The 144,179-nt window shown below is 40.2% G+C and overlaps 2 protein-coding genes across 5 annotated transcripts in view; both read right to left on the bottom strand.

The window, feature by feature from the left end:
* Positions 1-33,216: 33,216 nt before the first annotated feature.
* On the bottom strand, positions 33,217-132,069 carry Memo1 (mediator of cell motility 1). Of its 3 annotated transcripts, none has more exons than XM_028873629.2 (10): positions 131,970-132,069; positions 131,175-131,252; positions 81,042-81,123; positions 77,538-77,606; positions 67,982-68,094; positions 65,010-65,121; positions 54,750-54,892; positions 46,014-46,090; positions 35,260-35,364; positions 33,217-33,895 (listed from the first exon to the last, which is right to left on the bottom strand). In XM_028873629.2, exons 2-10 carry the CDS (start codon positions 131,233-131,235, stop codon positions 33,764-33,766), a joined length of 894 nt encoding a protein of 297 aa, XP_028729462.1. In that variant the 5' UTR covers positions 131,236-131,252; positions 131,970-132,069; the 3' UTR covers positions 33,217-33,763. The 3 variants fall into 3 exon arrangements, with proteins under 3 accessions (XP_028729462.1, XP_028729482.1, XP_028729470.1); XM_028873649.2 differs by lacking the exon at positions 131,970-132,069 and adding an exon at positions 55,985-56,030 and having other exon boundaries at positions 131,175-131,337; XM_028873637.2 differs by lacking the exon at positions 131,970-132,069 and having other exon boundaries at positions 33,231-33,895; positions 131,175-131,364.
* Positions 132,070-136,582: 4,513 nt separating this feature from the next.
* Dpy30 (dpy-30 histone methyltransferase complex regulatory subunit) overlaps positions 136,583-144,179 on the bottom strand; it is an 18,723-nt gene continuing 11,126 nt past the window's right edge. For both annotated transcript variants that reach the window (XM_037198048.1, XM_028873626.2), the window contains exon 5: positions 136,583-136,916. In XM_037198048.1, coding sequence (XP_037053943.1) covers positions 136,844-136,916 — 73 coding nt within the window. In that variant the 3' untranslated portion in view covers positions 136,583-136,843. The remainder of the gene's footprint in view (positions 136,917-144,179) is intronic.

Genomic DNA, 144,179 nt, shown 5'->3' with positions numbered 1-144,179 from the left:
CAAGGCTACAAGCACCTTGGTAGCTCATTAGTACGTTTCCTGTTAAAAGTACAGACAGGTGTGCCTCATTCACAGACTCATTGGTACAGGATAAACTGGTTTCCGATGTAACTTCAGAGATTCAGAGTTGTTTTTTTTTTTTCTTTTTTTCTTTTTTTTTCCGAGACAGGGTTTCTTTGTGTAGCTTTGCGCCTTTCCTGGAACTCACTTGGTAGACCAGGCTGGCCTCGAACTCACAGAGATCCGCCTGCCTCTGCCTCCCGAGTGCTGGGATTAAAGGTGTGCGCCACCGCCGGCCAGAGTTTTAACACTGATAAATGCAGTTTTGATAAACTGATGGAGCACTGACTACAGACAGTCTTGGGAACCCTTAAATTTCTGTGGACTTTACTGGTCCCAGCTTTTTAGAGACAGGTTAGCATTAGAGAGGGTATGGAAGCCTCCCTCACTTACTCAACCACTTCCATTCAATAAATTTCCTCTGGTTATAGATTTAAAGATGTGTTTCATGGGGCTGAAACCAGGCCCTAGAAAATGTTCACACCTTTTAACCCAAAGCCATAGCTTTTGCTGTGACACCAAGATGTAAATCTGGTCCAGTTGTTTTATAGACACTTGCAGGTTCCTGCCAGACTCATGCCAAGGTCAAACCCCCAGGGGCCCTCCAGATACACCACCAGCCACTGCACCAGCTGAGGATATCAATTGGGCAGATACTGGCAGGTTGGCTTCAGCCACATGCCCGCTCATAAAAACTCTGCTATCTCCTAATTCATTGACACTTTTACAGGACAGATAGAGGCATGTCCTCCCTCCAGGGAAACAGCAGACGTGATGGCTCCAGTACCCTTGGAACACATCATCCTTTGATTTGGCATGCCATCTCCCCACGCTCCTGGGACTTCACTGCTGGTAATACCTCTCCAGGCTCAAGTGGGCACCTACCCAGCAACTGGAACCTGGTTTTCCAAGATGTCCCGATGAAGGGCATATCTGCTCTCGTGTCTCGCTCATTCACCCTTGCCTCCTCTGTACACCAGGGTACTTCTCCATCCCATTCTTCGTGGTAGTTATCACTCTTCCCATGGCTAGCCCCACTTGTGAGGCCAATGATAACAATCTATTTTTTTCCTAGCAACCTGCCTTCTCAGCTCCCTCAAGGAACAGATGCCGGAGGTCTCCACAATGAAGGCTAGCTGAATGCTTCTTCACTCACACCTCCCACTGTGTGTGACCCCAACTCCCAACTTCCCCCCTCCCTACTTCTTCCCCAAATCATCAAGAAGCAGTCTCGAAAATTCAGCGCCCTCATCCCTTCCCCACCGGCCATCCATAACTCATCTTTTTATAATAATCCAAAAGGGAGGAATGTAAGCATTCAGACCCACCCCTTGGAGATCCGCTCAGCATCCTGACGACGTCATCTTATGTAAAGTCCTCTTTAAGACAAACCCCTCCCCCTTCTCTTGCTCTCTTCCTTCCTCTCTCTCTTGCCATGAGAGCACACCTCTGCTCTCTCTTTTCCTCTCTTTCTCTCTCTCTCTCTTCCTCTCTTCCCCTTTCTTCCCTTCTCCCTCCCCCCTTTAATGATAAAATTTTTCATGTGAGCTGTACCGCATGTTGTGAGTGACTTTCTGACATGCTCCTTGGCTCTGTCCTACCAAGGCTGAAACCATGCCATTTTTAAAAACACAACAAGAGCGAGACCATTGACTCCTAAAATCTTTTTTCCTAGCTTTGCGGTTCCAGAACCCCCATTTCCAGCCCCAAGCTGCATATGCCCCCCCGAAAAACCCACCCACACCTAAAATACTCAAACACATGTGGCAACTATATCTTTTATTTTTTCACGATTTTCTTGAATTGTTTATTTTTTGTTTTATGTACATGGGTGTTTTGCCTGCATGGGTATCTGTTGGAATTCCTGGAATTGGAGCTATAGGCAGTAGTGAGCTGCCATGTGGGCGCTGGGAATTAAACCTGGATTCTCTGGAAGAGCAACCCATGCTCTTAACCACTGAGCCATTTCTCCAGCCCCTCACAGTTTGCTCGAAATGCAATGATGAACTGCACTGTTTTAAAAGTGCAGTTTGCTATGTTGATGTAATATAAACTCATGACGTCATCATCATCACAGAACAGTAAGCGGGTAGGTCACTGCCAAGTCTCTGATGGACCTTTGTGGCACCCCCTCTCATATTTCATTTTGTTTTTTAGGATTTCTATTTACTGGAGGTCGGTTGGTTGGTTGGTTTGTTGAGATGTGGGTTCTGATATCTATCTCAGGCTGGCTTGGAGCTTGAGATTCTACCTCAGCCTCATGAGTCCTAGGATTCCAGCTGTGAACCACCCAGCCTAGCCTCTTTCACCCTGCTCTGTCCCTACCCATGCCCTCCAAATGCCCTTTCTAGACAAATCAATCTGCTTTTTGTCGGTATAGACATATTTGCATTGTCCAGCACTTCATGTGAATTGAATCATACAGTACATGCTCTTTTTAGTTGACTTCTTTTGCTCAGCATGTTAGAGTCTTTCTCGGTCATCTATATGCATTACATACAGTAGTATGTCACAGCAGACTTTAATCTGCATTGCTCTGATGAGTGATGATAATGGAGATCTTTTCATGTGTTTGTCACTTCTTTAATGAAATGAAACAGGTGCTGAAACAAGTTTTTACATTGGATTGCTTTTTTTACTTACTTTATGCATATTTCACTTGAAGGTATGTGTGTGCACAACATGTATACAGGAGCCCAAGGAAGGCAGAGGGTGTCAGATTCCCAGACCTGAAGTTACAAATGTTGTGATCTAACTGAACGTGGGCTCTCTAGAAGAGCAAACTGTGCTCTGAACCTCTGAACTGTGTCTCCAGCAACTAGGTTGTCTTATTATTGCTGAACTTCAAGGGTGTGTGTGTGTGTGTGTGTGTGTGTGTGTGTGTGTGTGTGTAATTCATTTGTTTGTCCTATATTCTCAGTGTTGTCTTAGAACAAGGCATTACAAAATTGAGCTGGGCATGGTGGCACATGCCTTTAATCCTTGGCACTCCTGGCTGAGGCAGGCTGATTTATGAGTTTGAGGCTAGCCTGGTCTACAGAGCCAGTTCTAATCTATAGAATAGCCAGGGCTAGACAGAGAAACACTGTCTCAAAAAAAGTCTGTTGAATAAACACAGTGAATTAATGAACAGCCCATACACACCTTCCTATCTAGTTTGTAGGGTTACAAAAATCAAATAACCATACAAAAGCTTTTTGTGGAGTGTTACGTAAATACTCTTTGTACTTTTAAGCAATATTTATGTGAAGGTGCATTATTTTCACAAAGCCAAATAAAGAATGCCAACTCAAAAGATCAAGAAAAATACCTGTGTTTGTCATATTTTATCCCTAGCATAGCAGCACTGACTAAGACATGAGAAGCCCATATAATCCCAGCACTCAGAAGACTGAAGAAGAAGGAGACTGAGTTTGAGGTCATCTTGGGCTTCCTAGTGAGAACTTATCTCAACAAAACAAAAAATAAGTCACAATACCCTACAAAGCTAAATATTTTAGAACTTTGAAATTTCTCATATCAAGAATTAACTAGTGCCAGGCCTGGTGATCCATGCCTTTAGTCCTAGCACTCAGGAGGCAAAAGCAGGTAGATCTCGGAGTTCAAGGCCAGTCCAGTCTACAGAGCAAGTTCCAGGACTACACAGACAAACCCTGTCTCAAAAACAAAAACAAAATTTAATGAAAGAATAAAAGAATTAGCTAGTTTTTTTCTTAAGTCTTCAGAATACTAGTGTTTCTATTTTTTTTTAATCCCACTATGAAACAAATACACAAGAAAACTCAGCCTTGAGTTAATAATTTCTCAGGCTGGTAAAGACGGCTCAGTGGGTGAAGGTACGTGCTGCAGAAGCCTGGTGACCTGAGTGCCAGGAACTCATGGAACGGAGGGGAGAGGGAACTGACTTTCACTAAATTGTCCTATGACCTCCACATCTGTGCCATGGTTTGTGCACACTAGCAGTCACACACAAAAAATAAATGATTTTTTAATTCATAATTTCTCACACCCCTCCCCTCAAGGCTTGGAGATCTATCCAGAAGAGGGGAAAAAAGAAGGTAAGAGTCTGGGACTCTTGCCATGACAGAGATGACATAAGGAACCAGACTCTTACCATGACAGAGATGACATAAGGAACCAGACTCTTACCATGACAGAGATGACATAAGGAACCAGACTCTTACCATGACAGAGATGACATCATGGAACCAGACTCTTACCATGACAGAGATGACATAAGGAACCAGACTCTTACCATGACAGAGATGACATAAGGAAACAAACTCTTACCATGACAGAGATGACATAAGGGACCAGACTCTTACCATGACAGAGATGACGTCAAGCAAACAGTGCTTTCCAGACACAATAGTGTGTAGAATATTATTTTAACTGGGCAAAGATGTGTTACATTTGTTTATGCTGCAGAATATTACTTGAACTGTGTAAAGGTGTGTTCCTTTTATTTATGGTGCATTTATTTATGAAAAGCTGTTTTACTTTGCCTGACTAAGGTACCTGATTAGTCTAATAAAGAGCTGGATGACCAATGGCCAGGCAGGGAAAGGATAGGCGGGGCTGGTGGGCAGAGAGAATAAATAGGAGGAGAAATCTAGTCTTGAAGGATGAGAGAAGGAGGAGAGAATGAGGGACACACTATGGGCCAAAAGCCAGGCAGCCATCAGCCAGCCAGACATAGAGACAGCAAGAAAGTAGGAAAAGGTAAGAAGCCCCAAGGCAAAATGACGACGAAGAGAAACAGGCTAATTTAAGCTAAAAGAGCTAGCCAGAAAGGTGTCTAAACTTGACCAAGCATTCAAAACTAGAATTAGTCTCCGTGTCATAATTCGGGAGCTGGTTGGTGGCCCAAAAGAAAAAGACAGGTACAAAATAGGGCAGAAGCACATACGAACTCACAGCAACGCATAAAACTACACAAGCTCAAGCCAGACAACACCCCAGCATGAAGAATCGGAAGTGCTCACAAAGTCCCAACCCTAGACAAGAAGCTATTCCCCTGATAGCTTCTGGGAGAGGGAAAATCCATTTTCTTCAGTGCAGTGACACTGGGTATATCAACCACACTCCAGGACAGACATGATCAGGAGTAGTTGGCCAACACAAATCAGATCCCATGGTTTGGGATTTTGTTTGATTGGCTGGTTGTGGGTTTTTGTTTGTTTGTTTGTTTGTTTGTTTGTTTGTTTTTAAGAACATGAGCACGAAGTTAGGTGGAGAGGATCTGGGAGAAGTTGGGGGAGAGAAAAGAATCTAACTGAAATATATTGTAGCAGGAGCTAGAGAGATGGGTTAGTGCTGAAGAGCACTGGCTGCTGTAGTGGATACCTGTTCTACCCACCTATGACCTTGGAGTACCAGCCCCTGGGGCGTGGCCTCGGGGATGCCTTTAAGACCTGAGACACACATAGGCTGCTCTCTTCTCTCCCTCGTGGGATTGGATGGTGGGATAGGACCTCAGCCTTCCAGAACCCTGTGACGATTCACCTATTCTGCTTCATGAGTTGTCTTTTTCAATTTATCTCCTAATAAATTCCATATAACTCTTAAGCAGACTCCCTTGGATTCCCCATTATAGGCTGCTCTTCCAGGTGGCCCTGTTCATTTCCCAACACCCACATGACAGCTTACAACAGCCTATAACTCCAGTCCCAGGGGATCTGACACCCTCTTCAGGCCTCCTCAGGCACCAAACACGCATACAGTGCACAGACATACATGCAGACAAAACACTCATACACATAATTACATATATACTGAAAGTCTCAAAGAAAAAATTAAAACATTAATTTATCATTAAGATCAAAGTTATATACCTGATTGAGGAGCCAGATCCCATGTCAATCTAATTCTTGTACTGGCGAATCTTTTCTATGACTCCTCTTTAAAAGATTTACAGAAGTGGTGAAAGTTCTGAACAGCATAATTCCCTCTTAGGTGACTTAACAACTTTAAACCACATGAGCTCTTGATTTATTTCAGCTATTTATTGATTCCGGTCTCGTGCCAAGTAATTAGATGATCTAAGGAGTTCCTGCCTTTTCAGAAGAGATATTTCATTTCCTCTGAAGTTTTGAGATCTCCGGATGAGAGAAGAGAGTTGATGAGACCGAAGCCCTTGAAGTCCTTCCCAGTTCCTCTTGCTGCCAGAACCTATCTCAGGATGAAAGGTTAAGGACAGCCGAGTGACATCTTTCAGGGGAAGCATTTAAATGAGCAAGCGAGTAGAAGGAGTTAATCTTGTCTACAAAGGCCTTGTCCTTACCCACAAGGTTTTCATAAAAGCAATCCCAAAAGACAGCATGAAGTTGACTTTGTGCTGTTCTCAGCACACACTTAGAAAGCAACTACTATTCTCGGGGAACAAAATTTGACTTCTTAGGCCAGCCTATAAAAGAACCTATCAAAGTCTCACTGTGTATCCCTGGCTGACCTGGAACTCACTACGTAGACCAGACTGGCCTCCAATTCCAAGATCTTCCTACCTCTGACTGCTGGGTGCTGGGACTGAGAGAGTATACCACCACACCTAGCCCAATTGAGTCTCTTTTTCCAATGTCTAGTATACAACTGATCCTAAGTGACTGGGATATACATGTTGGCTTTCTTCACATGCAAGTTGAGACCCATGAATCCACACAAAAAGAATGCTATACTAAATATCACTGCAGGTAGGCCGAATACTCACTTAATTAATTATTGATTGGCAGTCTATGTTAAAGAATTTAAAGGTGGGGGCTGGAGAGATGGCTCGGGGGTTATGAGCACTGGCTGCTCTTCTAGAGGACTGGGTTCAATTCCCAACACCCTCATGGGAGCTGGAGTCTATTACCAGCTCCAGGGGATTCGACACCCTCATACATGCATACATGCAGGCAAAACACCAATGTACATAATAATAAAGAATAAATCATTAAAAAAAATTTAAAGGTGTTTTTTTCTTCCATAATCACTCTGTAAATCAGTGTAAGCATTGTGAAATACTTTAGACTAAACTGAAGATCAATCCTCTTGTGCAATAGGACTCTAAGCAGGGTTTCAATCATTTCAATCCATTCACTTTGTCTTATTCAATGGGAATTTTACTTTTAAAATTTGAGGCTTGGGGCTAGGAGGCAGGTCCTGCCAGGCACATGCTTGCTTCCAAAGCAGGAGGGTCTGAGCCTGGCTCTCCAGTACCCATGTGCTGAGCACCCGTACTCAGCACTGGAGAGGCAGAAACAGAATCTCTGGGAGGCACTGGTCAACAAGTCTAGCTAATTGGTGAGTTCCAGGTTCAGTAAGAGATCCCTTTCCAAAAACTAAAGAGAAAAGTAACCCTTGGGAGACACCCAACCGGACTCCACAGGCACACCCACAAATGCATATACACATACTATATATACACAAAATGTTGAAGCATCAAGCTGCATGTGGTGGTACATGCCTGTAATCCCAGCACTTAACTATGTAGTGAGTTCAAGTTCTCAGAGCAACTAAATTCTAAGTCACATCTTCTCCCTCCTTTACTTTTTCAGGTGTGTGTACATGGTGTGCCTCCACCTGGGAGCACGTGAGCTTGCACGTGGAAACCTGGGGCTGGTATCAGGAGCCTGCCTCAATTGCTCTTCCACCTTGTTCTTTGAGGCAGAGTCTCCCAATCAAATCCAAAGCCCCAGGTACAGCTCGTCTAGCTAGCGAATGGCAGGGTGGGAGGGAAAGGGGTTCCCGGTCTCAGTGAAGAGGTGATATACCATGCCCCTGGCATTGCGTGGGTGCTGAAGACCTAAACCTGTCATCTTGTTTGTGCAGGAAGCACTTTCTAACTGCTCAGACATCTCCCTAGCCCCTACTTTTTCTCCCCCAAAAAAATGTCTGCCAAATATATGGACTAACATTGATTTCAGTAAGGCCTTTTTCAAATGTGTATTTTATTTTTCAACTGACCTTCTGATTAGATGAGCACTACCACCTATTTGGTAAGTAGTCAAGACATGATTCCAACAATTCTTCCTAATAAACGGCTGTAAGATTCAGAATCTAAAGGTGAGAAAAATGCTGGCGCCCTAGATGAAGCTAAGATTGGTCTTAACTTCTGGTCTGGGAGGTTTCTAAAGACAGCAGACACCAAATGGGGTAGGAGGCTTATTTTCAACAAACAGCTAGTTTGGAAAAGTAACTGGAGCTTAGTAGCCTATGCCTGTACCTTGCTGTGTCCTCCTTTTGCTGTTTTAGGTTTCTGATCTCCCAGTTCTGCTTAAGTACTCTTCTATTCCAAGCTACTTCATCTTGGATACCCTCTAAGTAAAAGTAGAGTAGGCACTGAGCACTTTATTTGAAGCACAACGCTGACACCTAGTGTAATGACTGATTTCCTTCCCTCCTGTCTTCTCTCTCCCACTGTTCTTTCCTCCTCCCTTGCTCTCCCCGCCCCTCCCTTGGGGCATAGTTTAATAATAGTAAACATTAGTGGAAAATGCACCGGCTAAGTCTGTGATAGCGCTTTAAATGTATCATCTTATTTTCAACTACAAACACCACTTTCATCAAATCATTCTTTATCACGAATAACAGAGCCTTGAAGCCTTTAATAAAACTTTATTTGGGAGGAAACTAGAACTTAAATCCGGATCTACCTGATTTTTGATCCAATAATGATCATCTCAATCATTACCTTGAAAGGAATCGAGTATGGCCACGTTATTGGACAGCTTAGTTTATACTTTTACAGACTTCAAGGTTGCGATATGGCTTCAGGTAAATGTCAAAGACCTGAGGTTTGTGGCTTTATCCATTCTCCCTCCCTCTCCAGACAGGATGTGAGCCTTAAGATTCTCCGGACTTCTTCTCTCTCTGAAGGCTGAACAGTGTCCCTGGGAAGGCTCTGGGAACACTTGTAAGCAGTAGATGTCAGAAGGTAGTTCTTGGAAGGAGAGGCTAACCATTCCTCGTGTTTTCTTGTTTGCTCTTGTAAATGCTCCAGGAGGCGAGAACTTAAGACAACATACGTAGTATACAGTGGGTTCTCTATCATGTACGAAGTGCACTGGGCTATGCTGAGAGTCTGTATTTTTATGTTATTGCCCTTGCACTCTACTTAAGATACGTGTGGGCTCAGCTGTTTACTACCTAATGCTGAAAAGGCTGCTGCTCAATGCCCAAGTGAGCTCATTAGCTTCTCTGTGAGAAAACAAGCTCTTCTCTAGGGCTTGCCAGTGTCTCCCTGCTCCACTACCAAATCCACCCAAGAGCTCTTTCAGGAGATGCTTATTTCTCTTATTAGTTAAGATGGAAAAGGGGAGGGGACAAGCTCACCGCATGTTCTTAACGTGACTGAGGGGCTGCAATCCTTTGAAGGCCCCTGGGAACTTCCTTGGGTGACTCTGTACTTAGATTCTTGCTCTCAAACCTTATGAACCTGTCGAAATTCCTCTAGTTTTTCCTGTCCATGTCTAGCTTGTAGCATACAATGGATTCTTAATGACTGAGATTTAACCTTGGAGAAATAGTAGAAGGCAACACTCAAAAAACATTTGGCATATGCAAATTCCACACAGACAGTGCATAGATTATCTCTTCTCAGAATACAAAGTAAGCATAAATCTAACATACTATGAAAGATTCAGAGAAAGTAGACAATCCAAGGTGAGGTTTCACATGAACTTCGGACTCTAAACCAACACTTTTTACATCTATGAATCCAAAGTTCCCAGCAAGTCTTCAACTTTTCTTGGTTTTGAGAAGCAATTTTTTTTCCAAGGGACCACCAGGAATGGACTACAGTTTGACAATGTCCTCTTAATAACCACATGCTTAGGAAGATTAAGTACCTCATTATTCAACGAGACTCAGGTAGGACTTCCTCTCAGTGCAGTGGTTCTCAGCCTGTGGGTGGCAACCCCTTTGGTAAACTTCTATCTCCCAAAAATACTTAATTATGATTCTTAACAGTAGCAAAATCACAGCTATGAAGTAACAACAAAAATAATTTTATGGATGGGGGTCACCACAATATGAGGAACTGTAATAAAGGGTCAAGCATTAGACAGATAGAGAACCACTGTCTACACAAGTCTCCCCTAACCTTAATATGGAGTGTCTTGTGACTCCTTCTCCAGAAAATGTGTAATAGGTTAATTAAAATTAAAATGTGACAAATGTGTTTGTTTAATAGAGGGACTTTTGTGGAAAGTAAAGGACATTTGATTTAAAATACTATATTGTATCTGCAAAAGTTGAATGAATCCAATTTAGAAGTATGTTAGAGGGCTGTAAAAAAAAAAAAAAAGGGATGGCTCAGTAGTTAAGAGTACACATTGCTCTTGCAGAAAACCAGAGCTCAATTCCCAGTACCCACATTAGTTTAGTCATAACTGCCTGTAATTCCAGCTCCAGAGCATCCAACACCTGTTCTGGTCGCATCTGTACACATGTGCACATGGTCAAAGACACCCACACCCACACACACACACACACACACACACACCAAATTTTAAAACAATGTCTTTAAAGAAGAAATGTTACAGAAAATCAGATTTGATTTTACATCATGAACTTGGAAGTCTATTCCAAGGAAGCAAACTCCATTGTCTATAACTGTCCACGTTAGACAGTCTATCCTGCTCCCGACTGAATACATTTTGCAGTTTCTATAGTTCTCAAACTCTAATGTGCAAATTCACACAGGAAGCTTGCTCAAAGTTAGGGTTTCAGAACAGTACAACCCAATGCCTGCAGTTTTTTAGCTTAAAAAACGTAAGTGCCAAATGGAATTCTGAAAATGGCCTTGAGTCACATTCTGAAATTTTTGGAATAAATAAAATTCAAGTAACCATTTAAGAAATATTTCTCAACAGTAAGTTAAGAAATATGGCCAAGAAAATGTAAGGTTTTTTAAAAACTAGGTACATCATTACCCTTAAAATGAAAGTTTTGGTCACTTTCTTCTGTCATCTAAAAGACTTGCCTACATACCCTGGCATGATGACACATGCCTTTAATCTCAGCACTTGGGAGGCAGAGGCAGGTTGATCTCTGTGAGTTTGAGGTCAGCCTGGTCTACATAGTGAGTTCCAGGACTCTCAGAGCTATATAGAGAGATGCTGTCTCAAAAGAACAAAACAAAGGACTTGCCTATTTTTTAGGCCAAGACATACAGCCAAGAGTTTGATATGTCCTCAATAATTATGCAGAAATAATGGCCAAATTATTTATGTGTTTTATGTGAACAAAACTTAGGACAAAGATATTCTTTTAAAGAGATTAGGATGGGAAAAAAAAGTGGGAAAGGGTATTGCCTAAAGATAGACACACATCCTAAGGTATCTAAATTTCAGGTACACAGAGGGGAAAAAAAACAGCTTAATTTTTAAAACCCTATTATTTAAACTCCATAGTAAGCCGGGCGGTGGTGGCGCACGCCTTTAATCCCAGCACTCGGGAGGTAGAGGCAGGTGGATCTCTGTGAGTTCGAGGCCAGCCTGGGCTACCAAGTGAGTCCCAGGAAAGGCGCAAAGCTACACAGAGAAACCCTGTCTCGAAAAACCAAAAATAAATAAAAATAAATAAATAAATAAACTCCATAGTAAAAATTGTACTTAATTTCTTCTGGATAAGCAGTATACTCACATTCTGACATTTTGGGGACAAGACGTTTCTCATTACATGCTCCACAAGAAGGATGGATATGGAAAAAACAGACTGAGATGAACATGCATGATATTTTGGGGAAACGAATTCACAAATTCTTCAAGCAGACAAATGCTAGGAGATTTAAGTAACAATAGCAAAAACAAACAAACAAAGAACACTGAAATCAGAAGTAGAATTGGTAAAGTATGGACCAGCTATGGAGACAAGACTTTGCTGTTACACAACACAATGTGGTTGCCAAGAGCTCCATCTACGCCTACCTTTAGATGACCTTTCTTTTACCCAGCAGTTCTCTAACTTGTCTAATCATTAGTCTTACCCAAGGGAGGTGCCAAGGAGAGGTGTGAGTTCATGTTCCAGGTACAGCAGTCAGCTAACAGAGCCTGGAAATCTAGAGAGGCAGCAGTGTGAAAAGTTGTGGGAAATGTGGGCCTCCCTGGAGTTATTCTTGGCTTCACTGGTGTTCAGGTAAGAACAAGAAGAACCCTGAATGTCTGTCAAGGCTCTAACCCACTCTTTCTGGTGTAATAACCTCAGACTCAGACTTCAGTAACTCCCTTTTGTCCTATACTCTAGGGCTTCCCATAAATTAACACTTTCCCCTGTAACCTTAAAACAGTTAAAAGCTTAAAAGCATCTTTCTGACATGCTTTTATAAACTAGTACAAACATAAACACAATGATTTTTCTTTGAGACAGGGTTTCTCTGTGTAGCCCTGGCTGTCCTGGAACTTGCTCTGTAGACCAGGCTGGCCTCAAAGTTAGAGAGATCCTCCTGCCTCTGCCTCCAAGTGCTGAGATTAAAGGCATGCGCTACCATGCCCAGCCAGGGCCTTTTAAAATAAATTTTATTTTGTATTAATAATCTTTATGTAGAAAATACAGGTAAGACAATAAATGTTAAAACGTTCATAACCCCGCCCGTCTTGTTAACACCTTGGCCTTCCTGCCCTCTAACCGCGTGCACAACTGGTGTGTTACATGCTGTTCTGCTCCTACTTAGTATGTTGTCTGTACTCTCCTTAATACATACAACCATCATACATGTGCACATTGCATGCATGTGGATGATCTATCCACTACTTTGTCGCCTTTCCTATGACAGATCTTCAGTAACTACCTTACAGAACAGGTATTACACTTTCTTGGTCTTATCAACCAAACACTGTATACAATAAATACATCATAAAAATAAAACCTTCTCAAATTGAAATTTTTCACTTCCATCTTGCTGTCTTCAAATAACATGATTCTCCTATTCAGAAAGCCGATTGTTTATATCTTCAAATATTTTATTCAGAAGTAAAAAGCCCTCGGGTCAAAACTACATATCTACCCATGTCAGGCCACATCTGCACTGATTTTCAAATGCCTCATCATACTACCTAAGCATCTGATAAAAAATAAATAAATAAATCCATCTTTTCAGATGTCCCACAAAGTTGGCTTAATTATATGCTTTGGCATTTTTTACCTAAAGGCCTTTTGTACAAATTATCCTAAAACATGACAAATTTAGTCATGCTTTTATCTACCTCCTTCACACCTCTTCACCTTTCTGCAAGAAAACATTATCTTTGAAAACCCCTGACCTGAGAGAGCTGATCACCTTCCTTCAACTCACCACATAGGGCACAGATGTCAACGACGAGGTGGAGCCTCAGTTGGTGAAAGTCTGCTGTGGGATGTTCTGTATGTCCTGTGGGAGCCCATTCTCAGGTTCCTCGTGGCTTTGCGCATAAAGGATGATTAGGACCACGGGCCTAAGTGCAGGTGTCTGAGATGGTCTGCACTTGGCTGTGCTGTGGGATGGTCTGTATGGCAAATGTGTTGCTCTGATTGGTCAATAAATAAAACCTGATTGGCCGTGGCTAGGCAGGAAGTATAGGCGGGACTAACAGAGAGAAGAAATAAAAGAACAGGAAGGCAGGAGACTGTCTGGAGCCGCCACCAGGACAAGGAAGATGTAAAGTACCAGTAAGCCACGAGCCACGTGGCAAGGTATAGATTTATAAAAATGGATTAATTTAAGATATAAGAACAGTTAGCAAGAAGCCTGCTACGGCCATACAGTTTGTAAGCAAAATAAGTCTCTGTGTTTACTTGGTTGGGTCTGACCGGCTGTGGGACTGGTGGGTGATAAAGATTTGTCCTGACTGTGAGCAAGGCAGGAAAACTCTAGCTACAGAAGTCCCTACCTAACAATAAGTTTTCTCTCAATTTTTTAGATGTCTAAGGTTTAGGTCTACACTTAATTTTAGTATGTATGATAGGAGGTTGTACCTGACATAGTTGTTTTTTTTCCCTTCACATTTAAGTTCAATTGATGCAGAAACTGTTAGTCACTGTCTCCAGTGAACTTTTGGCACATTTGCTGAAAATCTAAAGTGTAAGTCTACTTCTGGACTCACTACTCTGTTGCATTATAATTTTACAATACATTGGCTGGTCTGGAATCAGGTAGAATGCAATCTTATTTTAATAAACATTGCTTTGACTATCCTATCCTTTGATTTCAATGCTGTGAAATCACCTCATCAATTTCTACTTTTAATAGAAGGGTTGTGGGTGTACAGCTCTTGTCTAGCAATCACAAGGCCCTGGGCTTGAGGTCCACTACTATAAAAGCAGTCAACCAATTAATCCACTCTGCTAGGACACCGAAAATGCATTATCTGTACATAAATTTGGGTGGAGTAACATCTTAGTAATACTATCATCTAATCCAGTATTTTCATGTATATACCCACCTCTGAATTTCTGCAAATTAAAAACCATGTTTTCAGTGCAGAGGCTTTGCAGCATTAACTTTACTCACATTTCATAAAACATTGCGTATTTTTTACTTTGTGCCCTAAACATTTGCTAAATTGTTCATGGTTGTGCTTTTCCCAAGATATCTCTGGATTTTCCAGATGATGCCATTTACAGAGAGAGAATCTCTCCCTCTTCCTTCCTAATCTGTATGCCCTAACTCCGTGCTTACAGCATCATCAAAAACATTAAATACAATGTACCATATAGGAACTTAAAGAGACAGAGTCTTTCTATGCAGGCCAAGCTGGCCTTGACCTCCGTTTTCCTCCACCAGCCTCATGACTGCTGGAATTGCAGATAAGCAGGTCCTCCCAGCTGTTACCTGACTTTCTGAGTGACTTGAGCAGTTGTCTTAGACCTGCCCTTTTTATTTACCTCGACAAACTCTCAGGATGAACTAGTTGCACTATTTCCCTGTTAGCTTTACTGTCAACTGCAGTATCTGTAGTAACATCCCTTCATTCCAGAGAGCTTGTCACCTTTATCTGGTCTACTGACTAGGTATTAATAGGTTGAACTGACCACTGACATCTCTCTCAAATCAGTACTGAATCCACTCATGGGATGTATATTTGCTTTCTACCTCAGATCATCTCTCTTTTCTATTTCAGAAGTGGAAACTAAGGCTAATTTGAAACTAAGGTTTATTTCCTAAAAAATATTCTTTCTCAAGAATACTTCAGCCTAACCCCATTTTGTTCAGTTTTCACACTGCTTGTTTTCTTGGACTGGTTGGAATTTGACAGTGCATCAACTAATTTCCAAACAGTTGAAATTTATCTAGATAGTTGTCAACTTTAATTAGTCCATGCCCAGAGAAAACATTTTTTGGGTTGTAAGATTTCAACTTTCTAAGGTTCACTGAGCCTTGTTTTAATGGCCCATCATATGGTCTAGCTTGATCAATGTTCCATATGAACTTGAAACAACTGTGTATTCTATTTGGTGAGGAGGTCCATAAAAACACATTATGTTAAACTGTTGTTCAACTCTTCTGTATTTGTCTCAATCCATTCTGTAAAGAGCTCTAAAATGTCTAGGATCATAAATCTGTCTAGACATTTCAACTACACAAGAAATTGGATACTGACCCATTCGACAGTTGGGAAATCACTCGTTTTATATTCAGGTCACTTTCCACAATGGAAGTACAGATAGAGTTGAACTTCTTAGCTTCATAGCTGCTTATCCTATGACCTCTTTCTTTCTTCACCTCATTTCTTTTGGGTCACTAATCTACTTTTCTTTCTCATAATCCAATTTATCTCCTGTATTCCCTAATTAATTTTATTTAGCCCTAGAAATCACTAGGACTTCTAGTACACAGCTGATCTTCAAACACACCTCACACATGACATAAAGGCATTATAAATGTCTCACTCCCACTTTGTGATATTTTCAGGTGTTTTATTAATGACTAAATCCTTTTTTAATGATTCCAGCACTATTTCTTCTTTGTATGGGTTTAAACTTTCTTCTGGCATTATTAACTGTTGGAAAACTTTCCTTTCCAAGAAAAAAAATTAGTAGTTTGGGGGAGTCTTCATAGCAACCCCCTTCTCCCCTTTCTATTCCTCTACCAACAATGGATTGTCACAGCTTCTATTTATCTAGAAAAGTCTTCCAACGTCAAGTGCTTCCTTTGGCCAAAAAAGGTGTATGAATTTCTTTCTCCTCCTTTATTTTTCAATACAGATGAACGCAGATTTAAGGTAGTTTTACAATTTTTTACATTTATGTCTATGGGTGTTGACCCTGCATGTACATCTGTTTACTACCTGCATGTCTGGTTCCCATGAAGGCCAGATGAGGGCATTTGATCTCCTGTAACTAGAGTTACAAACAGTTATGAACTGCCATGTGGGTGCTGGGAATCAAATGCAGGTCCTCTGGAAGAGCAATAAATATTCTTAACTGCTAAGCCATTTCTCTACCCACCCCACCCCACCCCACCCCCACCCCCACCCCCGCTTTTTAATTGTACAGTGATGGGAAACAATATGCACTCAACAGAAATTGTACTTCAAATTTCTCCCCTTTCCCAGGCTAGTGCTATTTGGTATGACATTCTCTCATGATAACCAACTCTGGGGTGCATTTTAAGTATTCTGAATGTGTGTGAAGTTGTTAGGACTACTTTTTAAGTGTGTAAAAGATATTCCCCAAAACAGTAAACACATAAATGATTGTATTTATTACTGTATGTATCTCATTGGGTAATTGCAAGGTAAGACCATTACAAAGATTTATCTAGGTACAGTGGTGAGCACCTAGAGACCCTAGTGATTTGATAAGCTAATTAAATTCAAAACCAGCCTGGGCAATAGAACAACACTCTACCTGAAAACAAATAAAAAACTAAAAACTAAATGATTAGAATGGAGAAAATACAAAACACTTACACTAAGAGCAACCAGAACTTTGGCCCACTCCTTGTAGCATTCTGAAAGGCAGTTTAGCATTTCTCACAAAATTAAACATACGCTTATAATACAAAAGAGCTGGGGAGATCGATCAGCTGGTAAAGCGCTTGCCATGTAAGTTTAATCCCTGATACTAATGGAAAAAGCCAGGCATGATTGCACTTGTTTGTAATCAGAGCTGGGGGATGGAGACAAGCAGGTGCCTGGAAGTCATTGGCCAGCCCGACCAGCCTCAATGGCAAGCTCCAGATCCCAGAGACCCTATTTTAAAACATGAAGTGGGCGGCTCCTGATGAATGTCTCCCAAGGTTGATCTCTGGCATCAACAAACAGTAGCCCACACCCAGATATACACACCCTGCACAGATGCACACAAACACAAGACACACACACAAAACAATAAAATAATGTCCTTTCATAGCATTTTACCAAATAATTAAAACACACAAAAGTCCTAAATATGGATTTATATAGTAGCTTTACTCACAAATTTGAAAATTGAAAGCAACTAAAGTACATCTCAATAGGTGAGTAATTTGATAATTGTAATAAAATACAGAATGGATTATTCAGTGCTTAAAAAAAAGAAATTAAGTACCAATCATAACTACACATTAACATGGGGAAGTAGCCAGTCTGAAAAGGCTGCATACTGTCCAACTTTGGCTGGCCCAGGGCAGTCTCATCACCTTAAATCATCATTCCTGCCATTTACTTCTAAACTTTTATTGCCTTTCTATGGGTGGGATCCTCAATCAAGCACAAAACTGTTGACCATGATAAATGAGCACCTTGCAAAACATGGACAGCATGGCCATTATCCCAATACACACAGAGTGCTGTGTGATTAGCTCACGGAGGGGATGGAGTCAGCAAAGGAGTTGCCTCTCTTGGGGAGCTGCTGTAAAGTACACGCACAAGACTGGTGTTCTTACCCTGAATTAACACTTACTGCTAGAACTTGAAACTGAATGTGGTACAACTCATTTAGGAAGTTGAATTGAACCCTAGTTGGCCTTACAGAAACACACTCTGCTTTTGAGAAACAGAGTGCAGTACATCATGGGCAGAGACGAGCGACCAGTCATTAGCTCAGGGTTTGAACAAATGACCCAGGTGTTGGCCAAGGGACACGACCTATCCACAAGGAACATTTAAAAAGGACAACCACGGTTGTATCTATTCTGATAGAGAATAAAAGAAATCCACAGAGAAATACTGTTTTAGGTTCGCAAAACTTGGTGTAGAACACACAAAGCAATCTCATTCGAAAATAACTTGAAAATTATTTTATTAGTAATTATAGAACCATACAACATAGTTACATGTTTATAAACATTTCTACAAAAGATATTCTTTAAAATTTTTTGACAAAACATTAGAACATGATTTGCTGTAAGGAATGAAACGCAGTAAGTTAAAAAATGTTATTTCCTTGGGAGGCAGAGACAGGTGGATCTCTGAGTTCAAGGCCAGCCTGAACTATAGAATGAGAGCCAGGGTTATACGGAGAAACCAAACCAAACAAAAACAAACAACACGTTATTTCTTCTACCTTATTTGTTAAATCCAACACACTGCCAGCTAGATCCCTTTAAATAACAGTGATATGTGGATGAATTTACGCTGGAATGATGGATGATGGGGGTGCTGGCAGGAGAAAGCTGAAGTCGTGAGTGCTAATTAAGAGTATGAAATTCAATTGCATACCTGAGTTTTTCTCTCTGCTGTATCTCAAAGAAAGAAAAGGAGTGAGAAGGAAAAGGGGGAAGGAGGAAGTGTTTATCTGGGCTGAACAGGAAGCACAAAGCATCCTAGCTCTCTATTACAGAGAGAGAATGTGCAAAAACTCTCTCTCACACCCAGGGAAAGCCATACGGGCATCTGATCTTAGCTACTGTGCCCACTTTAGTATGGCACTAAGGACACCCAACAGTGAGTGTGCTACCTCCTCTCAGAAACCAGACTTGCAGCTAGCTCTCCAAGGGAAGATTTGGGTTCCTCAAGCAGACTCCTGCTGTTGTTTTCCATTGTCTTTATATCCAGGGAAAACACAACAGAAAGGAAGGGGAACTTCACTGTTTTTTATCTTTATAGCGTTCTGAATGCTAAAGGAAATCCTTTTTCAATGTAAGCAGGTAATATAACAGTCTTCAAAGCATTTAACCAGCAATACTACAACTGTCTAATATCTGCATCAATTAACTTAAAAGAGGGGTGCTAAGATACATATGTTGATATTTACTGTATTAAATTTAAAATCACTAAACTGTATTTTCCAAGGGATATGTAATTTAATTGATCCTGCTAAAAACCCTCCATTGTTTCTACTCTGTTAGCACGAGAGTGTTCCCAGACTGACCTGGCAAATAAGTAGACAACTCGGAGAGGTTCATTTTCCCTTTGGGAACAGTCAATGTCATGGGGGAGGTAAAAAGGATCTCCTCATAATAGTGTTCATCTTAGGCAGAAAGACTAAAACTCACTGTTAAAAGGAAACAAACCCCTTCACTCCCGAAGCCCAACAGTCGGAACTGGGAGACACAGCAGTGGAAAGACAGCCATTGACAAATGGGGAGGGAGGAGGGGAGCAGGGAGGAGGGCCGGGGAGGAGGGGAAAGAGCTACCGAGTTCAAACAAAGAAAGCATTTTGTTATCATCAAGGATTGAAAATACTCTAAAATTTATGAAGATGTATTTGTCTAAACCACTTTATCCTGTTATATACAGTTGGCTCTTCAGTTAAAAGGTTTTTTAAAAAATGTAATTTTGCTGTATAAAAGCTACTTTTATATACTGAACCAAGCAAAGTGCTTTTCAAGTAAGAAAGTAGTAATGGCTTAAATACTATGTATTTATCTGTATTTCTATAACTGAAAATATTAAACATGCATTTTAAAATAGCATACATTTTGAAAATTAAAAAAAAAATTACAACTGGCCATTACTACACAGTAACTAGAAACAGGAAGCTAAGGAGGGGACCACAAGTTCAAGGCCAGCCTGGGTTACAGAGTGAAATATAGTCTCAAAAAAAGCAGAGAAAGAAACCTACCTGTAAACTGGGTAAATACTTCATTACATTTAAAGTATCCATTACAGCCGAGCAATGCTGGCCTCTAGATGCAGGTACAAACTCCACATAAAACGCCTTACTTAAATTTCAGCCTCAATTATTTTAGTACTAACGAGCAGTGCAAATTTCAATCTTCAGCAATATGAACACCTCGTTAAAATTCACTCTTTCTAATCAGTAGCTGTCTTATATACAAATAATAAACATGGTAAGAAATCTGCAAAGCAACACCACTCACTACTGCTTCAAAACAAAACAAAAACTACTTTGGAATAAACCTAAGGCAGCAAAAGAGTCCACAATAAACACCTTACCCACTGAAGGAAGCAATCGAAGGGTGCACTAGGAGATAAGGGAAAGGCCAACTATGATCGCAGGTTGGAGAATTAATGTTGTAAAAATAACTATAGTACCAAAAACAATTTACAGATTCAGTGCAATTTCCATCAAAACTACAGTGCCATCCATTCACAGACACAGAAACACACATGCACACTCATATTGAAATACAAAAGATCCCAGAGAGTAATTCTGAGCAAAACAATCTTGTGGACTTCAAGTATACGGCAAAGCTACAGTAACAGATCAACATGGTACTTGCACAAAGACGGGAAAGGACCAGTGGAGTAGAAGAGCAGTCACAGCCACCTGATCTTTCATAAAGACAACGTCTTCAACAATGGGGATCTAAATGTAGAATGAAATGAGACTGTTGTCTCTTCCAGACCCCACAGAGGCCTAGAAACTCTGAGGCTAACAGGGAAACCCTGGAAAATGGAAGCACAAGGAAGCAAGTCCTCAACAGGAGGATTACAGTTGCTCTGGAAATAATGAAAAGCAGCAAATGGGGCAGAGGAAACAGTGAACTGAGTGAAGAGACAGCCAGTCTAACATACACAAGAGGAGAAAATCTCGGCCGGCTACACATTTGACTGAGGACTGAGAGAATAGGAAAGAACTAAAAAGCCCAAACAATAGAAACATCACCCCAATCAAGAAAGGTAACGAGGGGGAGGGAGATACCTCAACTGGTTAAAGAACTTGGTTGGCAAACAGGACCTGAGCTCGATCTACAAGTCACAGTTTAAAAATAAAAAGCCCAGGGCAAAGGGAGGCAAAGCACAAATCCCAGGGGCTCACTGGACAGTCTAGCTTAGCTGGCAAGTTCCTAGGCCATTGAGAGACGAAGGTGACCACCACCTGAGCAATGACACCAAGGCTGGTCACTGCCTCCACACACATATGCACCAGCACACACACACATTTGCACCAGCACACACACACATTTGCACCCAGGCACAAATATATAAACAAATAAGAAATGGGTTACTGAGCTCGGCGTGGTGGCACGTGCCTTTAAATCTTTAATCTCAGCACTCTTTGAGTCTGAGGCCAGTCCTAGAGAGGGACAGAGGGAGGGGGAGATGGGCTACTGAATCCCAAAAGCCAAAAGAATCTCACATAAATGGGCAATAAACATACGAAAAGGTCTGCATCCTCACTAGCCCTCAGAGAAATAAGATTCTACCTCACCGTTCAGAATGGCAGCCTTGAGGAAAATAAACAAGCCTGAAGTGGGAGCCATGCCTACAATTAAATTGACGGAGAGACTGGAGGACCCACTGAAGAGTCAGCCTGGTCTCCATAGCAACTTCCAGGTCAGTTAGGGCTAGATGGCAGGAAGCTGTCTAAAAAGGCACACCACAACAAACACCAGAAAGAAGAGAAACAAATCAACAACCAACGTTGGCAAGGAGAATGGGTATGAAAGGAAACCTCCCACGGTCCTGTGGGAATGGAAAGCAGTTAAGTTCTTTTAAAAAATAAGAACAGATCTCCTCTACAAGCCAGCTATGGCACTTCCGGGAACTCCCCCAAGGACTCTAAGTGTACATATCACAATGACATTTTCATGTCAATGTGTATTGCAGCACTGTCTAAAGATGCTAAATTGTGGGATCAGCCTAAATGTGCAAAACGAGAATAGATAAAAGGAATGTGGCATAAAACACAATGAAATTTTTTCAACTATAAACAATGAAGTTACCAGGGATAATTATGTTAAGTGAATGAAGTCAGTCACAGGAAGATAAAAAACCCTATTCGCTCTCATTTCATTGATAGATTTTAAATAGATGTATATATGTCATAAAAGTTGACTCAATGCCTGAGGAACAGGAGGTACACTCCTGAAAGACTGTTATTCTGAACTGTTTTTCAGAAATTATCATCAGAATGATCATATTTAACACTCAACATTACTAATACTTACCACTTAAAAACTTAGCTTCCAGCTAAATTATTTAAAGGCTATTTCCTATTTTTAATGAATGTATCTTAATATTTCCTTATACAAAGAATTTAGTGTTCAGAAAATGGGCTAAGTGTAGATAGGTTTTAAAATTCACGTGTGGTTCGTATTAGATCTTTGTACTTGAAATGGAAAACCCTTATCTAAGAATGTTGTAATAAATCAAGTAGTTGTTGGGATAAAAAGTCTGAAAAGTAACAAGCTTAATTTTTCTCTAATAACACAAGTATATGTACAAAGAAGCAATGCCTTTACCAAATTACAAGCTTATTCCAATGGGGGGGGGATGCCTTTTGTTTTGTTTTGTTTTTTTAGCAGTGTGACATGTCCCAGGAGAAAAGCAGGTTTTTTCCTTTAAAACTCATTTGTTGCCAGGCGGTGGTGGCGCATGCCTTTAATCCCAGAGCACTCAGCAAGCAGATCTCTGTGAGCTCAAGGCCTGCCTGCTCTACAGAGTTCTAGTACAGCCAGGGCTACGCAGAGAAACCAGGTCTGGAAAAGACAAAACATAATAAAAACTCATTTGTTTTCTCCCAAATTGTATTATCTAGCTCATCTTTGATCATTTCTGTCAAATACAACCTCAAAGTCAAGAAATATTCTGTCATAGATTCAGAAGTATACGGCAGAGTCTCAAGGGTCCACAGGCAAATTAACAGCATCTAGTCAACATTTTCTGGTATGTCTGATGAGAGATTGAAAGATGGATAAACAACAGGTCTAACATACTAGGAAAATCAATTGAAATATATTTTTCAATGTGTTCTTATGGTTACATTTGTGTTCATACTCATCTTAGGATAGTCTTTAAACAGAACAAAGTATTTACTTAAATTTCATCTATATTCAAACCATAAAACAAAATCAATATAGTATATTGTTAAGACACGTATCATGAATTTTATAGTAAAAAGACAACTATATATCTAACATAAATACACACGTTCTCCATATTCCTTCAACCGCTATTAAAATCAGATCCTCATGTCTAAAAGAAGCTCTCAAAGGACTGAACACGACACAGGGACACAGACAAAGGCAGGAGCAGAATATCCAAAGACTAGGACATAAAAAACTTAGACTCGACTCTTTTTTGAACCTAAAGATACATGATTTTATACATAAGTAGTCCCCAAAATTCTACCAAGCAACTCCTGCAGCTGATAAACACCTTCAGTAATGTGGAAGGATACAAGATGAACTCAAAAAAATTAGTAGCCCTCCTATATACAAATGGTAAACAGGCTGAGAATGAAATCAGAGAAACATCACCCTTTACAATAGCCACAAATATAAAATACCTTGGGGTAACTCTAACCAAATAAGTGAGAGATTTGTATGACAAGAACTTTAAGACTTTATAGAAAGAAATTGAAGAAGATATCAGAAAATGGAAGGGTCTCCCATGCTCATGGAGAGGTAGCATTAATATAGTAAAAACAGCAATCTTATCAAAAGCAATCTATAATTTAATGCAATCCCCATCAAAATTCCAACACAATTCTTTACAGACCTCAAAAGAACAATACTCAATTATATAGAAAAACAAAAAACCCAGGATAACTAAAACAATCCTGTACAATAAAGGAACTTCTGGAGGCATCACCATCCCTGACTTCAAGCTCTACTGTAGAGCTATAGTAATAAAAACAGCTTGGTATTGGCATAAAAACAGACAGGTGGATCAATGGAATCAAATCGAAGACCCTGACATAAATCCACATACCTGATCTTTGACTAAGAAGCCGAAATTGTACAATGGAAAAAATAAAGCATCTTCAACAAATGGTGCTGGCTAACTAAATGTCAGCATGTAGAAGAATGCAAATAGATCCATATCAAAGACCTCAACATAGATCCAGTAACACTGAATCTGACAGAAGAGAAAGTAGGAAGTAGCCTTAAACGCACTGGCACAGGACACTATTTCCTGAATAGAACACGAGCAGCACAGACACTGAGGTTCACAATTAATAAACAGGACCTCCTGAAACTGAGAAGCTTCTGTAAGGCAAAGGACACAGTCAATAAGACAAAACGGCAGCCTACAGAATGGGAAAGATCTTCACCAACTTTGTATCTGACAGAGGACTAAGCTCCAAAATATATAAAGAACTCAAGAAACTAGACATCAAAATACCAAATAATCCAATTTAAAAAATGGGATGCAGATCTAAACAGAGAATTCTCAACAGAAGACTCTCAAATGGCCAAGAAAGAAATTTAAGGAATTGCTCAACATCCTTAGCCATCAGGGAAATGCAAATCAAAAGAACTCTGAGATACTACCTTACACTTGTCAGAATGGCTAAGATCAAAAACATATGACAGCTTATGTTGGAGAGGATGTGGAACAAGGGGAAACACTCCCCCACTGCTGGTGAGAGTCCAAACTTGTACAGCCACTTTGGAAATCAATATGGTGGTTTTTCAAAAAACTGGGAATCAATGAATCCTCAAGACCCAGCTATACCAATCTTGGGCATATGCCCAAAGGATGCTCAATCATACCACAAGGACTCTTGTTCAACTATGTTTAGCAGCATTACTCGTAATAGCCAGATCCTGGAACAATCTAGATGCCCCTCAACCGAAGGATAGATAAGGAAAATGTGGTACGTTTAAACAATGGAGTATTACTCAGCTATAAAAAACAATGAAATCATAAAATTTGCAGGCAAATGGATGGAACTAGAAAAAAAAAAATCATTCTGAGTGAGGTAACCAAGTCCCAGAAAGACAAACATGGTATGTACTCACTCATAAGTGGACATTAGGAGTAAAGTATAGGACAACCAACCTACAATCTACAGTCCCAGAGAGGCTAGCGAACAAGGAGGGCCCAAAGAGGGATGCATGGATTTCCCTGGGGAGGGGAAATAGATCTCCTGGGTAAACTGAAGGAGGGGAAAGTTGTAGGAAGGGATGGGAATGTAAGGGACTGCGTTGGGCAGGTGGGATACAGGAGGTGGGCTGGAGGCAGGACAGAGAGAGAGAGTAAGGAAAGAGATGTCTTGATGGGAGAGAGGGACGTTTGGGAGTCAGAAAGAAACCTGGCACCGGGGAAACCCCCAAGAGTCCACAAGGATAATCTCAGCTAAGACTCTTAGTGGAAGAGAGTGCCTGAACTGGCCATCTACTGTAGTCAGATTGGTGACTACCATAATTGTCATCAGAGATACTCTAACCAGTAACTGATGGAAGCAGATACACAGATCCACAGTCAAGCACTGAGCTGAGCTCCGAGAGTTTTGCTGAAGAAATGGAGGAGGGATTGTGTTAGTCATGGGCTTCATGATAGGCAAACCCACAGAGGCAGCTGACCTGAATTCGTGGGAGCACATGGACTCTGAACCAACGGTTAGGGAGCCTCCTGGGCCCTCTGCACATGTGATAGTGTGTAGCTTGGTCTATTTGTAAGACTCCTAGCAGTGAGATCAGAACCTGTCCCTGGCACTTGGCTGGCTTTTGGGAACCTATTCTCCATGCTGGATTACCTTGTCCAACTTTGACACAAGGGGAGGAGCTCGGTCCTGCCTCAACTCGATGTGCCATGCTTTGTTCAAGCCCACGGGAGGCCTGGCCCTTTCTGAATGGAGATGGAGTGGAAGAGGACGGGGGGGGGGGGGGGGGGGGGGGTAGATGGGAAGCAGGGGGGTTGGGGTCAGGACTGGGAGGAAAGGGAGGAGGGGAAACTGTGGTCTGTATAAATAAATGGAAAAATGTTACTTAAATAAAATTTTTAAAAATTATTTGTATTTTATGTGTATAAATGTGTACCTGGCACATCCATATGTGCACCACATGTATGTCTGGTATCCATGGAGGCCAGAAGAGGGCACTGGATCCCCTAGAGCTAGAATTACAAACAGCTGTGAGCTGCCACGTGGGTGCTGGAAACTGAGCCAGGTCCTCTTCAACAGCAGCTGGTGATCTTATCCTCTAAATCATCTCTCCCGCCCCTTAAATGGCCTTTAAATTAAACATAGAGCTCACTCAACTTGTAAAATGCACATCCCTTTTCTTTAATAGCCTGCAGAAAGCCACAGTCTAACCAAGCTCACAGAGTAAATTCACCATCATGGTCAACACTAGCAAGGCCAGGCCTGGCCCCTGGTTAAGTATAAACAGCAGTGAAAGGTGTGAAAAAACTGAATCCAACTGGCACATACTGTCTAACCGTGACCATACCAAGTTCCTTGTTCTGCTTCAATTTCTACCAAATAATCCACTTTGTCCATATTTATATAACCTCGCCATACCTTTTTAAAAGCACAAGTAGAAAAATCTCTTAAGAGTTCTAAATTCCATTATAAGATGAAACTAAAAAAAATAAACTGAGTATGGATGTGGTAAGACAAACTAATTAAGATGTTTTAGATTTTTACCCAAAATAATTTTCTTTTTAACCTATCTCATATATAATATGAACATTTCAAGTAAGTCCCAGAAAATAAGACTCAGAAATAGATTCAAAGCTAAGAGGCTTATTTGGGAGATAATCCCAGGGAATGCCTATACAGGAATGGAAGTGTCAGGGGAGGAAAAGATGTAAGAATCTGTATTTAACAGTTTCTTGTGAACAATGAGGACCAGTTCTCTTCTGAGAACTCTAGGAAACAAGCCTCCAGACCATCCATAAGACGAAAAGACTGGAAAATCATCCACTAATTCCCATCCTCCTCAGGCACTATTCTCCCAGCACTCTACTGTGCTGTGTGGGCAGCTGAGAAACTCCATAGAGTAGCAGGTGCTTGGAGAACACTTTATAGAGGACCAAAACAAAAGAGCTGGGCGTCTGTCTTCATCTCACCAGCACTAAGACTCACACACACAACTGTTGTCATTGTCCCATTACATAAAAGCAGCATGTGGCACATATGCACTAGAGCAGAATTCCAAAACTGTAAAATAATCCCCCAATAACAGAATATAAATGTCTGCAACTGAGGGATGTGAGCCCACAAAAGAAATTACTTTTACAAATTAAGAGGTGTTTCCATAAATGGTTTTCACTAAATCTGCAAAACCCCTTACTTTCTAAATGCCATAACGTACAACAAATAGCCAGTGCTAAAACCAAAATATGGAGTATAGTATAATATTCAAAATACACGGAACTAAAGAACCAGAACCCAATTCTCACCCTAGCTATGTCCAGGAAGAGGTGCTGCTCGTCGTCGTCTAGTGATTTATTCCAGGAACCCAAAGGGATTCACCTGCAAAGCTAAAATGGACCAGTCGGGTGCTTCTAGCACCGACTACTACAGACAACCTGGTGGCCCTGGTCAGGCAGCCACAGCTATTGCAACTAACTTCCAAGGTCTTTCCAATATTGTGAGACTAGGATATACACCATGGGGTACTGCATAAAAGGAATCACCAACCAATGGTTCTGAACACACCAGACACTTCAGTATCACTCAGTCCACTTGGCAGGACATATACTTAACAAAATAATTCTGCCCTCCTTCGATTTAGTTAGAAACTTGATTTCCACAATTAAAACTGAAAGATGGAAAAAGCTTTCAATTAAAAGGTTTGTATTGTAGAAAACACTTTATTATATTCTTTTCTTCTCCATCTTTCAAAATTCACATCACCAGAACTGAACACCACCAGTTGAATGTCTATTCTGTCCTATATGCAAATGAATAAATTCCAAATAAAAAATTCTCAAAAAGAATTACATTTATAAAAGTTAAGTTTAAAATACCTTTATTAAAACTGATTTTACAGTTGTTTTTAAGTATTTAATTTTAAAACACAAAATTCAGTCAATATATTCTACTTCGTTTAAATTGTGTTTTAGTTCTTTTTACTTAAATATATAATATCATACTGAGTGAAGAATTCCGAGTATCAGCCAATAAATTTTGAATATTTTCCAGAATTTTATATTGGCAGATTCAAAGATCAGAACCCATGCCCTGCTTATATGTTTGAATATAGTTGGCCTTCAACTGCTTTTTTATAATGGCATGTATGCTTTCTTTGGTTTCATTATTTGGGATAACAGGAATAATATACATAATCGTATCACACAAATTTGACTTGGCATTAAGAAATGTACACTTGAACGTAACTTATTAACAAAAAATCTAATTGCATTATATTATGGCTTTCAAAATTAGAAGAACTGGTTTTAAATTTTTTCCCATTATTTTATAGGGTAATAGCCAAAACTTTGTAATGAAATTTAAAACAGCAACCCCCACTCCCAAACACACAGGAAGGAAAGGAAAATAGAAACACAATAGACCCTAGATATAAATCAGTCTGAAAACACCAGTGAATTCTAGGTATTGGAAACATTCAACCTCTTAACACAGATACTAAGAACTCAGGAAGATAAAGCTAAGCAAACAGAATTCATCCACAGCAATTTTAAAAAGGCCAAGGTCTCAGGTACCAGCATTACTGGAGGGGCCATTTATAAAACAGGATGGTTTCTGGTGATAATATACCTTGCAATGTGATCCTATTTGCAAGTATATGCTAGCCATAACAGGAAAATTTATTTTCCTTTTTAATGTTAGTTCACATAGTACTTCATTTCAGTACACCATCCTGACACTGATAAAGTTGTTCTTCAGTTTGAAGAAGTGCCTGTTTGAGAAAGCAGACATTTAAAAAACAAAACAAAACAAAACAAAATAAAAAATAACAACTTCAATTTGTATTAGGGACTGATAGAACTTGTTTGTATTGACATCTTTACATTAAAGAATTAGCCTAAGGTTCTAAGTATCATTTTAACAATTCATAATCTGTTAGAAGTTAATATAGTTTAAAATCTATTTTGATTTGAAAATAACACTTCATACAAACTTCCATTAAATTATACTAATTCCATTGTCTTTTGTTCCTCCAAATGTACACACACACACACACATACACACACACACACTATTCATAAAACAGTTTCAGGTGGTATCACTGCTACTTTGAGAATCACTGATGTAGCTTTTATTTGAATATTTCCAGTGATTTGATGAGAAGAGAGCCAATTTTCATCATCAGAAATGTTCACATACCACATTTAATGTGGTCCAGAAACTTATACTTCTTAACTCCTCTTTTTTTGGAGACGGGATTTCACTACATTGTCCTGGCTAGCTTGGAACTTGCTACACACACCAAACTGGCTTCTAATTTACAGAGATCCAGTTGTCTCTAGTCCCTTGTGCTGGGATTAAAGACAAAAAAGGTTTAACTTACAACAATTACACAACAATTCTATTCCTTTTGAGTGGCAGTCATACAAATATTTGAAGACCTCTTCTCCTTAAACTTATCCTCTTAAAAAACAAATGCCCCCTATTCCTTCAACTACATCATGTTCCACATAGGCATGTTTCTCTTACTGTGTAGATGTTCAGATTTAATCCAATGATGTACAATTTAGTGTCTAAACAGTAGCATGTATGTGGCTTATTAAGTCTCCTCTGTACAGTTTCTAATGATTAGTTATTATTAGAATGACTGGCATCTCTGTAGGGCTGACAGCACCACGTGATGAAGTGTTCTGTGATCCTCAATGATGAAATAGTAGTACAACTAAAGTTATTTGAATTAAACTTCTCTCTTTTATTCTGAGTTTATTAGAAATCATTGTTTCAATAAAATAAGAGTGATAGAAAAGGGCACTTTTTCAAGTCTTTCCTAGTGACCTGAAATACTCATGTGAAACAGTTCACTGTGACAGGCCTAGGGGTACACATCTGAAGTCCCAACACCAGGGAGCTAGAGGACAGCCTTGGCTACATGCAAGGTCAACAATGCATCATTTCCACTCCTGATTAGTTTACAGCAGCAAAATAAACTCAATGTACTTTAGCAAATATAAGGATTTCAAGGTGCTTTGACAGGTATCTGCAGGAGTTCCTAATTTTCCCTACTTCGCACTTACCTTTGTGAGCAGCATTCAGTAAGAAATTCAGCCAGTGATGCTGCATCCAATTAAAAGAAGGCTCACATGGCAGAAACATATAACCACCTGTTGTATACTATCGCTAGACCATTAGCCAACTTTGAACTACAAAGGAATTATACCACCTAGGATAAGAATGTTAAATTATGGTCTGCAGGCCAATTCCAGCATTCCATCTTAGTATAAATTAAATTTTTATTGAACATATACTTATGTTGTCTATGGCTGCTTTTGTATTACAATGGCAGATCAGAGACCACTGTGGCATATTAAGTCCAAAATAATTATCTGGTCCCTCACAGAAAACATTTCCCAACCCCTAATCGAGGGGGATGAACTACATGCTTCCAAAGCAAACTATGATAACTATAATCATGACCATCAGCTAGAGCTCAGGAAATAACATCCCTACTGGAATATACAAATATAGGCATTGGACTCTCACTGGTTCTTTATTCTTTATATGGGCTTCTTATTTCCAGGGCAGAGTACTTACTTACCTGCTCAATTAGCTTTTTCTCTAGAGTAACATTTCTTAAGGACTAACTAGTGGGGGAAAGGGAACTCCACAAATACTATTTTCTGTGTAACGTAAGGTAAATAAAAGGTTGCTGAAAATAATTCATAAGTTTTTAACAGAGGAACTGTATTATAGAACTACATGATAATTTCACATTTTATATCTGAAATACAAAACTTTTAAAGGCACTTAAAATAGGAAGGCTAAGTCCAATAATTTAGATGTAAAGTGAATTAATTCCTGCTTTCTCTGAAATAACAAGGTTTTCACTTTCATTTTCATATGCAGAACTGAAATAAAAATATCTAAACCAATCATATACCTATCTAAGATGCCATGCCAAAAATTTATTAAAAAATAAAGTCATAAAACCTGGCACTCTCAAACAAGAAGGTGCTTAAGAGGTCATCTGCACCCCACACAGACAAGGAAGCTTCAGCATGACATGGAAAACACCACTTCAGAGAACTAGTGACAGAGACAGAACTAAAATTGAACACAGTATCAGTTTAGAAATGTGTCTACTCTAAAAACAGGTAATTAAAAAAAAAAAAAACCTGCTCATTCTAAGAAAGGACAAAGTAATGTTGGAATATTCTAGTTTTAAAAGTGCAGTACAAGCTAGGCACAGTACTGCATGTCTGCAATCCCAGCACTTGGGAGGCTGAGGAAGGAAGCTCAGACATGAGTTCTGAGGCCATCCTGGGCTATCCAGGTGAGTATGGTCTACACAGGCAAACCATGTCTCAAAGCAAATAAATGAACAAACAAAAATGTGCAGTATAATGTACTCTTAGGACTAGACATCTTTCTTATGTTGTTTCTCAAAAACCACTCTAACTTTATAGAAAGATAATAAATGATTAATTTGAAAGAAACTCAAACTTAACAAAGAAATAACCAATTACTTGTTTAACAATTTGTCAAAAGTTAGAAGAAAGGATGCTGATGAGGGACACTGTTGTTTTGGTACAATTATAAACAAAACTTGGCATGTTCTAAAGGGTGGGCCTAAGAAACTCTCATCATGTAACCCACCTATTTCATTGTCTTGACTGTACCCTGGAGAATGAGTCTAATAGAGTTCAGACTTTACACAGAAGGCCCTTCCCATTACAAAATTGCGGAAGATTAGAAACAGCCTAACGTTCAAAGAGAGAACTGATTATTTCCATATAGTGTTAACATATTAGTTAGCCATTTTTTAAAATTGAGTTTTCAAAGACATAGGTAGTAAGTACTTAGAATAACGGCATAATGCAAACCGCATGAGCACTAGAATTTCATTCTGTTATTGCGCACACACAAACACATACACACTCATAAACAACACAAGACTAAATGTAAATACAGAAAAACATTAACAGTGTATCTCTGGGTAATGAGAAGTAGGTAATCTTTTTTTCTTCTGAATTTTCAAATTTTATACTCAGAAAACATTTTAAAAATTCACTATTGTCAATTCAGAAATTTTTATAATCTGTATTAAACAAAGGATAAATATTTATCGTACTCAAAAGCATATCTAAATAATGGAAAATAAATCACTGATGTATAAGAGTATAATCCCTACATGTATAAGTAGATAATTTTGAATCTAAAAGGTAGTATTATTTTTCTCTCATTCTTAAGTATATAAAATTGATATTTAATAAATAAGAAATGCAAATTTCCAAAGAAAATTGGTGCAAGGCATCTAAAAATTGTGCTACTTGGGTATAACACTGAAGATATAAACACTCTCCAATGTGATATAGACACCCAGTGTTATGTTAAAATAGGTATAATGAAGAACATGCATGATGGCTTAATGAATTACACGTTTTTTTGTCAAAATGACTAGAATAAATCTATGATAAATTAATACAACACCATACCATTATTTTAGTTGGAAGAGCCGCACCAAAAATCATGCCCGCCCCCCCCCAAAAAAAATAAATTTGCAGGACTATTACAAGTCCAGTAGGCTTTGTTACTGTTATTGTCAATGAATTCTTGCTAAAAATTCAAGTAAAAGAGTCAAATTGCTTAAAGCAGTAAAAAAACACATAGTGGTGTGTGGTCTGCAATGACTTGAAACACACTAATAACACTCTTCAATGTTTCTTCATTTGCAGACTATCAAACACAGTATTTGAAGGAAAGGACTAAATCTATTTGTTTTTAAAGCATCCTTGAATTTATATTCTACTACAATATAATAATGACATGAGGGTATGTCACACACAAAAAGGCAAATAACTAATTTTGAAAGTTAACTTTAAAATTGTATGACTATGATTTTTGTGATTTAAGAAAAATCACATGAATGTAAAAATAAAATATATTCCAACAGTCTTACATAGGAGCTGAGGCTTGCCATTTCAACAAAAATTCTGAGATGAATTAATAAAAATCAAATTTCCATTTATACCACAAAGCAATAAGTTTAAATCAGACTATTTTGAGTTGTGTAGCCCTTTATTAGCAACTAAAATAGAAGGTATCTGTTGTACAACATGGGTAGTAATTGTCTATAACTGGAGATTTCTTATATTCTAATACAGATCATTTATAAATGCAAGTTCCTTTATTAAAAAGCTTCCACCCTTTTTTTGTCTGTGTACAATTTGCAAAACTATTCTGAAAGCGGAATATATGTGCATGAGTCTGCAAAGAGTGCAAATTTCGGATATGCTAAATGCTTTACAAGTCATTTTCAAAAACTGTGTGCCAATTGGGCCTTTACAATGTCATCTTTTTTTAATCAAAATATTTTGATTCCAGCCTTCCTTCCACAGCCCCAAACTATAAAGCATTTTTAAATGAGTTGAAATTAAGGAGGACTACACCTACTAGAAAAGAAGAGAAGAGAGTTCTGTTAGTCTGAGGTTTCAGAATCCCCCCACACCAGAACCAACATTGTGGTAAAGGCTAGGCTGGACCCTGGACAGAGTATGAGTCTGTGCCGGTGGCGTCCCTGAGGGTCGGAGCTTCAGTGGACCGTGAGTGCTCCAGCTGCATAACTCACTGAACTATCTTGCCAGCTTCTACACTGGCTCGACTGGGCATAATTCAAAAAGGAAAAGCTCATATTCATTCCATTCTTCTGGAGCTCTGTGATAGCCTTAAAAAAAAAGAAAAAGAAAAAGTTGATTATGACGGACATCACATAAAAAAAAGGAACACTGTAAATGTTGGGAGCTTAACTTTGCACATTTGAGAAATCAACTTGTATTACTCTATCTTTAAATGTCTGCTGCCTCATACTCGAGAAAAATCTCATTATTTCATTTTCACAAGAGTATATCCTAACCTAGCTTCTTAATAATTGGTGTATATTTTTTTCCGTTCTCTAGATCTTGGCCACCTCTGTCTTAATGTACTAAAGGCTTTTATTCATCTGACTTAGACTGAATCTGAAATTTCTATTTAACTCACAGATATAGAAGTATGCTATAATTTTTACTTTAACTGTGTACTGGTTTATAATTTCTTTCATACAAAAAAACAAAACAACTCTATTGGATTCAATTCAGACTTTAGAAAATTAGTGCAGCATACGCCAATCTACGTTCCAGAAATTAATTTAGGTCCTTGAGAGCCCTTCCTTCATCAATCTGAACTCCTGTAACAAGATAAAAAGGCTTCCTAAAACCCCATCATCTACAATTGTCAAATCATGTGACCATCAAGCTCCTTGTTTCAACTGTTGGTTGATCCTCTTCTAGACCTTGCCAAACCAATTCAATGAGCCCACTGCAGACTCCTAAGAAGACATTTTCTCATTCTTCTTAAAGAGTGTCACATTTTCTTTCAAGAAAATTCATGTTTATTTATTAGGAAGTAATTTAGCCTTCTAAAATCCAACTAAACCAAAACTTCTTTCTTGAAATTCTTTTTTTCGTTTTGTTTTGTTTATTTTTGAGACCAGGTCTAAACTATGTAGCTCTGGTTGTCCTAGAACTCACAATGTAGACCAGGCTGACCTCAAACTCACAAAGATCCATCCACCTGCCTCTGCCTCCCCAGTGCTGGGATTAAAGGTATAAGCAATTATGCCTGGCTTCTCCTGCACTTTTTAAATAAAGTCAAGTTTTATCATTATTGTTTAAGAGAAAAAGACACACACACAATCTATCTTTGCTTATCTATGTATATGCAGCCACATGTCTGCACAGACACACAACCCCAAAAGTCAATCTTCTGAGAAAGAAAAGCCTATCAGCACTGACAGGCGTCAAGAAAAGATAAGGCAATCTTCTAAATAACTCCGTGTTAACAAATTATTGACCTGAATCCCAGTGATAAATTTATTCAAATAAACAAAATAATATAAACCTATAATTATGTTAAAAGTTACCAGGAAGAAACTGATGCTATGTAAACAAAGCCAATGATGTTATCAATGTACTGAAATGTAACCTTTCAGATATTCTGAAATAAGACAGCAACAGATGTTAAAGGTCAAGGCTTCCTAAGGATACTCACATTTAATAACACCCCAATGGGATGTCTTCCACATATAGTATTATGGTATTTCTTCAAATAATTGCTAAAAGATACAGGATCTAATTGTTCTATAATACTCATACCCTAAAAAAAAGAAAAGAAAAAGAAAAGAAGACAAATTTATTATTTAATTACATTTTAAATTTACTTATAAATTTCTCAATTAAAAATAGACAAAATACATTAAACAATCCTTGGAAAATATCAAAATCATTCATGAAATGTAATCTCATAACAGTTAACCACTGGCAGAAGAAACTCCAGGTTTTTTTCTAAGTTTGGATACTTGCAAATCACCTTTACCAGTTGACATTTACCTCACAACACATTTCACAATATTATATTTTCCCTACATAAAGGATATAGTTACAAAAGCAAATCTGTGAAATTTTCACACACAAAAAAATCTGAAACTAAATTTGATTTAAAGCTGTTTAAAGCTGTAAGCTTAATTTGTAGCTGAGTAACATTTTAAACAGTCAGAGGTTATGTAGGTATCTGATAAAATACCATTTAAGAAAATACTTAACATAGTTTATTTCAACATTCCTAAGGCTGATGATGAGTTGAATGACAGACAGGTTGTTATAAGCCAGTTCTAAAAAGGAGAGCTTTTCACTATTTTAAACCAGTGTCTTTGAAGATGATAATAATAAAGTAATTTTAGAGTACCGCTAAACAAACCACCACAAACTGAACACTTGCTCATACTAAATTTTGCTGTCTCCAAAAGCATTAATATATTTTACTTGTTTGATATTTACTTGTGTGTGTGCACACATGCACAGATAAGAAACTACAGCCATTCACTTGCCATGGCACAAGTTAGAGATCAGGGACAAGTTGTGGGAGTCGGTTCTCTCCTTCCACCACATGGGTTCTAGGGACTGAACTAGGGTGGGCAGGCTGGATAGTGAGCATCTTTACCCACTGAGTCATTTCATCAGTCCACAGAATATATTTTTAATCCACTAAAACAGAGCAACTTTGTTCACTGAAGCAGGCAAGTAAATCACCGAATCTAACTAATTTGGACACTCAACAATATATTATTTTATTCATATCAACTCCTTTTTATATTTATTTAATATACTAGATAAATGTCTGAGAGAAATGTAAGTGGTCTTAACTGACAAATTCTATGTGATTGCCAAAGTCTATTCATGTCTTAACAGTCTAAAAGCACAGAGAATAACAGGACAAACGACTCTAAATGAAGTCATCTGGAAAATGGCAGCTGTTAATAATGACATAAAGCTTTACAGTGGAAACTTCAAAACCTTTTAACTATACAAGTTTCAAAATACCTACATCTTCCATAATCATTATCCAATCTAGAATAAGACTTAAGAATACAAGTATAGAATCACTTTGCCTATATATTAATTAGCCAATCTATAACTAGTTTTTAAAGCTATATTGGTTTTCTCCTGACAAGCAGGGGACTTTTTCAGGGCAACAACAACATTTGGTACAAGCTTAAAGAAATATTAAAAGTTAAACTTAATATAGACAATAGGATGCAAAGAAACAGTGTAATTCTAAACCAGTAAGTAGTAATACTAAGATGGAATTATAACTCTCTTCCAGAAATATGGATAGTCAAGATATAACTTTCCTATGCATGAAAATGGGCATAAAAAGTTCCTAATCCTAGGTTCTGTCCCAATAATCATTGGCTGTATCATAGTATAAAAAGAATTACATTAATGATTCATCAAACATCGATGTAACTACAACTGGTGTACACAGTATGAGAAGTTTAGTGCTCCTGAACAAAGGCTAGGACAGCTACCCATAAACAGAATCTACTTTAATAAACTCTAGGATGAAAAGTTCCAACACACATTTTAGTAATAAAATCTCCAAGCACATTTGGAACAAGTATCATACTTATACTGATATGAATTCTAAGAGAAGAAAATGAATTACATTTAAAGCAACGAATTCTAAGTAACTGGCCAAGAAACCCTTAATGAAGAGATAAAAACTACAAATGTAGAGAAGACACTACTAAACAGGAGCTCAAAATAAAGATTTAACTGGCTCAATCATAAAGATTAACTGGAAAATACAACATGAAAAAGTGGAAGTCAAGAGATAAAGTGTGTTAAAATTTTAATTAAGTGTATTAAGTGCCTATTAGATAGAAACTGATTCCATCCCGTTAAACCCTCTGACAAACACGATGATCTAATGGCATGTCTTTATAAAGAGAAGATAGGGGGACAGGAGCTTTTCTCATGAGTGAACCTCTCACCACAGAAAAGTTATGAGATACATAAATAAAAGCATGAGGATAAGATTATAAAATGGGACATCCACTGACTAGTACATAATAGTGACAAACATGTCACATATACTTGATGATAAGTGTAAAATTACTGGTACTAAAATTCAAAAAAAGACAAAAAATGCTAATTCAATGCTATTATCCAAACTCTAAGATGATGAAAAACAAAATGCTTCCCAAATATGCCTAGGTAACTTAACTATTCTCAACAACCCTAGAAGATATGATTAGTGAGTCTAAAGACCAGGCAACAGAAAGTTCCCTAGGGCCCCATAAACGTAAAAACTTGATTATTTACATAAACCCCATATGCAATGAAATGATTCAACACTTATTTCAGCTTCAAGTTAGAAAGAGATATTGGAAACACCAAAGCCTATCTATCCCTCGAGTATGGAAATACTTCCTAATTTAGCAGTTTTAGCTAGAACTCTGCAGAATACATGCCAAGTTCCTAACTTTGGGGGTATGTGTTGAATTATCTGCTGACTCTCTAAGCAATGGAGAAAAACCTGTGATGTTATATCCCAAGGGTCAATCTCAAAGAGCTGCAAATTCAGAACTCAGAATTACCTTCCCAATTGTTTAAAAAAAATAAAATTATCTGCATTAAACAAAATAGCTATTGTTACAACACAGAAGTAAATCTTATTCAAATAGCAAATAAAAAGACTAACATATGTTTTATATGCATTTATAAATAAGAAGAACCATGCCTTTTAAATAATGACCACATAATTAATGAGCACATCATCAAGCATCAGAACTGTAATCCATTCATTTTAAGATGGATACACATTAGTGGATACACATTAGGGAAAAGGAAATGTCTGAGTTTCCTAAAGAGGAATCAAGATAAAAATTAACAGTATAAATAATTCTATGCCCAAAACAAAACAACTCTTATCCTAAGGTAGCAGTGTTAAGAGTCAATGCATTAATAAGTGGCTACCTTACACAGAATGCTACCAAATCTAATAAAGTAGACATGGTATAAATTCAAGAGAAAGGAGCATGACTTAGTAAATTCTAACCATTTCTCCTTTCAAAATAGTAGGAAGAAGCTCTCTTTCCTTTCTGCTCCTTCCTTCTGTCTGTCTCCTCTCTCTCTCTCTCTCTCCCCCCCCCAATAAAGCTCTAAAAAGGTTAAAAAAATAGTAGGAAGAAAAGAAAGTATCTAATATTCAAATTAAACAAAGTTATTAATAAAGTAATCAACTGAATGGCTGCGATGATATTTTCAGATTCTCCCTGCCAAATAATTTGCTGATGTCAGTAATGAAACCCCCTAAGTTAGCATAGTAAAAGGGTATACTCCTAAAAATTAGCATAGTAAAAATACTACATACTACATATGGAAAACACATGTAAATATGGTTAATATTTCAAAAATCAAAAATTTACATGATCAGTGTCTTAAAATACATTCGATTTGTCAGTATAAACACTGAAGTTACAAAATATTTTTGTACCAAAAAAAGAAAGCCAATAAAATCATAAGACCTTCAAATTCTACATATTCTATACTATAGTTATTTTTCCAACTATAACACTAATAAGACATAATTTTCCTATAAACATTTACCTTTCTGTGTTTTTCATATTAGTTTCCCACACATTCAACAGTTACAGCTAAGAATATTTTCAGAAAGAACAGGTATGTTCTTTTGCATCTTAAAAATAGCTTACTTTCTAACATTTTAATAGCAATATTAAAATTTTTCCAATTAAAAATCAAACCCAAACTTGACTAAATCAATAATTTTGTACAGATATAATTCAAACTCTTACAGATTTTTTAGCCTACTGATTTTGAAAACGGATAGCTCTTATAGGTTGAACATCAATCAATACTTGACAACAGAAATGTCTTGGATTTGTTTCCGGTAGATTTTTGAGTATTTGTATGCAAATAAAAAATCTTGGGGATGAGACCAAAGTCCTAAACACAAATTTCAATAATACTTCACATATGCTTTATCCATTTCATTGCCTTGGGTGACACCTTTAACTGTGACCTGTCACATGAAAGCAAGTGTGCACTTCTCACTTGTGGTGTCAAACAAGTAAAAAGTCTCAGATCACTGACACTCAACTTTCAGTATACTCAAAATTACTAACATTTTTATATGCAAAAAGCCACTTGAGTTTATTGAGAGCTAACCATTATTTTTTATTCATATACTCTAAGAATTAGCTTATAAATCAAATATGGTAATAAAGATAAGACATTTATGAGTCTCTTTAAAATTCTACATAGAAATATACTTCAACAAGTGCAACACAAAATCAATCCAAGTAAAACATTACTGCAAATACTAAGTTCAGACACACTAACATACAACAAATACCCTATTTATTTTGAAGTTCTATTCCATGGTTTTTTAAACAAAAGACTCAAGTAAAGTTTTGGTAATCTGCCATCTAAAGGAAGGAAATCTGGGGAGGTCTTAGAAATCAGCCTGGGTTTACTGGTTCTCTATATACAGCCACTCATGTAATTAACAAAATGTTCCTTCCTGAGCTAAACAGGCAAAGTTCTAAGAAGCCTGCCCACGATCTATGTCAGCAGACCAGAGAGTTAACACAAACTCACCGATAGTCACAGTGAGAAAGACGCTGGAGCTCTGAGGCTACAGAAGGGGAGGGAATGGACAGCTCTATTCTCAGGGTCCCATGGGTGACTTCAGTGTAATGACAGGGTTGTTTAACTATTCCTACCACAGGCAATCTCTTCTTGGCTGCAGCCTTACCATCATCAGTATGACAAGACTTCCCAAACTCACACCTCCCTGAGCTGCAACTAGTGAAGAGCCTATTAGCAAAGGTTATTAATATTACCTCTTGCTTATAAATATCTTAATTTGATCCATTTCTTCCCAACTCCACTGCCACCATCTCTAAATTATCATGTTTCCCCCTAAACACTGCCAAATGGCCTGCTGTTTGCTACCCATGATCTTGTAGAATCTGCTTTCTGTACACCCAACAGAGTGAACTTCAAAATCACGTAAATTATATCAGTATACTCTGTACTTCACATCAACTTTTACTGTGAATTACAATACAGATATATAGATTATAGTGGATGGATGGATGGATGGAGGGATGGATGGATGGATGGATGGATGGGTGAGATACAGTCACCAAACAAAATCAAGAAATGTTAAGTATACATAGCAGTAAGTATTAAAAATAGAAATAAGCCAGGCAAGCTGATACAACTGTTCATAGGAAGACTACAAGCAAATAGGATGCACAAATTTTTGGTTGTCCCCAACACCAATATATTTTGAGGTTTGGTAGGCTCTAAGGATGCTGATATAGGAAAATTCCATACACAATTGTTTTCCACCCATAAGACTTTTGATATGTAATTTAGGTAGAACTTCTAATTACCTGTACCATTTCCACCTTGTATAAGAAGAAGAAAACAGCGCGTTGTGCGCACGCTTTAATCCAGCATCGGAGCAGAGCAGGCGGATCTCTGTGAGTTCGAGCAGCTGACAAGTGAGCTCAGAAAAAAAGACAAAAAATGTTGAAAAAAAAAAAAAAAAAAAAAAAAAAAAGAAGAAGAAAACAGTTTTCCAAGGTTTTAATAAAGAATGATTTTCCCATGGATGAAATCGTCATCTAAAGTGAGGGAATATTATAGTTTCTTGTATTTAAAAGTTTTATTTATTTACTAAGAATTATTCCCCTTTTGGGGGAAAAAATTCAAGTCACCCAGCAATGCCACATAGTAATTTAAGCAACAAAGGCAATGGCCATATAGGAGTCTGTGTTTGCTGCTGTTTTACTGATACTATAGATATACATGGATCCTACTACTTCATTGTGTCTTCTAACATAGCTGTTTCTAAACACTGAGATTTAAGACATTAATTTATTATAAATTACTTTCCCTTTATCTCACTTTTATATTAGTGTGTTCGTATTTTTAGCTGTGTATATAGGAAGATTATTATATTCATTCATTTTAAAACCCTGAGTTTTTATGATCTAATCACTATTCTAGGCCCTTTGAATACATTAGAGAAAAAATTGAAGTGCTTGGCTGACAGAAAATATGGTTCTTACAAGTTAACAGTGAAGCAGACTAAGGTAGTTAGGGACCAAACACCAGAAGGGTCAGTGTAGAATGAAAACTTAACAAGGGGCCAGCAGACCCTACTGAATTGGTTAGGAGCTAGATAAGAAACCAGGCATGGTGGGCATGCCTTTAATCCCAGTGCTGGGGAAGCAAGAAACAGAAACAGAAGCAGGTGGATCTCTGTGAGGTCAAGCTAGTCAAAGCTAGATATAGGTGGACCCTGTTTGAGGTATGTAAGTGAAACAGTTAAGTGCAAAGGAGCAGAAGACAGACACTGGACACGTGGGACAGTATCAACCAACAGTCTGTCCACGGCAAAGGGAACTACGTGGAAGAAGGCTTGCAAAGCTTGTTGATCCCTTTAGGTTTTTCTATGTAAACACAAGGATTTTACTGAAATAGGACAATATTATAGATATAGGCCAGAAGAATAACACAATGTGATTTGAGTTTTCACAAATCTGTTGGGGGCCCAGCAGTGGTGGAACACGTCTTTAATCCAAGCACTCAGAAGGCAGAGGCAGGGGGATCTCTGTGAGTTTGAGGCCAGCCTGGTCTACAGAGCAAGTTTCAGGACAGCCAGGACTACAGACAGAAACCTTGTCTAGGAGGGGTTGGAGAAATCTATTTGGGCTTTATTTTCAGCTGTTTGAGATTGAAAATGACAACAGCAGCTGAGAAAGTATAAACCACCATCAAATGACTTATAAAAGTCTGTAAAAACAGACTTTTGTCAAGAAAAAAAAATCAGAAGTTTTAACTGTTGCCATGTTGAGCTTGGAAATTGTTTATGTGACATTCCAATGAAAATACTAAGCTAGTACCTGATATATAAGGAGTATGAGAGGACAGTCCTGGATCAAGATATTTTTACTGGTTTTGGCACTAAAAATACTGTTTCATAAAATAAAATACAAATTGTTAGACATACACACAAGGCATGCGCGCGCACACACACGTTTGGTGCTAAAGAGCACCTTTTGAGCCTGATGTTGAGGTGTTCTGGCATACGTCTATCAGGCTAAGGCCAGAGGTCCGCAAATCTGAGGTCAGCCTGGCCTATAAAATTACTTTAGAGTAGTTCAATAAACAAGTGAAGACAATTGTAATGAAAAGAAAACCTTCACATGCACACCACTAATAAATAGTTGCGATTTCACACAGACATGGTCACTTCTTCCTTACGGATATTTGTGAGGCAAAGGCACATACTAGAGCCTGTGCACACTAAACATGTTGCTCTACTACTGAGCTACCAAACCCCAACCCCTAGACAGTCATTCCTAAACGAACAGAAGAAATGAACAAGTGTGGAATGAAAACCACATGAGTGACAATATTTTGAGAGTCAAAAACTAAGATTTAGTGATTAATGCTACTGGGAATTTTAAAATGATCTCAACTTCCATCTTGATTTAGAATGCAAAGCTAGGTATGAGTAGAGACATACTTTTATATCACTGTCATATAAAGGATGGCTATTGTCCAAGGAGAGTATAAGAGTTGGAAGAAAAGGGGAAAGACAAGAGTCCTTCTCTGACTATGCTCAGTGGATCAGCTCATCCAAGCCAGATACTGCTCAAACACCGTTCCCTTGTGTCAGTCAAACTGACAGAGGACATTCTTGCCAATTTGACACGTCTCTGTTCCAATTTAGCTTCTAACTTAAACAATTCTTCTGAAACTACTCTTACAAAGTTCGTACCTTGATATTCTTGTCCCCTGCTAGTTAAAAAGCCTTTTTCTCTCATCACTCATTCTTAGTTCCCCTAAACACAACTCCTAACGGCTGTCCTTAGATTTCCTCACCACTCTGACCTAACTACCCTTTCTCCCCTCCATTCTCTCTGACAATGGCACTGACCACCTTCCTTTCTACCTGCCCTCCACACAACAATGACTTTTAAATGTTTACCTCCAGCCAAGTACAGTAACTCATGCCTAGAATCCCAGAACACAAGAGGGATTCTCTGAGTTCAAGGTGAATCTGGGTTAAATAGTACGTTTCCAGCCAAACAAAGCTACAGAATTAGACCTACCTCTCAAATAACTTTTAAAGAAAACAAATGTTTTTTAAATATTTATTTACTTTATGTATATGAGTGACCTGTCTTCATGCACATCAGAAGAGTGACTCAGATCCCATTACAGATGATTGTGGTTGCTGGGAATTGAACTCAGGACCTGATGAGCCATCTCTCCAGCCCCCCCCAAAAAAATGTTAATGTTTACCACCATCCAGACATACCTTTGTGCTCTAAACCAGAAATGCACAATTAAAATATAATGTAGACCATATATGTAATTTTAAAAAATTATAAAAATTACATATACGTAATTAATATGATTAATTATCTTAGGCTTATGCATTCCACATACCCTGTCATCCTTAAATCACTTTCAGGTCCTGGTCCCAGGTTACACTCTGAACAATTTAACAGGGAAAGGAAACTGAAAGTCTAACCACTTCGGTAGAGGTAAGAGTTATACCCCACAGATATTTCCAGAATAACTGTATAACTATCAATACTATCAATACAAGAAAAAATAAGAATTGTATTTTTTTAATGTCACATTTAGAAAAATAAGATAAAATTCAACACTGGAAAGCCCAGTAGCCAAAAAAAAAAAAGTAATATAAATATCTACAAAAAAAAGAACAAAAGACAAAAGGGGAGAAAGGCAAATTATTTGTACTTATAAAAAGTAATCCAGTCTTAAGATACTTTCTGTAGTTACCTTTTTTGTAGAATATTATTTTAAGATGTGTTGTATTTGTTTATGCTGTGGAACATTTAATGATGCAAAGATGTGTTGCATTCTTTTATGGTGCATTTGTTTAGCTCTGTGAAGCTGTGTTACTGTGCCTGTCTAAAACACCTGATGGTCTAATAAAGAGCTGAATGGCCAATACAGAGGCAGGAGAAAGGAAAGGCAGGGCTGGTAGGCAGAGAGAATAAATAGAAGGAGAAATCTGAGAGGAAAAGAAGAAAGAGCAAGAGAGCAAGGAGAGGAAGAAACAAGGGGCCAGCCACCCAGCCACACAGCCACACAGTCAGCCACGGAGTAAGAGTGAAAGTAAGATTTACAGAAATAAGAAAAGGTAAAAGCCCAGAGGTAAAAGGTAAATGGGTAAGTTAAGAAAAGCTGGCTAGAAACAAGCCAAGCTAAGGCTGGCATTCATAATTAAGATTACGCCTCCATGTGTGGTTTATTTGGGAGCTGGGTAGTGGGCCCCCAAAGGAATAAACAGCCCAAAGAGTAGGAATAAAAAAACCAACAACAACATTTTGGCGTTCCAACATGGAGCTAGAGTAAAAGAAAATCCAACAACATACCTTAGTAGACACAGGCTAAAGACCACAGACATTTCAAGTTCAAATTGAATATGATAAATGAAAATTGAAAATACAATTCAATACGTAACAAGACTTAAAGGAGGTTTTATAGAAATACACCAAAACTCAAAATTACAACATTTTTAAGTTATTAATTTCACTAAGGTTAAATTCACTTTAGGAAGTTTTTGAAAAATCTGGAATATGGTATTAATTCCTAACTAAATATTTCTGGAACTTTAAAAACTTAAAAACATTAAAATGATGTAGCTGTAAAAATTCCTGCAGCACAGCAGACAAGACTTAAGTTTGCTAAATTACTAAAACCTGTCGTCATAAACTTATGTCATCAGACGCGGAACACAGTTTAGCAGGAGAACACTTGTCCTCTATGTGCAAAGCCCTGAAAACATAAAATGAAAATGCTATAACATCATTACTTCCAGAGGAAAAAGGTGATAACTGAAAAACTGGTGTTTCAATTAGACATTTATGATTTTAGTTTATATACTTTATCAAGTAGTTCAGAAAATCTTCAGCATCACAAGAATAAATCTGGCCTATTAAGAAACCATATCTAAAAATTAAACTAAGTTATTTAATAAATTTCAAAGAACAGTAACATAGTTCAGAAAGACTCAAAATAAGTTACTTCAGATGGCCATCAAGGAATTATAGTCACGTATCCCACCATCTCCTACCACTGCAGCTTAACACAGGATATAGCATTAACATGCCGCTGCCCCTTCAACCAAATACTTCTCCAAAAATATAATTAAAATCTGTATCTAAGTGCTCTTAAATATTCTCACTAATCAAAAAGAAGTATGATAAAGGAAAGTTCTTAGAGGAATTATCCATTCAAGGACACACTGCAGTTTGTACTTTTAATTCAAGAAAGGGAAAGAACTGTTAGCCCATTGTATATTTTAACATAGTCAATCTCAAATCACTAATCTAGAATTAAAAGATTTTTAGAGCATTAAAACCCCACACCTGAAAGACTTACCATTTTATCTAGATGTTCAATGGATCTATAAATCTCCCCCTGGGATTCATCATAGTAACTGTAACGGAACCTTTGACCTTGAAACAAATATCATGTACAAAATAAAATAGGGAAAAATTAGAAGCTAAAAAGAAAGCAAGCGCTTACCAAATAATTTCAGTTCTCACAAAAGGCAAAGCACAGCTTAAGCCTCTGCAAGAATCAATTCCCAAGAGCCCTCAACATAAAGAGGCATATTTGGGAAGGTAATAAAGAAATGACACATCACCAGAATTTTAAGATGTTAAAAACTATTTCATACTGCAGAAACTTTAAAATCACCAGCAATACAAGAATAAGGAAACCAAGAGCTTAAAGTTAGAAGCATTGTTAAACATCCTCTCAGCCTATAACTGAAGGTAAACCCCAAGACTACGACTCAAGCAAACTTGAGGAACTATCTCAGTGGGGTTATCACTGCCAAGCTCTCTGCAGGAGCAAATGTTTATTTGTTTAAGGAAAAGGACCGATACACGTGCCTTATGCAACGTGAACAGAACTCACAAAAGAATGAATCAACTGTCCTACACGGACATGAAATCCCCAGCTCAGAGTACAAGCACAAAATAGTCAATGTTCAGCTGCTCTTCAAATAGCAGAGATCACAAAGAAATTTTTTAAAAAAGAAAGAAAAAGAAAACAAAGATTCAGGAAATAAATAGCTTCCTAATGTAGTAATATGAAATTCAAAAGGTAATATCCATAACTAATTACAGATTAACTATGGTAGATTTGAGATACCTCTAATATAGCTTTCAGCAATGCTGTTCTTTACTTTTATGTTTCCTTTTTAAATTTTAATTGTTTTTTTATGTGTGTGGGTGTTTGCCTGCCTGTCTGTTTACCACAAGCATGCCTGGTGCTTGTAGAGGCCACAAGAGGTTGGTAACAGGAGTTACAGTTGGGTATAAGCCATCAACTGGGTGCTGGGAATTGAAACTGTGTCCTCTGGAAGAGTAGCCAGTGCTCTTAACCACCAAGCCATTTCTCAGTCCATATTTTCCTAATTTTTAAAGCTTTGCCAAAATGTGTTTCTAATGGTGTCAAGATATATACTCATCATGTACACACAACTGTGCCTTAGGCATCATGTCTACAACTATTGATAAGTCCAACTTCTAGTCTCACAACTGAGAAAGCAGATTCCGTTGGAATTTTATGGTGTTTTTAAGTTTCCTGTTCATCTTATTGAAAACACTATCATACATATAATGATCAGTGCAAAATTATAAAACTCTCTTTGTTATCTTCTTAAAAAACACACCATGTATCTCAGTATTTCATTTGTGGGTGCTAATCTCTTTTTTTATGTTTACTTTCCTAAAATGCACCATATTTCTTAATTTTCTTATTTAACTGTTTATATTATCTCCTAATGCCACTCAATATAATAACTATTAACTTTCCACAGAGCTATTATTAAAGTTCTCTTATAGTTGGTATCCTAGAATTGAACAGGCTGTGAACTAGTCTGTTCTCTGAATTTAACGACAAAGATTACTGCACGCAGCTAGACATGGTATAATTTAATGTACATACACGTCCAAGTGCACACACATGCGGCATTGAGTGGCAGGTGATCATTGTTGTCTTTATGAATCCTTCCAGTTCAGAGACTGTAGTACATCTCACACCATGTCTGGCCGCATGCAGTCATCTCTGTCATTAAATTCAGGATGGCCTGCAATGTCAGCTCTCTCCTTCTACCTTGTAGGTCCAAGGATCACCTTCAGAGTTCAGGTTTGTTGGCAAGCACTTCTGCTCAGAAGCTCGTCTTGCTAGCCCTCAACGCCTTTGAGTTAAATAATGCAGTATGTTTTTCATATAACTTGTTTTTTCTTCAGAGAAGGTGTATTATACACAGTAATGAGGACTGTCCGACCATAAGGACTGTACAATTGACCCCATTTTCCACACTTGCCAGGTAGTTGTAAGGAGACTATATGAAGGCAAATCTACATCTCAGTCAGCCTAGCCTACTGACTCAACTCACTGGTACTATATTCATGTCTATTTCAAAGTTCTTTTGATAAAACTGCCCATCTCCTGCAAAACAATTAAATGAACACCTTAAACAAGGAAATTCTGCTTCCTTGCCACTATTCTGAAAATAACATTCTAGAAGACCAAAGTACTCTGTCTCAATTCTTTTAAAGCTGGACTATTTTAGGTTTATACAACTGTATTCTCTTTTCCCTGCTTCTGGAAACGGCTGCTCCTTTTGGCTACTATCTGTAAACCTTATGCCTACAAAAGACTGCTATTCCTGGGTGCTTCATGACAGTTATTTGCTACTCAAAAGTCCTTGCTCACTTCCAAGTGAGGAGTTGTTTTCAAGTAACAACCTTGCCAGGAGAGCAAGAAAGGGGTGTAACTGTGTTTATGTGAGGTTATACCATACAGATGGCCTTCCAGCTAACTTTAAAGTATTTCTGAAGAAAGGCACAGATGTTTGAAATACTTTAAAATATTGGAATCATCATGTAATTTAATGCAAATGTGAGTATACATAGGAAAGCAATTGGAACAAATGTTTAGTATTTTGCTACCTGTTATTTTTTGTGACCAACTCACATTTAGTAGTATAAAAGTTAAAAGATAAAGATAAATAGCTCATAGCAATAAAGAAACTAAATTTTCAGTACATGCAAGTACTGAATATTTTACTCATTAACAGCTTATAATGTTTTCATGATAATTTTTAAATTATACAAGTATTTTCACATTATTTGAACAACCCATTCTAGTCAATACAGAGATATTGCATCTAATCTGAATAGCTGATTTCATCTTACTTTTAGCCTGGATGTGTGTGTATGTATGTATGTATGCATGCACACAAGTATATGAATATACAAATATGAAAGTCAACTACTGCTGGGAAACTGAGTCAAGATACTTCTTATTTAAAAATTAATTTCTCAAGATTTCGTTCATTAATAAAGGAAATGATAGTACTAGCATAATATACTGAACAAAAATGCACCTTTAGTTTTGAATTGTTCATTTAAAATAAATTCTGATTGCATGATTCTCATGAGAAAATATTTTATTCTGTAAGTTGTTATACTTTCAGGGCAATCGTGAAGCTGACTATGCATGAACATCTGTCTCCATGACTGGAGGACGGGAATTGTACATTCTTTTCTAAGTATGAATAAAGCATATCACATAGTAGAGAAAATTACTTACCTGAAACTTATCCTTTCAGAAGGTACACTGGGAAAATGGATTCTTTGAGCCCCTGTTTCAACTTCAAGTATGAGCTTTCTAGCTTTAAGAGCCATGGACACCGCCCTAGGGGCGGGACAAGCTCTGGAACTCCCTAGTGAGTATGTCAGTGGTTTCTTCAGGTGCCTTCCCTCAGTTCTTTTCAAATTCAAAAGATGAGAGGAAAAATAACCCAAGGAAAAAAAATCCTGTAAAGCAGAAACCTTACTCTTTGAGGGAAGGAGGGTAGCTCATTTGTGAATCCATTCCAGAGCACGCTTTCTGAGAAAAAGAAATACAGGTAAGTAATTTTCCCATCTCCAAAGGTGACTGGTGATTGATTAATGAGTGGATTCACAGAGTGTGGAGAGAAAGCTCCAAGGATGTCTGTTTAACACACAACAATCAACCAATGAGGACAGACAACAATGGATGGCACAAGAACCAACACTATGCTTGAAGGATCTCAAAACAAAAAGAAACAAATTAAACACCTCAACAGTAAGCTACACACTAGCCTGCTGAAATAAGCAATGACCTAATAATGTTACTCTGCAAAACCCCCAAAGTATCAGTCAGTAGGAAAGCCCTTCAGATATATGACCAATAGAATCTGTTCTGTGTACATTGACTCTTCACTTTGCTAATGGTGAGCCATTTTTCAAATGTGTGAACCCTTCCACAAATCCAGTAGGGAGATTAGCAGGCCATTCTACAAGGAGGTCCTAAACCTCTAATACCTAGAACTGAAATCACAGTCAAAGAAAAAAATGTATTTCACAAAGAAAATACTATCTGTGCTCTATCAAATAAGATTATTCTTTCTAACAACTAGATGCTATCTATCATCTGTTCATCCTGAATTCTGTTACAATGCAAAAGAAATTATCAGTCTTATCCCAACACTGAAAAAGGTCAAAACCCTAAACCTGGGATGAAGATGTACAAAGACCTGAGAAGACAAATGTATAGGCTTGGATAAGATACATTTTAGGAATTAACTAACATACTCAAACCAACTTCAGACTTTAGAAAGTAGAAATATCCTTGCACTAAGAAACTTAACAGGAAAAGGAGTATATATGAATCACTTAATGAACAGCACAGAAGAAATCTGAACATAGTATAAATTTTATAAATGCTTTGGGTAAGGTTACTTTGAATAAGTAGCTCAAGCTTCAAGAAAAAAATGATATAATCTAAGCAAATTTTAAATTGATAAAGAAACTACACTAGATTATATTTATATTTTAACAAAATTATGTCATAAACATTTACTTAGTAAATTTATTGGAACTGATTTGTAAAACCACCATAAAGGCAAATTAATAATTACTTCACTTCCAATTTGTTAGGTCTAATTTTGTTTAAAAATTTGTTAATAGTTTACTAAAACTTAAGCTAATGAAAGTTATCAATCTAAACTTGGAAACATAAATTTCCGTGAGGACATAAACAAACAATAACAGTATATATGGAGAATGTCAGAATTGAAACTTGGGAAATAGGATAAAAATGTACTAATTAGATCATTGAAAGAAGTCCAGACAAGTTTCTCCTACACTGAATCATCCTCCAGGATGTAGAACTTGGTAAGTATATTAAGTATTAACAGAACTTGGTAAACATCTGATTTAAAAAATCAAAAGCTAATAGGTAGTAAGGTGAAAGAGGATTATTACTCTTCCATACTATGGGGCTGATACATTGGTCTCATGCCTAAGACGATGACAAGGTTCAAAGCAGGGACTGAAATGCAGTTCTGTTTTAGGGAACTCCCCTGAGGGACACAAAGAGCGAGAGCGAGGTGACAGAGCACAGGTTCCTCCCCCAACCCCATGCCTTGCCTCATTCCCAAAGAATCCCAAATATTCTAGTCTCTCCACTTTTTTCCGCTCTGGTATCTCTCTAAAGATGAATACCTATTTTTATAGAAAGAAATTGTATTTATAAAGGGACACTGGCTGATAATGAGGAGACTACACTTCCAATTTGTCAGTCAGCTTCCCAAGCATTTCTTAGGAGCACAGTTTTCACCATTTCTACAAAAGCTGGACAAAAAAAACAAAGAGAATACTAGGAAGAACAAGGTAACCACTACCACTAGCCTAATTCAATAAAAACAAAGGCCCACTATGTATTTCTATCTGTAATCAAGTAATACCATAAACCAGTAATTTTATTTCAAATTACTTACTTCAGCTACTTAGAATTATAAAGAGTCTAAAGCAATGAAATGTTTAAGGCCTATGTACTGAAGAACTGAATCACTCCTGGGAAATTATTGACCATTCACTCATTATGATTGCTTTTATATGGCTTAAAAACAACATGTCCCATACCTTTACAAGTAGGAAAAAAGAAAAGCGTGGTGCAGTGGTACATGCCTGTGACCCACTTAGGGAGGCTGAGGCAGAAGGATGCAAATTCAAGGTCAGCCTGGAATGGCAAGATTCTACAAGAGAGGAAGAAAGGAAAAGGAAAAAGAAACAAAATATCAACCTTCATAAAGAGCTAAACTATTGGAATATAAATATGAAAAACATGAATTTGATTCCTTAAATGGCATAACTTGTAGTTAGCTAATGATTCACCTTAATAAGCATGCAAAACAGAAAGTGTTATGCTTTACAAAGTGACAATTACTATTTCCTGTGATGTCAATTTTCAAATATTATCCACATCACACCTAACACGGTCTGCCAGACTATTGCCCAAATTGCCCAGAAGGAATTAGTCAGTGCCTTATGTAAGTAAAATGAGCACTTAGTGACTCTCAGTAATGATTGGCAGCTATTTATGGAGGGCTGGGAAAAGCTCCATCGCTTAAGCACTAAATGTAAACACATAAGCCTGGATGGTCTTTACTGCTAGCCATTTACCAGCCTTAGAAAATTTTGAGGGTTTTTCTTTTTTCAATTATCACCTGGAAATCCTATTACAACTTAATTATTAACTTTTTTAGAAACCGAGGAAAAACAGTCTATAACTTTCTAAGAATCTTGGTTAGCTGTAAAAAACAAATTTATTTTTCTCTCTCAACTGTAGAGTAAGGTATGCTTGCATTAAGAGTTCTTTATTAAGCAGGCAGTGGTAGTATACTCCTTTAATCCCAGCACTCAGGAGGCAGAGGCAGGTGCATCTCTGAGTTTATGGCCAGCCTGGTCCACATAGTGAATTCCAAGCCAGCCAGGGGTACAAGGCAAGGCCCTGTTTCAAAACAACAATAACAAAAACAACAGCCAGGCCTTGGTGGCACACACACGCCTTTAATCCCAGCACTCAGAGACAGAGGCAGGCAAATTCTGAGTTTGAGGCCAGCCAGGTCTACAGAGGGAGTTCCAAGACAGCTGGGGCTACACAGAGAAACCCTGTCTGGAAAAAGAAAATAATAACAACAACAACAACAACAACAATCCTTTATTGGAGAGGTAAAAAGGATGATGATTCACACACATGTAAAACAGTAATACTACACCTATTATCAGGCATGATGCCTCATGCCTGCAATCCCAGCACCCAGGGAAAAGATGCAGGAAGACTGTGAGTTTGAGGCTGGCCTGGATAACACAGTGAAAGCTTGTCATAAAACAAACAAACAAAAAAAAAACACATTTGGGCTGGAGAGATAGCTCAGTGGTTAAGAACACTGGCTACTCCTCCAAAGGTCCTAAGTTCAATTCCCAGCAACCACAAGGTGGCTCACAACCATCTGTAATGAGATCTGAGGCCCTCTTCTGGCCTGCAGGCTTACATGCAGGCAGAACACTGTATACATAATAAATAAATAAATTTAAAAAAAAAAAAAAGCTTCAAAACTCCACATGTGATGCTGGTTTACATTGTGGTTGCCTATGTTGCCAACTAGAAAGAGTAATCTGGAGAGCATCAAGACAACAGTATCAAGTGATTCATAAGAGCCTTCAAAAATAAAAAAGGAAAAAACACTTGCTTCAAAATTTTTTTCCGAAACATGAGCATGTCTTGTTCCTGAGAGAAAAGAGGAAGGGAGTTCTTCTTCCTAACAGTGCTCCTTACTTCAAGACCGACTGTGACTAATTTCTCATTCTTGAGACAGGAATTCCCTTCTAGGCCTCTATATGGGTCCTATAATCTAAGAAATATAGTGACATGAATAAAAAATTACTTCTGCTAGAAAGAATAATGCAAACTAGACAGCTGAATGAGTTACTGAAGAACCCAGGAAAAGTCTTTAGAAGGAAGCTCAGCTCCCATTCACCCTAACAATGGGTTTTTAACCTCAGCACTATAGATACTTTGGACCTTCATTGGGTGGAGGCAGGGGATTGATCTGTGTATCACTAAAATATTTAGAAACTTCCCTGAACTCTACTCATTTGATAGCAGATGCTTCATCATCCTTCAAATCACTTCACAGATGTGACAATGAAATCTAAAAAGATTTCCTGCTATTCTCCAATCTTCCCTAGGAGGAAAACCACACTCATGGAGAACTAGTGTCAACAATGCTAGTAATTTACATATTCTAATATCTATACCATGGAAGACAGTCAAGTGGAGAGTACAACTTAAGAGGTCTACTCAGAGAAGAATGCAAAGAGAACCCAAGCAAGGCAGGTAAAATGCCAAGACTCAATTCTCACAAGAGAAAGCAAAGGGCTCCCTATATAACTCACTGAGGATGTTTTCTGGCATTTTGGTGTTTAATCTTTAAAAGTATGGTTTTATGTTTCCTTATAATAAAAGCAGAAGAGAATGAACCTATTAGGTATGACTTAAAATTGTGAAGAAATGAGCCAAAGAGATGTCCTAAAGTGAATGAAACTTAAATATTCTGAGACAGTTAAAGATAAGTGAAAGCACACAGCATTCAAAGAAAGCAAAATCAGCTTCCTAGAAGAGGATAGATAGCCACAACGTATCGATTCTTTACAATCCAGTCACTGTAAAATACCATTCCTCTTAGTTTACAATAATCATAAAACCCACTTGGAGATCACAGTGCTAATAGCCTGTATGTTCTAATATTAGAGGGCAACTCAAAAACTTACTGAAATTGCGGACAAAAAATATTCACCAAAAGAAAAGAGAGAGACTAATTACAAAAAAGAAAATCTGAGAAGGACCAGTGTAGCACACAGTACTCTTCTACATTGTGAAGAATTTGCTCTATCTACCAAACCTGACCTCCAAGACCCTACACTATACATATGTACACAAATATGGGACTAACAGTTTTTAACTCCCACTAACAGAAGTATTCAAAAGCAAGGATGCCCTCACAGTGTGAATCCAACTATACCAGTCGCCTTTGGAAATGTGCCTATATCCTCTGCTCATCCTTGTTAAATGACCAAAAGGCTGTTTTATTCACTTTTAAACATGGCTGCTACAAATACAACTTTGCAAAAAGTGATAAAGAATTGAGAATCAGAGCTTGGACCAGAAAGAACCCTTTAAGCACAAATACACAGCATCTAGCGTATGTTAAAATCTAGGACTTACCCCAGTGGCAGAAATCAGAGGAGACCACAAAGAGATTACTAGGATCCGCTAGATATTTACTGAAGAGTTTTCCGAATTCCTGTTCTTTTGACTCACTCAGAGCTCCAACCAGTACAGGAATAATGGTAAACTCATCTTTATGGCTTAAAGAAAACAGAAAAAATAAAAATAAAAATAAAAGTCATTTAAGCTATTTAAAGTTAAAAATATTTTTCCAATGTGTTGGCATTAAAAAGTGGAACATTTATTAACAGTGATAATGATAACAGACATATTTGATTGTTGAATTCTAAAACTCTACAAAAGAAATTTTGAAGGAAGCTGATTTAAAAACAAGTACAAAATACTAAAAGTATCTCTTTAAGTTACCAAAAACGTGCACTGCTTTAAGTAAACAAAGCTACTGTACTGCCAGGTATAAAATATGTTCCAAAGTAAGTCCATCAGACCATCCCCAACTAGTCATGAAAGCTATGATCATCTACCCAGTCCTACCATTTTCAGAGCATGAAAGCCTTCCTCCATCTACTTCAATTTGATCTTGTAAATATACACCATTTCGGGCACCTATTCTATAAGCCTGCAAAGCACGACCTACAGAGAACTTGAACTTGGCTCCTGTGAGATTCATTGACTGCTAACCCTAACCGTCAAATACATTCCAGCCTCAATACAACTCAAATTTCATTGATGTCAAGAGTAACAAAGAATTAAAGGATATATTCATTTCTAATACACCCCCCAAAAGACACACGCACCCACCCACATCATTTATGGTATATCCAGTTACTTTTGACTGACAAATTTATGGAAAAAAACAAAACAGATTAATAACCATGATTTAAGTGACTATGATTTAAGTAACTATAATTTACTGCATTTTACAAGATATTTAAAATTGTTCACTATAACGGAATTTTAATAGTATATATATATATTCAGTATTTATGTATCAATGGTCCTAAGAGTTTTAGAAGCATGAATTATGTTTGTCTAAACTTGTTTTGAATAGGACTTTTAAATTCAGCATTTTAATGACTATTTTTAATGTTAATAACCTGACATAGGACAAACAGACTTCATAAAAGGGTTTGTTTTGCTTTTAACACTAAGTTTAAGTAATCACAAAATAAATGTTGGCTAAGCTATATACCACTACTTCAGGGCACCCAAATACCTCCCCCATAACAGCCCCCTTACCCTTGTCAACTGCGAAATAAACAGATCATACAGACCTCCAGTCCCTCTGCAATGCAGGGGCTTCTTGGGCAGAATCTGCATCTATGGTGTAAGGAAAAAAAGAAGAAGCTGGCAGAGGAAGCTGCCATGGGACATCTCATTCTCTGATTCTTACCAGTTTGCCAAGTAACTACACAGAGCAAACAAGGCTTTTTTCTTTAATCAGGTGAATTATTAATTGAAAGAATTTTGGCTTCTAATAAAAATTTTTGGTAACTGCCATGAATTATTCTAACCTCAAAAATTACCTCCAAAAATAAATACATGAAGATCAAAGAGATTGCAAATAATTATGGTATGGTAGGGAAGCAGCTGTTGTGCAAACGATAAGAAGCAAAGGGAAGCCAGAGGTGGGTTTAAGACCATTCCTGTGCACTTGAAATGGTGGCCTTATCTTCAGAAGGATCACACCTAGAAAAGCTATCTGATCAAAGTTATCACATGAAGCACACAGTCATCAAGTGTCAACTGCAGATGGCTTGCTCTGCAGAAACAACAAATCTACTCTTCACAGACCCAAACCTTCAAATAATCTCAATGAGCATATAAATCTATCTCTACAAAAAAAAAAGTCCAGTCCACCACAAAAACCAAGGGAGTGAATCATGGCTCATAATGTCAGTCTTTCTTGCCATTTTTAAAATTTTACTGTTTCTCTGTCTCCATGAGCATGAATTAGAAAAAAAGAACACTTGACTTTGAAAAATAAGTACTAGGACTGGAGAGAAGGCTCAACAGTTAAGAACACTGGTTGCTCTTCCAGGGGAACCAGGTTGAATTCCCAGCACCCACATGGCAGCTCACAACTGACTGTAACTCCAAAATCTCACACAGACCTACATGCAGGCAAAACACCAATATACATAAAATAAAAATCAATTATAAAAAAAGAAAAATAAGTACTTTTGGGTCTTAAAGGATCTTAAAATCCATGTTCTGAAGTTGATTTTCCAGTACAGTACAAATATACCCATTAAAAAAATTATAAAACTGGATAAAGCTTTTAAACAACAATTTTTGTGCACTTAAGTCAACTAAAGAGGAGGAAAACAGCGTGTCTCTTCATGACACATAACCACTTCCTGTTAAGATCAGTAAGCATCCCTGCCCAGTGCCACAGGCAGAGAAGACCCACCACAGCAGAAAGCTGCAGGTTGCTAAGTGCAAACTAGAGAATCTCACACGTTCCTCAGCCTGAAGTCAGTGGAGCACACCAAAGCCTACGGATTAGCTACAAACTTAATAGGAAGACCCTAGACAGGGAAGGGCCACACACTTGATAAGTTGTCCTAAAATCCTAAGGAATGGGACTTTCATCCTCCACATAACTTTGGCTGACCCAAAAGATGCCAAGGTCACTAAAATTCCAGAGCCTCTCTCTGAGTATGAGAGAGAAGAAGCTAATCACACATGCCATGCCTGCAATGCTGCCGGAGTGGCTCAGCCGTCGAGTGCTCACACAGGAGACAGAAGACAACTCAAGAGAAAGTCGGAGGGGAAGTAGAAACACACTAAGCTTGTTTGACTATGCTCCCCAAAGTACACAACACTCTGCATAGACAGTGAAAGCATCCTGGGCTCATGATGTTTAAATACAACCTATAAGCAATCATTTGCTAAATACTAAACTACAATCACTGGCAAAGTCCTTGAAAGCTGAGTGAAAACATAAAAATACTAATTTCTTGAAATAATAGTGGGAAAACAAATTCTGCAGCTGGAATGTATACAAAATGCTAAATAATAAAGCCTGCATGGAGAAAATGAATAAAACCAGAATTACTACAAGACTACATAAAATGTACCACTCAAGAAAAAAATATAATCTATGTTAAAAAAAAAACACCAAACTATGACACTCCATAAAAATAATAGCCAATAAATGTTGTTAAGATCAGCTCAACGCTTAGATTTAGTAAATTTCAAAATTGTTATGAGAAATATAATCAAAGAATTAAAGAAAGCTATTTAAAACACCACCTTAATGCGTGTGTGCGTGTGTGTAGTGTGTCAACAAGAAATACACCAATATCAACAAAGTAATGCAAACTGTTTTTTAAAAATGTATCACTGAAAAGTACAACTAAATGAAAACATTTACCTATTGGATCAGAGAACAGAATTAACATTTTAATAAGGTGAATGTTTGCAATCAGCAATGGGCTCAAGAGGCCAGGTACAGCAGTGCAGCCATACTGAGGAGGCTAAGAGAAGAGGATAGTAACCAGCCCAGACCACAGAGAAGATCCTGCCTTCAACTGAGGGGATAGGCAAAGACAAAGCTTAATTTCAATCATTAGCCAATCTGAACCACAGGAAAATAGTGAGGAAATATAAAGAGAATTGGGGAATTTAAGACAATTTGAAGCATGCAAACTAGCATCAAACCCAAAGAGAGGAAAGAAAAAGAGAATGGTTGCTGAAAATGTCCTCTAAATCTCATGGAAAACATGAACCAAACAAATCTGATCCTCACCTACTCCAACTAAAGACGAGGCTCCCCACCAAAATAAACTTACAACTCATACCAGTCACAATTAATTCAAACTATGTCCGAGGATTTTAAGAGATAAAACTGTAACTCATCTAGACCAATGGGATCAGGGAACATCTTTTTTTCTTTTTTATTTTATTTTATTTTATTTTTGGTTTTTGGAGAGACAGGGTTTCTCTGTTTAGCCCTGGCTGTCCTGGAACTCATTCTGTAGACCAGTCTGGCCTCCAACTCATAGAGATCCGCCTTCCTCTGCCTCTTGAATGCTGGTACTAAAGGTGTGGGCCACCACTGCCCTACTGCAAACATCTTTTTTTTTTTTTTTTTTAAAGATTTATTTTATTTATCATGTACACAGTGTTCTGTCCACATGTATCCCTGCAGGCCAGAAGAGGGCACCAGATCTCATTACAGATGGTTGTGAAGCCACCATGTGGTTGCTGGGAATTGAACTCAGGACCTCTGGAAGAACAGCCAGTGCTCTTAACCTCTCAGCCATCTCTCCAGCCCCCTGCAAACATCTTTTTAAAGGGACCATAAAACACTTAGGTTTTCTGGGCCATACAATATTCAGACTAAAAATATCCAATATTATTACAGAAGGACAGTGGGCAAAGACAATACAATATACTAGTACCTGGGTGTGGCTTCCTAGTTACAAAACAATATATGTTGACACACAGACTTGTACAAGAAATGTTTATAACATTATACACAATAACCATAAATAACAGCCTTCACTATTTAAATCGACCATGCAAAAATAAGGGTGTTTTATAAGTATCTCCAAAAAGTTATCAATCCCAGTCATGATGAACTTTTAAGATTGGAAAGAACCAATCAAAGCAGAAGATTAAAGAAAGTTACAAAGACACTCCCAAGTGTTACTTTCTAAAACAATGGCAGTAACAAAGCTAACACAAGCTGTAAGGAATCTGAACAGCTGGTGACTTGTGTGTGTTAATTTTGTTTGGAGACAAGTGTTGCTGTGTCACACAAGTTCGCTTTCTCCGTCTTTGTCTTCCAATACTAGGATTTCAGGCACACACCACCCCATGCCCAGCTACCAATAGTTGCCTGTTTATTTGTTTTTTTGGTGGTTTTCTTTAAGATTTATTTACTCTTATTTTATGTGCATGATGAGCGTTCTGCCTGCATGAATGTCTGTGCACCTTGAACATGCAGTGCCCAAGGAAGCCAGAACAGGAAGTTAGATCTCCAAACACTGCAGTCATAGACAGCTGTTTAAGGCCATATGGGTGCTGGGAGCTGAACCCAGGTCCTCCATAAGAGCATCAAGCGCTCTTAACTGTAAGCCAATCCTCCAGACTCAAAACACATTTTTCAATCAAACACTTTCAATGCTATTTTTCTTACTACTTCTGCATTTTTTAAATTAAAAACTTTAAGGTATAAAAACCAAATAAAGAAAAAAAGTAGTAAATATAGAAAAAAGGTGATCAAACTATAAACTCCAAACAACAACAACTCCCCTCACAGGAATTATGATTTCATAATAATCTCAAGTTCATTTTTACAAGATATAATTCTTACATATCCTAATTCCTCAAAATCAATTAGTTGTATTTGATAATAAAGCTTATTATGAATTAACTATAAAACAATGGGAAAATGGAACAAAACATGTAGGTTTATAAGCATTAAAAACTGCTGGCTGGGAGATGGTCAAATATATGTTTAATCCTAGCGTTTGGGAGGCAGAGGAAAGCTGATTCTGAGTCCCAGGACAGTCAAGGCTACACAGAGAAACCCTGCCTTGATAAACTCTAAATAAATAAATTGTGTGTGTGTGTGTGTGTGTGTGTGTGTGTGTGTGTGTGTGTGTGCGCGCGCGCGTGCGTCTCCAAGCAACATTAAACTACAAGATGGGCCAAGAATGGTCACATAGACCTTTAATCCCAGCACTTCAGAGGCAGAGACAAGCAGATCTCTTGAGTTCATGGCCAGTCTGGTCTATAGAGTAAGTCCCAGGACAGCCAGGGCTACAGAGAGAAACCCTGTCTCCAAAAAAAAAAAAAATTCTGTGTATACAAACTTATATGCACGTTAGTGTATTCTTAACCATTTTTACTCATGATAAATAAGTTAAATGGGACCAGAGAGACTTCCACTGTTCATTTTATCCTTCATGATTTGATTTACAATCTGAAATCATGTCTTTATTTTTTAAGTATCAGAGGAATAAGATGAGCAATAGGATGAGTCATTTTACATTTTTTTTCTTTATAGTCTTTTTTCCAGTCAGTGTAGGGTGGAGCCCAGGGACTTGAGCATACTAGGCAGGCATTCTCCTATTAGTCTGCAGCGTAGACATCCAATGTTTCTAAGAGGTTCCAGGGAGGGCTACAGAGATTCTGATCAGTGAAGTACTTAATACAAAGCACAGGCTTGAGTTTTATACCCAGCACCCAAGTAAAAAGCTAGACATGTGACACACATCTATGACCTTGGTTCTTGGGAGACAAAGAGGAGGAAAATCCTGGAGATCACTGGCCAGTCAATCTAGTCATGAAGTGAATTCTGAGTTCAGAGAGAAACCCTGTCTCAAAAAGTAAGATGAAGAGCAATCAAGAGAGACATCAGCATCCAGCCTCCACACCACACACAAATACCTGCACAACATGTGTATAGACACACATTTTAAAAATGCAAAATAAACAAAATCATCAGTTTTTACATTTAAGATAATAGAAGTTAGCCGGGTGGTAGTGGCGCACACCTTTAATCCCAGCAGAAGGAGGTAGATCTCTGTGAGTTCAAGACCAGCCAGATCTACAGAGTGAGTTCCAGGACAGCCAGGGCTGTTACATAGAAACCTTATCTCAAAAATCCAAAAATGAAATAAAATAAACAAGATAACAGAAGTTGGATGGTGGTGACACATGCCTTTAATTCTAGCACTTAGGAGGTAGAGGCAGGGGGATCTCTCTGAGTTCGAGGCCAGCCTGGTCTACAGAGCACGATCCCGGAGAGCCAAGGTTATACAAAGAAACTTTGTCTTTGTGTGTGTGTGTGTGTGTGTGTGTGTGTGTGTGTGTGTGTGTGTGTGTGTACAATAGAATTACAAATAACAGAAAAAATAAAGTAAAATAGAATTATAAATATATTAGTCACTGTCACTTTTCAAAAAATTATATAATGTTTGTAATAGTAATGGGGAGCAGAGTTAAGTTAAATGTTTAAAAAAATGATTTAGGGACTGAAGAGATGGCTCAGCTGTTGAGATCACTGGCTGCTCTTGCAGAGGACCCGGGTTCAATTCCCAGCACCTACATGACAGCTCCAGTTCCAGGCGATCTGGCATCTTTATACAGGTATACATGCAGGCAAAACACCAATGCACATAAATAAAAATAAGTAAATCTTTAAAAGACTGATTTAAAAAGTAAACCAGGTGTGGTGGCTCACACCTACAATCCCAACAAGAGGCTGAGGAAGAGGACCATTCTGTGCTACTAGAGTGTAACCCTGTCTCACAAAACAAAGACAAATAACAACACAAGTCACAAGCATCGTGGTTGTCCCTCCTCAGCCTCCCAAATGTTATGATCACAGGCATATGCTGCTACCACAACTGGATACGACTAGCTCTTGTATAATCACGAGGAGCAAGAAAAATAACATGCATAGAATTCATGATATGAAAATCATTTTTAAAAAAGCATGATTCTATATTTAAGATAATATATCTATCTGTTTTCAATAACTTAATAACTGAAATTATTTGGACCAGGGCTTATACTGGGCACAGGATATAGATATATATTAGACTAGTTGCTCCAAGCGGAAAACTTACTAGATAGAGAACTACCATAAAAGAAAAACAGAATGATTTCTCATCCAAAGAGTTAGCTTTATCATCTGCAAAAATAACCATTCAAAATGACTCCCACCTCAGGTCCAAAGTCCTTCCCCATCAGACTCGGAGACTAAGTTTCCACTCCCTTGAATTTAGACTTGTAAACTGCTTTGAGGAGTAGAACATGATGGAAGTAAAGCAGTGCCAGTCCCAGACCTAGGTTTAGTAAGTCCTGGAATCAATCTCAGGTTCACACAAGTGCTACCTTCACCTGCCAACTGCAAGTGGTCCAGACTAGCGTGAAGGAGGAGGCCCCAGGGAGAGAGAACCCCTGCAGGGTAATGGCAAGTGGAAGGAGATAAAGACCAAGAGGAGAGCTACAAAACCTCAGAAGGCACTCAGCACCACGGCTCCAAGACGAGAGGCATTCTGCAGCCTGCAGCCCACACCACGCCGCCTCAGCTGCAAATGGAGCAGACAAGTCATCGCCACAGCCTCTGACCAAACTAACTCAAAACTAGTAAGAAGACATGCGAGCATGGCTCACTGTGCATACCAGACGTGGAGGAAAACAACCCTCTCAGCTGGAGGTGGAGTTTAGTGTAAGGAACCTAAACATCTCACACAGGCCTTTGGCACACAGAGTAAAGCGAAGCTGAAAGAAGACGGTGACTGTGGAAACTGAAGGAGCAGTGTAACACCTGCCACATGAAGCCACAAGTGTAACGTACACTACACACCGGGGAGTGATCCCTAACTGTCACATCAAGTAACCTAGAAGAGTAAACTACACTGAATGAATCTCTGGATCAGCAGGTTTCCCACCAAAATAATCAAAGTGTTAGTAGCTTTTTTTTTTTTTTTTTTTTTAAATACACACATACCAGAAGGTGTAAGGGGAAATCATGAGCTTGGTAACCTGTTAAAATTCGTAATAAAGGATTTCTAGATTGGCAAAGAACTTATCACCAGCTTCTTCAGGTGGCAGAAGACTATCACAGAAACCATCGTGGGGGCCTCAAGAAATGGTTCAGGGGGCAAAAGTACTCACTGGGCAAGCATGAAAGTCTGAGTTTGAATCCCCAGCACCTAAGTAAAAAAGTCAGGCTTCGTGTACTTGTAACCCTAGCATGTATTAGGGGACAGAAACAGGCAAGCCTCCCTAGCCAAAATGGTGAGCTTTCAATTCAGTGAGAAAACCTGCCTTGAGGAACTAATAACTAGATGCAGAGAAGAAATACATGCAATATCCTCCCTGACCTCCTCGTGTGCACACATGGTATACACACTTGCACACTCACATGCACTCACCACATATACACAGAAAATAAGGAAAACTGGGGAGAAGAGGAAGAAGGGAAAAGAAGGAGGGGAGGGGAGGCGGACAGGAGGGAGGGATGAAGGGAGGGAGGGAGGAGGGAGGAGGGAGGGGAGGGGGAGGGGGAGGGAGGAGGGAGGAGGGAGGAGGAGAAAGGACAAAGATAAAAGCCAGTACGGGGACAAAGACTAAATCAGAGAACTGGCAGTGACATGAAGTGCAGCTCTGAGCTCCCTTCTCCAGAACTTAGGAACACAGGCTTGCACAGCCTTGCAGGCTGAAGAGCTTCCCTGTCAACCGTACCTTAGGGTCCAAAGGAGAGAAAAGCAGTCTCAACAGAATCTTGGGTGGCATTTTTTTCTTAATAGAATACAGCTCATATTTGATATACAAAAAACCTATAAAGTACTTGATCAGTCTGAACTCAAACACTGAGTTACACCTCTAGGCTTTCAAACCAATACACGGTGAATGGAAACTCAGGCACTAAACAGGGCACCACCACCACCACCCCTTTGTCTGTTTTTGTCCTTTTCCAATCTTCTGGTTTGGAATTGTTTTTAACTTTTCCCCCCACTTTTTGTGGCTAGCAGGGTCTTCTTACTCTATTGCCCACACAGGCCTCAAACAATGATCCTCCTTCCTCAAGCCTTATAAATGCTAGGATTACAGGCTTGCACCATGCCAGGCCTGAAAGTCCATTTCTTAAGGAAAAGTAAAGGAGCCCAAACGACCCAGCTAAACAGTTAAAAACAAATGTAGCACTGAAAACAGAAAACTCTAGAAACAGTTTATGCTTCATTTTACCAAACAAATCAATTACTATGTGTTGGGCAAAAAAAGTGGGCACTAAAGCATATATATGGTAGAGAGCAAAACAGATCCTGCCCTTTCCTCCTATTACTTATCATCCAGGGGCACCTTACCATAGGAAGACCTTTAGCAGGTACTATACATCATCATCATCCTCAGTTAAGTGTAAGAATCTCATGTACCTTTACAAAATTCTGAAAAGAGTGACTTTCAAAGCTATTTCTAAATTTAAAGTTTTACAACTACAGCACTGTACTAAAAATAATGATTATTCTAAGATACTGAAATGTCAGTTGCCTACCAAGCAAACCAAGATACATCAACCCAAACACACGTAGGGGTTGTTGTCTTAATTTCCACTTTAAAAAAATAATCAGATTAATTCATATGTTCAACCTTAATAGACTAGTTAAAAATCAACTTTAGTCGTTATAAAGACACTGCAATCTCCAATTTTATTTCATTTTAATTAAGAAATTTTTAATTTCCTTGCTTTAAAAAATTATCCTAAGCTAAAATAATTCCAAGACATTAAGCTCTGTGACTTCTCTAGGAGTTCTTATATTAATCATATACCTTTCCATGGCTTTAGCTGTATAAGGCAAATGCATTTCAATACTGTGTTCATCTTCATCTGTCTGCAGAGACATGCGTTCAAACATTCCTGTCTTCCATAGCTCTCCATAAACTAAAGAAATTTCAAAATATATTAAAACAAATATTAATGCATACATTTATTTTATGAGCTTCCACTCAGCAACACAAAACTATAAGCTATGGCAAGAAACAAAAACACCACATACCCCATTTTTTACTATAAGTGAAAGACACATGACTAATTTTATTACATAAAATAATGCATGTAAAGACTTACCATTTGGATAGAAACATAGTACATTTTTCATCAGTTCCTTTTAATAATTCTAAAATAAACTCTGGGTCTAGGCTATTCTTTGGATTTTAATCTAAATGTTCTAGCCAAAACAGTTCACTAGAATTTCTACTATAACAGAGAAAAATCACCATCTATTTACATATATTAACAATATAGTTTTTTATGTTTGCTTTGTTTTTTTATAATAAATTGTGTAGTTTTATTATCTCACTTCATGTTTCCACCATTTCAACATCATAAAATTCTCACTTCCAAATTTTTTCCAAATTTCAAATTTTAACTTATGGCAGAAATCATAAATCCACCACAGTATTATGACAACTTAAAATAATCTAGCTATCTGGATATTTCTGATGAACTATACTTAAACCTGAAGACTGTAAAGCAAGACATGAAATTTAGTATGCCAAACACAATGGAAAAGTAATTTAGAGTCAGGTCTGCAACACACACCAACAAACCTCGGGCTAAAGCAGGAGGCTCATGAATTCAAGAGCAGCCTGAGCTACAGAGGTCTGGTTGAGTTTACTTAGCAAAATCCTTAGCAAAAAAAAAAAAAAAAAAAGGTAAGAAAAAGAAGAGAAGGGGAGAAGGAAGGGATGAAGAGAAGGAGGGAGAGAAGGAAGGAATGAAAGAGAAAGAAGGGAGAAGTGGGAGGAGGGAAAGAGGAACAGAGGAGAAAGAAAAAAAACAAAGGCAAAAAATGGTAGTTAAAACCTCATTTCTACAAAATATCTTTTGAAAAATTATCCATTTCTTTGCTTTGTACCAAATAAGGTTTTTAAAAGTAAAGGGTAGGTGGGCTGGAGAGATGGGGGCTGGGAGCTGGCTCAGTAGTTAAAGCACTTGTGCTGGCAGAGACCCAGGGTTCGATTCCCAGAGCCTACACAGTAGCTCACAACCATCTACAGCTCCAGTTCCAAGGAATCCAAAGCCCTCTTCTGACCTCCTCAGCTATCAGGCAGGCACACAGTGCACAGATATGTATGTGAACAAAACACTCATACCCATTAAATCGAATAAATAAATCTAAAAATAAGAAAAAAGCAGTGTGTCCCTTAAGTCATCTCAATCAGGAAGGCAATATTCTATTTTGATTAATAAGATCTATTCAAATAACACTGCTAATATTCTATGAGACAACCTCAAATTATAAAAACCAAAGCCTAAATAAGGATTAAATGAGCTAACCATCTTTTACCGATGCTTTTATTTAATGTAAATTGCTATGAACTTTAACAAAACAATAAATAGCATCCCTTATATACTTAAAATATAATGAACTGAGGGATACACTACCAACTTCATAAAAAGTGGTTATGATGCAGAAAGAAGGAAAATTCAGTGTAAACTGTGGTTAATGAATACATCAATATTGTTCTACTCTGTATACTGTTTCGTTTTGTTTTTTACATGACATACATTGTATAAGAAACAAGTGAATAAAAGATGACATCTGGGGACTGGGAAGACGACTGCTCACCCTGAATTGGATTCCTAGAATCCACACAAAAATGCCCGGCATGGTGGTACACGCTTATGTTTCCATGGAAGGTGAAGACAGGGCTCCTTGGCCAGCCAGCCTAACCTTCTAGGTGAGTACTAGGCCAGCAGAGACACTGTCTCCAAAGAAAAAAGTAGACAGCACAGAAAAAGGAACATACAGTACCCAAACACAAATGTCATGCACTCACAGGAGAACGAACGAACGAACGAACACACACACACACACACACACACACACACACACACACACTTGTTTTCCCTCTAGAAAGAAAATCAAAACAGACATGGGACCTGGACAGACGTCTTAGCAGGTAAAATGCTTACCAGAAAAGCTTGACAACTGGAGTTGGGACCTGAGAATCCATGTAAAAAGTTGGGCAGGTGTGGTGTTCCATCTGTAACCTCAGTGCACAGAGGCAGAAGGAGATCCCCAGATTTTATATATATATGGCAAGCCAGGTAAGCCAAAATACTAAGTTCTGAACTCATCAAAGACACTGCCTCAGTATATCAGGTGGAATGCTCAAGGAAGAGTCCCGAAGTTAGTCTCAGGCCTCCACATAGCACACACATGTACCTTTACATAACACAGACACACGCACACGCCTATAAATATGTAAGCCCATATGCATGCATACATACGTACACACACACACACACACACACACACACACAAAATAACACGTTAAAACAAAATATATTTAAAGTTTCTGTACCACCTTTCAGTGCCTCAAAACCTATAGAATAATTTTCCCATAAAAAACAATGAGAGGAAATGAAAGTATTATCACCATCATTTAAAGTGAAAAAAAGTGATACACATAAAAATATAGTAAACCTGCCAAGTCTTTTATCAGGTTGTCATGTATACTAATTTCTTGCTTTACAGCGCAATACAAAAAAAGTATTTCTCTAAATATAAATGTAACCACTATGGTATGGGGCCAAGTGCCTTTAACACGTTTTTATTGTTTTGAGGAAAATAATACTTTTTTGTGTCTGACTTACACAGATTAGTTACAACCAAAAACATTTAATTGAGATATTATTTATGATATTTGTGTCTTTAAATGTTTTTAAATTAAACTGCAATCCTTATTCAATGAGCTCTGGCCATGTGAAAACTGCATGATCTCTGTGTACTTACTCTTTTGGTCAATACGCAGGTCATACAGAGGAGTCCTATATACATCCACACTGGAGAGCGCACACCGAGACAGGGGCACATGGTGGGAAGGCCCGAGGATGAAAATTCTCCGGCTGGGAGGTACACAACAGAAACACAGAACAAATGTACTTCTACACACATCTTATCAAAGAAAAGGAAAAGTCACTTTAAATTGTACTTGTTTTTCCATGCTGGCTATCTACTTTTACCACATTCTGTCAACAGACAAGCTAGACTATGGTCTCACTAAAATTCATATACTGAAGCTCCAACTTCCCATATCTGACTGCCAATTTGGAGATAAATTTTTCAAGAGCTAGTGAAGTTAGAATGAGGCCCTTATCATGTGACTGATGGACTTATACAGAAAGACTTCATAGCCAGGAGTGGTGTCCCATATAATCCCAGAATTTGGGAACCCTGAGGCAAGGACTGCTGCAAGTTCAAAATCAACCTGGGCTACATAGCAAGTTCTAGCCAGCCAGGATTACAGAACAAGATCCTGGAGTGGGGGTGGGAGGCACACGGGACACAACCACGACACATGACTCCAAGGACATGCTTAACCGTCATGCAGTGGGAGGCCTAGCAACCAAAGAGCCTCAAAGCAAGCCATGACACAGGGCTCCAGCTTTCCAGGCCACGGCCGCCAGCCGGCTCCACCCTTCCAGACCTGTGAGGAAATAAGATTTCTGCAAGCTAAAGCACACAGTCCTTGGAATTCCACAACAGAGCTAGATGGTTTGCTCCTCGGTTTTCATCTGCATTTATGTCCAATAATTGGAAATACCAGCTATAATTTTTATAATAAACATGCTATACATAAATCATTTCTATGTGTATAACTAACTAGACACATTTCAAAGAAGACTATCAGTTTAAATATTTCAGCTATGAAAATTTAAAAATTCTAATTTTTTTTTTGAGACAGGGTTTCTCTGTGTAGCTTTGTAGCCTTTCCTGGAACTCACTCGGTATCCCAGGCTGGCCTGGAACTCACAGAGATCCACCTGCCTCTGCCTCCTGAGTGCTAGGATTAAAGACATGCATTACCACTGCCCGGCTAAAAATTCTAAATTTTTAATAAAACTAAATACTGGTACAAATTTCTAAATATCTATGTCAAACAGCATTACAAAGCAGCATTCTGACAACCCTATTTCAACATCACTGGGTGTTCTTTTTTTGGGGGGGGTCAAAACAGGATTTCTCTGTGTAGCTTTGGAGCCTATCCTGGCTAGCCTCACTATGTAGACCAGGCTAGCCTCGAATTCACAGAATTCACTTGTCTCCCAAGTGCTAGGTAGGATTAAAGATGTGTGCCATTACCGCCGGGTTGGAAATTATTTTTATGGTAACAAAGAAATAGAACATCTTGTTGAAAAGAATTCTATATGATCAACTTTCTCTATTCTCATTCAAACACAAGTCATCCTCAAATACAAAGAAACTTCATAATGCATTATCTGCACTGTACACTAAAGAAAATAACTGGGCTAATACTAGCTGGCTATAATCTTTACAATCCTTTTGTCTCAGCATCAAAAGTAAAATTAGCTTACTATTATTTCATATCAAACATCCAAATTTGTCCTACAATCTGAATTCTCAAACTATGCATTTTCTGTTTTCTAAAATTCAAATAAACCAATCTTACCATACATTATACAAACATAAGTAAGTTATGAATGCAAAAAAATGCAAAACTGTACAAAAAAAGGAGACTGGTAATGGGCTTAAGTACCCAGAAAACAATGACCTAGTTCTTCCACCGTCAGATGCTTGGAGGACAAGGATTGTGTGCTGCAGCAATACACTCTGACAAAAGTCTATTACTGCACCAAGGGTGACAGCACTTACCTACATCCCAACACTTACGGACCTAGGATGATCAAGAATTCAAAGCCAGCATGGTCTACAAAGATCAGACCCTATCTCTAATCCTAGCACACAGGAGGCAAAGCATACGCAGGCCTGGTATGCAAGATGAGATGATGTCCACGAATGAATGAATGAATGAATGAATGAATGAATGAATGAATGAATGAATGAATGAGTGAATGAATGAACCAATGAACCAACCAACCAACCAAAATCTATTACTAAGGTAAGAAAATTAATTTTCTTTCCTTTCTTTTGCTTTTTTTTTCTTTCTTGAAGACATGTCCCTCTAAGTTGGGGAAGGAAGGGATAAGGAAGTTTTGGATTGTTATTCTTAGAGTCCCCAAGTTGGATGAGATCACACAACACAGGAAACTATTTTATCCTTAGGCTAATGTGGGTCAGAAATAATCTTTTCTTCTACCCTTTCTCTTCTACATCTCTTTTTATAGATTTTATTTATGTATTTTATGTATATGAGTGCTATGTCTACATGTCTGTCTATACACCCGCAGAGGACACAGGATCCCATTATAGATGGTTGTGGACACTGTATGGTGCTGGGGATTGACCTCAGGACCTCTGGAAGAGCAGCCATCTTTCCAGCCCCTCTTCTCCATTTTCTTAGCACTGCAATCCATATTTGTTTTTTGTTTTGTTTGTTTGTCTGTTTTTCGAGACAGGGTTTCTCTATGTAGTCTTGGTGCCTGTCCTGGATCTCACTCTGTAGACCAGGCTGGGCTCGAACTCACAGAGATCTTCCTGGCTCTGCTGGGATTAAAGGTGAGCACCACCGCTGCCCTGAGCAATCCACATTTGTATCATCAGCAACATGGAGAAGGGTCTAATTCAGATTATTAAATGAACAAAACCAAAAGATACCATTTTGCTCTATTACAGCAGTATACAAATATTAATTAATTCTTTGATTGATGTCTAATGTGAAATATGTATAAAATGGTAACCTTGGGAATGTTTAAGTCACTTGATTAATGCCAGGGATTAATGCCTGGAACTAAGAATCAGTGACACTTTTCCAGGCACAGCAGAGCATGTCTGTAGTCTACATACTCAGAAGGTTGATTATCAGTTGAGCTCAGGAGCATAAGGCAACATAGTAAGACTCCACTTACAAAAGAAAAAGGAAGAGAAGGAGCGGATTAGGCAGGGAAGGAAAGGGAAAACTCAATATAAAAGCGTGTGGCTCTGGTTGAAGAATCTGTTTCTATGAGAAAAAAAGCTTTGGGGAAACTCTGAGGTATATAGTTAAAATATAAATGATACTTTTAAAATGTCAGGTGTGGTGGCACACACCTTTAAATCTCAGCACTCAGGAAGCAAGGCAAGCAGATCAGGCCAGCCTGATCTCCACACTGAGTTCCAGGACAGCCAGGGCTACAAATTAAAGTCCTATCTTGACAACAGCAGCGACCACACGTCAATCTGAAGGCATATATTAATCTACTAGGTCACAGTGAGCGCTGCTCCAGTCCAGTGGTGTCTTCGGGAGTCCAACGCCTTCAGCGGAGGCCTGGATGCTTTCTTTGCTCACCTGTTATCAAGCCAGCCTATACAAGAAGAGTCCCTTCCAACCGGAATTAGCCAGATGTTTTCCCAATACATTCTTTCTAGTTTGGTAAAAACTCACCCACAATCAACCTAGTGCAGTTCTAAAACTGATTTACAAGAAACAAGGAAAAAAACTGAGCCATCAGTACAAAAATCCTTAAAACTGACACACATGAAACACAGAAGGGTAGACATTACTGTAACAGTTAAGGGGGCATATTAAGGCAATAGTGACCTCAAAATAGGCTTCTGTGTTAACTAAAGTGCTAACACAAGAAAGTTAACAAGGCACATTGAATTTCATGTGTTTCCTCCTCCTTTCTTTGCTAGACCCATAAACAGCACAGCCACTGCAGTAGTTTGGAGGGAAAAAAGTAAGCAAGCCTATGTCCCTTTCCTTTAATTAACTGCAAGTTGTTTTGCCTTTAAAGAAATAACCTCAGTATTAGTATTCTGGCTATTACTAGATCAGAAAAAGAAACTCTTAGTACTAAATAGCAGAGTGATGGTAGAGGCTCATATTTTCCTAAAATATAGTCCACACACTACAGCGCCTGAGAATTCACCTCTGTGAAATTACTATAATGAATATGGTATATGAGCACTTGCTCTCATATTTTTTCAACTACCTATTCCAACTAATGGAATGTAATTTTTTAAAGATGTTTCACATGGAGGAAAAATATTTTAACTAAAGACTAAAACTGTCATGAGTCTTTTACTTTTTGTCCTGCAAAGCTTTTTGAAAAATATAAATTAAATTCAAATTTCTGCCTAACTGCCTGTTAAATTTCAGATTTTAGTTGTTAGTTTTGTTAGCAGCCAATATGAAAAGTAATTTAATGAAATGTCCCATTTTTTACATTTTCTGACAGCCCAAAATAATCTTTTGAAACACAAATGTGATCATTTTGCTTACTCTTGCCTTTTTTTCCCCCCTTGGTTTTTCAAGACAGGGTTTCTCTGTGTAGTCCTGGCTGTCCTGGATCTCATGCTGTAGACCAGGCTGGCCTGGAACTCACAGAGATCCGCCTGCCTCGGCTTCCCAAGTGCTGGGATTAAAGCCCTCCCTGAGCTGGGCAGTGGTGGTGCACACCTTTAATCCCAGCACTCGGAAGCAGAAGAATGCGGATCTCTGACTTTGAGGCAAGCCTGGTCTACAGGACAGCCATGGCTACAACAGACAAACCCTGTCTCAAAAAACAAAAGCAAACAAACAAAACTCTTTCCCGGCTTTTCATGGTTATGAAGTCAAGTAAAACCCTTAAAAATAAGTGGGAGTTTGTGGGCTGTTTTCCCCCCTAGTGTATGTGTATGGTTGGGGTGGGGGTGTTTAGAGGCATAGATGCAGAATGGGGACACATGCAGAAATCAGAGTTTGACAACAGGTGTCTTCCACAGTAGCGCTCCACTTTGTATTTGAGACAAGATCTCCAGCAGAAACTAGAGCTCACTGTTTCAGCTGTCTCTGTACCACCGACCCTCCCAACTCCACGCTCTAGGGTTTCAGAGGCACACCACCACACTGATTTTATAGGAATGCTAGGGATCAGAACTCAATTCTTCATGCCTGTGCAACAAAAACTACCACTAAGTCCTCTGCCTATCCCTAAAATGGATTTTAAAAGGCTCAAGTGACCTAACAATTTCTTGTACTCCTTTCGCGCCCCCTTGATTGTTAACATTTTATGAATACACTAGTCCTACAGGTCCTGGATGAACTAACAAGTTTAATTACACTTTGTCATTCCCTTTGGTTGGTTGGTTGAATTTAAACACCAATTCCTCAGTGAAACTTTCCCAATTGGCCTTTCCCATGCCTGAAATCCAATCACCCTTTGAAGGTCTATCATATCAGTTGTCACAGTGTGATCTGTACACTCTTAACAACATTCAAGACCCTGTAAAGGAGTATGCAATTCAAACTCATCCCGGAGAGTGAAAAGGAAGGCCCCTGCTTTCTTCTCTGCTGATATGCACCTAAGCTGCAGAAACAAGAGTAAGTCAAATTGTTGGCATGACCTCCAGGGCAGAGAAACCAAGACGCATCAGGAGTCCTCCACTGCTACACTGGTTTTGGTTGTTGTCTTTTAAGGCAAATTTCATCAGAATTCTTGACCCTTGCGAATACATCTTAACATTGCATGACAAAACATATTCAAACATGGGGACAGATGCATAAAGCACTTCTGCAAATGAACACTGTATCTCAGGGAAAATACCTATGTATTATGAGCTGAAAGCTGAACTAGAAACATTTTTCATGGAATTTTCACTTAAAAAATTTTTCACTTAAAAAAACAAATAGTAGGCATTTGGGAGAATTTTTCTCCAAAATAAACAAAATAAGCTGCCATTTCAAGCAAAACAATTGACATATTTGTTGTACAGAATAAAACTGAAGCTTTCAAGTGAAAATTAAGTCCAATATATTTCAGATGGTGGTATGAACAAACTGTATAACGAAACATCATTTGAAAGATCTGCACTGACCCTCAAGCCACTCTTTTTATTATGTTCTAGTTTAGTGTTAAAGGAAACATTTCCAGTGAATGGGAAAGGTGGTGGATCTGCTCCTCCCTTTGAAACTATGTACCTGTGTGAGAAGATGGATCAGAACAAACTGAATGCGGAGGCAGACATGAGCACAGAGGTGGCTTCTAGTTAAATTATACATGAAGCCAGCGTCTGACAAGGTAGCACACACTGTAATCCCAGCACTTCAGAGGCCAAGGCAGATAGACTGCTGTAAACTCAAGACCAGTCCAGGCTGCAAAGCCAGATTCTTGTCTCAAATATAAAAATGTACAGCAGATTTATATATAATAAACATAAAAATATATTAATACATTTATACATTATAATATATAAGTGATATAAAATTGTATACATATATATGTTTTGTTTTTTGAGACAAGGTGTCTCTCTATGTAACCCTGGCCTTCCTGAAGCTGACTATATAGACCAGGATGCCCTGGAACTCATAGAGATCCTCTTGCCTCTGCCTTCCCAGTGCTAGGATTAAAGGTATGTGCCACCAAGCCTGGCTATAGTTTGTAATTGAAATGTAAAAGTGTAGTAGATTATTATTTTAAGGTGTGTTATTTCTGTTTCTGCTGCATTTTTTTAACTTTGTGAAGCTGTGTTACTGTGCCTGTGTAAAACACCTGATGGTCTAATAAAGAGCTGAATGGCCAATAGTGAGGCAAGAGAAAGGATAGGCGGGGCTGGCAGGCAGAAAGAAAATATAGAAGGAGAAATCTGGGAGGAGAGTTGAAAGAGCCAAAGAAGGAGGAGGACTCCAGGATCCAGCCACCCACCTACACAACCAGCAGAGGAGTAAGGTTTACAGAAGTAAGAGAACAGGAAAAGCCCAGAGGCAAAAGGTAGATGGGATAAGTTAAGGAAAGGTGGCAAGAAACAAGCCAAACTAAGGCCAGGCATTCATAAGTAATAATAAGCCTCCATGTGTGACTTATTTGGGAGCTCAGTGGAGGGAGCTAGGTGGCGGGCCCCTCAAAAGAGACAAAAAAGAAGAGCAAAAACAACTAATAACATAAAAAGCAATGCCTCTTTTCCTACTATCCTTCACTATGATATGAGGAAATGTACTTGTTTCTCATTTAATGTTTCATTTAGTTCATGGTATTTGGGGACAATAGTAGAGGGCTTTCTTAGCAAGTATGAGATCCTGGATTTGATTTGCATCATTACACGAAAGTCACTTTCATTAATATCTAATTTTTATTATTTTGATAAATAGTTTTAATTTTTTCTTCTAATTTCTTCTTTAACTTTTTTATGTGTATGATTATTTTGTCTGCGTGTATGTATGTTCACTACCTGCATGCCTGGTGCCCTTGGGGGTCACAAGAGGGCATCTGAGGTCAGAGGAGGGCACCAAATGCCTTGGGACTGGAGTTACAGTCAGTTGTGAGCTGCCAAGCAGGAACTGAACTTGGGTCCTCCAGAAGAGCAGCCAGTGTTCTAATTGCTGAGCCATCTCTCCAACCCATACAAATATTTCTGTACTTGGAAAGTTTTTTATTTTTCACCATGAAAGTGGTTGACAATTCTTTTTTAAATTAAATAATATTGTAGAGTGTTAACTTTTAATTCTAGCACATTAAGATATTTTTAATTAAGTTTTTTCATGTACTATATTCTGATCATGCTCCTTCCTCTCCCCAATCCCTCCCAGATGCTCCCCACTTCTCTACCCACCCAGCTTTACGTTCTTTCTCTTGAAAAAAAGAAAGATACCAACAAAACAGAAATAAAAGCCAAAATAGGCAAAAGACCAATACAATAGTCATGTCCATTATTTTTAATATTTTGTAAATTCATTTGAGAATTTCATTCATTTTGATTATAGTCACATCATCACCATTACTCCCCAATTTGTCCATTCTTTATATAAAAATGGTCAAACATACACTATCCTGAGGAGCATTATGGTATTATAAGCATTTAATGGTTTCTGGGGAAGAGGGAGTCATCCTCAGTGATCTGATCACTGTTAAATTACCATGCACCAATTAAGGAAAACTGCACTCACACTCATGCAAGCAGCCCTAGGTAAGCTCAGTCAGTTAATAAAAAGAAAGGGCTTCGTGGGATGGGGTAAGAGTACAAAATAGGGATCGAATACAAAAGACTTCATCTATATGTGTAATGTTACCAAAGAATTAAAAATTTTAAAGGAAAACACATACAATATATCATCATCCATAAATAATTATGGATTTTAAAAATACTCATGAAAAATCTTGCTTAATATAGTACATACTTTCTTCTCAATTCTGCACAAGTTTATATCCTCCTTTTAGTCTATGATGTAATACCTTCTAAAATTACAATGCCTCATAGTGTATTCCATCATTTTATTTACTAATGGTCTCACAATGTAGCTCCAGTGGCCCCAAACTTGTTGTCTCTTAGCTCAGCCTCCTCACTGCTGAGATTACAGGTGTGCATCACCATGTCTGGCAATAATCACTTTTAATATCTATAAAATATTATGCTACTTAAGCTGTCATTTTTATTTAATTCACTATTCAATGTTGGATATTAAAACATAATGCTATTGTCGTAATCTTAATGGACTTAACCTTTTATGTTTTAGGACTCATTAAGACAGAGTCTTAGAACTTACTTGAAATTTAAGCCACCAGTTATCTATTTGATTACTATTCAGCATATATTGATCATTACAATAATCTGATTTCTAAAATGCTAATATACACTCTACTATCAGTTACACTTGTCCTCCTCATCCTCATCCTCCTCCTCCTCCTCCCTTTGTCCTGTACTCTCGGCTTTTCCCTCACCCTTTCCTTCCTTCTTTGACTCTAACTTCCCACCAGTGTGCTTACGGCCCACTTCGTACATCCCCCAGAATAGACTATACTGAGTTACAGACTCCTAAACCAAACCAACTCTGAGGCATGCTTCTAGCATATAACATCATCAATAAAAATTCTGCCAAACAGAAAAGTTTAGAACAAGGTATTATTTAAAATAACCTTGATTATGGCTGACTCTCAGACAGAGGTCAAATAAAAAAATCTTCTAGAATCTTTTCAATTTAATGTCTTTTTACTGTTATAAAATTTTTACTTTTAGTAATTACAAAGGAAACTTCATCTTTATTTAAAATGTTCACATCTAGGTTTTTAAATGAACACTAAAACATAAATATTTAACTTGTAGTTTCAGAATGAAACATCTGACAACTAAAGACAAAGTAAAAAGTAAATGCTGGAAGAAAAGGTATTAAGATATTTCCTAGCTGGGCGGTGGTGGTGGCGCACGCCTTTAATCCCAGCACTCGGGAGGCAGAGCCAGGCAGAGCCAGGCGGATCTCTGTGAGTTCGAGGCCAGCCTGGGCTACCAAGTGAGTCCCAGGAAAGGCGCAAAGCTACACAGAGAAACCCTGTCTCGGGAAAAAAAAAAAAAATATTTCCTAACCAACACATGGTATGACAGAATTCCCAAAAAGCTCAAAAAGAATGAAATATGACTTCTATGACAAAGCAACCATTATGGCATTCCCAAGCTGTTCCTAATTAACTGCATTACTTACGTAATAGATGGATCCACTTGTTTGTAAGCATGGGCAGCACAAGAGCCACAGTACGTGTATCCTGCATGGCTACAAACAAAACAGTTTTTAATTTAATCTCCAAGTTCAAAATCAAGATAGTCTAAAGAAAATAAAAGTTACAGAAAGAAATGTAAAAACTGATATATGCAACAGAACTGAATATACAGATTAAAAAGCAATATAATTAATGATGCAACTTCTAGACGACAACGGAAAACACATAGTTGTTTCATACTATATTCCAATTATAAACTTCCAAAAACATTTTAGGTGTCGGTTATGTAGCTGAGTGGTAGAGTACCTGATTAACATGTTTAACGTCTTGGGTTTAACCTCCAGCACCAATCTGGGGTAGAGGGAAGGGGGACCAAGAGACAGTCTGGTTTTGGGTGAAGATATTCAAGGCTTACTCTGAGCTGCTCATTTCTGATAATCCTCTGTAGTGAAATGAGCAGACTTTATACAACAGCACCAAAGCAAATACCCTGCAGGGATTGTGCTCCCCTCCGCCTTTAGCAGAAAAGAAGCTGACTGGGCTTCTCTGTATCATGCCTCTCATGTTCTCTCCATCATCCTTCTCTGTTCACCCTCTGGCTTCAGTATTCAGTCAATTCTCTTATCACCCACAGAACAGTTTTGTTCTCTAATCATTTTTCTCTCCTGAATCATTAAGTCTAGACTTACTTCTTTTAGACAGTACAGAAGGGCAAGAGTGACTCTAGCCAGCTGAAGCATGCAAACATGACTCTGGCAGGCCTTGCCCTTCTCCCCTATACCTAAAAAATCTGTTAGATTACATTCCTAAAGCTAGCCACCAAGGTCTACCTTGAGGCTGACTACCAAGGTCCAGCTATCAAAGTATTAAAGTCCAGCAATCAAAAGCCCCCTTTGGCTCACCTACTTAACATGACCAATTAAAATTAAACACCTCATCTTTACACCAGGTTTTCCCTCATACCTTTATAAACCACCATTTGCCTATGGGCCACCGTCTGTTTCCTCTCTTTCCAGAGGCAGCCCTTTGTTTCCCCACTCCCACCTCCCAAGACAAATATCCCTTTCCCCTCTCCCTTATTCCCTTCCCTTTCTCCCTTGTCCTCTGTCACATGTCTGTCTCTTATTCCTTGCCCTTTGTCCCTCTGGGGCAAATAAATCTCCTTTGTGCTGAGAAGTGTCCTGAGCCAATACCAAGCCCCTTTCAGAAAAATCACTGGTAGACAGTATACTGACTCTGAAGGAAATAAAAATTGCACATTCATCTGTACATAAATTTTTATACAATGTTACTGAGATTTAACAATTTATGAATAATGATTTAAAATATGCAATACTCTGATAAATTTCATATAGCCTATTGATTTATGTTCTGTGATATTACTTGCTTAACTCCTATAAACAAGCTATGACTGCAATAATAAAGAATAGATGACCGGGTGTGATGGCACAAGCCATGAGTCCAAGCACTGCAGAGGCAAAGGCAAGCAGATCTGGGTCACCCTGGTTATATAGTGAGTTCCAAGCTAGCCAGGACTACACAGTGAGATCCTGCCTCAAACACACACACACACACACACACACACACACACACACACACACACAAAGAATGGAACAAACCCAGTAGTTCCACATCTGATGAAACCAATATATCGCAAGAAATGTCTATTTTCACTGCAGCACTATTCACAAAACCAAAGGAAGTTCTGTAATCAACCTAAGTGTCAAGCAACAGATGAATCTATAAAGAAAACGTAGTACACAGATATATAATACCTTAAAGGAAAAAAGTCACAAGGACTAGGGAGATGGCTCAGTGGGTAAAACTGTGTGTCAAACGATAAGGACCTGAATTGAATCCCAATCCCCAGAACCTGTGCAAAGCCAGATACAGTGGCACACACAATCCTGGTAGTCCTCAAGCAAGTTTGGAAGTGGAGACAGAAGAATCCCCAGGAGCTCCAGAACCAGTCACTCAAGTGTAAGCAGCAGCAGGAGAGAGAAAGAGAGACCGAGAGAGACCCTGTCTCAAACAAGCAGAGGGCAAAGACCAGCCCCCATCAAACTGGATAGTAGGCATGTCTATGAGGCAGTTTCTTTGTTAATGTCTGACATGGAAGGGTTCCTAGGTTGTGTAAGAAAGCAAGCTGGTAAGCAGCATTCATGATCTTTACACTTCAGCTCCTGCCTTAAGTTCCTGCCCTGACTCAGTAACGGACTTTGATCTGGAAATGCAAGACAAAATAAACCTTTTCCTCTCCAAGTTGTTTTTGGCCACTGTTTTATCATAGCAACAACAACAAAAAAAAAAAAAACCAGGGTACCATCCCACAACATACATGGGTTTTTCTGAAACCACAGAACTCACAGATTGCAGAAGCATAGTTAAGGGGAAACAATAACAAAAGGGGAGTATGGTACCTATGCCTCAGTCAAAGGACTACGTGATGAATAGCAACAGTTGAATACTTTGTTTCAACTTCACTCTAGGCTAGATATTAAATGTTACCACTAAGGCTGTCCAATGTTTCAAGTGATGGATGGATTGACCAGCTTGGTCATCTCAGGTTGCATTCCTAACTGTAACATCACTCTGCATCCCACCCACAAATATGTATCATTTGTCAACTTCAAACTTTAAAGTGCAATGGTACAATGAAGACATATGCATGAAGTTCAGTTGTTATGAACAATTGTGCTCAGTTTGATGATCAGATAATAGTTTTCCCATACTATATAAAAACTTTGCTGAAGGCTAGAAATGTGGTTAAGAGAGCTTATTCTTCTAGAGGATTGGAATCTGGTTCTCAGCGCCCACATGTTGGCTAACAACTACCAGTACCTAGTTACTGGGGGTCCAACACCCTCTTCTGAACTCCGAGAACATGGGTTTGACCCCAGCAACTCATTTTTTTAAAAAATGAAAATAAAAAATGTCTACAGGGAGGTATCAATTAGTATTGTATAAAGTAAAGATCAAGAGATTAAGAAACTTGCATGCTATAGCTTTTTAAGTGGTGGAGTCTCACATCAAGTCATAAATGGGTATCTTACAAAGTATTTGGCATATAAAATGCTTATCAATATCATCCAAACATTAACCTAGGTTCTTTGTGTGTATGTGGGGGCTGAGTGTATGTATATGCACACGCATGTGGAGACCAAAGGTTGAGCATCTACCTCAATCACTACCAGTTTTTTGTAAGATGTATTTGTTCATTTTATTTTATGTGTGTGTATGTATATGTGCCTACTTGAGTGCGTGCAGATGCTCACAAAGACCATAAAAGGGTGTTGGATCTCCTGGAATTGAAGTCAGAGGCAATTGTAAGCTTCCCAACACAGGTGCTGAGAACCAAACAGACCCTCTGCAAGAAAAGTAAGCAGTCCTAACACAGAACCATCTCTACAGCCCAACATTTGGTTTTTTAACTTTTAGTCCAATATACACTCATTTTTATCAATAATCAAAAGACCTCTAAAACTTACGGTGCAATAATGGCTCTAGCAGGTCTTTTCGTAGACTGTACTTGTGAAAGCCAACCTTCTAGCTGGGCATTCAGCTGAGGTCCTATGAAAAGACAAATGAAAAGGAGAGTCAGCAAAGCAATGTATTACAGATAACCAGCCTTGTTGCGATGTCTTCACTGAACCTCCATAGTATTAAAGTAACTTATTGGGCAACAGAAACATCAGTCTGGATGTTTAAAGTCTCAATTTATCAAGTCATAGGTCCCTACCAAACCATATGACAGGGCTGAATATTGACAGAAGTAAAATTTGTTTTTATCCACCTACTTCTTAAAAGTATCTTCATATAGATCAACCATTTACAATTTGAGGTGACATTTAAACAAAATACAACAAGAAGTACAATACTCTTAATTAAATGAAAAGTGTAATTAAGTGAATTTGTTTTTTCACAGCACAAACTATGACTTTACTTGATCACTGAAATGACATCCATGTAGTTGAAAACTCCCACACTCAATGATCTACCTCATCCATTCCACCACCTTACTCCCCTATCAATAACTAATAACTTCACCACCTCAAAAATTTCAGTTGCCAACAACTCACGCTCTTCACTTCCTATCTTTCCAGTTTACTACTCTAGGAATCCACTGACTTCAACAGATCAAGACTTTTTCAAGTCTTTCATCCTCTCTTTGTTCACTTCTTGCCTTGTCCAAAGTGAAACAGCCATTATTACTATATTCATCCCCTTTAATATGAGAATACGAATATAAATAATATGAATATATCAGTCAAAACATACTTGTTAAAGTCAACTTCCACTTAGCACAGTATCTGTACCTGAATTGAGTGAAGCTGGAGAGACAAGTGCTTCCCATACACATGTGGGGACCGAAGCACCAATCCCCAAAATCCATTAAGACAGCAGCAGTGGAATGTGCCTGAAATCCCAAAGCTCCCACTGAAAGCTAGGACGTAGAGACAGAAGAATTCTCTCCCTTTTCAACAAACTGCCCTCGCTCCTGTCAAAAGCCATACACACTAAAGCACACTGAACCCCACTATGATTTTCTTACTCAAAAACTCTGCTCTCAATTGTGTCTAATCTCCTGTATCAACCTTGTCCCTTTTGGATTTGACTCTCACCACTAAAATCTAAGCACACCACTAATTTTTTCTTCTAATAAAACCCATTTCTCTGTGCCACTTCTGCAGCAACTATGAGTGGATATCCTTATTTCCTTCCCACCATCTATCCATTCTCTTTCAAGTGTTTTTTTTAATTTATTTTTTCTTATAGATTCATTTTCTTCTAAGTATGTTTTGTTTGCATGTATGTATGTATATTTCACATGTATGTCTGGGGCCCACAGAAGTGAGAAGAGGGCATGGATCCCCTGGCACTGGAGTTACAGATGGTTATGTGCCACCATGCAGGCGCTGGGAATCAACCCCAGGTGCTCTGCAAGAGCACCAAGTACTCGTAACTCTGAATAATCTCTCCAGCCTCTCTTTAAACTTCTGAAAAGCCCTGTCTTGCATTTGCTAGGTCTGTACTCTAGATCACGCAATAGCGACAAAAGAACTGAGTTTTCTTGTCAGACACAAGTTACTAATACTCAAAACAACTTCTGTCTGTCTTTAGAAGACGAATCAACTTCAACACCGATCCTATTACACTGTATCATGCCACTGGCTTAAAGTACCTTGTTATTTAGATGTTCTAACATGAAAGCTAGTAAATTAACCAAACACACAGAATCCTAATTCTTCCTGAAATCATCCAGAGATGGCCCACACACCAGAATCACCTGACTTGTTCACTTCAAAAAAATCTGTTGGTATTGCCAGAGTTAAGTTGGCATGACCTCTGGGGATGGTGCTAAAAAATTTTAACAAGCTCTCCAAGTGACTCTCATAGACATTGAAATGTGAAGCATTCTGCCAATAAGGGGTTTATGTACACATGCTATAACAATTTCATTGGCAAGCCACATATCTGAATAGTTTATGACTGAAGTTTTTCATTGTAAATCATAAATTAAAAATAAATGAGCACATCAAATTTACCTCCAAACTATGTTGAAGTCTGAAGTGACCTACACTATTTCTCAAAATTTACATGTTCACTTTTTCTTTTTCTTTCTTTCTGAGACAGAGTCTCACTATATAACCCTGGCTGGCCTGTTTTTAAAAAATTAAGTAAAATAATAATAATAATAATAATAAATAATAATAATAATAATAATAGGAAGAGAAGGAGGAGGAAAAAAGAACAACAACAACAGTGGACAATGGAATGTGGTCCAGGAATGGAGTGGCAGAAATTCTCAATGCTTGTGAGAACATGCCAAGAAAACAAGAGTCATGTGACCTCAGTTTCTTCAGAACACGGAATTGTTCTTGGAATATGTTTTAGTGCTCCTCCCAGGGATAGCAGACAGAGGTGAGTTCACTTCACTTACTCAGTATTGCTTGCTACTGTTATACAATTAAATGTTTAAACTATCCTTTATATGCTTTTATGGAAAAACACTGTCCTTGTGATTATATACAGCTTTAACTCATGAGAACTTCACTCAGGTGTTTTGTTTTTTTCCTGATGCTCTGAATAAAGTTGGCACTGTGTGAGCCTTTAGTCTGCCTCACTTATCAGCTCCATTCTCCCAGGTCCCACGGCATCTAGAGCACTGACAGAATACTAGTTATAAACAATGATGTTGTAGACATTATCCATGGAAAGTTTGTTCTAAATGAAGACTTTGGGACTGGAGCAATGGCTCAGTGGTTAAGAGCACTGGCTGCTCTTCCGGAAGACCTGGATTTGGTTCCCAACACCTACGTGGAAGCTAACAACTGTCTCGTAGTACCAGCCCCGAGGGTCCAACACCTCTTCCGGTTTCCATGGTGCTGCACTCACATAGTGCATAGGCCATAAGCAGATAAAACATCAATACACAGAAAACAAAAAATAAATTTTAAAAAATGAAAGAAAAAATATGGTGCCAGGATGGTGGTGGCACAGGACTTGGGAGCCAGAGGCAGGTAGATCTCTGTGAGTTCAAGGCCAGCTTGGTCTACAAAGCAAGTTCCAGGAAAGCCAGAATTCTTACATAGAGAAACCCTGTCTCAAAAAAACAAAAATTAAAATAAAATACTGATTTGAGACAAAATAAATTATAGTACATAATACTGGATGATGTTCAGGTGGTAAAGAGTAAGACTCTTTGGGGCAGGAAAAGGACTTGAGAATGAATCACAGACTGGAGTCATTTAAGGTGGTACAGTCAAGAGAATGGTTAAGTGGGGGATGGACAGATGATGGCCGTACAAATGTTAAAACAGATCCAGAAGTTGGCATTGTAGCATGTGTCTAAAATCCCAGTACAAAAGCCAAACAGAAGAATTATGGATTCAAGGCCAGCTTAGAGCACATAGACAGGGAAAGGGAGGAAGAAGAGGAAGAGGGAGGGAGATGAAAGTATATAATAAGATCGACACCTGGGCACAGAGCCAAGAAGATGTGCCAACCAGAGAGGAAAACGATGGAGGAGACTTGAGCGGAAGAAAGTAGGTCCAGAAATCCTTGTTCAAAGCCTTATAAAATTAGCATATAAAAAAGCCAAAAAAAAAAAAACCAAGTAGGCAAAGAAACAAGCTGGAAACCAACCTCAGACAGAGAGGATGACTAAAATTGCCAGTGATACAGATGAGAGGCATTGCAGTGTGTTCAAGGATGACCTTGATACACCCTTGAGTAGACAGTAGTGAGGCATGTGTGAAGTTAATACAGAACCACAGGTAACACATGCGCAGGGAAGCCTGAGCTATACTACCAAGCCAAAAGCCCCGCCTGAACTAATATAAAAACACCAACTCCTTGTACTCTGGCGCCCTTTGAGCTGCTGAAATCTATCCTTGGTTTAGCACACTTCCTCCTCCATAGTAGTGTAACATATCTTCATTAACTGTCTCTGCTCTATTCTGTTCACAATCAAAAGAAACTGGAACTCCTCTAGAAATTCGTATCTGGATTATCAGCTGATATAAAAAAGCAGCAATTCAAGAGATGAAGGAAAACACAGTACAAACAAGGCAAAAATACATCTTCAGGAACATTAAAAGAATCCAAAATTCTGTAATAAACAGCAACACAGCCAGGACAGGGAGAAAAAAAATCACTTATCATGGATTCTGTGGTTATGGAAATCAGTTAACCTTGCAGTGACTACTTGTAGGGATGAAAAGCTCTGTGTGCAAGTACTTAGAGACAAATAGATTGAGAGAAAACAGAAAAAAGCAAATGAAAACCACTCCAACAAGGACCTGAAAGGAGTTTTTCAACATATCTTAACATGAAACTTGATGACTGCTATGCTTCAGGTAGGATAGATTAGCCTTAGGAGCACAACCTTGGGCATTAACAATCACATTTTCATTCATACCTCACGGCGAGGAAAGCTATCTATCAATATCATGTGAAAACCAACATTCAGAAATTTAACGGTTCTAAAACTGTATCCATATAGACAGCAAATAACCTGAATCTAAAACTGCATTTTTTTGGTACCAATATAATTACCTTCAACGTACAGAAAAGATGAGCACTTCCATGGTTAAAAGTTAAGTCGGGGTTAGAGACAGTTCAGCTGTTAAGAGGACCTACTGCTCTTGCAGAGCCTGAGTTTGGTTCCCAGAACCCACGTAGTCGTTCACAACCATACATAACTCCAGTTCCAGCAGATCCAACGCCCTCTGCTGACCTCTACAGGCATCAAGCTCATACTTGGTACACATACATACATGCAGGCAAAACACTCACACATAAAATAAAAATTAATAAATCTAATTTTCAAAAGCAAGGTTAAATATACAAAATAGTTTTTACTTCTATCTAGTAGCAGTAAACATTTTAAAAGTAAAATTTTTTAAACTTATCTAAATATCTTCAAATAATACAACCCAATCCCCCACCCCCACCCCCTACTCCCCAGCCCCCACCCCCGGAGCTGAGGACCGAACCCAGGGTCTTGCGCAAGCGCTCTATCACTGAGCTAAATCCCCAACCCCTACAATTTTTAATTTTTTGGAGTGTGTATGTATATGTGTGTGTAATGGGGGGTGGGCACATGGGTCACATGGAAGTTTAAAGGACAATTCTGTGGAGCTGGTTTCCCCCTTCCATCTTCATATAGGTTCCAAGGATTGAGCTCTGGTCACCAAGCTAATGCAGAAAGTGCCTTTACTGGCTAAGCGATCTCATCAGTTCCAAATAGAAAATTTTTAAAGTTAAATTTTAGATATAATTATTCATCACTACACATGGGGGTAGGTCAGGATCATTTAATAAAATTCAACATCCATTCCTAATCAAAATTCTTTGAAGAGAAGGGAATATCCTAAATAAGGTAAACACGTCTATGACAAATCTATAGCTACCACCATATTCAATAGTGAAAACCTAAATTCTATTATCCTAACATCAAACAAGGATGTCTACTCTCAACTCTTCATCTATTCATTTGTAAGCAAATGGCTCTTGGCTCTGTTTAGAGAGGGGAAAAGTGCACTTTTGAAGGACAAGCAATTTCTATAATTTTCTCTACATAGTCACATTAAGTATGTATTACAGGCTAACAATCCTATAGTTAGCTCTACAAAACTCAAACCAGTATTTCATGCTAAGGAGAGTATAATTAAAACACTGGCATTTAGTTTTCGTAGCACAGTTTCAATCTATGGATATCAAAGCAACCTTTAAGCATATTAATTATAGCCTTTCTGAACAGTCCTGTTGACTATTAACAGAATGCAAGCATGAACATGATTCTACTATACCAAGATTAGACACAAGGTATGAGGTTAACTTGTGAAGGTCCATAATTAACACTCTTTTGTATGAAGTTCTAGCTTCCCCTAAGTATTGGGCAGTTAGTAAAACACTACATACAAAAACCACTACTAGTGGGACTGGCGATGGCTCCACTGTTAGGAGAACGTGTTTGTTCCTGCAGAGGAGCTGGCTAAAACACCCATACACATAAACCTAAAAATAAAATTCACTACTAGTATTAATGCTAAGTTCTTCATCTTCACACTGTTAATGCAACATTTTCTGATGTTCATTTTCCTGCAAATAAACAAGAACATTAGGGATGGGCAATTGGACTTCTTAATTAGCAGCTGCTGGACTCTTCCTTGCTGCCCTGGCTGCCTTGAAAAGAAGACTATCAGTTTCACAGCCAGCTGGACTACTACTCACCAACCCCAGCCATCCAGAAAGAGAGACATGTGGGATAAGACAAAGTGGAGCATAAGAATAAAAGGTGTGTGGGGCTAAAGGTGAGACACTTCAGGTCACCATGAATACCTTGAAACAAGTAGGAAAAGACGGAGGCTGACCGCCCTGGCTCCTGAAGGTACAGCACCAGCCAGAACTGTACCAAACAGTTTACACCAATTTTTTCCTTTCACAATCCTGAATGAAATCTAGATGACCTTGAAAAATCATTTCTACTTTGGCCAGAGGGGAAGCACGTTCCCCTCACAGAGGGACTATAAGAAGCAAGCCATGCCTGGCCCAACACAATGACTATTATGGGTACTAAGAGATGATGCTAAAAATTAGCTCAAACAAGTGGCCGGAATGGTCCAAACAGCCCTTCTGGGGCTACATAAGGCTGGTCAGGAGCAGTGAGCTAGCTGGGAGGCAGTCTCCTGTGCCGCTTCCCCTGAAACTGAAGCACCGGTTTCAACACAATGCTTCTCCAAGTGTCTTGCCTCCTTTCGGTAGTGTGGCTGAACTAGTCAGAGGGAACTGGCGGCGGCGGCAGGAATAGCACAGAGCAGCAAATGGAGAAGCACCAGAATGGCAGTGGCGGTGACAACTGAGAGCCGGACAGATGCAGAGGCTTAAACAGCTCAAGCAGCGGCTCCGTGCTGCCTAGCAGCAGACCTGTGGTGTGCTCTGCTCCAGCCGTCCAGCCTCTGAGTTGCTCTCTCCCAAACAGCCCACTCTGCACCGGAATGCTTTGTTTGTTTTGTGGGGAGGGGGGTACGGACAACTGAAGAAGCAACTGAACAGTCCAAATGGACAGGAAAGAAGAGAAACAGAAAGAGAGACATGTGGGATAAGACAAAGTGGAGCATAAGAACAAAAGGTGTGTGGGGCTAAAGGTGAGACACTTCAGGTCACCAGACTTTCACACCAATGACCACTGAAGGGCTAAGGATTCCAATACCCCAAAACTGCATGAGGACTATAACCCCACAGGAGGCCTGCTGCTGCTGCTGCTGCTGCTGCTGCTGCTGCTGCTGCTGCTGCTGCTGCTTCCTTACTGCCACAGCTTGCAGATGCAAGACACCAATGCAAACAACAGCTGCTTAGAGGCCAACATCTGAAGACCAACATTCCCTTTGCCTACATACAACTTCTATCCGGATAGAGAAAACTACTCCTCAGGCAGCTCACTGAGATGGCATTTCATTATGAAAAGGAAGGCTGGTGGTATAGACAACGTCCTTGCTCAGTATATACAAGATTGTGGGTTCAATTCCCCAGCACCACACAATTAAACAATTAGGTAAGAAGGGCCATCATAACAAAGTAGTGTGTAACATTGGGACCTGAGAGCTGACAAAGGCAGAGTGCCCCAAATTCAAGCCCAGAATAATGAGATGAAGGCTGGCCTGAGGCATCAGCAAGACCACAGAACTGCAGGGTTGGGGGGTGGAGGGGTGGGAGGAGTTAAAATCTTCTCAACTTAAAGGGCTGGAGAGCTGGCTCAATGGTTAAGAATGCTTGCTGGTCCTGCAGAGGATCACAGCTGGGTTCTCAGCACCCAGGTTAGATGGTTTACAGCCACTAAAAACTCAAGCTATAAGGGATCGGGCACCCTCTTCTGGGCTCCACAAGCACCAGCATTCACATGCAAACACTCTCATTCAGACACATGTTTTTTAAAAAGTATTTTTAAAATCATCTCAGAAAAGAACCAATTTTTTAATTCTACTAGGTAAAAAAAGCAGGCTAAACAAATAATATGAAAAAGACATCAAAAACAAAAACAAGCATAGTATTTTTTTCAACTAATTTGGATAGATCTGACATTCCAGAATGCTAAAAGCATGACAGAAACAACTGCTAAGTGAAAGCACAGCAGAGCACAAAGGCACAGGAACGAGAGGCAAACCAAAGGTCACTGGAGCTGATGCAATCCGCAAACCACCCGGAGTACCCAGGACCGGCCAACAGAGACACGGGGCTGGCCTAGTAAGATTGCTGCTCCCACCATGGACCTGACACCATGGTGTATCTGCAAAACTTCACAGAAGGAGAGAAATGAAGGTGAGTCCTATTCTTGGGGAAATCCCTATCCTTTCCTAGAATCCCACACATCCCTTCTCATTAACCCTAAGTAAACACACATCCCCATGTAAGCCTGTCCATAATGAACTATACCAAATCTCAGCTCTCCAGTCAACGTCTCTCCCCAGCAAACACCAAGAATTTCAGCACAATTAACAACTGCTTAAGGCCTCTCTCCCTTTTCAACTACAACATTTCCATTGTTTAGTAATTTCACCAAGTATCCAACTTACAGGCAAAGGAATATACAAACGCCTTGGGCTTCCCAAGTGTCTTCTAGTTTCACCTTCTAATTTCACCTACAGCATCTCCAGAGCCACATTTAAACTTATTTTAAAAAGGAAAAGGAGGCCAGTGTGATGGCCCAGTGGGGAAAGGTGCTTGTCACCAAGCCTGACAACCTGAGTCTAACCCTCAGGACCACATGGTTAAAGAGAATCAACTTCTACAAGGTGTCCTTGGATCTCCAAACACACGCCAGGGCATGCATGCATCCACACACATACACATCAATAACTAAATGTAATTTTAAAGAGGAGATGGGCCACAGCCATCTGTAAATTCAGTTCCAGGGGATCCCATGTCCTCCTCTGGCCTCTGTGCGAACTGTTCACATGTGATGAACTTACTTACATGTAAGCAAAATACTTCTGTACATTTTTATGACTTAAAAAACAAAAAACTAACCAGTCTCAATAAGGATTACTTCAGTCTCCCCCCAGTTCCTACCTAAGACCCTTCAAAGGCCAGTGGGGAGGGCAACAATTAGTATTCCTCCCTTGGAATCTCTCCCCTCTGACTTCTTTCTCCTTTTTCCTTAATAAAGCTATTCTGCTCATTCCTTGTCCAAATTCTTCTTGACCATGAGATAATGAATTTGGAAGCCACTGGCTAAGGGTGGACTGGGTAGCCATTGATCACCTAGCACCCCAGCTCCCCAAGTTAAGCTTCCCAAGAGTTGAGAAAGGCCTGTCATTCTTTAAAGATAGATAGATAGGCAGGCAGGCAGGCAAGCAGGCAGGCAAGCGGATGGATGGATGGATGGACGGACAAGTGGGTGAGTGAATGAACAAACAAATAAATAAATAATAGGAAATGTCTTAAGCTTCCGCTATTCTGTCTTAGGAAGGCAAGCAATATTTAGTATATCTTTCTTTCTGAGTACCTCTTTCTCTTTAATCATCCTACATGAGACCGTATCATAATATCTTTAATAAAATCCTCAACTCTACTTCATTATACTGGCTAGTCCTGAAATTCTATTCAGCATTCAAGACAAAATTCAGTTTTGTATAAACTAAGGTCCCAAAGGCTGAGGAACTCCTCAGGCTGCAAAGGGTAAGAGCCTGGGTTATGTCTCTGTCCCCTTGTGTTTAACAAGTTAACAGAAACCCGTGCTTTCTTCAAGGTCTTGTAGCTGCTAAATGACAACTATGTGATGTCGAGTACGTCAATGTGACTTGCACATTGGTACACCCACTACTAACAATGACCACCACTAAACAGATGGGTTATTATTCTATGCTATAATTTATTAAGAGGCAGAATTGTTTAGGTTCATATTGGGGAGAGGGGAACATGCAGTAAAGTTCCATTAAGGGAAAACTAAGTCCTTCTGGTCAAGAGGATGAAATCTTTCTAGCTTGAGTGGAGACCTAACATTCCAAACTACTGAAAATCCAATGAGGCGGTCAATCACTTGGCAAAGGATCTAACCCTCAAGAAAGTGGGGCCACCCTAAAAAGATGGACTAACCTTAAGCCCTGATAAAAAGATAAGTAGAATAATTATCCCTGTAATGAGACATTGTACTTTTCCTCTCCAGAACTCTTGTCCTGCCTAGTACAGTCCCTGTAAGGCGCCAAGAGGCTTGGCTGGGTTTACCTATCTCAACAGAAACATGCAACTCTTCCTTTTTCTTTCTTCTGTCTTATTTTTTTATTAGTTCCTTGACAATTTTATACAATGTGTTTGTATCATATTCACCTCCTCTCCTACGACTCCTCTGAGATCCATCTCCCTTCTCCATCCCCACAACTCTGTGTGTGTGTGTGTGTGTGTGTGTGTGTGTGTGTGTGTGTGTGTTGCCTCTATGTATGTATGTAGACAATGTGTATAGTTGGAAGGTTTCTCCAGTCTCACTCAGCCCCAAGGTCCCACAGCCCCTTATAAAATAATCATTCAGAGGCTTAATATTAATTACCAATTGCATGGCCTATGGCAGGCTTTTTGCTAGCTAGCTCTTATAACGTGACCCATTTCTATTAATCTATAAGTTGCCACGTAGCTGTGGCATTACCAGTAATTTTACATCTTGCTTCTCCTGGCAGAGCTGGCGTCTCTCTTCCCTCTCCGTTCTTCTTCCTGTCTCTCTCTTCAATTTCCCACCTAGCTATAACCTTACTTGCCATCCGCCAAACAGCTTTATTTAACAACCAATCAGAGCAACACATATTCCCAGCGTACAGAAAGACATCCCACAGCACATGTGTTTGAAGTGTCCACCAGAAGAAGATGTCTGATCCCCTGGAAATGGAGTTGCAGACAGTTGTGAGCTGCCATGTGAGTGCTGTGAACCAAACCTCAGCCCTCTGCAAGAACATGAGGAGCTCTTAACTGCTGAGCCACCTTTCCAGACCATACTCTGTGTCTCTCTTTTGGATGCTGGCCAGACCCCTAGCACTCATTTCTTCCTGGTCGTTTGGGCTTCCTTACTCTTTCTCTACAGCTCTCTTCCCCTCCATGTGACTGATCTCCATGAGAGCTGAACTCAAATGCTAGAGCCTTTCCCATTCTCTTCCCCATTCTTCTCTTCCAGACAGTTGCAGAGATTTACTGAGCTAAGTCCCCAACCCTGTGTTTCACTTTCAAACTCTTATTAAAGATAGCCCTTAAGCTTCCATTTGAATCTATTTTAAAATTATTTTAGTAATGAAATTAAGAATTTGAAGATAGGATCTTGATTTCCCTGGCATCATCTAGCAACCCAGATGGGACTCTCTCTAGCTCTGGATCTCCTTTTACTAGGAGTCTGCTTCTCTGCTTGTAACTGTCACTTTGAATAAACTTTAGCACTGTTTGACTTTCAAAATTTTTCTGCCTTTTAGTTCAATCAGTGGAGAAAATGACCCTGGTCCTGAACCTCTAGACAGTATTAATATGAAACTGTAAGTACTATAATTGTGTGTGTACATACATGTCTTTTCTAGATAATCCCAAGTCACTATCACTAGGAGAGCTGCCTAGGGCCATCTAATTGCATTTTTACCACATCCTAATCTTATTTATCTTAGAGGTCAAAATGCCTGTAGGCCATTTCTTTTTCAGGTAGGCTTGTCACAACTGCTCAGACTAAAAGGAATACCAGAGTGACTGCCAGACCACCTCTAACTTCATTATAACTCCATCCCCATGCTAAACAAATACAGCCACCCACCGCCATGACAGCTGACAACTGCCAGGCAACCACTGGACAGAAGAGAGGAAAGTGAGTCGCCACCTAGAAGCCTGGACATTCTCCAACCATTTCCAGGAAAAAACAAAAATGAATATTCCTGCCATTTATCAGTCTACCCCTCTCCTTCATTTTTCACTCAGCATTTATGGGCTCTCAGCCCCCAAGAGCAGAAAAACTGACTTGCAAATTTATCTCCCACCTTATGGTCAAGAATAAAAGTCTACTTGCCTATGCGATTGGTACCCAGTAATATTACTGATTCCATGATTCTGAGAGGGGAATAAGAGGGCTCAGTTTGAAGGCAAACCTGGTAACACATGCTTCTCTCAAGCCATATTAGAAACTATTAGAAAATATGGCAGTAACAGGGTATACATACAGAGCAGGAAAAACTGGCTTAAAGTGAGAAAAGACGTCCACTAAAGACAATCGTAACATTACCACTAAAGACAATCTAATGACTTTCATTAAAAAAAAAAAAAATCCTTAAGCAATCATTCTTACATAAAGCTTTGAAAATTTATTGATTTCAAAGTGTTTTATCTTGAAAAGATATCAAGAGATATTTACTGATTTTCAAAATTATTTGAGAACTTGATTTTTTTTTTAAATCAGAAGAATTGCTTGGGAAAATGGTAGATTATGTATCTGTGACAGGGAATGTACAAAATGAGCCTAGTACATTTAACTGGAAGTGACAGCTAATTTTATATATAAACTCTGTCTAGGCCACCCTATATCCTGTATTTGATCAAACATTATTCAGAATCTATCTTTAAGGGTGTTTCTGGATGAAGTTAACATTTAAAATGCTCTTCCTAAAAAGTGAGTGACCCTTATCCAATTAGGTCTAAATAGAACAGTGGCTCTCAACCCGTGGGTTACAACCCCTTTGGGGGTCGAATATCAGATATCCTGCATATCAGATATTTACACTGAGATTCATAACAGTAACAAAATGACAGTTATGAAGTAGCAATGGAATAATTTTATAGTTGGGGTCACCAGAACATGAGGAACTGTATTAAAGGGTTGCAGCATTAGGAAGGCTGAGAACCACTGAGCTAGAACAAAAAAGTGATCTTCCTCAAAATAAGAGGATTCTCTGGCCTAAGTGCCAAAAAAAAGCTGGAGCATCAGATTCTTCCTGCCTTCAGGTTCAACTGAAACCATGGCTCTCCCAGGCCTGAGTGAACCAGTCTTTAGACTACAGCTACATGATGAACACTCCTGGGCTCTTCCACTCTCATGGATTCTGAATCAGGCTAAACAACCATTGACTATTCAGGGTAGCCAGCTGGCTGACTACAGACCTTAAGAGCTAATAGCCTCAAAAATTATAAGAGCCAATTCTTTATCTCAATCATTACCTATAGATAGCTCTCTTCTATACATAGCACATGCTCGCTCCCTCTACACACATACACACACACACACACACATACACACACACACACACACACACACACACACACACGCACACACACAAATGGTCAAAAAAATATTAGGCTGAAAAGCTGGGTTAACAGTTAAGAACACTAGTCTTCTAGATAGCCCAGGGATCTAGGATAAAGCTCAATACTACTGATGTAAAAAAAAGAAAAGTAGTGATAAAAATATCCTAATGATATTATGCTATACTATCAGTATGTTGTTCATCCACCATCATGGAACTCCTGCAGCAGATGGGAACAAATACAGACCCACAGCCAGACATTATTCAGAGAGAGAGAAAAATCTTAGAACACTCAACCCTAAATGGGAGGTCTCCAGCAAATCCCCTCCCCTCAGTGCCCAGGGAAGCCCTATGTGGCAGGAGAGGATGGATGTGGCAGAGGGGATGGAAACAAGCAAACAAGGTCCTCTAACTGGACATGAGCGGAGTGCTTAGGAACTCACAGAGGCTGCGGCAGCACACACACGGTGACTGCGTGATATGCACCAAGTCTTCAGTGTGTATTTCATGGCTTCCAGTTCAGTGTGTTTGTGGGTTTCCCGAGTGTGGGAACGATACTCTAATTCTTCTGCCTTCTCTTGGGTTCTTCTCCTTCTGTTGGTCTGTCTTGTACAACTTCCATGTGATAGTTTTTGTGTTGTCTCATATTTTACTGTTATATTTTAATATTAAAAAATAAAAGCACACCAGTCTTCTTCCAGAGGACCTAGGTTCAGTTCCCAACATCCACATGACAGCTAACCACCTCAAACTCTGCAGGCACCCAGCATGCCCAAGTGATGTGCAGACATGCACACAGACATCATATACAAAAACAAATAAAAACCACACAAATTCTTAGTCACGCCAAAAGAACTGGGAGACAATTTAAAAGGTTTCAATTGGTTAAAGATGACACAATCATCAAATCTTAAATCTGAGAGTTTATAGAATACTAACCTTTAATGTCAGAGATTACACTCAGGAGGCAGAGGCAGGCAGCTCTCTTGTGAGTTCCAGGACAGCCAGAGTATATAATGAGACCCTATCAAAGGGACAGAGAGAATCATTCAGACTCTCTCAGGAAGAAGGCTTCTGGACTAGATTAACATTTAAATTGCTCTCTCTAAAAGTGTAAGTGGCCCTCATACAAATAGGTCTAAATAAAACAAGGCTGATCCTCTTCAAAGTGAGAGAAATCTTCAGATAGGCAGGCTGACAGAGAAATCTAAAACCTACATAGCAAAACAAACAATTAAGTAACAAGATACCATTCAGAAAAATCTTCACTAGCTATACTTTTTTCACATCTATTTATTTATTTTATAAGGAAAAGCTCATACCTTGACATGCAAAGAAATTACAACAAAAAAGTTTATAAAAGTTTAAATATCGCCAGGCGTATCTCTGTGAGTTCGAGGCCAGCCTGTGCTACCAAGTGAGTTCCAGGAAAGGCGCAAAACTACACAGAGAAACCCTGTCTTGAAAAATCCCCCCCCCCACAAAAAAAAGTTTAAATAAATATCAAATAAGTTGATGAGTTTATCATCTTATTTACGTTTATTTATAATGAAATTTTAGATTAGTGTCACAGATAATTCAATTTTCCTAAAATTGCCTTTCCCTTGTATCAGAAAAGTTACTAGATTCAGCTAATCAATTAATAAACTATATTAAATACATAAACTTTCTGGCAATATTCCTGACCTCTAGAGACATTTAAACTGCAAGTTGTACATTAGACTTACTGTTAAGTGAATAGATAGGCTACCAAGCTATATATAGAATGATCTCATGTTTATACACAAAAACAGAAGAAAAGTTTAAAATTATAGGCAATTTATTTCAGCTTCATTTACCTATATTCTATAAATCTATAATGTGAATTATTTTATATTTCTTAATAGCAATCAATTTATAGGCAGTTGCAAAGTAGTTAAGAAGTGGCCCCGTGTGCCCTTTGCCCAGTTTCTCCAGTGGCAACGTCTTACATAAGTATACAAGATCAACAGCAGGAACCTGGTGTTGGTCCCCTAGCTACAGGGACACGTGCCATCTATGCACATGTAGCTGCGCCTGGGTAAGACCCAGGACTCTTCCACCACAGATACCCCTCTGGGTTACATCTGCTCCCCCTGCTCCCTTTCCACCAATACCTCACAACCAGTTCTGTTCTCAGTCACCATAATTTTGTATTTGGAGAATATTCAGAGAACATGAACTTTTTGTTTTTTCAGACAGGGTTTCTCTGTGTAGCCCTGGCTGTCCTGGAACTTGCTCAGTAGTCCAGGCTGGCCTGAACTCACAGAGATCCACCGGCCTCTATCTCCCGAGTGCTGGAATTAAAGGCATGTGCCACCACTGCCCAGCTTCTGTCTTTTTAACTTTGTAACTGTGTTACAACTCAGTCTATAGACCAGGCTGGCCTCGGCCTCAAACTTACAGATATCTGCCTGCCTCTGCCCCTCAAGTGTTGGGATTAAAGAAGCCCGGCACCACCACCCTTGCCCAATACTTTAATGACTTAAATTTGACTCCCAAGTATTAAAATATTTGAACATGCACAGTTCCTATATTCATCTAGCATCTCAAACAAAAAAGCATCAGTAAACACACGAAGTGTCTATGGAGACAGAGTATATCATTTGATATTACAGAGCCAAATATTAAACCAACTGAATCTGGTGTTTATCATGCTGCATGCCAAACAGAGAAACAAAGCTCAGAGTAACAGATACAGGTAGTAACATCCATAAAGAAATATCATTTCAAAATTACATACATGGCCAGGCATGATGGCACTTGCCTTTCATCCTAGCACTTAGGAGGCAGATGCAGGTGGATTTCTGTGAGTCTGAGGTCACCCTGATCAGTATAGTGCATTCCAGGACAGCCAGAGCTACAGAATGAGACCCGCTCCCAAAACAAGAAGAAAAACATACAAGCACTGCACGGACTTGGGTGTAGTGGCACATGTATGTATACTTGTGTACTACTTGAATCAAGACAAATAGTTCTTACACTACTCTTGCTGTAGCTAATTTCAACTACGTTAATAAGCATTTTTCCTGAAATTAGTGTCCTACAACTCAACACTGGGGAAAAGATAATGTAGCAAAAGAAAAAGAAAAAAAAAGCAATTCTCAATTCAAAACTTATAGGGCAGGAAAGAGATGGTTCAGCAGGTTAAAGGTTCCTATCACCAAGCTGGTGACCTGAGTTTGATTCCCCAGGACCCACATAATGGAAGGAGAGAACCAACTCCCTCAAAATAGTCCTCAGATCATCAGATGTACGCGCGCTCACTCTCACTCTCTCTCACACACTCTCTCTCTCTCTCTCTCTCTCTCTCTCTCTCTCTCTCTCTCTCACACACACACACACACACACACACACACACACACACACCCCAAATGAAATTTTTAAAATGGCAAAATTTTAAGGCTGGGTGTAGTGACATATGCCTTTAATCCTAGAAGCAGGTGGATCGCTTCAAGTCTGAAGCCAGCTTGGTCTACATAATGAGTTCCAAGCCAACCAGCACTACATATTAAAACCTATCTCAAAAAATGAAATTTTAAATGAAAAAATTTAAATACAGGGTATAGGGAGATGGCTTAGCAGGTAAAATATGACTTTGCAAGTGTAAGGACCAGAATCTGGATCCCCAAAAATGACATGGAAGTAATGCAGCTATGGTGGCCCACCTGTAATCTCAGAATGAAGGAGGGAGAGAAGATTCATCAGAGCAGGCTGGCTAACCAAAAGAGCAGAAACAGCAAGCTCCCAGGTCAGTGACAGCCCCTGCCTCAACACATAAAGACAAGAATAACTGAAAAAGACATTCAACAACAATCCTGGGCCTCCACATGCACGTGTACATATATTTACATGCACACACACAGAATAGAATTTAAACTACAAAGACACTAATGAACAGCACTAGCAAGCTGGAATTAAAAGCCTTCCAGATGGCCACAGCAGCACAATGTAGTCCCAGCTACTCAGGAGACTAAGCAAGGTCAAGTTCAAGACCAACCTGATCAACAACAGCCAGACCATGTATGGTGATTTGAATGAGACATCCTCTATAGTCTTGGACTCGTTAATACTAGGTCTCCAATTGGTAGCATTGCCTGGGTAGGTTTAGATATGGCCTTGATGGTTGAGTATGTCACTGGGGGCAGATTTTAAGGTTTCAAAAGCTCTATGACACACCAGTTCACTCTCTCAGCTGACTCCAGTCACTATGTCTGCCTGCTGCCATGCTTCACCACTATGATGGTGACGTGATGGACTCTGATTACCCTGAAACTGTAAGTTCAAATAAACTGTCCTTTTGTAAGGTACCTTGGCGTTTTATCACAGCAATAGAAAAGTAATCAATACACCATGTCTCTCAAAACAGAAAGTGTAAGAATAAAATTTGGTTACATACATTTCCAATTTAGACAATATAATTCTGATCCATAAAGAACTTAATTTTCAAAAGAGAGGGCCACAGTAGCACAGGCAGAAGGATCAGGAGCACAAGATCAACCTTAACTATACAGAAGCTCAAGGCCAGCTTGGGCTACAGGAGACTTTATCACAAGAAAAAAAAAAAGAACTTAATATCAAAATCAGTAAGATGTTTAGAAAATTGACTAAGTATAAGTAAATATAGAAAATTTCTAAAGACTCAACATTTGACTTTACTAGGATTACAAACTGCCTTGATAATTTGCTTAGGGACATAAAATACAGCCTTTTCCTTCTAGAGTTATTGGGGGGAGGGGGGCTGAAGACAGGAATTCTGTGTAGACTCTGCTGTCTTTGCTATGTAAATCAGCCGGCCTCACCTCAGGGATCCACCTGTCTCAGCCTGCCACCACACCAGGCTCCTTTAGGAGTTCCCGTGTGCCCTTTCACAATGAAAGTAAACACCAGACTCTCACTGGAACTTAAGTTCCAAGCTGGGCACAGCACTCAGAAAAGCTGTGGCAGGAGGATCACAAGGTCAGCCTGAGCCAAAGGTCAGTAATTTAACAAATACATCACAAAACATGGTCTGAACCCCTAGAAGATCTGATTTTTATAGGCTGGCCAGCAGCCAATAAGATAGCTTCACAAGCCGGGCAGTGGTGGAACATGCCTTTAATCCCAGCACTCAGGAGAAGGAAGCAGGTGGATCTCTGGAGTTCGAGGCCAGCCTGGGCTACAGAGTGAGTTCCAGGAAGGCTTCAAAGCTACACTGAGAAACCTGGTCTAAAAAAAAAAAAAAGATAGTTTCAGGGGTAGGGGGCACTACTCAAAGCAGAAATGAGGTCTAGACAAATAGTGTCCAATTGGCACTCCCATTTATCTTCGTTATGCAGCTTTAAACTGGTCAACAGCATCAATTAAAGAGAGCAAAAACTAAAAATCATGTCATGTCAAAGCATTAGAGCAAAAGCACCCATCAGAATCACCTCTACAATTTTATGAAAACTATGCAAGCTCTCAATCCAAGAACTGGAGAAGTCTGACTGATCCACTAGACCTGCTGTGGGGCCGGGACTAGTCTCAAGATAGCCTCCCTCCAGCAAGCACCACTTTATCAGTGGAGTAGTTAGGGCTCCCCAGTTCCCTCAGCCACACTGTCCCACACACACCTCCCAATGTGGCGGCTAAAGTTCTGTGTTTCTTCCTTTCCTGCAGTAACTCTCTATTACTTAGGTTAATCTCAACACTAAAGTATCTCACAGTGTTATCCTCCTATGTATCCAAATATTTAAAAACAATCACTTGACATGTGATTCCTGGCAACATTTAGCCTAATTTTCAACAACACTGTGTTACCTATCAATTTCATATACAAACTCCAAATATTCTTCCTTCTTTTTTAAAAATGATTTATTTTTATTTTATGTGCATTGGTTTTGGAAATTATTGAGGTCCAGCCTCTTTGTTTTCCTTCCCAGGGCCCCAGAAGAGACACTACTAACAGCAGGGGTAATCTGGAGGGAAAATAATCTAAGAACACTGTGCTCTTTTGTTCATCTACTTTATTCCTCGAAGACAAAAGTGAAGGGTTCACAACACGCCCCCACGGTCGCATATACCAGGCGGACACTTCCGCCTAGCCAATTCCAGTCAGGATAGACATTTCTGGGTCAGGGCGTCTCTCGTAACCAGGATACCAGTGGACCTGGACACCTCCGCCTAGCCAGTTCCAGGTCAAGATAGCCATTCCCGGGCCAAGGCGTCCAAGGATCCGTGACTTTACATGGCCACGTAAGCGCGCAACGTGACCATGTGATCTACACACACACACGTGGAGTAGTGACGTGACCTGGCCACGCCCCCAGCCAGTTTTAAAGCAGAGCGCCATGTTCCCGGTTCTCTCTTCTCCACGCACGTGTCTCTCCCACAGGCCTGCGCACTCTCTATCCCTTTATCTCTAATAAACTCTTATAAGCGGATTCTGTCATGTTTCGTGACACTTCTTTGCAGGGTAAGAACACAACGCAGCTAAATAACTAACAAAAAGGCTACACAGTTTCAGTTCTATTCTCACATTCTGCTCCTCTCTGTCCCTTTTCCTCCTGTCCTATCCCAGTTCTAAGTTCTTTTCGCCTCATCCTCATCTTCATTTCTTGGTTCTATCCCATTACTGTTCCAGAACTGGTCTCAGCCCTACCAGCAGCCTGACTCTTACAATACAATACAAAGCTTCCAAGGTTCCTACCAGAGCTGTGGTAGTCAGCTTTATTTGCAATCCAAAAGGGGAGTGAATAGAGGAGGTGGGGTCAGATAAGGCCTGGAATAAGTCAGACAAGGAATTTATGTGCTCAAAATATATTCTTATAAGTGATTAGATAAAATGTTACAAGTCTATCATAAATGTGCCCAAACTACAATCTTACAGGTGGTTAGGTAAAAGAGTCTATAAGTCACTATAATAAAACTGCCTCTACTTTCCTAGGATGACATATACTGGCACTTCTGATCAGAGCTAGGAAACCTGTCTCATAACTACATTGCACTTGGTATGCAAAAAGCCCTTTTTTGTTCTGACTCAACTGCTCTGGAAAGCCATTTGTGCTGTGAGAAAAAGGAGGGTCTGAGCTTCATTTGCACAAGAAACAAAGTTATGCCTAGGAGGCAGGTAGTGTCTCCCTAAGGGTGTTTACCTTAATTCAGAAGACAGCATTTCTGACCTGTTTTTTGACCTTGGATGCTTGATAAGAACTTCAGATAAAATACACTGTTAAACGTTCTTGGGAAGACAGGTAGTGGTTTATGTCATTAATCCCAGCACTCAGGAGGCAGAGCCAGGCAGATCTTTGTGAGTTCGAGGTCAGACTGGTCTACAGAGCGAGATCCAGGACAGGCACCAAAACTACACAGAGAAAGCCTATCTTGAAAAAAACAAAAAAAAAAAGTTCTTGGGGAAGTTATGAGCACACTTGAAATTCATAGCAGAAAATAGTTGATATATTAAAAGCCAAAAAACACCAAAATATTCCTTGAATTTTAGCTTCTCTTCCAGAAGGATTCCTTGATCCTTCTAGGTATAGATTTATCATATATAGCTGAATCTCTATTTCATATTCCTGCAGCCCATAGCACATTGTTATTTTGCCTATATGTCTGTCTGTGTGAGGGTGTCAGATTCCCTGGAACTGGAGTTACAGACAGTTGTGAGCTGCCATGTGAGTGCTGGGAATTGAACTTGGGTCCTCTGAAAGAGCAGACAGTACTCTTAAAAGCTGAGCTTTCTCTCTAGCCCTGTTCCTTTTTTTTTTTTTTTAAATTGATTATTTGGGAATCTCACATTATGCACCCCAGGACCCCCTGAAAAAGTCCATTTTGTGTTGTCCATTGGAGCATGGTCAAACTCCTAGTGGCCAACCCCCAAGGAAAGGTGTGTCTTTCTCTACCTGCATCCCCACCAGAAGCCATCAACTGTGGAGAGCCCTGTGGTATTGGGCAAGGGGTGAGGCCAGCTCTCCCACACCCAGGCATGCACAGGGCCAAGTCCCAGTATTTTCTGCTTGTAAAGCCACAAGCAAAAGCCAGAAGAGGAAAGCGTTTGCACTGACAAAAGTCCATGTCTGAGTCTCTAATGGGAAGTTCACTCTCAAGAATAATCTCAAGACTCAATCTCACCAAATTCTAACAAATTTGCTCTCCAAATACACACTAGATTAAGCAACAATTTAGAAAGGAGAAAGGGATTGGGAGGGAGGGAAAAACAGATACAATAACATCTAAAAGAAATTACAAACACACAAAGTTGTTTTGTTTTGTTGCCAGCAGTGAGGATGGAACTAGGGGCCCTGCTCATGCAAGACAGGATCTCTACCAAATGGCTCCATCTCTCCAAAGTCTTTAAATAGGCACATTTCTCATTTCTCAAACCTAAAGAACTGAAATTATCAAAAAAAATTACATGAATAAAAGCTAAACAAAAAGATCATAATAGTGTATCTAAATATTCCAGAGCAAATTGTTAAGTGTTTAATTTAAATGAGTATCTAGTATATTACAAATAAATACCACTATCTCATTTATTGGGGGGGAGGGGAGTACAAATGTAAAGTTAAGCCACCTTTCCAAAGTTACTATAAAATGATGCTCTGATTAAAAACGCTAAGGGCAGCCAGGTCTAACCCAGTACTGAGGAGCACAGGAAGGAGGAATGCCATGAACTCAAGGCCAGCCTAGGCCTTACATTAAGTAAGAGGATCCTCTTTAAAAAAAGTGGGTAGAGAGAAAATGAAGGGGGGAGAGGGAAAGAAACATAAGTTAGGGCTAAAGACAAAGGCATAAATTGCCAGCCATACTCCAGTTGTTAAGTTGTCTCACACAAAGCAATGGTTGACAATTGTAAACCCATCTTACATCTGTCAGTGGGTTGAACAAATGAGTAAATGAATCATCAGGATGTGTGTGAGCTAGGTTTCCTACTGTTGAAGATGTTACAGACAAGCAAGAAGTGCTGCATTATAGTTTAAATAATGAGTATAAACTCAGATTTAGTTTAATATATGCACAAATGGATAAAGAATTAGAGATGTTTATGCATGAGATATTGTAAATGAATATAGTTCCTATCCTCTATACACTATTCAGGCTTCTAAAAGCAGTACACCCTGTATTCACAGTCACCAAGTGCCCAATTTCTAGTTTCTGAACACGATTTCCCAGTGAAATAACTTCTGGGAGAGGAAGGTTGCAGTGTATGACGAGGGCAGCGTACAAGGAGAACTAGTAGAGTCAGTACAAGACAAGGGAAACTTAAACTCTAAATGATGCAACACATCAAAGGGATGCAGGGACCAATCTAAAAAATGTTCCTAATAGCTGACAATAGAAAGATCTGAGCACAAAACACATACACAAACCTCAATCTATATGACATTAATAAGTGATAGAATAAAGAAGTGGGAGAAAAGCCAGGCAGTGGTGGCAGAGCCAGGCGGATCTCTGTGAGTTCCAGGCCAGCCTGGTCTACATACAGAGTGAGATCCAGCACAGGCACCAAAACTACACAAAGAAACCCTGTCTTGGAAAGAAAAAGAAAAAAAGTACCTAGGTACTTCCCTCTCCAAAGTGTGAGCTGAACTTTAATGACACACATCCAAAGACTAAAATATGGAAATGGAAAGAAAGTAACTTTATACAGCAGGGAAACATGGAAAAAATACTCATTACCTAAACCAAAGGTCAAGGTTAACTTCACTAGGACATGTATTATGTATCCTAAAAATAATTAAGTCATTTTGCCTCTGTACTATTTATTCCCAAAATCTAGAGCTCCAATCAGGTCATGAGAAGGGGGGAGAACCTCATACAACATTTAGCAAAATACTTGACAATAATTCTTGAAAACTTATTCAGGCAAGACAGTACACATGCCTGTAATTCCAGCAGTGAGGTAGCTGGAACAATAGGATCATAGTTCAAGGACAGACTGAGATACCTGTAAAATACCAGTCCAAGATGGATAGTGGTGGTGGCACACGCCTTTAATCTCAGCACTTGGGAGGCAGAGGCAATCGATCTCTGAGTTTCAGGCCAGCCTAGTCTACACAAAGGAAGAGCTAGTTCCAGGACAGCCAGGGCTACACAAAGAAACCCTGTATCAAAAACCCTCAAACGGGAGGGGGGGGGGACATGGACGGGAGGGGGGGGGGGGGACGGACACGGACACGCGCATGGGACACGAACTAGTAATAAGCATGACCAGCTCAAAATTCTAGGGTTTTTTAGAACGAGGATAAATATCAAACCAAACAAATACTGTCACATGTACAAGTCCACAAACATACACACACTAAATAAAAACATAACAACAGAAGTAATAATCAAAGTAAGTAATAATCAAAAAATTACTTCCAATATGCATATAAACAAATAGCAATGGTTTTACCTTTTTTATTTATATGCTTATTTTTCATCAGAAATTAATATTTCTTTTTTTAGGAGAATAAAAACTTCTTCTTAGGCCATTTTGAGTAACCATTGCCTGGGAACACAGAATTAGGCTACCCAAATTCCAATGTACCAATGTGGAAGTAGTTTCAGTAAGTTTTATACAACACAGAAAGTCGTAAGTCAAAGCAAGTTTATAATACATTTTTGGGTACCACAGAGAGGCAGTTACAGCAAGATGGAGAAAGCTGCTTTTTTTTTTTTTTTTTTTTTGGTTTTTCAAGACAGGGTTTCTCTGTGTAACTTTGGAGCCTGTCCTGAAACTCCCTCTCTAGACCAGGCTGGCCTCGAACTCAGAGATCCTCCTGTCTCTGCCTCCCAAATGCTGAGATTAAAAGCGTGTGCCACCACCACTCAGCAAGAAAGCTTTTTATAGGCCTAAGATGCTGAGAACATTCTTAGCTTTGGGGATGATAGAGTCTATAAGTTACAAGATATTAGAAATTAGTATTCTTTATTATACTTCTTTTGAACATATTTAGAAATTGTACCTATTCATCTATTAATAGAAAGCTTCATATTCTGGAGGCAAATTTTTAGATCAGAAACCCCAATGTACAAGTAATGTTGAACTAGTAGCTTAGTAGAACAAAACTACTAAAGTCTTTAATTATTAGTAAATATAACTGTTGCCTTTATTGATATCAGGACACCCTGGATGCTGGGAATACAAAACTAATAGTTGTGATGTCACCTTTGAGCAACCAAAATCATGTCTTCCAAATATTCTCCTCACTAACACATTGACTTGAATAGTTTTTACAAACGTCTGTGATGTACCAGTGCTATTTCCAGTTATGCAAATGTCAGTAAAGATAAAGAAATCTATATTCCCATGCAGGTAAACTCTAAAGGAAAACAGGTAGACAGCAAGTAAATACTCTCACCTTGAATTATAATTTAAATACCATTAAAAAGGAAAACTATTTGTCTCACTGATATTCTGTATGCAGTAGAGGAAAGGTAACTACTTCCAAAAGGTAAAAGTAGGTTATTTTTAATGAGACCTCAGAGGCTGTGGAAGCATGAAGAAACTGCAGGGACCCATGTAAAAGCCAAACTGAGGTTCACATCTGTAACTTCAGTCCTAGTGAGGGTTCAGGAACAAGCAAATCCCTGGATCTCATTTGCCAAACAATCTAGTTCAATCAATGAGCTCCAGGTTCAACAAAGGACCCTATCTAAGGCAATGAGTAATTGAAAAAGATATCCAACAATGACCTCTGACCTACACACACATAAGTAAATAAACATGGTGAACCAAGGGAAAGAATAATAAAGACAATTAATTTAAGATAGACAAGCAAAGGCCAAATGTAAGCTTTAGTCATAAACTTAAGTACAACAGAGAAATTGCTGAATGTTTCAAGGTACTGTCTTAGTCAAGGTCTATTGCTGTGAAGAGACAACCTTCACAACACTGCAACTCTTACAAAGAAAACATTTCATTGAGGATGGCTTACAGTTCAGAGGTTTAGACCATTATCATCATGGAGGGAAGTGGCGAAGTGCAGGCAGGCATGGTGCTGGAGAAGGAGCTGAGAGTTCTACATCTGGACTGACAGGCAGCAGGAAGAGATAGAGACACTGGGCCTGGCTTGAGCATTTGAAACCCCAAAGCCCGCCCCCTGTGACACAGTTCCTCCAACAAAGCCGCACCTTCTAATAGTGTCACTCCCTAAGCATTCAAATGTTAGTCTATGGGGGTCATTCTTATTCAAACCACAACAGGTAAACAGTCACATTATCTGATTTATATTTTTTAAGTTTTAAGATATAAAATTATGAGACAAGTACAGTAAGAAAATATGATCTTATAATACATAAACTTTGCTATCACTTATTCAGAAAATTGGTATCAGACAAATAACAACTAGTCAGATGAGTCACTATCATTCATGAAGCATTCTGTGAACTCCTGCTCTGTGCAGAAGATGCTCCAGGTGCTAGAAATACAAAATTCATAGTGGTGATGTAACCTTCTACTGTGAGCAGTAGTTTTTTTTTTTTTTTTAAAGTAATAACGATGATCTCATCTTCTACTCTCAATAATCCAGTTTTCTTTCTCGAGGCTCAAAGCAACAGACATCTAACTGTGCTGTGTACTACAACTATTTTTGAATTCTTTTTTCCAAAGCTATCTGGGTCTCACATTTACAGAATTCTACTTCAATGGGTTTCTCATCAGTCTTTACCTCAAGAAGCTGGAAAATATATCAAAATCAGCTGTGACATAAATTACTCTTCCCATAGTCCCTTTGAGAATTATATCAAAATAAGCCACTGTAATTAATGGAAGGGATATGTAGTCTTGCACAGTGTATACTGAGGGGGAAGAATAGAGAAAGATTAAAACTGATAACCATGGCCTGGAAGAGAGACAGCTCAGCAGGTAGGAAAACTTACTGCTCTTCAAAAGAACCTAAGTTTGGTCCTACCACCAACATCAGACAGCTCACTATGCCTGTAACTCCAGCTCAGGAAAATGAACATATTCGTGTGCATCTACCCACACACAGATACACATAATTAATTTTTTCAAATTTAAATACCTAAAAAAGAAAAAGCTGGTAACCACTGCAATAAAGAACTCTAGCCAGGAGCAGTAGCACACAGTTTTAATTCCAGCACTAGAGAGGCGGAGGCAGGTGAATCTGAGTTGGAGGCCAGCCTTCTCTTCATAGTGAATTCCAGGACAGCAGGAACTATGTAAAGAAACTGTCATAAAAATTAACTAATTGATTAATTAATTATTAGAAGAGTTCTAAAGGGCTAGGGTTGTAGTTCAAAGGTAAAGTATTTGCCTTTCAATAGTTTTCCATGAGAAATGCCCTCCACTGGCTCAAATATATGAACACTTGGTCCCCTGGCTGATGGTGACATTTGGGGAGATTATGGGACCCTTAGAAGGGCCAGCCTTCCTAGAGGAAGCATGTCACTAGGGTTGGGCCTTGAGAGTATACAGTTTCAGACAGCTTTGAGTTCTTTCTCTCTGCTTCATCTCTAAGGTTGAAAATGTGATCTCCTCTCTGTGGAATCATAAACTAAAATACTTTCTTTCATAAATTGCTTTTGGTCATGGTGTTTTATGACAGCCAACAAAAAGTAACTAATACCCCAGTATGGACAATCCTTAGCACTCAAAAAAGAAAACGCTGGGCATGGTGAAATACTTTTGTAATCCCAGCACTCAAGAAGCTGAGGCAGAAGGATTACTAAGAGTTCAAGGTTCAAAGCCAGCCTGGATTACACAGCAAGACTTGTGTGAAAATAAGAAGAAAGGGTTTGAGTTTGGTTTATTGGTTTTGTTTTTCCCTGCAATGATGGATTAATGGCATGTCTCGGGCATGCTGGACAAGTGCTCCGCCACTGAAGCACATCCCTAACCTCTCTCCTTTCCTTCTGTGTAACTGCCAATAAAGAAGGTAGCTTTTTACAGTGGGGGAGGAGGTCAAAACAGGCTTCATCTGTGAAACAGTCCTGGCTGTCCTGGAACTCACTCTGTAGACCAGGCTGGCCTCAAACTCAGAGATCCCCCTGACTCCCAAGTGCTGGGATTACAGGCATGCACCACTACCACCTAGCTCAGAAGTAAGCATTTTTAAATTCAGGGGTTCTCAAAGCACATCTCTTCAGGATCCCCAAGACACTTCCAGGAAGTACAATTTTCGTTAATTATACTACAGGTCAAATTTTTCATAATACTGAAACATTGTGTGTTGCCTTCCCTGGACTGGTATTTGCCCTGACGTTTCCTTGACAACCTTGGAGGACATCTGAACTTCAGATGTTCTATGAGCAGATGCAAAAAACTGTAGTAACACTCACTGCATCCTTCACCACCATAACTTCACCTAACGGTTCACACAGGAAATGTCCTTGATAAAGCTGGAAGTATTACACAGTCAATCTCAATCCTTGGTGCACAGCTTTTCCTAGTCCACACACTAAAACAGGAGAGGGCTATGTCAAGGAAGGCATGACTGAGCTGCCAGGAACTAACCACTACAAACACCACCATTTTTCTTGAGAGAACAACTGACAGATGATGGCTACTTCATCTTGGGTATTTAGCAGACATTTCCTTGAAAATGAACGAAGAACCTGTCCCATCAAAGGAAAAGCTGACAAAATTTATTGCTAAATTACACACTTTATACTTTGAATTCTGCAAAACTTGCTCCTACCGCTATGGGTTCAACAGCTTCCCGAGTCAGAAATGTCCTCATAAGAATGGTGATAGGGCTGGAGGGATGGCTCAGAGGTTAAGAGCACCGACTGCTCTTCCAGAGGTCCTGAGTTCAATTCCCAGCAACCACATGGTGGCTCACAACCATCTGTAATGAGATCTGGTGCCCTCTTCTGGCCTGCAGGTATACATGCAGGCAGAACATTGTATACATAATAAATAAATAAATATTTAAAAAAAAAAAAAAAGAATGGTGATAGTAAAGAGTGATCTCTGACAATGAGCAAGGAATGTGTAAACAATTAGTCGATCTTGTAACTCAAGGAATAAACATTTTCCAAATGACTAAGGCATGATGTTTGAAGAAAACTTTGGCTAGATGAAAGATTAATTCAAAATAGAAGGCCACAAACTGATCTTAATAAAAATGAAGTATTAAAGCTCCACTACTGTGGCTTCAAATTCTACCCTGCAATCAATTCTTAAGTAACAACTCTTAGGATGCACCATCTTGCCTCTGTTGACAGTTCCACATTATATGAAATGCTGTGTAGTAATCAGTCAACAGGATGCAAATACTAGGATGTTTTAAATGGAAACTACCATTGGTTGAGTTTCAAGGTGGCATCAAAAGACATGTGGAAAGTCTTTAAAAAACACTTTGCCTTTTCCAAACACTTACCTACATGGGGCCAGACACTACCAAAGGGCCTCAAGAAAAACAATGTATCACAAGAGGATCAATAAGGGAATCCAGCTGTTTCACGTTTGTGAAAATATAAATTAAGATAAACTCCAACCATTGTTGTCAAGATCATTATTTAGGTTTAAAATGTCATTTCAATTAACAGGTGTTCTGTCATTTCTTAAATACATTAAAAGCAAGTATCTTTGCTGGGTGATGGTGATACACACCTTTCATTCCATCATTCAGGAGGCAGAGGCAGGTAGATCTGAGTTCAAGGCCAGCCTGGTCTACAGAGTGAGTTTCAGAACAGCCAAGACTACACAGAGAAATCTTATCTCCAGGGGAGAAGGGGGAAGAAGCTATCTTTAAGGTTTTACAGTTTAAATTTCTATTTTGATGAAGATCAAATAACATTTTATCTGAATACCTGTCTTCCTCTGAAGATCCTGAAAAGATTATCATAAGCAGAATAGATTCCCTATTTATAATGTAAACAGATCTCAAATTATTAAAATTAGTAATTTACAAAAAGACCAAGTTATGAAACAGCTAATTGATTATACTATGTGCTAGAAAGGAGGAAATAATGACTTCTGCTCACATATACTTGAAAACACACAAACACCAGGCAGAGATCTAATCCATAACAGCAACCACCTGATAGAAAGAGAACACTGAAAGGGTATAAACATGAGATGGGGAGGGGAGTGTGCTGGGAATACGGCTCAGTAAGTAAAATCCTTACCATACACACAAGGACCCAGGTAAAAGGCTAAGCTTGCTGGAGAATGGGCTTTGTAATCCTATAACTGGAGAGGGAAGGACTCTCCTGAGAGTGTCTCATCTGCAAGTGTACTCTAATCAGTGAGCTCCAGGTCCCAAAATGAAACCCTGGGGGTGAACGGTGTTAGGAGAGATCCTAAGGAACAATTCTTGAGGGTGGGCGACCTCTCAACTTACACACAAATACATAGATGTGCGAGATGTGTGTGTGCACGCGCGCGCGCACACACACACACACACACACAAAGTGGCTTCTCGATGAATAACATAAAGCATGTATACATCAATCCATTCATTTTATTTTATGAGTCTGGGTATTTTACCTATATGTCTGTCTGTGTACTACATGCATGCCTGGTACCCAGAGAGGCCAGAAGAGGGTGTCAGAATCCCCAGAACTTTAAGTACAGATGATTATGAGTCATCACGAAGATGCTGGGTATTGAACCCAGGTCCTCTGGAAGAGCAGCCAATGATCTTAACAATTAGGAAACCAAACGTCTATAAAAAGAGAGGAAAAAAAACTAAAAAACATAATTTCTCTCAAAGTTTCTTTATAAGCTTAGTAAAACCTGAGGAAAAGAAACCATCAACAGGGGGCTGGAGAGACAGCTTGGCGGTTAAGAGCATTGGCTGCTCTTCCAGAAGTCCTAAGTTCAATTTCCAGCAACCATGTGGTGGCTCACAACTGTCTGTAACTCAGTTCCAGGGAACCTGACACCTCACACAGATATACAAGCAGGCAAAACACAAGTGCATATAAAATAAAAATACATTTTTTTAAAAAGCAACAGTGCTTTCATTTTGGTTTTAGTAAGTAGAAAGCCTAATTCTAAATTTATATGTAAAATAAGCAACCAATAATTAAGCTCATAAAAAGAAAAAAACTAAACAGGAAATAACAAGGCATGTTGCTGTACATCTGAAGACCCCATATGAAATAAATAAATAAATGAAAAATATCCAGGAAATTCCTGAAACAGAAGAGAAATAATAGTAACTCTAAAGCTACAATAATAAAAACTGTATTAACAGACCCAAGAATAAGGCAATAAAATTAAATATGCTGTCTGGAGGGAGACACAAACACTAGAATTCAATAAAATCATAAATCTAAATTTTCATGTTCAAAATAGAATATAAAAGGGATATTACAGTAATGACAATAAAGTAGGTTCATATCTGAAATTTAATTATCATAAACTCAAAATGGATAAAAGATGGCAATGTAAAAAGTGAATTAATGAAACAATTAGAAGCATACACTGGGAAGCAAGCCAAAAGCACATAATAAGAGCAATTCACACAGAAGCCCTGAAAAAAAATTGCTGAACATCACAAACTTCTTAGAATCGGGGAGCATGCTTGCCCATGTGTGTCCTAGAACTCGGGAGGCTATGGATCACTTCAAATACAAGGCCAGCCTACACCACATAGCAGGCTCCAGGCTAGCCAGCAACACAGTGAGAACTCACAAAACCAAGAGGCTGGAAAGGGAGTTCAGCAGTCAAGAGCTCTTCCTCTTCTTCCAGAACTGTGTTCAGTTCCCGCACTCACAGCAGGCAGTTCACAACCACCAGGGGATCCCACACCCTCTTCTGCCTCCTCGAGGACTGAACTCAAGTGCTCAAACTCAGTCATAGACACACACATATATACACATAAGTAAAATACTTTAAATTTTTAAATGAAAGGAAAGCCAGCTGTGGTGGCACATGCTTAGAATCCTAGTCTTCAGGAGGCATACACAGGGCTGGGAAGGTGACTTGAACTCAATCCCCAGGACCCACACGGTATCTTGCAGGCCACAAGAATATATATATTTGATACAGATTCAGCTGCGTATTAAAGCCATACCTAGAAATTTCAAGGCATTTTTCTAGAGAAAGCCATCTATCACAGAATATTTGGTGTAACTCAGTTTTTACTATTTCAGCTGTCTTCTGCTATGAAATTCTTGTGGGCCCATATAATACTAGGCCATTTGGCAAACAGTTCAGGTCTCAGACCTGCTGTTCCTCTAGGTAACTAACTCCCCCACTGAGCTAGGAGACAAGCAGGCTGTAGATGCACAGCTTTGCTTCTTGTGCAAATGAAGCTCAGACCATCCCCTTCCTTCAGGCCTAGTGGCATTCCAGAGCAACTGACTGAGGACAGTGGGCTTTTTGCATACCCAGGTGCAGTAAGGACTGGAGCGGAATTCCAGAGGGGCAGAGAGTAGAGTGGCGAGGAGAGGAAGGACAAGCCAGTTCTCTGCAGACAAGGCAGAGATTCTGTAGACGGTGATGCAGAGAGATCTCTTGTAGAGTTTATCAGGGAGCCATGAAGGATAAGTGGAGGATGAAGATGAGACCAACAGCATAAGGCTCGGTTATTACTAGGGCTATGAGGGGACAGAAAAAGTAGGTACAGAGGGGAGCTGAGACTCAGGATGGAACTGAAGCTATATAATAGAATTTTGTCATAGAAGAATAAAGTAAACGGATGAAGAGCATGGTGTACATAGATTCTTTTCCCTCAGATAACCCCACGCCGGACATAGGATCTTCCCCCAGGACTCTGGGAGGCTTTTCTCAGGGCAGGCCCGTGGGAAATTCCATTAATGGCAGAAGAAGACCATCTCCTCCAAGTTGTCTCCTAAATTCTGCCACACACATGCCACAGCATACACAACAACACAGACAGACAGACAGACAGACAGACAGACAGACACACACACACACACACACACACACACACACCACAAATAAACAAATGAATGTAATTTTTACAGAGTTTAAGGCCAGGATTGGGACTGCACTCCTTTAACCCTAGCACTCAGAAGGCAGAGGCAAGTGGATTTCTCTGAACTCATGGCCAGTCTACATAGTGCATGAGTTCCAGGCCAGCCAAGTACATACTGAGACCCAGGCCTCCCCAAAAAAATGTATTTTCAAGAGAGACAGTCAAGGGACCACTCCAGGAGACATGGTGCCACACACCTTTCTATTCCAGCACTCAGGAGGCAGAGGCAGGTCCACATGGTGGGTCACAACCATCTGTAACTCCAGTTCCAGCGGGTGCAACACCCTCTTCTGGCCTCAGTGGCCACCAGGCACATAAGCTGTGCACAAATATACATACAGATAAAACACCCATACACATAAACACAAAAAAATATTTTTTTAAAGTGTGACATTCCACATAGCAAAACAAAGAACAACTTCTGTAAAAAATAATTTCCAGTCCTCAGAGGCCATAAATCACTGAAGCTACTACTCTCCTGGGTAGAAACATCTCACTCCTATTATGAAAAATTCAAAACAAACCCCAAAACATAATGTTTGATGGAATTAAACAAGTAGGAAACCCAATGTGGCAGTATATGCCTAATTCCCAACATTCGGGAGGTGGAGGCAGGATGATCAGGATGATCCTCACCCACAGAGCAAATTTTAGGTTAGTCTGGAATACGTAAAACTGTTTCTATTTTTGTTTTTAATTTTTTTAAATGTAGATGTGGATGCAGTTAGTTCAGTGAAAGGCCCTAGGTTCAAGTCCCATCACTATCAAGAAGGGGGGGGGGGGAGGAAATCATGACCCACAGCAGAAGAAAAACAATTATACCCCAGCTCAGAGATTATAAAAATGACATTTAACAGAAAAGGACATTGCAATAGCTACTATTTAAAGGCCATGATTAAGATAGGGAAACAAGAAAAAACTGAGGGGCTGGGAAGATGGTCCAAGTGAAGGAAGGGTTTGCTGTACAAGCATTCAGACCCGAGTTCAATCCCAACAACTGTCATCCAAAGCCTGGCACGGCGGCACAGCTCTGGGGAGGCAGACAGGGGGCCAGCCATCGAGCTCCATCAGCAAGTACCAAGGAGTCAGAGACTCTCTCAAAAACACAAAGTAGAGAAAGACAGACACACACACACAGCTGGAGAGATAGCTCTGTGGTTAAGAGTTTGTTGCCCTTGCAAAAGAACTGAATTAGGCAGCACACAGCTACTTTTTAACTCCAGCTCCAGGGGTCCATTTCCTCTGGCCTGCATGGGCACCTATACTCACTCAAAGGCACATACACAGGATTAAAAATAATTAAAATAACACATTTAACCAGCACTCAAGGTGGATCTCTGAGTCTACAAAGTGAATACCAGGCCAGCCAGGGATTCAAAGAAGACCCTGTCTCTAACAACAATTATTATCATTATTACTAATTAATCTTCCAAGGCAAGATGTGCTGACTGGTACAATGATAACATGACCGTTTTCTAACTGAATTTGTGGCCTACTCCACTGAAGGGAATTGGTACCTGGTACATTAAACCTGGTCAAACACTCACGGCTGGGAAGGTTCCAGGCTTGAAGAGGAGTTGTTTGGTGTCAAACTGTACCCCAATGTTTATGTCATGAATTAGTGCCGCTCTCAGCCTTGCTCAGAGAAACCTCTTTCATAGTGGGCAGCAGTTAATTCAGAGTTCCATACGTGGTCAGAGGGCTGAGAACCAGTGACTGCTGAGTGCTCAGCCCAAACAGGACATCTGTATCACACCCTCTAAGGTTCAGGGAATATCAGGAGCTGGGGGCAGAAAGAACTAAGAGGCAGAAGATGGGAGAAGTGATATGAAACACATCTTCTGGACATGACATGGCCACTGTACTCATGAAATTACAGCAACTGTGGTTATCTGCACTTAATGGGACCAAACAACCTCCCATCGTGGATGGGGGAGGGACTCTACTGGTTGCTGATGCAGCGGAGTTACTTCAATGATATAGCCACCAGTATTAAGCTGCCCATTCTCCAGTAAATAATATCCCACCCATAATCTTTCAAAGAATTCCAATTAAACTCAGTGGATCACAAAATAAAACAGACATGAAAATAAGAGAGTCGGGGGGCTGGAGAGATGGTTCAGTGGTTGGGAACACTGGCTGCTTGCTCTTCCAGAGGACCCAGGTTTAGTTCCCAGCACCCACATGGCAGCTCACAACTGTCTGTAACTCCAGGGGACCTGACACCCTCAAACAGACATACATGCAGGCAAAACACCAATGCACATGAAATAAATAAATTTATTTTTAAAAAAAAAAAAGAGTATTTGTTGGGAAGAACGGGTTCAGTGTGGGTGAGAAAGAGATGAGAGAATGTAATGAGAGATGAAAATTACCAAAATACACAATATATGTGTATAAAATTGTTCATGAAATATTTTCAAATGGATGAAGTTTCTAGATGTGCTACAGTGTGGGTAAACTTTGAAAGCACTGTACTCAATGAAATAAAACAAAACAAAACAGAATAGTTGCCGTGGCTGGGAAGAACAAGAAGTCCTTATTTAAATAAAGGCAGCGTCTTTTACTTGAGAAAGGAAAAAACATTGTGGAGATGGATAATGGTAATGGCTACAAACATTGTGTATATATTAAACACCACATGACGGGGCGGTGGTGGCGCACACCTTTAATCCCAGCACTTGAGAGGCAGAGGCAGGTGGATCTCTGTGAGTTCAAGGCCAGCCTGGTCTACAGAGCTAGTCCAGGACAGGCTCCAAAGCTACCAAGAAACCCTGTCTCGAAAAAACAAAAAAAAAATTAAAATAAAAAATAAACACCACAGAACTATATACTCAGGTACTGTTTACAGACAGTTTTTACTATCAATGTGATTTACAGTGAATTCATTTTCATTTTAAAGGTATATTAAGCCATACTGCACCCCCCTCGGAGGGTGGAAGGTAGTTGGTAAATAAATTGCTCACCTCCTACATTTAGATGGGCCCCACCTACCTGAGTAAACTCCAGCAAACATCCTAAGTACTGACATCCAGACGAGTTTCCCTGGATGCAGTATTTCATACATGTCACATACCACAGGACAGGAAGGACAGCAGCCTGATCCATCTGTTTCTCTTGGACACCACCTCATGAGATTTCTTTCCCCTCTGCTAATTTTAATCTGTATCTTTCCTCTGTACTAAATTGGAACCGTAAGTATAACAGCTTTTCTGAATTCTTCGGGTCCTTCTACCCGGTCATCACACCCTAGGCTAGTCTTAGTGACCTATAGACAGAAAACCATGTATCATTGCTCTGGCTAGCCTTAACTGTCAACCTGACAGCCTGGAGTCATCTCAAACAAGAAGCCTCAACTGAGGGACTGTCTAGTTTAAACTGGCCTACGGCATGCCTGTAGAGGACTGTCTTGATTACTAATTGATTACTAATTGAGAATGTGGATCATGATGGGCCATGTCACCCCTGCTCCTTGGTTCTAAAAGCAAGCTGAGCAAGCCATGGCACAGCACTCCTCACTGCCTGCTTTAGCTCATGCCTGAGTCCCAACCCTGACTCAACTCAGACATGACCTTTACCTGCAAATGTGAGATGAAATAAAGCCGAGGTACTGGGCTAAATAAGAAAACTATCTAAACACGAATTTGTGAAAACCCTGAGAAAGAGCCAGCAAGCAGCATTTCTCCACAGTTTCTACTTCAGGTTACTTTCTGAGTTCCTGCCCTGACTTGCCTCAACGGTGTACTGGAAATAACAAGCCAAATAAACCCTTTCTTCTCCTCCTCCTCTTCTTCCTCCTCCTCCTCCTCCTCCTCCTCCTCCTCCTCCTCCTCCTCAGCTGCTTCTGGTCAAAGTATTTTACCACAGGAACAGAAGAAACTCAGAATAACTATGTAAGTATTAACCATAAGAAAGCTGAACTGGTAACCGAGGCCATACCACCTGAGCACACCCACTCCCCTGTCTCAGAAGCTATGCAGGAGTGCAGCCCCCTTGGGGGTGGAAGACATGCACTCTCTGGAAAACAACAAAATGAAACAATCAATGAGCAAAACCAAAGTGGGGGACCAAACCCCCAAGTATACTTACACACTTCAACGGGGCTTTAGGAATACTTAGAAATAGTAAAAAGGAAAATCAAAACAGATTAATAATCCAACTTTATCTAATTACAATTAGAGAGCATCCAACCACACAATTAAGGAAAATACACACTATTTCCAAAAGAATACGGAAGACTCACCAAACAGACTAAGTAATAAGCCATAAATGAGTCTACTGCAAGCTATCAGGGACCAAGAAAGAAAAACAGATGTTACATTTCCTAAACTTATTTGACCGTAACTCTTTCAAGCAAAAGGTATCTCCAGTCCTACTGTTCTCAGGACACTACGACGAAAGCTACGTTCATTGATTCTTAACATTCCTTCCTACTTTTCCTTCAAACTATAACAAAATACAGGAGTCAATAAAAATGTCCTTTCCTTGATCAGCAGCCAGAATTAGTCACTCTGCTGAAGGACAAGCAAAAGTCCTCCAGCAAGACTAGCCTGACATACTAGGAGATGGCTGGGAGGCCAGAATGGTTAAACAGCACAAAAGAAAAACAGTGCTGTGATAAAAAGTCACAAAGTTAAACTGAGATCACAGCACACAAGACCTTGTATCGTAGTAAGTCTTACTGTGATTTTAAGAAAATATTACCTGATTTCTTTCTAGTTCTTTGTAAAGGTTAAATACAGTAAATACATTAGTTGTGGAGTCCACAATATTTCAAAAACATTAGCCACCGACCCTGCTTCCTCTGCTGCATGACCCTTGTCCAGCCTCTGCAGTGACAACAGCTGATGAAAAATTAAGACCCCAGCTGTGTTAAAATAACCACAAACTTGTGGAAATAAACCCCCTATTAAGCTCATACAAACACCCTGTTATCACAAATTGTACTTCTAGTTGTAAAATGTTACCACAAGTTGTAAACTCCCGGAATATACCCAAGACTTAAATTGTAAAAATTCTTGTCTTATATAACCCACACACTGTGTCTTTTACTTTAAAAGGGGGCTACTCCCTCTGTTTGGGGTCACGGTGTCAGAACCCAACCTACCCGTGGCCCTAACTAGTTAGAAGTCCTGGTACCCCGCAGTGATGGAATAAAGTTGCCTCTGCTCATCTAACTTTGGTGGACTCAATATCTGTGCCACTCCCAAACCCAACATAATGTATTTCTTACATGTATGAGTGCTTTGCCTGCAAGTATGTATGTGTACCACATGCATGCCTGGCACTCATGGAAATTATTTACTTTTTTGTTTGTTTCTTCAAGACAGGGTTTCCCTGTATAGTCCTGCCTGTCCTGGATCTCACTCTGTAGACCAGGCTGGCCTCAAATTCACAGAGATCTACCTGCCTCTGCCTCCCAAGAGATGGGATTAACAGTGTGCGCCACCACTGCCCCGCATGTGAATTACATTTTTTAGAGGTCTCTATTGTTCATCCATGTGAAGAAAATAGAAGCTGGGCAACCAGTAAGAAGCTGACAGTGATATAAGAGAACACTAAGACCAGAGAAGCTTAGACCAGAATTACATGCATTTGCCAAAGAAAAGTGCCCAGGCAAATCTACATGAACTATGTTGATTGGTTTTGGCTTTTTATATATACTTTATTTATTTTTTATGTATGTTACTGTTTGCCTGAATGTATGTCTGGCACCACCTTGTACAGTGTCTGTGGAGGCCAGAAGTCGGCATCAGATCCCCTGGGACTGTGTGAGCTGCCATATGAATGCTGGGAACTGAAACCAGGTCTTCTGGAAGAATAGCCAATGTTGTTAACCACTGAGCCATGGTTCCCAACTGTTGTTTTGTATTTAATGGTTCTTAGGATTGAACCCAAGGCTTCACACATGCTAGGTAAGCACTCTACTACTCAACTGCATCCTTAATTGTGTTAAGACGACAGAGCATTTTCTTTGCTTAGAGACAATTTGTCTCCATACTGCCCTGATCACAGCCTCCTCATGTTAGAGATGTAAGGTTCAGACACTGACACTCTTTTTTCTAATCATCCTCACTCCAGTGGTGCTTTATCCTTATCCAGACAGACACTCAACTTTATCACCAATAATTCCCAACTGTGCATAGTGGTGGTGGCACACACCGTTAATCCCAGCACTTGGGAGGCAGAGGCAGGAGGATCTCTGTGAGTTCGAGGCCAGCCTGGTCTACAGAGCTAGTTTCTGGACACAAGATAGCCAGGGCTACACAGAGAAAATCTGTTTCAAAATACTAAAAACACGCCAGGCGGTGGTGGCGCACGCCTTTAATCCCAGCACTCGGGAGACAGAGCCAGGCGGATCTCTGTGAGTTCAAGGCCAGCCTGGGCTACCAAGTGAGTTCCAGGAAAGGCGCAAAGCTACACAGAGAAACCCTGTCAAAAAAAAAAAAAAAAAAAAAAAAAATACTAAAAACACAAACAAAAACACAACTGTACACCTTCCCTTCAACTCAGACTCATATTATACTACTGGACTGCACAGCAAATATCTCAAACAAACCAAAATTGAGTTCCTAGCCTTCTTTCTCCAAATGTGTGCCTCTTAAATGTCTTCCTATTTGAGATGCTAGCACTCCATTACTGAAACTGATCAGTGATAAACCTTAAGATGTCCATGACCCATCTTTTTCTCAAGAGTATTCTCTTCAAGTATGTCAACCAATCCCAATTCTTCCTTCAAATTATATCCACACACCTGGGGCTGGGTTTAGTGGCATAACCTCCTCTTTGAAAACCGAAAAAGACATACAAGATGTAACCAGGGAGCTGAGGATGTAACAGTTGGTCGACTGGTTGCCTAGCAAGCAGAAAGCCCTGGGCAAGATCCCAAGCACCATATAAACTGTAAACTGGAGGTGGTGGTGCAAGCCTGTAGTCCCAGCATGGGGAGGAAGGCGGTGTTCCAAGGTCATCTTCTGCTACACAGTGAGTGTAAGACCAGCTGGAGTTATGTAAGACCCCACTTTTTTTAAAAAAGAAGTATAAAATTGTGTTAGTCTCAATCCAAAATCTAGAGCTCATCTTTAAAAATCAATTACATGTTTAACTGAACTGGTAAGGCTGCCTTCCTATCATTCTCATCCTCAGCACCACATAAACAAGTATGGACATGAGAGGATCATAAGTTCACAGTCATCCTCAGCTACACAGGCAGGGGAAGACTAGTCTGGGCTAAATGAGACCCTGTCTAAAAACCTGGGGAGGTTAGGAGTTAGAAATGGCTCGGACGGTGGGGTACTTGCTGCCAAACCTGAACTCACAGAGTGCAAGGAGACAACTAACTCCTTCAAGCTGTCATCGGACCCCAAGTTCTCTGTGGTGCTAACAAAGTTTAACTGCTTGACAATACTTACCTGAATAACATCGGCAAGTATGGTATGCTTTCATAGCCTCTTTCATCTTTGATAGTCTGTAATTCAAGATATTTACTTTATAACTATAAAGATACTTTTAAAAACATTTACTTTACAATCATAAAGATGACAGTCAGGGCTGCAGAGAAATGCTATCTCAAGATAGATTAGATTAATAGATAAGATAGATAGATTGATGGATGGATGGATAGATGCTTACTGATTCCAAATAACTAAAACTTCCAAGCTCATATTTTTCTAAAAGTGTGACTCATAAAATGAAGTCTCCTCCAAGTCTGTTTCTCAGCTATAAAATGGCAGGATGGGAGTGATCAAAGGCCCAACTGTCTCAACTGTCCTATACCTAGTAATAAGACTAGTTGAAAGCATGTTTTATAAGCCATAAATGATATAAGTGTAAGTTAGGTGCCCACAATATACTATAGAAATATCTGAAATGAAACAGAGACATTTCAGTGTTGACGGCACCTAGCTCACCAAAGCCCTAACATTAAATTTTACTTTTATGTCAAACCGGCTCTTCCACTTACTTGTTACACCTTAAACAAGTTACTCAATCTCTCTGAGTCATATCTATAAATGGAAATAGCAACTTGGTAAAACAATGTTGTAGGTTAGAGATTATACACATATACATGTAGTGTACCTGAGAAATAAATCTAATGAAGGATGCTTTAAAGATTACTTCATTATTTTTAATTTCCCATGAAGGCCAGGAGTCGAATTCGCTGGATCTACAGTTACAGGTGGTTGTGAGCCACCAAGTGTGGGTGCTGGGAATTCAATCTGGTCCCCTGGAAGAGCAGTACACATTCGTCATCACTGAACTCTCTCTCCAGCTCCGGGATTTATTTTAACATGTATATGTATGTGCCTGCGGGAGTTTAAGCACACTCCTGAACTGGAGTAGCAAGTAGTTGTGAACCACCCAATATAGGAACTAAGTCTGTCCCCTCTTTAAGAGAGGTATGAGATGCCAGGCTTCGGTGATGGAGCACACCCTTAATCCTAGCAGGCAGGGCTACACAGAGAAACCTTGCATCCAGAAAGGAAAAATAAAAAAAAAATTAGTGTGTGAACCATCTTCCCTGCCCCATGAGAGCTTCTTTTCAAGACTTATTTTTATTTTGTGTGTGAGTGTTTTGAGTGCATGTGTACCAGTGTACTGGATTCGGTGCCTGACACCTGCAGCGGCCAGAAGAGGGTGTTAGACTATAGTTGCAGACAGTGTAGGCCACCACATGGGTGCCAGGAACCAAACTAAGGTCTTGTACAAGAGCAGTGAGTGCCCTTAACCACTGAGACATCTCTCCAGCCCCAGGCCTTTCTAAATTACTTTTTTTATTTATGTGTGTGGGTGTTTTGCTTACATGTATATCTATACAAACCATGAGCACGCCTAGTGCCCATGGAGACCAGAAGACACTGGATCCCCAGGAACTAAAGTTACAGATGGTTATGCGCCATCATGTAGGTGCTATGACTCAAATCCAGGTCCTCTGGAAAAGCAACAAATGTTCTTAACTGTCAATCCCTCTCTCCAACCCTGCTGTCATTTACATCTTCTTCAAACAGACCAAACTGCAGAAGCAGATAAATACACACTACACCACTGAAGTAGAAAGGACTGTTTACTTAGAAACTGCATGTGAAAGGGGAAAAAGGAAAGGGAGAAAGAACTAGCAACAACCAAGCAATAACAGGAGTTTGCCTATTCATTTTGTTCTTTTTTGCCTGCTTTTCTCTAAGGCAAAATAATAAGACCAAATAAAAAAAAAAAAAATCATGGCAGTGGTGGTGTACACCTTTAATCCCAGCACTAGGGAGGCAGAGGCAGGAGGGTCTCTGAGTTTGAGGGTTGTGGGGGACCAGCCCCCACTTTTTTCCCAGGGTATTCTTGAGGAGGGAGAAGTGAGAAATTAATTAGATAGAAGGATAGAGGGAAGAGAGACAGACAGAAACACAGGATAGTTTGGGAGGGCCTGGACCCTAATCCATCAGCCCCTTCTGTCTCTTCTAAAGGGCTATTTATAGGAATGCCAAGGGGTGGAGCAAAGACCTCCCCCTAGGACAGCCAAGTGCCAACCCTTCCAATCTAGTAACCACACACATGGTCAAGCAATCCTCTAGTCAGTTCTGCTGGGTAAAGCAAGCTCAGATCTCACTAGGAACCTTTGTGGGTTTCCACAGAGGCTATCCTGGCCTACAGAGTGAGTTCCAGGACAGCCAAAGCTACTCTGTCTTGAAAAAAAAAAAGAAAACACAGAAAATAAAAAGACCAACGGTACTGTCTTAGGATACTATTGCTATGATGGAACGCCATCACCAAAAGCAACTTGGAGTTTACTGGCTTACATATCCTGAATTACGACTGTGGTCCCCTGAGAGAAGCCAGGGCAGGAGCTCAAGCAGGGCAGGAACTGATGCAGGGGCCATGGAGGGCGCTGCTTACTGACTTTCTCCCCATGACTTGCTCAGCCTGCTCTCTTACAGAATTCAGGACTATCAGTCCAGGGATGGCACCACCCACATTAAAACCGCCCTATAAAGTTGCTTACAGCCAAGTCTTAGGGAGACATTTCTCAATTGAGGTTCCCATCTTTCCAAGGACTCTAGCCTGTGTCAAGTTGGCATTACACTAGCCAGCACTGGAGCAGGCTTTCTTGGACCAACAGCCCCCAAATCATGACACGGAGACTTATTGTTAATTATGAATACTTGGCCTTAGCTTAGGCTTGTTTCTAGCTAGCTCTTTTTCTAACTTAAATTAGCACATTTCTAATAATCTAAGTTCTGCCCTGAGGCTCGTTTACCTCATCTATATACTGTTGTCCATCCTGCTTTTCTCTGTGTCTCGCTGGCTGGGCCCCGGCTGGTTGGCCCCCTTTTCACTCTGCCCAGCAGCCCCTCCTCTCCCTCTCCTGCCTAGCTATTGGCAGTTCAGCTTTATTAGACCAATGAGTGCCTTAGGCAGGCAAGGTGAAAATACTAACACATCTTTACATAGTTAAACACAGCATAAACAAAAGCAACACACCTTTACACAGTTAAACAATTATTCTATTCCACCACACAGCACAAATACAAGCATGTAGAACAACAAACTCTCATGCAATTCTCATGTGCAAATTTGCTTCAGAAGGTCCTAGTAAAATAGTATGACTACACCATAGCCTAGTAATTCTCTCAATTCCATTATCAGGAAAGTCACAAATACATCCACCCAAAACAAATATAAAAGTATATACAGCAGAAAAACGACTTAAAAATGAAATGTCCACCAGTAATAGAATGGATACAACAAGGCATATTCACATACTGCAATAATGAGAATGAATTTATCTCACAAAAGCCAAGTTAAGCAGAAGAATTTCAATGAAGCACATCAGTGTTGGAGCCTTCATGAAGAACCAGCTGTCCCTTTGTCCTTCTCCTCGGTATTATTCTGACTTGGGTCTAATCTTCATCCTGTGGTGGCTTTCAGATGGTTCAAGCCCACCAGGCCCCCAGTGAGGCCCCTGATACCTCTTTTGGTCACAGACTCTCTTTCTCCACCCTCAAAGACAAAAGTTGGCCTCCTGAGTTGAAGCAGGCTCAGGACTTGGGATGGAAGTGCTTAGGTTGAGTATGAAATGAGGCTGTCTGCTTGTGACTCACTGACCACTTAGAGCCTCCGTGTCCTCTCTCCCTGGACTTGTGACCTCATCCTTGTGGCATCCTCATTACCGTCCTGGGAAGGCCTTCCTTCCCTTAGAACAACAACTGCCACTGCCACTGGGCTGTTTCTGTCATGCCCAGAGCACGGTAAGGACAAGGACTCACTAGGGGAAGCAGTGTCCAAAGCTGGATTTGAAGCTGCTTTCTGGATGATAGTCATGTCCCAAGTGGGGGGTGTTGTTCTGAGAAGTGCTGTGAGCCAAGACACTAGATGGACTGGAGGGCTGGCTATGCTCTTCCCATGTCTGCTAGAGCTGTAATAGCATACTGTGAGTGAGCCCCATCATCTGAGCTGGGCCCTGGGCCAGCAAGGTCAATGGTGTGTACTTGCAGAACAGGACCACAGCAGAACAGTAAGGTGAACCCCACTTCTTTCTAGCCCAGGCAGTCCTTGTGCTAATGATAGAACTCCTTAGACCCAAAGCATGAGGAATCCATCAGAACAGTTGGTGCCAGTACAGAGCATGGGTCTAGTGTGAGGAGCCCATCAGAGCAGCTGGTGCCAGCATGGAGCAAGCAGATGGGTGTATTCCAGATTGCTGGAATGGGCCCTGGGCAGCCTGCCTCATCCCCTGGTCCACAGGCTCCTTTGTAAGGGACTCCCAGTCAGGAAATAGTTTCAAGTCCAAAAAAAAAAAAAAAAATGAAAAAAAGAAACTCAATGAACATGCTATAAGAATGTAAGGAACATAGGTAAACTAATGCTTCGTGTGCTGGATGCAGGTTAGGAGTGTGTGTGTGTTTGAGAAAACTCACCTAACGATATACTATTCTATTTTTCTTCACATTATGTCCCATACTTTGGGGAGGTGTTTGAGACAAGGTCTCACTGTGTAGCTGATTGTTCTGGAACTCCCTCTGTGGACCAGGGGGTGAGGCAGGCTGCACAGGGCCCATTCCAGCAAACTGGAATACACCCATCTGCTCCATGCTGGCACCAGCTGCTGATGGGCTCCTCACATGACCCAGGCTGGCCTCAAACACAGAGATCCACCTGCCTCTGCTTCCCAGAGTGCTGGGATTAGAGGTGTGCACCACCATGCCCAGTCATCTTTTTTTTTTACAATTAACATTAAATGGGTCCACAACTGCTATTGAGAGTTCTAACTCTTTCCTCCCCCTTTATTATGCTCAAGCCCCTGGCCAGTCCTCTGTCATTTTCACTGCTCTTCAGAACTGAAACAGGAGTATCTCTCTGAACACGTCTATTGCCAGTACTCACTACTTGCTAACTACCCACTCTATTAGTTACTTTTCTCGTTGCTGTGACAAAATACCTTACAAGGACAACTTAAAGAGTTTATGTTAGCTCACAGTTGTGGGGACACTTTATCAGAGCCAGGAAAGCTGGTGGCAGGAGCTGGAGGCAGCTGCTCACATTTCATCCCCATCAGAAGGCAGAGAGCATTAACAGGCACTTGGAACTCTCCTTTCAGGCTGCACCGAACTCCAGCACAAGCATGGTGCAGCCCACATTTAGGGTGGCTCTTCCCACTTCAAGAAACCCACCCTAGGTAATCTTTCAAGGACATGCCCAAAGGCTTGTCTCTTCAGTGAGTCTAGATCCTGTCAAGTTGACAATCAACATTAAATATCACACCTATTATACACCAAGCACTTTCAACACTCATTTGTGTAGAGGCTTGCTGAGAATCTATGTAAAAACCTGTGCGTCAGGCCACTGACCTGGCTCAGCAGGCAAAGGTACAGCCAAATTTGTCAACTTGAGTTTGGTTCCCAGGACACACATGGTAGAAAGAAAGAAAGAATGAACTCCCACAAGTTGTCCTCTGCTCTCCCCACGCCCTTCACGACATGCATGCCAACGCACATGCACACATCTGTATACAAACTAAATAAAATGCAATAATTAAATAAAAAACTATGCTAGGTTATTTGTAGTATCAAAAAATAATAAAACAACTTCCTAGCTTTAAGAAGCCAATAACCTTATACATAAATAATAAAAGTACAAAGACACACCTTTGGTGCTACAGGGACACAAACTTATCAAAAAAGGCAAGGCATAAAGCAGACCTCTGTGAGATGTAAACACCCCCTAAAGGATGAGCAGGAACTATCCTGTTAAGGACATTTCCACAGAGGGAGCAGTCTGAGCAAAAGGCACAGAGATAAGAAAACAGCATGCTATATTTCAGGAAACAATGAACAGCTGCTAAACGTTGCTTGAGGCTAGTAACACCAAGATGGGCCAGAATGGGCGAGCTGTCAGGACAAGGAAAGAGGAGGAGTAGTCAAGACTTCAACCTCCTCCCAAAGACACCATGGATCAGCAAGGAAGCAATGTAGAGGTGGAATTAAGGGATAAGGCTAGAAAAAAGGAGTACAGCTAGTAGAAAACGGTGACTGTCCACAGCAGCTGTAAGAGACAAAACAAGAAAACAACCCTATACACAGGTGGGTGTGGATCCCAGTGCTCAGGAGACAGAGGCAGGAAGAACTCTGTGAAGTTTCCGGACTAGCCTGGTCTACAGAGTAAGTTCTAAGGACTACAAAGAGACCCTGTCTCAAATGGGTGAGGTGGAGGGGAGAACCATACCTTACCTGGAGAAAACTATATATAAAATACTGTTGCCTTTAATTCCAGCACTTGGAAGGCAGAGGCAGATGGATCTCTGAGTTCCAGGCCAGTCTGGTCTACCAGGCAGCCAGAGATACACAGCGAAACTCTATCTAGAAAAACCAAATCAAAAAAAATAATAATAATAAAATAAAATAAATGCCAGTCACACTAACTACCTATTAACCTACCCTAGAGTAAGCAGATTTTCTTTTTATAAAGGGCCAAATAGTAAACATTTCAGCTTTAGTTCCACATAAAATCTTACTCTAGTTTGTTTTAAGACAGGGTCTCTGTGCAACCCTGACTTTCCAGGAACTCAGTATGTAAACCAGGCTGGCCTAGGACTCACAGAGATCCAACTGCCTCTGCCACATCTGGCTCTCTTTTTTTTTTTTGTTTTTTAAGCAATCACTTAAAAGTTAAAACATTCAGCCGGGCGGTGGTGGCGCAGGCCTTTAATCCCAGCACTCGGGAGGCAGAGACAGGCCTCTGTGAGTTCCAGGCCAGCCTGGGCTACCAAGTGAGTTCCAGGAAAGGCACAAAGCTACACAGAGAAACCCTGTCTCGGAAAACCAAAAAAAAAAAAAAATTAAAACATCCAGTTCCAGTAGGGATTCAATCCCTTTAGCTTCAGAGGGCACCTGCACTCACGAGCACATAGCCCCACACAGACACACAGATAATTAAATATAATAAAAATGAATCTTTTTAAAAACACAATTTAGCTAATGAATTTTTTTTTAAAGGTTTACAGTGTACATGTGGGATGTGAGCCATAGTTAGTTTGCTGGTCCTTGTTGGTAAGAAAATGAGGATTAACCTTCCTATGAGATTAGGTTTCCTAAAATGATACCTGCACCGAATTAATACCCTACTCGAAAATCTCCATAGGTGCTCCGTACCGAGCAAGTATAATCACTACAAGTACAATCACTATAGTGCCTAACATTCACAAGCATCTCCAGCTCCAATTCACTATCCCAGGCTTTCAAACTGAACCCTAAGAACTGACCGTCTCATTAAATTGACTACGTACACCGAACCTGCTTCTGTACATGTGTGCTGTTTCCCAACCCAGTGTTCTTTCCTTCTGCTCCTGACTTGACTAAATATTCTTCCTTCAGAACACAATTCAGATGCTACCCTTTGCATGACTCCACCCTCCTCAGAACTTCTAAATGTACTATCTCAATTTAACAGATATTTAGCTGATGCTCTGATGTACTTCAAATAAACTCTAAATTCGTGGAGGGCAGGCAGCAGTTTACACCCCTCAGTCAATGGATCTAACAACATATAACAAAGTGTAAATGAGATAAAGACACATGTGTATGAATGTATGTGATTAGTGGACAACTTTTTTTTTCTGCTTGTTAACTGAAGCCCATGTGGTTTTACTCTTCTCTCAGTAACTGAATACTTTCATTCTATGTGTACAGCCTGACTACTAGACAAGACACAAAATGACAATCAACAAACAAGTATTTCCTCAGTTCTTTTGTTTTGTTTCTTTTGTTTTTTGAGACAAGGTTTCTCTGCGTAACCTTGGCTATCCTGCAACTCACTCTGTAAACCAGAGATCTGCCTGCCTCTGCCTCTCAAGTGGGATTAAATTCTTCAGTTCTTTTTTTTTTTTTTCCAAGACAGGCTTCCTCTGTATAACAACAGTCCTGGTTGTTCTGGAACTCTAGACCAGGCCAGCTTCACACTCAATGAGATCTGCCTGCCTCGGCCTCGGCCTCTTACCTCCTGAGTGCTGGAATTAAAGGCGTTTGCCGCCGCCCGCCGCCGCCACCACCCACCACCCCACCCACCCACCCACCCACCTCCCCCCCACCCAGTAAACTCAGTTCTTTATGGACTAGTTGACTAGAGAAACAATAGCAGAATACACGCCAGGCGGTGGTGGCGCACGCTTTTAATCCCAGCACTCGGGAGGCAGAGCCAGGCGAATCTCTGTGAGTTTGAGGCCAGCCTGGGCTACCAAGTGAGCTCCAGGAAGGCACAAAGCTACGCAGAGAAACCCTGTCTCGAAAAACCAAAAAAAAATAAAATAAATAAAATAAAATAGCAGAATACAAATAAAAACTCCCCAATAGTAGGTCATTATTTCAGCATAGGGACACTAGCTTAACACTACAGGTTCAAGTTATCAGACCAATTATACATTACATACTTATAATTTTGCTTCATTTGTTTTTGGGGTACAAACTAAACTTCTAAAACTAAACTGTTTTAAGTTTTCCCTTAATTTCCTCAATATTAGTCAAATTTAAAAAGTCTCATACCCCCTCAAAAAAAATCATACATCTGAATTCCAGTAAGATATTATGCAATCCAAATTTTAGAAAAGAATATAATTACCTATATCAACACTTCTAAGGAAATAGTCCAGGTTTATTTACTACTACTAAGTATCTATAATCAGGATTTTTTGAACCAGATTAAAGGCTACATCCTGTGTTTGAACACTAAGGAATTCTAAAACCAAGTGTCAACTGTGTCCAATTTTACTACTCATATAAATGTTTAACAAATCTAAAATTTTTCTCCCCAGAATATTTGCCCACATTCTAAGGTAAGCTACAACAAAAGTTTAAAACATTTGTAACAAATGTAAACTGGGCGGTGGTGCACACCTTTAATCCCAGAATTTGGGAAGCAGAGGCAGGCAGATCTCTGTGAATTTGAGGCCAGCCTGGTCTGCAGAACTGGGCTAGAGCTACACAGAGAAACCCTGTCTGGAAAAACAAAAGTATAGAAAAACCACAATGAATAAATGCCAAAGATAGCCATATGAAAAATGTGACTGTCTAATTCCCCAAAACATACTGGGGGGGGGGGCGCACTTATTTATAAGCCTGCTGTTTAACAATGCGTTGATTTTAAAAGGGCCCACTCGGGAGCCAGAGATCCGGCGGCTGGTTCGAGTCCTGTTTTACCACTCTGCTAGTCTTGGGTGCAGCATTAAATCTCTCTGTTTCCCCATATACTGACACAAGAATAGCTTAACTGACATGTTCAGGTTGTGCGAACTGATTCAAAGTGTGAAGTACTTCAGGATCATGAAGGGAACCACACTGTAGGGGCATCAGATGTCATACATACTTATCTAATGCAAAAACTACAGCTACCTGTTAGCAGGAGCTCCCAAACCAAGTGTAATTCTTTTGTGTCTTAGTAGGGCAAATCCCCTGTGAACCAGTAAGGTGCATGCAGTTCAGATGCTGGTTGAACAATCTCAGAGAAAACCACTGCCTTTCAAAAAAAAAAAAAAAAAAAAAAATCGTGTCACTATCCAACCCTAGGACTTGCAAAGGACAACATGAAGTTCAGGGCCAGTTGTTGATAAACCTAGATAGACTAGAGACCAGAATTCATCACGGAAGAACTTTTCTTTGTTACCATACCAGAAAATGTGACCCCTGAAAATAATCTCAAAAGGCAATCCACATCACGAGAGTTGTGTACAAAAGGGAAAACGGCCCTAGCCTTTTCTTACCTAAAGAACTCCACATGGTTTTGTTTTTTGTTTTTTTTAAGAGAGTGCAGACAAGAACGCAGAATTCTCTCAAAACCTAAGCTAACCGGACAGGTCGTCCAGCCCTCGGTGCTGAGCGCCGGGTACTGGAGAGGTTGCTCGGGAAAAGTGCTGATGCCATCTCCAGCTGCCCCTGGATGACAGTTAACAATGCAAACACTGACAAAAGAGCTAGGAGGCCACCCAGAGCCCCTGCCTGGCAGCACCTCTGCCCGAGCCTCCACATACAAAGCGACAAATCCCCTAGAGGCCCTGGGCTGACAGATCTTCCCGGCGAGACCTAGAGTGGCAACGCGAAGTGGGGGAGAAAAGTACTGCCTGTCACTCCTTCCAGGGGCGCAGGGTGCCTCGAGGGTGAGGGCAAAGGCTGCGGTCCTCCCGGCCGGCCGCTGGCACGAGGACCGCACCGGCTCCGTCCTTCCCCGCGGCTAGCGGCCGTCCTCCGGAGCCCCGCAGCCCGCGCTCGCCCCGGCCGGGACCCGGCTCGACCCGGCTCGGCTCGGCGCGGCGCGGCCCGGCAACTCCTCGCCCAACTCCGCGGGCGCCAGGCGGCCGGCCCGAGCGCCGGGATGGAGGAGGCGGCGCGGCCCGGCCCGCTCCCTTCGGCACGCGGTCCGCGCCCGCCGCCCGCCGCCCTCCGCCCGCGTCCTCGCCCGCCCGCCCGCCCGGCTCGGCCACCCGGCCCGGCCCGGCCCGGCTCCCTACCTGAGGCGGTGTACCAGCTCCCGGCGTGGCTGGCTTCCCGGCAGACCACTCGGTTGGACATCTTGGTGCCTGTGCCGCCTATGGTGCACGAGGATGAATGAGGAGGAGGCGGCGGCGGCAGCGGCAGCGGCGGCGGCGGTGGCGGCTCCGCGAGGGGACGAGACGCCGCGGGCCCAGCCCAGGAGGAGGCGGCCGCGGGGAGGGGACCGGGCCGGCCCAGCAGGAGGAGGAGGAGGAGGAGGAGAAGGAGGAAGAGGAGGAGATGGCAGCCCGGGCGGGCGGCGGGAACGATCGCCACAAACTCCGCCGGCCGCCGGAAGATAAGGCCCACGGCGGCTTCGCCCGAGCCGCCCGGCCGCGGAGTCGCCTCCGCCGCCGCCGCCGCCGCGCCGCCGCTTGCCGCCCTGACCGGGCTGCTTTCGCGAGCCGTCCCCCGGCCCGGCCCGGCTCGCCCGCCCCGCCGCGCGCGGCCTTGCGAGCCTCCCTCCCCGCTGACCCCACCCCCGTGACTCCGCGCCCTCCCCCACCCGCCCCGCCCCCACCGCCAGGCCGCCCTCCGGCCGCGCGCCCGCCGGCCCCGCCCCGCGCCCCCGCCCGCCGTGCGGCGCGCTCAACGGCGGAAGCGGGGCCGGGCCCCCGCGCCATCCGGGGTCGGGTGGCGGCGGCGGCGGTGGTGGCACCACCACCATCATCCATCATCATCCCCCGCACCCCATCCGCCATCCCCCTCCCTACAGCCCGGGGCCGGGGCCTGAACCCGGGAAAGCAGAACCCGGGAAGCCCACGCGTCCTTACTCTCCGCTCTACCGGGGCCGGCCCACTGAGCATGCCCAGCGCCGCGGCCGGGCCCTCCGAGGAGGCTCAGCGTGCACGCTCCGCTCTCCGGGGTTTAGCGCCAGCAGAGCTGGGGGGGGCGGGCAGGGCGCGGGGCGCAGGACGCAGCCGCGAGGCGGGGAGAACCCCTTCCCTCCCTCCCTCCCTCCCCACCCCACCCCACCCCCGGCCTCCGCCTGGCTGGTCCCCGCGCGCCGCCGGCTCAGCAGGCACACGCGGTCGCTGCCCGCCGGAGTCCAGTCGGGGTTCCCCGCCCGACCGCCCGCCACGGGGCGTCCTTTGGTGGATTCCCACCCCGGAATGCAAGTCCAGGGCCGCGCTGGGAAGTTTCATTTGTAGAAACCGGGAGCGCGGCGGAGCGAACCGGGGAGGGGAGGGGAGGCTGTAAGAATGCAGCCTTCCCTTCCCAGGCTCGTTCCCTCCCTCCTAATAGTGGCTTTGACACAGTTATATTTACTAATTGTATCTTAGCCGTAACTGCAGTGTGGCAGAGATTGTCTCAGCTACTTCCGACTGTGTAAAATGGGGGCTGGGGGGTGGCATTCGGCAAGGAGGGGTACCTGGGATTATGATGAGTTAATGCTTGCCAAGAGCCGGACATGGTAAAAGGCATACTACAAATGTCACCCTTCACTTACCTTATTCAATCCCAGTATTCCACTGAGTGTTGGGCAGCAAAGAATTCCAAGTTGGGTAGAATCAAAAAGGAAGTGGTTTTGGCTTTGAAGTGTAGGATTCCAAAACTGGAAAGTGTAATAAGTTGCCCATCTCCCAGAAAATATTTGGGGCCCAAATCATACAACGGGTATATCTTAGTTTCACATAAAACTAGATCCAAAGTAGATGTTTAGCTGCCTAATACCCAAATTCGGTGTTCCTTAACGCCATAACAATATACTTTTTGTTTGGTTGGGTTTTTTTGCCAAGCTCTCAAGTGTTATGAGCAAAGCACTGTGGTTAATTTCAGTGACAAAGGTAAATTGCTTCTTTCTCCCAAGAGCTTGTGTCACTTATTAAACTTAGCAAAGACCACACTGACGAATAAAATGCAAGTTCTTGGGCTGAAGAAATGGCTCAGAAGTTTTTAAAAAATGTACGGTTGTTCAGTGGACCTAAGTTGAGTCACAGCACCCACATTGGACTGCTCCAGGGTGATCTGATGCCCTCTTCTGGCCTCCACAGACACCTACGATTATGTGCACATACCCCACACCAATATGTAATTAAATGTTTTTAAAGATCTCTAAAATGCTTTCAAGTATAAATTTTGTTGATGGTCGATTTTGCTCTTTTGAGGGGCCCACCACCCAGCTCCCAAATAAATCACACACGGAGGCTTATTCTTAATTATAAACGCCTGACCTTAGCTTGGCTTATTTCTTACCAGCTTTTCTTATAATTATCCCATCTACCTTTTGCCTCTGGGCTTTTTCCTTTTCTTACTTCTGTAATCTTACTTTTACTCTTACTCCGTGGCTGGCTAGGTGACTGGATGGCTGGCCCCTAGCATCCCCTTCTCTTTGCTCTCTTGCTCTTTCTTCTTCCTTCTTCCCAGATTTCTCCTTCTATTCTTTCTCTCTGCCTGCCAGCCCCACCTATCCTCTCTCTTGCCTCGCTATTGGCCGTTCAGCTCTTTTTTAGACCATCAGGTGTTTTAGGCACAGTAACACAGCTTCACAGAGTTAAACAAATGCAACATAAAAGAATGCAACTTATCTTTGCATCATTAAAACAAATGTCCCACAGCACAAACAAATGTAACACATCTTAAAATAATATTCTACAACAGACTTTTTCTCTTCTAAGACCAAGTTTCACTATGTAACCCTGACTGGCCTGGATGGAACACCCATTGTAAACCTGGCTGTCCTCAGAGATCCACCTGCCTCTGCCTCTGGAGGGACAAAGGGCAAGTCAGGTGCCACCACAGCCGCTGTTTTGATACAGATCTCCCTATATACCCGCCTGGCATAGAACTGAGTATGCAGACCAGGCTGGCCTTGAACTTGCTGGGAGCCCACATGCCTTTACTTCCCTAGGACTTCGAGTACAAGCACACTCAGCTTATAGCCTCTTGAAAGAAGTCAGTTGAACCTATTCACTTCAACCTCCCTTAAATACTAAGTTCATACTCCAGAAGTTTATTACAAATATAATTTTCATTTTTATATTTTAATACATAGTTTTCACAATTTTTTTTTTTTTTTTTTTTTTTTTTTTGAAAGGTTTTCTGTGTAGCTTTGCGCTTTTCTAGAATCATTTACAGCTGCTCAACTCACAGAATAGCGTACCACGGTTTTTCGACAATTTCAGTTATATACACTAGTGATTTAGGGTATGACATTCTATAAATGTTATTCATACTAGAGGGCAATGAGAAAGTTAATAGTCCATATGAAGCCCAGAATAGAAACAGTCCTAGAACCTAACACTAGTGCAGATAGCTTCCAAAACAGTATTTCTGATCTTTGCTGTAGTAACCTAGAAACAGCAACAGTACCCGTCATTAGAAGATTGAGCCCGGCGGTGGTGGCCCACACCTTTAATCCCAGCACTTGGGAGGCAGAGGCAGCTGGATCTCTGTGAGTTCGAGGCCAGCCTGGGCTACCAAGTGAGTCCCAGGAAAGGCGCAAAGCTACACAGAGAAACCCTGTCAAAAAAAAAAAAAAAAAAAAAGAGGCTTGTATTTGTTGTTTTGAGACAGGGTCTTTCTAGCCCTGGCTGTTTCTGCACCAGGCTGTTCTACATCTCTTTCTGAGATCTGCCTGCCTCTACCTTCCAATGCTGGGATTAAGGGCATTTGTCACTCCATCCAGCTGGCTCCCCTTTAAGACAAGGTCTCTCACCCCAACTAGAGTTTACTTGCTTAGACTAGACAGTCCAGGCAAGCTCCTAGGAGCCTCCTCTGCGACCTCAGCGTTAGGATTATAGGAGACACTGTCATTTTACATGATGTGGAGAATCTCAACTCAGACCTTCATGCTTCCACAGCAAGCAATTTACAGACTGAGCCATCTCCCCAACCCAGGAAGTTTGTTTTTAATCTTTTGTAGCACATGTGGATTGGGTGCCTGCAGAGTCCAGAAGCTTCAGATCCTACATGGTTGCTGGGAATCAAACCCAGATCCTCTGAGTGCTCGTAACTGCTGAGTCATCCTCCAGACCCTGGATCTGCAGATATAAATGGAAACTATACTATTACTTCTACTTTAGTCATAATAAAATTCTTTAATCGCAGCACTCAGGGCAGAGGCAGAAGGATCTCTCCGAGTTTGAGGTCAATTAGGTTTACATAGTGAGTTCCAGGACAGCCAAAGCTAGGTAGAGACCTTATCTCAAAAAGGAAAAAAAGAAATGAATGAATTGGTGATGTAGCTCTGGTAGGCCTTGAACTCATAAAGATCCACCTGCCTCTGCCTCCCAGTGCTGGGATTAAAAGAACGCACCACAGTGCATGGCCATTAAGGAGAATTACAAAAGGTATCATATTAACATTACCTTTGAGCCGGGCGGTGGTGGCGCACATCTTTAATCCCAGCACTTGGGAGGCAGAGCCAGGCGAATCTTTGTGAGTTCGAGTCCAGCCTGGTCTACAAAGTGAGCTCCAGGACAAGCTCCAAAGCTACACAGAGACACCCTGTCTCGAAAAAACAAACAAACAAACGAAACAAAATACATTACCTTCGCACAGGCTTTTAACCTAAAGACGAGATTAATATGCTTCCAGTACAGCGTTTCTCAACTTTAATATTATTGGCTTGAACCAGGTGACTAAGAGGGAATGATGGGCACATGGACTGTCCTGTACCTTCTTAGATACTTAATATCCCTGGCTTCATCCTGAAGACAGCAGAATCCCACCTCACTCATTGTCCATACATTACCGAAGGGGCAGACTAGACAACTATTGGAAAACAACTGATCTAGTGAATCCCTAGCTTTCATCACACAACTTTCTCAGAGCCAGTGAGCTATCTCAGTTTCTTCATAGGGGACAACAGAATACACGCAAAACAAAAATACTACATATTTCTTTTTAATGTTATATGTATAAATGTTTTGCCTGAATACACACACACACACACACACACACACACACACACACACACACACACACACACATATATGCACCTTACTTATGTGTGCCTAGTCAGAAGAGCGGGTCATATCCCCTGAACTGGAGTTACAGTTGTGAGCCATTATGTGGGTGCTGGGAATCAAATCTGGGTCCCCTGAAAAGAGCAACAAATGCTCTAAGATGTCACCTCTTCAGCCCCCTATCTTGCAGAGATGAAGGAGCAGAGTACTTGTTTGGTTATGAGAACACGGGTGGAACTGGGGTGAATGCCCACCTGAGCACTTCCCAACCGTGTTGTCTGAAGCAGGCTTTTAACCTCTCCTGTCTGTCTTGTCTGCAAAATGGAAAACAAGAGCTCCTCTGCAGAGGTCAATTTCAGAGATCATTAAGTCAAATCCTGCAAATGTGGTAGCCGTTACCTGATTACTACAAAGCTATCACATTCAAAACTACAAGCAGTTAGTTCATGGAAACAAACATAAAAACTATACAGTAATGGTGTTTTAACAGTTTATTTTGAAGGTCTTTTCAAAAACAAAGTAAAAGACAATCTGAGAAAAAATTGCACAGATGATACTCATTAAATAAGTATGGTGATTAAATCAGACAAGGGGATATGTTCTCTTCTGCAACTCCAGAAGAGAGTTCTGTGGTCCTGAAGGTTCCAGAGGGGGGAGGGGAATCATGGCAATTAAAGCTGCCTCGTAATCATGTAAATCTACAGTAGCAACCAAATGTTTCTTTTCTTCCCAAGTAATCAATTTCGATCTTCAAACTGTGCCTTATTTTTTAAAAGGTAAGATGCTAGAAACTCAATGGGATTTGGCGGTCTGTAAGGCAAAAGAAATACCAAGGTTAGAAAGGTTCTGTACGTACGTTGATTTAAACACACCTTCTTTAAAAATGCAGCTGATTCGTTTTCATTTCACAGTGAAAGGCTATCTATAATAAATATAGTAAATGAGGCAGGCAAGCTAAGGAGCCAAAATTAAAGTTTAAAAGGACTTAAAACTGTTTTATTGCTTAAAACCAGTTATGAACTCAATTCTAAAACACAAGGGGTCCTGTTTAGTCTTTATTTATTGTTATTGCATGTATGCATGGCAGGAGCAGATGCCTCACGCACTCGGAGGTCAAAGGACAACTCTGGAGCCGGTTCTCTCCTAGCGAGTTCACGTGGCTTCTGGACACTGAACTCAGGTGCCCAGGTTTGCTCTGCTCAGCAAATGCCTTTACCTACTGAACCCAAAAGCACAAGCTGAGGAAATGGAGTGCTGCTTGCCTCGGGGAGACTTCTAGGATACGAGCAGTGGTCAGCTTCACGATCTTAGTGTGTATTGCAAAGGCGTTTAGTTTCAAGCTGGCCCATCGTGATGGCATATACCTTTAATTCCCAGCACTCTGGAGGCAGAGGCTAGCCTAGTCTACATAGCCAGTTCCAGGGTAATCAGGGCAACACAGTGAGAACCTTTTTAAAAACAAAAACAAATTCAAGCTGTATGCCTACTGTATGTGTAATTTCTTTCTTTCTTTCTTTCTTTTTTTTTTTTTCTCGAGACAGGGTTTCTCTGTGTAGCTTTGCTCCTTTCCTGGAATTTTTCTCAGATTGTCTTTTACTTTGTTTTTGAAAAGACCTTCAAAATAAACTGTTAAAACACCACCACCCAGCTATTTGTTCTCTTGCTGAAGGATAATACTTAAGAAATTACACATAGCCAAGGGGTGGTGGCGCACGCCTTTAATCCCAGCACTCGGGAGGCAGAGCCAGGCGGATCTTTGTGAGTTCGAGGCCAGCCTGGTCTACAGAACGAGATCCAGGACAGGCACCACAGCTATACAGAGAAACACTGTCTCCAAAAACAAAACAAAAAAGAACAAATAAAAAATGGACATGTCATTAGCAACATCAGCACACATGAACTCACAGATGACTGGTCAAAGGCATTAGCATTCATTTAGACAGTCTGATTTAATTTTTCTTCAAATCTTTTATTACATTTATTTTGTGAGAGGCATGGCACTTGTGTGGCAGGGTCCTGGGGAATCAAACTCAGGTGGCAAGCCTCTTTACTCACTAAGCTATCTTGCCTGTCAAAGTTTTTGAATTAATATTTATGATGCTACAACAACCAATTCTCACCTGAGAAAACCAGATAAATTTACAAGTTATAATTATTTATCACCGTGATGCAAGTTATTCTTGCTGAAAATCTGCCTAAATATTCAAAGTTGGGTAAATATCTCAATTCTACTGCTTCAAAAGGCATATGAAAAACTAAACATACTGGCATGTCTGTAATCCTAGCTCCAAACCAGCCAGGTTTATGTTATCAAGTTCAAAACCAATCGGTTATAAAACAGAAAAGTTCTCCCTCCCAAACCCTCCCACGCACAGCACAGTGAGTGGGGAGTGGTTCCCTGTGACCAACAATCCCAGGATTTGGGAGACGGAAACACAAGGGTGACAGCATGGGCAGAGCCAGTCTCCACAGAGATGGGTGCTGCCAATCATGTGTACAACTCCAACACCCAGCACTGCAGGACAGGGGCCTGGAGTTCAAGTTCCTTTTATGTGGAAAATCTGAGGCCAGCCTGGGCTACACAGAGACACACTCTCTCAAAAAACTCCAAGTAAAGGGATGGAGAGGCAGCAGAGTACTGGCCTGGCGTGAACAAGGTACGAGGGTCTAACCCTGGCGCTGCATCAACCAGACAAGGCGGCACTTGTAATGCCATCTTGCGTGAGAAGCAGAGGCCAGTGGGGTTGCGGGGTAGGGAGGAGAGGAAAGGAACGAGGGAAGGTAGAGAGGACAGGAAAAAGGGAAGTCAGGTGGAAAGGACAGACGGAAGAGAGGCCAGACACGGTGACATATTCCTCTCATCTCAGTACTTGGGAGCCAGAGGCAGGCAGATCTCTCCAGTTCCATACCAGTCTGGTCTACCTAGCCAATTCTAGGCCAGCCAAAGATACATGCTTGAGAACCCTACCCCAAAAGGCAAGGTGTGGGAGGAGAAGAAAGGCAGGCAGGCAACTGAGTCATCATGTTTAAAAAAAATATTCCCCCATGGTAGGCATGGTGGCACACGCCTTTCTTTGTTTTTTCCTGGGGGGTAGGGGAGGGGGGCAGAGAATATCAGCCAGGTGGTGACACGCGCCTTTAATCCCAGCACTGGGAAGGCAGAGGCAGGAGGATCTCTGAGTTTGAGGCCAGCCTGAGCTACAGAGTGAGTTCTAGGACAGCTACACAGAAAAAGCCTATCCAAAAAAAAAAAAAAAAATTATTTATGTAATATGTGTGTGTGTGTGTGTGTGTGTGTGTGTGTGTGTGTGTGTAATAATATATATGTAATATATGAATGGTCTGACTGCACATATGCCTGCATGCCAGAAGAGGGCATCAGATCTCATTACAGATGGTTGTGAGAAGCCAGACGGGTGCTGGAAATGGAACTCAGAACCTCTGAAAGGGCTAACTGCTGAGCCATCTCTCCAGGTTCTGCCTGTTTGTTTGTTTGTTTGTTTTTTGAGACAAGGTAGCCCCTGGCTGTCCTGGAACTCACTCTGTAGACCAGACTGGCCTCAAACTAGGAGATCCACCTGCCTCAGCCTCCCCAGTGCACCACCACCCCGCATGCCATTATTGCCTGCACTAGAAAGGAAGAGACATGCGAAGCTCTGTAAGTTCCAGGACAGCCAGGGCTCTGTAGAGAGACCCTGTCTCAAACAATAAAAAATAAATTTTAAAACATTTCCCTTTGCACTTTAAACAGCATCCAGGGCAAGCACTCTACCACTGAGCTACAACCTCAGCCCTAACCCTTTTTCTTTTCGTAAGAAAGATAACAGTTACACAAACCAGTCCACCAGGAACTCACAGACCTCTTGCCTCAACCTCTCAACTGCTCACATCAACACACCATACCAGCATAATCTTCTGAGCTGCCTATAGACATCACTTTCACCAAATAATTAGGTTAACTAGGTTAACCTAAGGACTAATTTTTTTTGTTTTGTTTTATTTTTTTGTTTTTTAAGGCAGGGTTTCTCAATGTAGCTTTGCGCCTTTCCTGGAACTCACTTGGTAGCCCAGGCTGGCCTCGAACTCACAGAGATTCACTTGGCTCTGCCTCCCCAGTGCTGGGATTAAAGGCGGCACCACCACTGACGCCCGGCCTAAGGACTGATTTTACAAAAACTCTTTGCATGGGTGGGAGAAGGGAGAACAGGGGAATCGTGGCTGATATGTAAAATTAAATTAATTATAAAATAAAAATATTTTTAAAAAAATAAATTATAAATTTATAAACTCAAGTTCCATTTGCTTTTGGGATACCATCTTACAAGAACTCCAATTTGCAGTAAGGCTCGTTAATGACTTCTGGCTCCCAAGTACTGAGATGATAGGAATATGTCACCGTTAATGTCATATTAACACCGTTAAGGAAGGGGATGGCTCAGTTGCCTTTAGCCTACTGGCTATGGGTGGGTTAGGACTTCTGTTGGTCTTTTCTGTGTCAAACACACAGATTGCAAGCCCAGCGCTACTTTGAGATCTTTGGCAGCAGTTAACTGCAGCTCACGCACAATTGAGCCTGTATGATAATGAGTATTCAGAGACAGGTAATGCCTGGGGGGCACTCACCAACCTAAGACAGAGTGCCTGTGTGGCCTGGGCAGGAATCTCCATGACGGTTAAGGTGACCTGCTGATGTCCCACGCAACCTCAGTCAGAAGCTCATTTTTTAGTAAAAGGGGGACCTATAGGGCCCTGGCCCCCTGTTTTGGGTAACTGTTGCCCTGCTTGCTGACCTTGACCTTGATATCCTCCCTATGCTAATTTCCTGTTGGGTTCCATCCTCCTGAATGCTTAAGGGAAGTTCCTTGTCTGTGTATCCTGCATAATGGGCATTAACAGCTTAGATGCAAGATTGTAAAACATCTCAGTAGCAAACTTCTGCCCTCCGGGGTTCTCCCATTATGCTGTAAGCCTGTATTTAAGACCTCCTCCCTCCTTCAATAAACGGCATTAGGCATTAAAAAAATACTCTTTGCTTATTAATTCGACTTACAAACATATTATTAGTTCAAATTGTCCTAGTTTTTCCTTCTAGCACTTAACAATTCAGAAGCTCAAGGTCATCCTAGCTAGCTACAAAGGAAGTTTGAAACCAATTTAGGCTACAGGAGACCCTGTCCCAATAAAACAATGATAGTGATTTAAATTTTAAATTAAATAGAATTTCTAACATACCAGCCTTCTTTCGGGAACATGAAAATATAAGAGTCCCTTTTGGGGTAGTGCTGGGGATTGAACCTGGGACCTCAGGCACACCAGGGCAGCACCCTACCACTAAGCCCTTACTCCAGCCCAACCACATTTCAGTCATCAACAGCAGAGACATGGTATTTTCAGTCATACATAAATCTTATTTTATAAACATAAATAACCAAGCAAAAACAAAAGGCAAATATTTATTACATTCATTTAGTCAGTAACAGCCATGTATATTCCAAGCACATGCTTCAATGTACAATGTGTGTGTGCGTGTGTGTGTGTGTGTGTGTGTGTGTGTGTGTGTGTGTGTGTGTGTGTGTGTGTGTGTGTGTATTTCTTTTTAAGCATGTATGTCTATTTTGCCTACATGTATCCTTATGTCCACAGAGGCCAGAAGAGTGCGTCAGATGCCCTGGAGCCAGAGTGACAGATGGCTGTGAGCCTCCATGTAGATGTTAACAAACACAGGTCCTCTACAAGAGCAGCAAGTCCTAAATCATCTCCAGCCCATCTTTGTTTCTTTCTTTTTTTTTTTTTTCTTTTTTTTCTGAGGACCGAACCCAGGGCCTTGTGCTTGCTAGACAAGCGCTCTACCACTGAGCTAAATCCCCAACCCCATCTTTGTTTCTTAAAGACAATGTCTCACCACATAACCCTGGCTGGCCTGAAACTCAACGAGATGAGATCGGCCTGCCTCTGCCTGTGTGATGAGATTGACGGTGTGTGCCACCACAATCAGGACAGACAACTTTTATATAAACTAACATATCAATCTCTGCCAGCATGATGGCATATCAGGGAAGACCCCCTTACACCAAGCCTGATAACTTAAATTCAGTCCTCATAACCCACATGTGAAAAGAGAAAAACAACTCCTAAAAGTTGTCCTCTGACCTCTACACTCATACCCTGGCATACACACATGCATATGCATGCATACACACTTTTGTAAACACATACAACTAAATATAACAAAATCTAATCTATGTTACTAATTTATGTCCATTTACTACAGAGATTACTGTCCTAGATTTAAAACATAGCACACACCTAGTAGAAACTGACTAGTTTACAAAACAAATTTGCTTATTTGTTTACAAAAAAAGAAATTAGAAGCTGGATATGATAGTTCACATCTGTAATCCCAGTACTCAGGACACAGTATGCAAATGAGGAGTCCATAGCCTGGGGGTGTGGGGGTGGAATAGGGCTCCAGTAAAGGCTCAGCAGTAAAGGACACTGGCTGCTCTTTCAGAGGATCCAGGTTCAATTACCAACACCCACTGTTACCTAACAGCCAGTTAGGGATCCAGATGCAAGGGATCCCATGCCATCTTCTGGCTTCTGTGAGCACCAGGCATCCATGTAGTGCACAGACACACTTGCAGGTAAAAACACACACACATTGAAAAATAAAAATAAATGCAACAAAACACAAAAAAAGAGTTTATGTAAGGATTATTGAGATACGTGTAGAAATAAGAGAACTGCTCCTGAAGAAAGAAATAACTGCTAATAAACAAATGTACTGGCAAAAAAAAAAAAAGCCCTTTATAGCTAGCTGGGAACATAACTTAATAGCAGAATGTTTGCCTATCATGAGCAGGGCTCTCAGTTTGAAGCCCAGAAGTTTTTAATAATCCTGTACTTGAGACAAAATGACACTAGAAAAATTTAAGGGAAAAATATTGGACAGAAATACAAATTACAGCAAATACAATATGTCAAATACTGTAAAAATAAAGTCAAACTTCATTAAACTAGAAAATCAATTCTTGATGACTGGTCATTAAAAAAATAAGCAAGCACAGCAGAAAGGTATGAAATAAATTATAGTAACAAAGGAAAATGGAGCTAAGTGTTCAACAATATGGAAAATGGATCTGGGTGAAACTTAACATAATCCTAGCAATTAGGAGTTAGAGGCCCAAAGGATCAGAGTTCAAGGTCAGCCTGAGTTATTTGAGACTGTCTCAAAAAAAAAAAAAAAAAAAAACCAAGGATATAGTTCAGCAGGCAGCGACTGTGTGGCATACTCAGGGCCCTAGACTCATCAAGAACCACATAAACCAGATACGGTATCATACGTCCCATAATCCAAGCACTGCATCACCCTGGGCTACACAGTGAGTTCAAAGCCAGCCAAGGCTACATGTCTGAAAAGGAGCAATGGTAAAATGCCTAGGTTTACTGTGGTATTATTGTAATTTCAATTATAACAATTAGCTGGGCGGTGGTGGCACATGCCTTTAATCACAACATTCTGGAGGCAGAGGCAGGTGGCTCTCTGATTGATATATATATATCAGTGTAGACTACCTAGAACCATGTTATCCTGAAGTAAAAACTTTACAAAATTACTGCAGACTATACAGGAGTTGAAATCCCAGCATCCACCCACACGGTGGCTCACAACCAGCTGTGTAACTCCAATCTCGATACAACATCCTCTTCTAGCCCACATGATGCTCACACATACACCCAGATAAAACGCCCACACAAATAAAATGAATGAATAACTAATTTAAAAAAAATAGTAAGTTTTGGGGAAGCAGAGGCAGGTGGATCTCTGTGAGTTTTGAGGCCAGCCTGGTTTACAGAGGGAGTTACAGTCAGGGCTACACAGAGAAACTGTATCTCAAAGAAATAAGTAAATAAAATGAAAGTTTAACAGCAATGGGGCCAGTAAGATGATTCCAGTCAGTAAAAGTGCTTGACACTACGCCTGATGACCTGAGTTCAATCCCCAAGATCCACATGGTGGAGGGACAGAACTGGACTCCTAAAAGTTTACCTCCTTATGTCTACCACAAAACA

Source organism: Peromyscus leucopus, chromosome 22, assembly GCF_004664715.2.
Source record: "Peromyscus leucopus breed LL Stock chromosome 22, UCI_PerLeu_2.1, whole genome shotgun sequence".
Classification (NCBI taxonomy): domain Eukaryota; kingdom Metazoa; phylum Chordata; class Mammalia; order Rodentia; family Cricetidae; genus Peromyscus; species Peromyscus leucopus.
This window is presented reverse-complemented; position numbering and strand designations above follow the sequence as displayed.

Bases quoted from the DNA above. Each gene is read 5' to 3' on its own strand.
- Memo1 (XM_028873629.2), bottom strand. From the start codon at position 131,235: ATGTCCAACCGAGTGGTCTGCCGGGAAGCCAGCCACGCCGGGAGCTGG. The intron at 81,124-131,174 runs GTAGGGAGCCGG...GTCTTTTCATAG, and splicing joins GAGCTGGTACACCGCCTCAG to GACCTCAGCTGAATGCCCAG. The intron at 54,893-65,009 runs GTATATGATTAA...GTTTTCTTTAAG, and splicing joins ACAGCTAAAGCCATGGAAAG to CCATAAAGATGAGTTTACCA.